This window comes from Rhinatrema bivittatum, chromosome 5 (genome assembly GCF_901001135.1).
Source record: "Rhinatrema bivittatum chromosome 5, aRhiBiv1.1, whole genome shotgun sequence".
Taxonomy (NCBI): Eukaryota; Metazoa; Chordata; class Amphibia; order Gymnophiona; family Rhinatrematidae; genus Rhinatrema; species Rhinatrema bivittatum.
Genome location: NC_042619.1, coordinates 36,681,968 through 36,803,863, shown reverse-complemented (window position 1 = coordinate 36,803,863; position 121,896 = coordinate 36,681,968). Strand labels below are relative to the sequence as shown.

The window sequence follows — 121,896 nt, the reverse complement described above, 5'->3', positions numbered from 1 at the left end:
CTAACCTGACCACATTGCTACGCAGTAAGTTCAGGTATTCAGTACAGATCATTAGGCCAATGATGCCTCATTGCAAAGGTATCTTCATCAGAATCAGTAAATACATTATGTGGGACATGAGAACAAAGCCATTATATGCAATGTCATAATAAGGCAATCATGTTAAGACATTATAAAGGGCTGTTAACAATCATGTAATGACAACAGCTTCAAAGATGCAACATTTATTAAAATACTGACGCTAACCAGACCGTTCCAGAACTTATGACTGTCAATTATCAAAGTAATCAAATAAAAAAAAACCTCACTTTTTCATGGAAGACACACGGCTGTATGGTTGGTAGTGCTCCAAGAGACCTACATTTCTGCTTTCGCAGCGGTGTGATATCCATCAGATTAAGGGGCCGGCCTTAGCAAAGTAACAGTAAGCGAGTTCTGCTGAATGGGTCCCCTCCACCCACGAACAGGACAGAGGTAATTCCACTGCCTGCAGTCATTTAGAAACATTTGACCAATAGTTTTTCAGGTTTCACAATTTCTTTTCAAAATTCAGGTAAAAATTAAAAGCCCGGTGCCTGTGTTGGCAATTAGAAAAATTCAGATTGCACTGGGTGCTTGAGACTGGATGGACAACGCTGGCGTACAGAGCAGGTAGCAGGGGAGAGATTATGCCCTGCAGCAATTACATGCTAACTATATTTGGCTTCAAGACTAATTTTTTAGTTTTGAATTGAGTTTTGAATTTTTAAAATTGTTTCGAGAGCTTAAAATGTTTAGTTGTAATCAGGTTAAGCCTTAAATTGAGATGGTCAGATTATACTATATAAAAAAAAAAAAAGCCAAGCATATACAGATGTTTATGGGCTGCTAAGCTGGTCAGTCTCAGCACAACGGAAGTTGGAGACAGGGTTCCAAAACAGTCCTGATATTTAGTTGCCTTTGGAAAGACAATTGCTTATTTGAAGTTTCCAGTCAATGCTATATATTTGCCAGCTTTGCATTCATAAATCAAAGACAAAAAGATCTACCATGTTGCCTGAGATATTTAAGTTTCAGAACAGCTGCTTCTGCATAAAGTCACAATGTTGGGAAACCATTGATCTTTCTGCAAACAATTCAGGGGACCAATCTTCAGGAATGTTATCTATATCCCTTCCGAAATAAGACAATCTGGCAGCTGAACGGGCAGGAGTCTCGTATGCTGCTTCCAGAAACCCAGCTTCAACACCTGGCGTTTTAGCACACTTGCTACTGATGGGTGGGCTCTTGATGAGAGCTGGAGGAAACTGCAAGGTCTTAGGTTTTAAGTCGTTACTTAAGTATTCATCAATTCTTTCCTCTCTGTTTTTCAATATGTCTTTGTCCACCATTTTGCGGATACCATGTTTTTTCTTTAGCCCTCCGGCTTCTGGATGTGGTCCTGCGGGATTAGAAAGTACAAATGGCCGGATGTATTTTGTTGCCGATGGAGGAATCCATTCCTCAGAATCACTTTCAAGCGGGCTCTTCGCAGAACGAGTGGGGAAACCTGCTGCCTTCCGGTTTTGTACCAATCGCAAGGAGTTGCCACTTAGCCGCTTCAATAAACCACGTTTAAGGAAAGTTCTGGAACTGTGGCATTTGGAATAAATAGGGCTGCAGAGATTTGGGGTTAACTTCACTGGAAGGGATCCTAGTTTTGAAAGCTGTCTTAGCACCGGCGTTGACTGTGAGACGGGAACAAAGTCTTGCTCCTCTGGTTCTGACTCACACTGGGAATAAGTCTGAGGAGAATGGTCCGGGGCCAATACACACACTCGAGCTTGGGCACGGCTAAAGTCTATGTCCAATTCGCCAAGCACCCTTTCAGGCGCAGCATCGATTTTGGCCAAAGCAGGTCCCTGACGTGCGAGGTGTGAACGATGCGGTGTTTCTGCAGGAATTTCCGGCTCCTCTTCTGCATTACCAAAAAGCTCGGCAGAAGCATCGTATCCACCAGCCCCGCTGCAGCTGCTGTCATTCTGCAACATGCAGTAGCGACTCTGTTTTTGCACAGTCTGTAAGTGTGGCTCACATTCACCCAGGCTTTTATCCTTCTGGTGCACCTCTAACTCAAATTCTAGTTTTTGACAGTCTATCTGAACAGCATTCTGGTTTGCCAGATGCCTAAAAGTATCTTCATTAGGATAAGAAAAGTTTTCTTCCTGTCTTTCAATCTTTCCTGAAGAGAAATAAGCAGGTTTAGATTTCCTTTGGATGTGCAGCCTTCTAGAATACTTCAAAGCCACTTCTGTGGCAGCACCGGACCTTCTGTTCCTTGACACACTGGTAACTTGTAGAGATCCTGATTTATCAGATAGATTGTAGGCTCCTAAAGGCAAAAGAGAGCAACTCAAATCCTTGGTGAATGGAGATTGGCTTGTAGGATGCCGAATGTGAGAAGAGTACTGATCCTGCTCAGCCTGTGCAGGTATAGTACTGCGTAGCTTTGTGCCTGCTGTTTCCCTTTCTTCTGTGGATGCCAGCCCCGAGGTACAGCCTGAACTAAGATCTTTGCAAGAATTCACAATTTGTGCTGGCTGTGCCGATTTCCTCGTTGCACCTTCCAGAGATGAATCAAAACAGGAATGTCTTAATTTAGGACTCAGACAGCCTGACTTCCCTCCCAATTCATCAATTGTTTCGTTAGAACAATAAGCAACATCAAAGCATCGGAGAGACACCAGGCGCTTGTTATTTTCAACTCTGGCTATAAATTCACTTAGGCTTTCAGAGAGCAGCAAATCATCCCAAATAGCCGGGTCGTCGTCCTGGTAAGTTCCAACCGATTTCTTCTTCTCAGAAGATAGCTTGGGGGAACATAAATTGTGGCTCATGCAGACCACGGTGTTCCCAGCTTTCTCTGAACAATCTGGGCTGTAAGTGATTTTTGTTTCAGAATATTTACCTTCCACTTCCAATGTGCTTTGCAATGGCCTGAAGCCATGGGCATCAGGAAGCGTGGCCAGTGCCAGCCAGGAAGTATTTTTCAACATCCGAGCAGCGTTGCTGCCAATGACTAAGTCTGTCATGACAGGCAGTGAACTGAATTCACAAGAGGTTTCCCCTTCGGTCTTCTCCCTGCTTCTACTTTCATCTCGAGAGGGCTGATGGCAACTGCTGATTTTTGCACAGGAGTCCTTCTGCTCCCAGCCCTGACTACGGCTGCTTCTGGTTTGGGCCACTTCTGCAAGAGATATCTCTGTGGTTGTTGCTTGCTCCGAGGATAAAGGAATCAATCCAAATGATATCTGCTGCCAAGGACTTGAAAAGTCATCTCTTCTACTTGAGAAAACAGATCCCTGGGTGCTGGTGGAGCTACACAAGCTGCTGAGTTCACCGACAGGCTGATCTATTGCACTCAACACACTCTCCGGGAGCTGGGAGGCACCAAAAGTGTTCCTGAAGTTAGCAGATTCAAGGAGCTGTTTGTAGTAGCTGAGAACTGTGCAACCAACACAGCCCAGGTTTGGCAGAGAGATCTGGCAGGCCACGAGGTACTTAATGTGTCCATTGCTGGTGTGTAAGCTTTGTAGTGTGCTCTTGGAAATAAAGGGCTGTCCATCGTGGTTCACAGAAGTCTGCAAAACAATCAGTACATCTTGTATTAAAAGATCCTAAAGAAGGTTCTCTAGGCAGCAAAAATAAGGATTTTTAGGGATTAACTCAACTAGTTGACTGGGTCTATCTTTCAGAAAAATAAGCACTAGACATTTACGAAAGTGCAGTACAGCCCCTTCTGTACATGCTGCCAGCCAGGGGGCAACCTGTGTTCCTCCTCAGTTTGCTCCCTCCATCCTGAACCCCTCCCTCCGATGACCCTACAGAAACACAGAACATGGCGGCAGAAAGAGACTCTACAGCTCATCCAGTCTGCCCATTCCAAGAACCTCTCCCACTCCCATCAGGTGATATGCATGAGCCATCCTCTTCTGTTCATCCGTTCCCCCACTCCCCAGTGCCAAAGCTCCACCTCTCTGTTACAGTCACTGAGCTCTACCTGCTCCCTCCAGCCTCACCCTTCACCAGTGACACTGAAACCCCCAACTCCACCTGCTGAGACCCTAGCCCTTTTCCCCATGATGCCTCTCATACCCTGCCAGAGAGACTACTAAGCCCTATTGCTCCTTCACTTCCTCCCCATGCCGCCTTTACAAATACCCCTTACCCCGAGACTCTTCCCTGGTAATAGCGTCCCCACTCAGTGATGCTTCCACCTTTCTCCCCCACTCCTCCCCTATTCTCTCTTTAATGATCTTTCTTTCCACTCATGCTTTCCCCCCCTCATTCCCCCTTTGGTGAATCTCCTCCTCACATTCCTGTACCCTCCTAGTACACATCCTCCTTATCTCCAGCAATGGGGCCGATGGAAGAAGGCGTGCTCAGCAGAAAGCAGTTTAAATTGCAGTTGTGCACACTTTTTTGGGAGTAAACCTTACTGCTGATGCAAGAGTTTTCCGTGCACAACCTATGTGAAATACAGATTAGCGCCCTCTTATGCAAATCCCATGCTAAAGGATGGAATTGGCTATTGCCCCCCAGTGCAGAGATGTGCACTAGAAACATTAGCCCCCCCCTCGGACTAGGCGTGGTGTTTCCAGGGCCAATGTCAGGCTCTGGCCAGAAGCTGGGGTTCTTGTGTCAGCACCTGTAGTAAGGACTGTGTGCGCTCAAAAGTATGTTTACTGCACATAAACCAGGTTTTCTGCTCAGTTATCCTCTTTACACACATTTTCAGGTGTCTGGGCATTAGTATACCGTTAGCTTACTGCATCGGGAGTTTAAAAAATGTTTAGCGTGTGCATTAAGAAACTGTGCACCAGATTTCAGTACACAGTTTTATTGTTCAGCTTAAGACATTGGACTTTTTCCTCACCTCCTCCCAAAGTTAATATTCCTCCTCCTATTCCCCCCACCCCCCTTCTCCACACTTGATCCTCTACCAACACCACCCTCTCACCACCATGAACATGGCTCATTTTAGAAAGCTGAAGGAACATCCATGCTGGAAGGGTGAGTGCACAACATGGGGAGGGGTAGGCAGGAGGACGAGAGGATGTCTCACCAGGGGAGAAAACATGGGCGTGGAGAGGTGTGCTGAAGACTAATATCTTTTGTGGGGTGGCAGGGGGAGGGAGAGAGGGAGCAGCATGAGAAACAGTGGGGCAGGAATTAGAAAGAAGAACCCCCCAGCCCTTCAGAATCCTAAAATATGCTATGGAAGTAATTTTCAAAGGAGTTACACGTGTAAATGTAATTACTATTGTAGCAATTTTAAAAAGCAATTTACATGCGTAAAGGAAAACTGGTTGTTATCTAATTTTCATTCCTGTATTATCACATCAGTCCAGACTCCTGGGTTTTGCCTCCCTTCCAGCAGATGGAGACAAAGTTTAGCTGACACTGGCATATAACCTGGTGTGCCACCTGCAGTCCCTCAGTGTTGACCTGTACCCCAACCAAGATACCACTGATCCTAAACATATCCCTCCTGCAACCCGTACCTCCAAACGAGCAGAAGGATGTGGAAACAGCCTGTTAATGGGAACAATCCTTTTCAATGAGAATCAGAAGAAACCTGTGCCCTTCTTCAGTCTATTACAAGAACAGAACAGAAGATTGGGCATCCAAATGGCAGATGAAATTTAATGTGGACAAGTGCAAGGGGATGCATATAGGGGAAAGTAATCCATGCTGTAGTTACACGATGTTAGGTTCCATATTAGGAGCTGCCACCCAGCAAAGAGATCTAGACATCATAGTGGATAATACATTGATATGATGTCCAACGAATGTCGGTATAGAAAACCTTAAATAAATAAAGTTGACTTAGGGAATAGCCACTGCTATTACTGGCATCAGTAGTTCTCGGGGCTTTTGCCAGCCCAAAGGGCCGAGCACAAAACTGAAAATATGAGCCAAGAACTATAAACTGGAGAAATCTATGATGATCTGGCTAGATTGCTGTATGTAAGTAAACTTCGGTCAAACCTAGAGATGCCTAAAATAATTCTCCTTTGCGCACGGTGGAAGTTACTGAACGTAGGGTCTCCATATGAAAATGAGGGACTCAAAGCTGAGTTCATCTTCTTCAGATCCAAGATGGGCAGAAGGTCCCTTCTTTTTTTGGGACCACAAAATAAATGGAATACCTTCCTGTTCCCTGCTCCCCTCTGGGGACAGGTACGATGGCTCCCAGCATTGTAAACAGCTAATGGTCTCCTGAACCACCCATGATTTGTTTGTGTAGGTGCAACACGTCCTTTAGCAGGCGAGCAAATTCTAAAGCATAAACATGTCTTATCACACTTAGAATCCACTGATCAGCTATGATCTTGGCCCACTCTTCGTAGAAGAGAGTCAATCAACCCCCTATAGCCGGCACCAAGAAGTAGACCAGCTTAGATTCATTGTGCAGACTTGGATCTCAATGCCCCCTGGCCAGAACCATCCCTATTTGGCTTTCAACCTTGAAAGGACTGGTCCCAAAATTACTGCCTACCAGATCCTTGTTTTTGGGGACCTTCCAAGCCAGATTCTGCCAAAAACATGATTTATCTGGAAACAAGGCCGCGGGGAGTAGGCATCCTTGTTGTCGTTTGGCTTATCCTCCGGCAGCTTATGGGACTTATTCTCGCCCAGCTTCTTCACCAGCTCCTCTAAGTCCTCTCCGAACAAGAGCTTCCCCTTGAAGGGTAATGCTCCTAACTGGGGCTTAGATCAAATGTCCGCCGACCAGTTCCATAACCAAAGTAACCATATGAGTAAGACCCCTGACAGAGTCTTGGAGGATGTTCAGATAAGCTCATACAATGCATTTGCTCCATAGGCCACCATGGTTTCCAGCTGCTCGGCTTCTGATGCCGACATCGCTTTTTCAGACTGTCACCACTGAACCTAGCGTAAACCAGCCTGAAACATGAAACTGCTGCTGCACACTGCAGTGTGAATACCCAGAACAGATACCTCAAACATTTTTTTAAATGGACCTCCAACTTCCTGTCCTGCATATCTTTAAGCACGGCAGATCCAGCCACAGGAATAGTCATCTTAGTGACAACAGACACTGAGGAATCCATCTTTGGCACCCGCAACAACGCCAAAGTGTCCTCTGATAACAGATATAATTTATCCATGGCCCTGCCAATCTTCAGATCGGTATCCGGAGTTTCCCTCTCCCAGAGCACCAGCTTCTTTACCAACTTATGAAACAGGAAAGCCTTTACTAGACCTCAGGCCCTCCATGACTGGGTCCACTTTTTCATGATCCGATTCTGTTTCTTAATTCCCAGTTCCTTAAGGACATACGGAATCAGGGGCCACAATTCCTCTCTGTGGAATAGAAAAGGTAAACCACCTTAGGATCATCCCCTTCCACTGCTGGGGCTTGGCCCCACCCCTCATCCGGATTCTGAAGGTCCAGGGAAGAATCCATGTTTGGAGGGTCCACTGCCAGAGACTCTTCAACTTCGACTCTGGAGGACTCGTCTGCTTGGTCTGAAGTGGTTCCTGAGTGTCCTTGAGCCTGGAAAGGTGGTGTCCTGCGGCCCTCCTGGCAAGATGAACCCCTATGCAGAAACAGCACAGAATCTGGAGAAAAACTTGCTGGGTCCTCAGGATCCTGACCAAAAAGGTCCTCCCTCTCCCAAGACAGAGGTTCCTGGGACCCTGGGCCTCTGCGGGTCTTCCATCAGCCAGGGAGAGCAGTGGAGGGAGAGTTCCTGCTCCAGCAGCCCTCTCAGCTGCTGACTGAAAGGACTCCAAAATGGCTGCTGTTCCCACAGACACCAGGAAGGGGTCACCAGCCGAAACTGCATCTCCCATGCACTGCACTGCAGCCAGATGCTGGACGATTGCCCTCACCAATGATCCCGAGCTGCCCTCTCCCCCAGAAAGGCAGCAGGATCAGAAGCCGCTCTGTGCGAGACATGCGCGTGCTTCCCCACGAGCTGCACAACATGGCCTCTGGAGCAATCGTGCAGGAGATTCAGGCATCTTTCCGGTGGCAGTGTGAGAAACACTGGCCACCCGCTGGGCCGCTTCAGACTGCCCAACCACACGAACCACGCTAATAGAACAGAAAGAAAAAGGGGGGCTTCCTTTTTCTTTTAAAAACTTTAAACAAAAGAACAGAGAATTAACAGCAAACACCTCCCTGAAGTTGGGCAGCGGGCTCCTAGCATCCTCATGAGGTGGGGAGGGAGCTAGTACCACCAGTATTTCTGCCCCTAGTGAAGAAAAGGTTGAAGACAAAAAAAAAGTTACCAACCCCCTGCTCAACCTCTTGACCAGAAAGGATGGCCCTACCAGGACCTGCCAACCTTCTGGGAGGAATTCCTGCTGGTTGAAAATGTAACATTTTCTTTACTACCTTTAACCTTTTTTTTTTTTTTTTTTAAATATAAACTAAGCCTAAGACTGCAGGTTTTGCACTGCCACCATCTGCTGGAGACAAAGAAATACCGAGGGACTGCAGGTGGCACACCAGGTTATATGCCAGCATCAGTTAAACTTCCTCAGTCTCCATCTGCTGGAAGGGAGGCAAAACCCAGGAGTCTGGACTGATCTGGGTACGCACAGCGAAAGTGCGCTTACATGTGAATATCCTATGGACAATTCAATGGTGGATTATAGAATTTTTCAAAAGCCCACTTACATAGTTAAAGTGCATTTACACATGCAAAACTCTGAAAATCAGGCCAATATGTATAAGCAGCATGTTTCATAACTTCTTATTCTTTCCCATAAAGGCCATTCCCTTAATCCTTCCCACTTGGCTTCTAATTGAGAAGCAAATGCATAGCCTCTGGTAATCAATCTGTCCATCTCATGATTGCCAACACTGCCTCATTTTGTAACCAAAATGCTAATGTTTTTCCTACTGTGTCTTCCAAAAAAAAGTTGCTTGCTCGAATATATTTCAAAGATATGAAAAATGTCAAGTCTTTCCAATCAAATTTGTCTTAGCAGCTTTCAAAATGTTGGCATGTGTGCTATTATCCCATAACCTTTTCCAAATGCATGATGCAAGAAGTATTGTGGTTGCAGTGGTAGTTTACTTGAATATGTCAAATCCCCCTCCAAGGCTATAATTGCACATGCAGACAACCTAAGGCCTAGCTGACTACTATTTAAATCCATGTTACTGCACTGTTCCCTCAAGGACCTGCTGGAGGGAGCATAGACCTGGAAAGCTAGTCACAGATGTATTGGGTTACTTTCACTAAAAAGATCTCATGCAAACACCTTGTTTGTTGACCTGTCTTTCTACTGATATAGGAAAAGTACTAAAGCAATTTCATGTGACAGAACAAAAATCTAGAAAAGCACCAGTGAAATTCATTAAGCAAATTCAATATGGCAATACCTTTATAATAAGGCATCAAACGTGGGGCTTCACCATAAAGGTTATAAGTGAAGCACACCACCCCTTGTCATCATTTGCCAGTCCTTTTAAATTTTTATAGTGAATATATAAATCCTTCTCAAAAACTTCAATTAAAAAAATGGGTCAGCTTCCAATTCTTATTTATCTTGTTAACCAGACCAGAAGTCAGTGTCAGTCAAAAAAGCAGAGTACTTAGCTTTTGAAAAATTTTTTAGCGACACCCCTCCGATGCGTGAAAGTCAGACCTCCGGAAGAAGTCTTTTGGAAACATCGATGTCAGGACTTGCTGGCGTTTGACTGCGATTTGGAACTTCCACACATCGGGGGTGTCGCTAAAAATTTTTCAAAAGCTAAGTACTCTGCTTTTTTGACTGACACTGGCTTCTGGTCTGATTAACAAGATAAATAAGAATTGGAAGCCGACCCATTTTTTTAATCGAAGTTTTTGAGAAGGATTTATATATTCACTATAAATATTAAAAAAGGACTGGCAAATGACGACAAGGGGTGGTGTGCTTCACTTATAACCTTTATGGTGAAGCTCCACGTTTGATGCCTTATTTATTATAAGGCTATTGCTTTATTGAATTTGTTTAATGATTTTCACTGATGTTTTTCTAGATTGATGTTCATATTGGTGTTACACTGTGTGTTTACCTTATATTTTTGGCATTACAGATAGAACAAAACCATTTAAAGCCATTCCCCATACTTTGCCCTACTTGACCACTAGGTGCTGCCATAACATTGACAATCTGGCAATTTGTAGTAACACACAGGCATTGTTACTGGCCAAAAAGTATAAAAAAGAGATGGTAATAGCAGGTAATGGACTTCTCCTCCAAGAACCTATCCAATCCTTTTTTTAAACACAACTACACTAACTGCACTAACCACATCCTCTGGCAACAAATTCCAGAGTTTAATTGTGCATTGAGTGAAAAAGAACTCTCTCAGATTAGTTTTAAATGTGCCCCATGCTAACTTCATGGAGTGCCCAATAGTCTATTATCCAAAAGAGTAAATAACCGATTCACATTTACCTGTTCTAGACCTCTCATGTTTTTAAACACCTCTATCATATCCCCCCCCTCAGCCATCTCTTCTCCAAGATGAACAGTCCTAACCTCTTTAGTCTTTCCTCATAGGGGAGCTGTTCCATCCCCTTTATCATTCTGGTTGCCCTTCTCTGTACCTTCTCCATCGCAACTATATCTTTTCTGAGATGCAGCGACCAGAATTGTACACAGTATTCAAGGTGCACTCTCACCATGGAGCGATACAGAGGCATTATGACATTTTCTGTTTTATTCACCATTCCCTTTCTATTAATTCCCAACATTGTTTACTTTGACTGCTGCAGCACACTGAACCAATGATTTCAATGTGTTATCCCTTTCTTGAGTGGTAGCTCGTAATATGGAACCTAACATTGTGTAATTATAGCATGGGTTATTTTTCCCTATATGCATCACCGTGCATTTATCCACATTAAATTTCATCTGCAATTTCGATGCCCAATTTTCCAGTCTCACAAAGTCTTCCTGCAATTTATCACAATCTGCTTGTGATTTAACTACTCTGAACAATTTTGTATCATCTGCAAATTTGATTACCTCACTTGTCGTATTTCTTTCCAGATCATTTATAAATATATTGAAAAGTATGGGTCCCAATACAGATCCCTGAAGCACTCCATTGCCCACTCCCTTCCACTAAGAAAAAGGAGAAATTACTTACCTGATAATTTTGTTTGTTAGTGTAGACAGATGGACTCAGGACCAATGGGTATAGTGTACTCCTGATAGCAGTTGGAGACGGATCAGATTTCAATCTGATGTCAGCCCTAGTACATATACCCCTGCAGGAAGTGCAGCTCTTCAGTATTCTCCTCGAAAAGCATTGTGGATATATGTATGACTGAATAACCTAGATAACGTGATTTAACTTTATAACTTGGGTAACTTAATAAATTTGAACCGGTTGAGTTGGTTATAGCTGGAGAGTGCCAGTGCCCTCAACCAAGAAACATCGACACCCGATAGGATGGGTGTCCAGCTGAAGGAAAGCATGGCTTACCCGTGAATCCCCCGAGAAGTCCATGAGTAACGGCAGCCGTGGGTGGGATGCTGAGTCCATCTGTCTACACTCAGGAAAACGAAATTATCAGGTAAGTAATTTCTCCATTTCCTAGCGTGTAGCAGATGGACTCAGGACCAGGTGGGAGGCTGCCCGTGACCCACTTAGTACTGCCCTTGCAAATGCTGTGTCCTCCTGAGCCTGTACATCCAGGCGGTAAAACCCAGAGAAGGTGTGGATGGAGGACCATGTCGCCGCCCTGCAGATCTCAGCGGGTGACAGCATCTTGGTTTCCGCCCAGGACACTGCCTGGGCTCTAGTAGAATGGGCCTCGACTTGTAAAGGCGGTGGCTTGCCTGCTTCTACGTAGGCCACCTTGACGACTTCTTTGATCCAGGGGGCTATGGTTGCTCGCGAGGCCGCTTCCCCTTGCTTCTTCCCGCTGTGAAGGACGAACAGATGGTCCGTCTTTCATACGGATTCTGACCTTTCCAGGTATCGGACTAGGAGCCTGCCGACATTGAGATGGCGTAGACTTCAAGCCTCTTCCGAATTCTTATGCTCATCTGGCGATGGTAGCGAAATGGTTTGATTGAGATGGAAGCAAGACACCACTTTGGGGAGGAACGACGGAACTGTGCGTAACTGGATGGTTCCCGGGGTGAGTCTGAGGAACGGCTCTCGGCAGGACAGTGCTTGTAGCTTGGATATACGACAGGCCGAACAGACTGCCAGCAGGAAGGTTGTCTTCAGTGTTAATAGTCAGAGAGACAGGCTGCGGAGAGGTCTGAAGGAGGTTCCTGCTAGGAAATCTAGGACCAGACTGAGATTCCAAAGAGGCACCGGCCACTTCAGGGGTGGTCGGATCTGCTTGACTCCTTTCAGAAAGCAGGAGACATCCAGTTGAGAGGCTATGCTGCTGCTCTCGCTCTTGCTTCTGTAGCATGACAATGCGGCCACCTGTACCTTGATGGAGTTGAAGACAATCCCTTCTGTAGACCATTTTGCAGGAATTTTATTAAAAAAAAAAATTGCAGGAATTTTGACTGAGCATGGTATGATGGCGTGGTCCTCGCATCAGGCTTCGAATACTCTCCAAATCCTTATGTATGTTAGGGATGTGGAGAACTTGTGTGCTCGGAGTAGGGTGTCAATTACTGCCCCCGAGTATCTGCTCTTCCTTAGGCGAGTCCTCTCAATGGGCAGACCGTAAGAGAGAATCGAGCTGGATCCTCGTGGAGGATCGGTCCCTGTTGGAGCAGGTCTCTGTGTGGAGGGTAGCGGCAGGGGGCTCCCTATCAGCAGTCTTCGCATGTCTGCGTACCACGGTCTTCTTGGCTAGTCCGGGGCCACTAGAAGAACTGGTCCCCTGTGGTGTTCTATCTTGTGGATGATTGCGCCCAATAGGGGCCATGGCGGGAAGGCATATAATAGTCTCCTGTGGCCAGGTCTGTACCAGGGTATCGATTTCCTGGGACTGGGGTTCCCACCTGCGGCTGAAGAAACTGGGTACTTGGGCGTTGGACCGATTTGCCAGGAGGTCCATGGTTGGTGTTCCAACGGTTTATTATCAATTGGAATGCTGTGGTCGACAGCCTCCATTCTCCTGGATCTAGACTTTCTCTGCTGAGGTAGTCCGCAGCGATGTGGACAGCCGAGATCTCTTGAAGATTCACTTCCACCCATGATATTAGGAGGTCTATTTCCAGAAACACCTGTTGGCTTCTGGTTCCTCCCTGACGGTTGATGTAGGCCACTGTTGTGGCATTGTCCGACATTACTCTGACCGCTTTGACACGGAGTCTGTGAATGAACCTTAGGCAGGCTAGTCTGACTGCCCGGGCTTCTAGGTGATTGATGTTCCATCCAGACTCTGCTTCGTTCCATTGCCCTTGAGTGGTTAGCTCCTGGCAGTGTGCTCCCATCCTCGTAGGATGGCATCCGTGGTGAGTAGGATCCAGGTTGGTGAGGATAGTCTCGTTCCCTGGCTCAGATGGGCTTCTTGTAGCCACCATCGTAGTAGGGCCCTAACTCTGTCCGGGAGCTGAAGATGTACGGTGTAGTTCTGGGACAGAGGATTCCATCGTGATAGTAGTGAGCGTTGAAGGGTTTCATGTGAGCTCATGCCCATGGCACTACTTCCAGTGTGGATGCCATGAGGCCAAGGACTTGTAGGTAATCCCATGTTGAGGGGCGAAGTTCGCTCAGCGTTCGTAACTGGATCATCAGTTTTGATCTCCTTGTCGGTGTCAAACCAGACTCCCAAGTATTCTAGAGATTGGGAGGGCTGCAGGCAGCTCTTGTTTGTGTTGACCACCCACCCGAGGCTCTCCAGTAGTTTTGACTTTGTTGGTTGCCTGGTGGCTTTTCTCTGGGGATTTCGCTCTGATCAGCCAATTGTCTAGATAAGGGTGCACGCGGATTCCTTCCTTCCTCAGTGTTGCTGCCACCACCATGGTGGTGGCAGCAACACTGAGGTGAATGTCCGGGGTGCAGTGGCTAACCCGAAAGGTAGTGCCTGTCCAGGATCGAGAAGCGTAGAAAATGCTGATGCTCTTGATGGATCAGAATGTGTAGGTAGGCTTCCGACAGATCCAGGGATGTAAGGAACTCTCCCAGTTGTATCGCTCTTATTACTGAGTGAAGGGTTTCTATGCGGAAGCGAGGAATCTTCAGGTGATGGTTGACTGCCTTGAGGTCCAGGATGGCTCTGAACATTCCTTCTTTCTTGGGGACGATAAAATAGATGGAATAACGTCCAGTATTTATTTGTTGTGGAGGCACCGGTGTTATAGCCTGTAAGGCTAGCAATCTGGTCAGTGTAGCTTCCACTGCCATCCTCTTGGAAGGGTCGTGGCAGGGCAATTCCACAAACTTGTCCGGAGGGAGGTGGTGGAAATCCAGGTAATATCCCTCTCGAATGATGGATAGAACCCACTTGTCTGAAGTTATCTCAACCCATCTTTGGTAGAGTAGGGCAAGTCTGCCCCCTATGGCTTCTTCCTTTGGACGAGTCGGCTGATTTTCATTGTGGGGTGCGGCTGGGGCCTGAGCCCGAGTTGGCTCCCCTTTTGTTGTGCTTGTTCCGAAAGGACTGGCTCCAGCCTGCGGGGCGAGCCGCTTGATATGTGCTGCCCCTGGAGGTTAGAGGGAAGGATCGCTGGTTTCTCTTATTGCTGTCCTCCGGTAGCCGTGGCAGTGGGGACTCACCCCATTTGTTGGCCAGTTTCTCTAGTTCGCTTCCGAACAGGAGTGTTCCCTTGAAAGGCATCCTTGTGAGTCTCGTTTTGGAGGATGCATTCACAGACCAGTTTCGGAGCCAGATTTGTCTTCTGGCTGCCATGGCGGATGACACTCCTCTAGCTGCTATGCGTACCAGATCAGAAGCGGCGTCCGCGAGGAATGATACAACTGGTTCCAGGGCCTCCCCAGGAGTGTTGTTCCTGGTCTGTGCTAAGTAGGCGCGTGGCACCACGGAGCAGTAGGCCACGATCTGTAAAGACATAGCGGAGACGTCAAAGGACTGTTTTGAGGATAGATTCCAGACATCTGCCTTGAGCATCCTTGAGTGCTGCTCCTCCCTCCACCGGGATAGTAGTGCACTTCAAGACCGCGCAGACCATGGCATCCACTTTCGGACATGCCAGGAGATCTTTGGCGGCTGGGTCCAGAGGGAATATGGCTGCCAGAGCCCGGCCCCCTTGGAATGTAGTTTCTGGGGCATCCCATTCCAGGTCAATTAGTTGTTGGACGGCTTGTATTAGTGAGAAATGGCAGGAGGTCTGACGGAGTCCTTCTAATAGTGGGGTTAGTCTTAGGTTCCCCCGAGGCACTTGTGCCCGGGATAGCAAGCTCTTTTAAGCTGTGTGTGACCAGGTCTGGAAGCTCATCCTTTGTGAAGAAGCGTCTCATGGTTCGGTAGGGCTCTGTCCCCGGAGAGAGTTCCCCTTCCTCCAGGGGTTCTGAATCCTCATCTGAGTTGTCCGTGTCCCCGAAGGTGGGGCTTCTGGGCAGTGGATCACTTCCCTGGGCATAGAGGGTCCCGGTATGTTGAGGTCCTCTGGTGGAGCCTGTGGCCGTATAATAGGAGGCCCTGGTTGCATGTGGACGAAGGTATGCAGACCTTTGAAGAATTCCACCCAGGAGATAGATGCTGGGTCTAGACTAAGGGGCGCTGTGTCCCTGGGGAGCCCCGTTTGAGAGGAGGTCCTGCTGTGCAATGCTAGATCCAGCGTACTGCTCGAGAGGCTGGAGCGGGCCATGAGTTGGATCCCCTAGGGCCTCTTCGCACTGTATACACAGGGCAGTGGCCTCCTCATGCTGTGCGGCTCTAACGTGGCATGCTGGGCAAAGGCCCCGAGTCTTTTCCGGTGGTGCCATGGGTTGTGCGCTCCGGTGTGCGAAGTTGTGCACGTAGGTTGGGTGCACGCTCAGGTAGATGTGCGCGCTGTTGTGCGCACAGGTCGAAGTTATGCACCCGGCACAGTAAGCGCGTGGCTATGCCTGTCGCTTGTGCGCCCGATACTTCTTAATTTGGATTTCTTTGGTAAAATTACTCTAACGCTGTGTGAGCATGCATAGAGTCCCTAACTGCTATGGAGACTGAAAATACTGAAGAGCTGCACTTCCTGCAGGGGTATATGTACTAGGGCTGACATCAGATTGAAATCTGATCTGTCTCCAACTGCTATCTATATCCATTGGTTCTGAGTCCATCTGCTACATGCTAGGAAATTGTCCATTTAATCCTGTTTCCTGTCTTTTAGCCAGTTTGTAATCCAAAGGACATCGCCACCTATCCCATGACTTTTTACTTTTCCTAGAAGCCTCTCATGAGAAACTTTGTTAAACACCTTCTGAAAATCCAAATACACTACATCTACTGGTTCACCTTTATCCACATGTTTATTAACTCCTTCAAAAAAGTGAAGCAGATTTGTGAGGCAAGGCTTTACACTCTGTAGAACCAGGATGGGACAAAAGGAACCTTTCTTCTTGGGTACAACAACATAAATGGAATAGCGCCCCATATTTTCCTGAGACACGGGAACCACAGCCCTCAGCCGGAGCAGCCTCAGATGAGTAGACCCCACTACCTGCTTCTTCTGTGGGAGGTGGCAAGGAGACACCATGAACATGTCCTAAGGAATGCTGCGAAACTCCAGCACATCTCTTTCCCATATCACTTCCAGGACCCATTGATCTGATGTGATCTTGACCTCTCTCTGATAAAAGAGATAGGGGGATGCCTATCTCCTCCTCCTCCTGAAGGTGTTTTGGCAAATCTTCACCGGGAAGTTCGGAATGGTCTGCCACTCGAGCCTGCTCCTCTCGGACTGGCCGGGATGAAAGGACTGAGGCCTACCAAAAGGCTGAGTTCTCTGAAATGTCAGGTTGAAAACATTTGGAACCCCTGAGACGACCCCCTCATAGAAAAGGGGCACTGCAATTGTTTATCGTCCGGTAACAGAGGAGCTGGAGATTCGCCCCACTTACTGGCCAGTTTTTCCAACTCACTCCCAAACATGAGTGAGCCTTTAAAGGGCATTTTGTATGATTAGCCTTGGAGGCTGTGTCAGCTGACCAATTCCGCAGCCATAGCTGACATCCGGCCATCACTACCAAAGCCACTTTTCTGGCAGAGGTTCAGACCAAATCACAGACCGTGTCTGCCAAAAAGGCGGCAGCGGGATCCATAACTGCTTTGGAATTCACCCCCAAATCATCCACCTCCTGAGAGAGAAGCAGACAAGAATGCACCACAAGAGCGTAAAAGGAAGCAATTTGCAAGGTTATTGCCACTACGTCAAAGGTCTGCTTAAGGATAGATTCAATCTGCCTTTCATGCACATGCTTCAAGGCCGTTCCTCCCTCCATGGGGACAGTCTGTCATTTAGATACAGCGCAGACAAGCGCATCCATTTTGGGAAAACACAAATGCTCTCTCACAGCTGATTCCAGAAGGTATAGGTCTTCCAATGCCCGACCCCCTTTGAAATTTGCCTCTAGGATGGCCCATTCAAGATCAATCAATTCTTGAATGGTGTCCATAAGAGGGAAAAAGCAAGGAGACCAAAATAGGATACTTCTTCGGCTCTGACAAAGAATCCACCCCAGTTACTCCCAGTATCTTCAATGTCTGGGAAATCAGGGCCGGTAGTTTTTCTCTATGAAAGAACCATAACATGGCTCGATACAGCTCCAAACCAGGAGGAATTTCACCATCTCCCAAGGAATCAGGATCTGCCTTACCATCCGCGCCATCCATGTCCCCACTGGGGATACCCATGGCGAACAGAGGTGCGCCATGGCGCTTAACTGTAGGATTGGAAGAGGGTGGGGCCACCGGCTGAGGGGCCGACCTGTCCGGAATGAGCAAAGTAGAGGACTGCACCTGAACAAAGGCTTGTAAACCTTGAAAAAACTCCACCCAAAAAAATGCAGCCATATCCAGATCAAGCCCAGATGGTAATGGAGCAGGCCCAACTGAACTGCTATCTCCTGCGGAGGAGCCAGTCAAGGGAGTACCAAGATCTGGCGCACTTCCAGACAAAACCGTAAATAGACCAACAACAGAATGAGAGGATCCAGACTTAGGAAAAGCCGAGGAAGACAACTCTCCCTGAGCATCCAAACAGCGCCAACACACGTTAGAAGACAGGTCAGACTGGGCGAAGGGTAAAGTAAAATACTTGGGGGTGTATATTAGTGTGACCTAGGAGCTGTTTAGCTTAAATTACCTGCCCCTATGGTCCAAAATCTGCAAGACCTAGAAGAATGAAACAGATATCAAATCTCTTGGTATGGTCGAATTGCAGCAGTCAAGATGTCTGTCTTGCCCAGATTGTTATATCTATTCCAAACTCTACCAGTGTCGATCTCTAAACAACTGCTTGCATGGGCAAACAAAAGGCCTCGGGTTGCAAAAATCACCCTATTTAAACTACACAAGCAAGGGGGACTCAGTGTACCTAATTTAGAACAATATTACTTGGCAGCAAAATTTAAAGCTTTAGTAGACTGGCACCAAACCCCCAAGCCTTGGGTGAAGTTTAATCAAGCGCTATTGGGAGAAACTCCCCTAGGTAGCTTACTTTGGCAACCTAAAATGACATGGACAATACACCCTCAGCACCTTCTAGCTCCTTCTTTATTAATCCAATTGGATCTTTGGCTTAAACAAGATAAACTATTAGTGGGGTCAAGGGAATCCCATGGAAGTACATAGTTATACCATAATCGATTCTTTGAACTGGGATTTACTAATCCGGCCTTTCAAATTTGGCAACTACAAGAGATTACGTGATGGGAACAAGTATGGGGGCATCATGGTGTTTGCCCATTCACGGATCGCCAACTTCGATTTGGGTTGCCAGATACAGTTATATACCCATATCTCCAAGTGCGCCATTTTGCTGCGCAATCAATAAGTACTCAGTTACAACAAGGTGTTACGACTGTCACTGCCCGACGTCTCCACTCTGCCCATGTTCCCTTTTTTGCGACTCCTCCCGCAGTTGGACGTCTGGCTGCCGCGGCATCTGCCTGCCATCCTCTCCAGCGCCCCGGTCCGGCTTGGGTGCTGCATCCCGCCATGTTGTCCAGTTACCATAGGGCGCGCGCACCGCGCGGCCCTGCTTCTTCTCACTTTGGCGCGAACCTCAGGGGTGTCCCCCCTGTGATGACATCACGCATCCCAGATACAAAAGCCTACACTTTTTGCTAGCTAATCGAGTTAGCAAGGGATCTCCTTACGGATGGGATTCACTCTCCGTTCCTAGCTACTCTGCCTCTCCAACGTTTGGACTTTATCCTAACGGGGTACCCACTCCTCGAGGGGCCTCACTCATTTCTTTCAGGTCGCTAATAGGAACCGGTACTCACTCCTCGAGGGCCCAAGTTCCCTGACTCGCTGGCTGAGCTCATCGCTTCTGCTTGGAAGAAACTGGCTGCCTACGTCAGTGAGTTACCAACTTTATTTCCTCAGAGCTGTTCCCTGGAACCAGATACTCACTCCTCGAGGGCCTGCCTCTATTCCAGCTTCTGTGTCACCTTCCGGGAGAAACCGCTGTGTGAGTAACTTTACCAGAACTGTGTATGCTCCACTGTACTCACTATCTCAGTTTTCTCCACTACAGCACAGCCATAGAGGGAATCGCTGTTCCAGTATCCTGAAGAACCATAGCCCAGCAGGGCTTCATCTCTACTCACTACTGCCACCTCTGGTGGCTTCTCAACTCTGTTGAATAAAAGATAACTGTGTTGTGTGTCCCAAAGCTGAGCCTGACATGTGGCCCCTCACGGGACTTCCCCCGTTGGGCATGGTCAGCTGCCACAGTGTCCAAGGGTCCACCCAAAACCTTACAAACAATAACAAACAAGGCACCTCTGACTTTGAAACCTTATGCAAGAACTCAGACAGAACTTCGAAATTGCTGTCAAAATTATATGTAATGTTGAGTCCGATATCACCCACGAAACCTGCTCACATAAGGGCTTGGGAAGAGGACTTCCAGCAGAACCTACCCCAAAAGGAATGGGAGGATATATTTACTTACATGGGCAAGAGTCTCATCTCAGCCTCATTCATAGAGGTCAATTTTAAAGTTCTACTAGTGGACCCCTGCTACGCGTTGCGGTGGCTGAGTCAGATTCTTTGCCCTCCCTGCCCCTTCCCCATTTAGCTCAGTCACTCATCCTCTTCCCCCTTGGTCATTCCCCCCCCTTCCCTGTCCCCACTCCAACTCTGTCCCCTCACACTCACCTCTCCCCTCATTCTTCCTCCCCTGACAGTTACCTCCCTCCTCATTCTCCCTCCCCTCACTGTCACCTCAGTGACTCCCCACCTGGTGAGGGCTGTTTTGTAACCTTTCGGAGATGGTGCACATTTTGTGTGTGTGTTTGTGTGTGCCTTCCCCCTTTGCACCCCAAAGTAATCCCCACAGAAACGTTGTGTTTATATAAGCCTCCCCCACCCTCCCTTCCCCCCCCCCCCAGGCCGGCGAAATAGACTAACCCACAAGAGTTGCAGATTCTCGGAAATGCCCCCGGCCCCCCCCCGAACATGGATGCAAGAACAACCCCACGCCCCCCCCCCCGCAGGCCTGACGATAACTTTCAAAAATGGTAGTCGGTGGAGCGGGCGTTCGTTCCGGCATGGAAGTATTGGCGCCAGGGCCTCGAGATGGAGCAATGGGAGCGATCGTCTCACTCAGATAGTAAGGGCGAAGGTGCGCCAGTTGCCAGTTCAGAAAATGGCGTCGACGGGTCCTCACCCTTACTGTCACATGGGCTACTGCCGCTATTGGCGTTCCCGAGTGTCCTAGTAAGGGAAAGAGCCGTCGGCGCCATTTTGATTGCTGGCAGCCGACAGACGTAGTGTATGCGGTGTGTCCCGGAGCAGTGTTGCCTCCCCCCCCCCGCTGGAGCAGCCCGAAGTATTCTGCAGTTTTCCGTGCGTTCGAAGGTTGAGGGCAGTAAGTAGAAAAGTCATGTGCATGAGGGGTGTGAGGAGGGTGTGTGTGTGAGTTCGTAGGGTGTGGGAATTGCAAACATGTGGCATGTGAGTGGCCTCCCAGTGTAGCATGCTGGTATTTAGTGGTTTTTTGTGTGTTTTTTGAGGGTGTGTGAAATAAGTACAATTGGCATGTGTGCGGGGGGGGGGGGGGTGTGAGGAGGGTGGATTTGTGTCTGCTCGGAGGGTGTGTGAATCGCAAACATTGGTCACGTGTGTGTGGGGTGTGAGCGTTTGTGCAAAGTGTAAGAGCTTCCGCTTACGTCCACCAGATGTCACTGTTTTGTGGAACCAAATTTTAAAACTTTTTTTTACCAGCCCCCGGTGTGATATATATGTAATGTAAGTGTAGAAGATCCTTGCCGTATGTGAGGTGAAACTTGTGTCCAAATTTGAACGCAATCGGTTAAGTGGTTGCTGAGATTAGCGATTTGGTACAAACTATTTAACATTTTTATCTACCTTATAAATGGCCTGTGACCGACGGCCCGCAAATGCGCAGTAGAGCACAGCTCTACTGCGCATGTGCGGGCAAGGATGTCGATCAGAAAAAAAAAATGGCGGTGGGGCCGCAGGAGCGGGAGGAGAAGCAGCGGCGCCGCGCGCGGTGCCGCTGCTTCTCCTCCCCAGATCTGCCGGCAGATCTCGGGGGGGGGGGGTGTCACTCCCGCGCCCCCCCCCACCGAGATCTGCCGGCAGATCTCGGGGGGGGGGGTGTCACTCCCGCGCCCCCCCCCCCACCGAGATCTGCCGGCAGATCTCGGGGGGGGGGTGTCACTCCCGCGCCCCCCCCCCACCGAGATCTGCCGGCAGATCTCGGGGGGGGGGTGTCACTCCCGCGCCCCCACCCCAACCGAGATCTGCCGGCAGATCTCGGGGGGGGGGTGTCACTCCCGCGCCCCCCCCCCCAACCGAGATCTGCCGGCAGATCTCGGGGGGGGGGGGTGTCACTCCCGCGCCCCCCCCCCACCGAGATCTGCCGGCAGATCTCGGGGGGGGGGGTGTCACTCCCGCGCCCCCCCCCACCGAGATCTGCCGGCAGGAGCGGGAGGAGTTAATGGAGCCCGGGTGAGGGTTGCGGGAAGTCGCGCTTACGGCGCCGGGAGGGAGAGGGGGACTGAGTGAGTGGGAGGGAGGGAGGGAGAGGGGGAGTGAGTGGGAGGGAGAGGGGGGACTGAGTGAGAGGAGAGGGAGGGTGGGCGAGGAGTGGGTGGGGGGGGGGGGTGGTGAGAGTGAGGGGAGAGAGAATGAGGGGGAGGTGAGAGACAGAGGGATGTAGCCCGTTTTAACGGGCTTTACGGCTTGTTTATATAGATTTAGGTGTTATTACCCGCTTAGAATGCCTAGGATACCCCCGGCTTACTCCAGTGCTTGCTTGAGAGGGTGTTCTGCCGTAGGCTCGCTCTGTCATATGTGGTGGGAATGCCCATATGTCAGGAATTTATGGGTTGATACTATCGCTTGGTTAAGAGACATTTTGGCAAAACCCTTTCATGTGTTACCACACCATGCACTACTGAATGCTCCACTCATTCAGGGAGCAGAGAACAAAAAACACTTTGGCTCGCTTTATATTCACTGTTATCAAAAGTGTGATAGCACGTTTTTGGAAATCCCCTCAGGCTCCCTTACTTTCAGACGTCTACCAAAGGGGTTGTGAAAATATATCTCTTGTCAGATTTCAGCTTATAAACAAAACCAGGCATAAATTTGTGAGAATTTGGAAGGCAAATGCCCCAACTAATGAGACATAATACACACAAGTCACACTTTGTTACAGCTTTATTATTTGCAGCATCAGATTTAACATCCCAATGTAAATAAATAAAACTGTGTAGGGAATAGGGGGGTGGGTAGGGGAGAGGAAGGAGGGACTCTGACCAGAAAAATAGCTACTGATATTGGTATTCACATTTTTCGTGTATCGTAGCACAAACTTCAGTTGGGCTCATACAATAGTATAGTTACATTTAGAAGGAAATGGAAATGCAACTTTTGATGTAGTATGATGTATTAAAGTCAATTGTATAAGCTCACATCTGCCATTGATGTACAAAGCTGATACAATTGCAACACAATAAAAATACTTAAATTACAAAAAAAAAAAAAAAAGACAGGTCAGGCTGATAAGCCCTAATATGACAGGCAACACAAAGAGAAAGGCGCTTAGGCTTCTTGTTTACCAGCACTATGATCGGCGCTAACCGTACGTTCAAATGGCTTATGCTTAGAAAAAGTTGCGTGCATCCATTATAGGTGCCCCAGCAATAAGTGCAGGAAGGCGCACGCATTACTAGTGCGCCCCCCGCTGGAGCGCATCACCATGCTCAAAAGTTATATGCGCAAATGTTGCCCTAGCGCGGTGACAACGCGTGTGCAGAGTTGATGCACTGCACACGTTGATGTCCTGTAGAGGGCAGTAAAGCACGGACAAGAGCACGCTAAAACGCTACTGCGGCCTACCACACAGCGTGTCGAGAAAAGGCTACTGCAGGGTGAAGCCCACCTGGGCTGCTCAACCCGCCAAGACTGCCGAGTTCTGCTAACCAACAGGAGCGGGAAAGACATCGGGATGGCGCGCCGAGAACGGAGACCGAAGGAAGACCTAAAAATCCCTGTCTCTGTAGGAAAGTTCTTTTTAAAAACAAAAACAAAAACACAAGCTTACTGGAGTTCTGCATTTACTGGCTAAGTAAAGAGAGTCTCCAGCTGCAGGGGGAGAGGGCATGTGCCATCACCGCTGCACTCTGCCTTCTGCACCTGCTGCCTTTCAGCTGTACAAGCAGTTAAGTCCATGCCGGGAAACCCAGCTACCAGACCAAGGCAAACCTCTGAGGGACCACGGAAATCATCTCAGGAATTATCAAATGGGGGAGGGACCTTTAGGTATCACCACAGGAGAGCGGGGCTTTTGTTTCTCAATATAAAAATTCTCCTTTCAAAATTCACAGCAATCCCTGTAGACAGATGCACGTCCACCATCTGCTGGAGACTGAGAATACTGGCAGACTGGCAGGGGAGCAAAACCCACTGGTCGAGTCCATCTGTCTACATGCTAGGAAATTTGAATTATGGCACTCTGGTAAGAGATATATACAATGATCTGGATAAATCGGAACGGTTGGCCGAATCATGGCTGGGTCAGATATCCACTGTGAAAATGAATGTCTTGCCATGATTCTGTTACTTCTTTCAGACCCTCCCAATTATTGTCCCTGATCATCTTTTAAATTTGTGGCAGAAAAAGATGTTCAGTTTCATTTGGAAACTTAGACCATCAAGAGTGGCAACGAGGGTGCTTTACCAAACCAAGCTTAGGGGAGGTTTAGGGGTGCCCAATTTGGAATGGTACTTTCAGCTTCCCAACTGAGAGCAATTATTGATTGGCACAGAACTAGAGGACTTTAACCCTGGGTTCAAATATAGCGAAGCTGGGCAGGGAAATACTCTCTAGAAATGAGTTTGGAACGGTGGAGATTTGCTGTTGAAAGATGCATTTCCCTGCTCATTACAACATTAGGTGTACGGAAAGCCATATTGTTAGAGAAGCGTGATTTCTACTATCGCTAGTCTTTTATTCAAGTTTCTTCCAGGCAATATCCTGGCTGCCTGTTCTCGTTGGGAGGCATTGGGGATAACTAGACTAGAGCGGGTTTGGAGGGGGGGGGGGGGGGGGGGTAATCAGGGCTCTATCTTCCTCTCAGAATTGCAGGAAGGAGACTCTCTGGGGAGTAAAGATATACACTCATTTAGCTGTTGCACTTTGTAAATCAAAGGTGGGTTATGACTGATCTTAAAGGGCAAGACCCCGTTTGAGGATTTTTGCAATCAAGTGGATACACTCAGACCAATTTCTAAAATTTATGAAGTGCTGAATGCAGATTTAAAAGACCTGCCCACACTCCGGCATGGGAATAGGATTTGGGTGCACCATTAGAAGAAGCGGGGTGGGATCTAGCTGTAAAGACGAGCTCCATCTCGTCCACCATAACGGGAAATGGTTCTAAAATACTTTTTAGATGGTATCTGACCCCGGATCAGTTACATAGGATGTTTCCAGCAGGAGTGCTGGAAGGGATGTGGAGAGATGGGACATAGATATAGAGATATAGAAGTTGTGGGATGAGATGGTTTCATTTTTCTCATGGCTCATGGGGATATTTGTGGTACGAGATCCTAAATTGTTTTTACTGGGGATTCCAGATCAGATACTCTCTGAATCTAAGTATAGATGGGGACGGGTTTCTGTACTAATCCGTGGTACTTCGGGAACGAAACTTAGCAAGTAAGAACCAAACTTTTCCTTTCCTGTTTGTACCCCGGATCGGTCCAGACAAGTGGGATGTACCCAAGCCCTCTGTTCTGGGCGGGAACTTGAAAGACCCGCACGCAACACACTCTCTCCATACATTGCCTCTTCTGGGGCCCGCACATTTAAACGGAAATGTTTGGTAAAAGCGTGAAGGAAGTCGCCGCACGACAAACCACCTGCGGAGAGAGCAGTTGACACCCCGCCCACGAGGTTGCCTGTGTCCTAGTGTAATGTGCTCTCAATCTCTCCGGCACTGACCGGCCCTTGCAGATGTAAGCCGAAGCTATCTCCTCCTTCAACCATCGCGCAATAGTACCTTTGGAAGCATTAGTACCCTTCCTTGAATCATTGATCAGGGCAAGCAGATAAGATCCCCGAAAGGCATTAGTGGCTTTGAGATATCGCAGAAGACTTCAACACACATCCAATAAGTGAAGCTCCCTTGCCAGCGGTGTATGGGCTGTCAAATTCGGAAAAGCCAGTAGCTCTACAATCCAGTTAAGGTGAAGAGGGGGATACCACCTTAAGCAAAAAAAGGAAGGAACCGCATGTAAAGAAAACCCCATCCTCCGAAAAATGCAGGAAAGGGTCCCTGAATGCTACCTCAAAGGAAGCCCAAGGCTGCTACCTGGACCCAAAGGGAATTATAGGCCAGCCCCTTTGCCAAACTGCTCTGCAAAAAAAGCCAGGATCTGCGAAATGTCCATCTTGAAAGGCTGCACCCTGTTCTGCAAACACCAAGATTCGAAAACCCTCCACACCCGGACATAAGCCAATGAAGAGGAAGGTCTCCGTGCCTGAAGCAAAGTCGCAATCACAGGCTCTGAATAACTTTTCAAATAAACAGAGTTGTTACCTCTCAAAAGCCAAGCCACTAGACAGAAGTGATCCTCCCGGTCTGAAAATACGGGTCCCTGCCGTAGCAATCCTGAAAGGTGAGCCAAGCGAACAGGACCATCCACTGCCAGAGACAGCAGGTCCACAAATCACAGCCGGCATGGCCACTCGGGTGCCACCAGAATTACCCTGCCCAGAAGCAGCTCAACGCGCCGCAGCACTTGACCTATGAAAGGTCATGGTAGGAACTCGTACAGTCACCAATGTGTTGGCCATGATTAAACTAGAGCATCCATGCCCTCTGATCCGACCTCTCTTCTGCGACTGAAAAACAGATCTGTTTTTGCGTTTGCTGGAGTTGCCATAAGGTTTACCACTGGTTTGCCACACCTTGTCTGCAGCAAGGCGAAGGGCTTCTGCAGACAACTTCCAGTCCCCTGGGTCCAGACTGTTTGCTGAGGAAGTCTGCCTGTGCATTGCCCACTCTGGGCACCTGAAAATCAGCTATTCTCACCAGATGTTTCTCTGCCTACATAGGAATCCAGTATCAGAGGAGTTTCGTCTACCCCTGCCTCCTCAGGAAGAATCCAGGTCCAGTACCCTGAGCAGCTGTCCTGTGCCAACCTGAAGAAAGCAGGGGATACGGAGGCCCCGGAATGGGTAGTAGTGCCCACCGACGCCCATCTCAGGGGCAGTCTGCACAAGGACTCCGGTCATCAATGGAGCTGGCCTGGTCAATCAGTTGCCTGGAGACAAGGACTGCACACAGAGCCCTGGAGGCCTCTCCACCCCTGGAGAAGGGTTGCCTGGTGAGAATCTTTTTGAACAAAGCGACAGTGTCTTACATCAATTGGACGAGAGGTACAGAGTCAGGTGGTGACTCCAGAGGCCCAACAGGAGGTCCCTTTGAAAAGGGAATATGGAGGTAGGACTGACAGGACCAATGACGACAAAATCTCTTTTTGTGAACAGCTGCTAACAGAGCACAACATTTCCATCTGAAAAACACAGAACCCGAAAGATTACACTCACCTTTTGTAAATCCAGACTGGGCCGAATGGAGCCCCCCCCCCCCCCCTCCTTGGGAACCACAAAATAAGGGGAGTACCTCCCCTGACCGTGTTTGGCCAGAGGGACCAGATCTATGGCAGCCTTTGCAGTCACCTTTACTTCGAGACACACAATGGGACTCTAGAAAGGTCTCCCTGACAGGGTGCAAAAATTCCAATGCATAACCGTCTCTTACCACCTGGAGAACCTCTTGATCTGTGGTAAAAGAAGGGACAACCTGCCCTCTCTACCAGTTCCACGGAGGAAGGGACGCCTCTGGCATCATTAGGACGACTGCTGTCTGCCAAGGCTCTGCCTCGGTCCCGACGCAGAGGAACTCTTGCTGGAATGAAACCACCTTGCATCCCGAAAGTGAGACCAGGGAGGGAAATCTTTTTTGCCACTCCTCTTCTCTTCCGGCAGCTGATTTCCTTTGGATGCTCCCAAAGTCCTCAACTGATCCAAATCCTCCCCAAAAGGAGCTGACCCTTAAAGGGGGGATTACGGAACTGGGCTGGGACCACATGTCCGCCGACCAATAACACAGCCTACTGGCTGCCCCCCCATGGAGACCGTATTCCTGGCTGCAGTACAAATCAAGTCAGAGCGTATCCGCCACATAAACCACCCCCAGCTTCCAGCCACGCAGATTGTATGACGCTAATCGCCCCAGACGAAGCCTGCTCCTGAGCCCAGCACAAACAGGCCCTCTGCATCATCCCGTCACAAACTGCCACCCTCAGGCTGAAGGCAGAGACTTCAAACATCTGCAGTCCTGAACATCCTTCAAAGCGGCAGCTCCCGCCACTGGCATCGTTGTCTTCTTAGTCATGGCGGGCATGGCCGCATCCCCCTTTGGGGCCCGTAGAAGACCCAGAATCTCTTCATTCAATGCATACAGCCTCGCCACGATTGCCCCTCAAGCCCACTTCTGGGAAGTCCCACTCCCGGTTAACTAATTTACGGAGCTTCTTAGGCAGCGGGAAGGCACCAGGGGGCCCATACAGGCCACCCAGAACCGGGATCAATCCCTTGTTGTCCGATTTGTCCAGGACTACCTTCCTACCTCCCCCCCTAGCTGATCCAGAACCTGGGGAATGAGGGGCCGCAACTCCTTCTGGAACAGACCGACTTCTCAGGATCGGCATTTGGGTCCGTATCAGCGGCCACATCCGGGTCCGCCTCAGAAGATCTGCAGAATCCTACTGCATAACACTGGGGTCCTCCCAAGTCCTGGGAACCTTCTAGAACCCCACGCGGCCAAGCTCCAGCCACCTCAGAAGATCCCCTGAGCCACCAGAATTATCCCACTTTCTGCTTCTTGGCTGAGCAACCAGTAACCTTTGTGCTGGGACGCTCCCAGAAAAGCCTTATGCAGCAGGAGTACAAACTGAGAAAATCCTCCGGCTCCCCAGCACCAGGATCAGACCAACTACCATCAGAATCCCCCCTCACCATTCTGATCCTCCGCCAGAACCTGAACCACAGGGGAGAGCGGAAGAGGGGGAATCACCAGCCTCCCTAGGGCTCGTGGGCCGCTGCCTGCGAACCTGTCAATCCGGCAGCCACAATTGATCCCCCTGGGAACACAGCCGCAGCACCTGACAATCCCAAGGCCCTCCGGTCATCCGATGCGCTAGAGAAGGAGCCCTGCCCCCCCCCCCCCCCCAAAGCACAGCCAGTGCAAAGGGAGCGGCAATTGAGTCAGGCCGACCCAAGGCCGCAAGCCCTGAATGCAGTCATGCGTGGTTTTGGCGCCATTCCCACACGGCTGTCAAGCAAACCTTGTCAAAGGAGAAGAGCTGAAAAATCATGAAGGGCCATAGTCGCAGCCCCCAAAGCCTTAGAGACCCTCCTTTCAGCTGCTGCACCCAAACAGGTCCCCTCCCTTCCCTGCCACACCACCAGTGCTAAGGGAGTGCGCATTGAGCTGCACCGACCAAAGCTGCAGGCTCTGCCTTCATTCCCCACCAGGCACAGATCGCTGCGGGAACACAAAAATATCAGCCAGCACGCGCCACAGAGGCGGCAGAGTGCAACGCGGTCAGAGAACCTCAGCCCCACACGCAGTTGGCAACAAGAGCCACGCGGCAGCACTGCTCTGAACAGCGCATGGGAAAGCTCCTCTCGCGTCCGGGATCCCCCAGAACACAGGAAAAAGGGGGTCCACTATTTGCTTCCCGCAAGCGAGGCAGACAGCCCCTGCTGATGCAAGTGTCCCGCCACGGTCTACCTCAACTGAAGCGGTGTGCGGGAAAACCTCCTTCAGACACTCTGGATCGATGGAACAACCCCCAAGGCACTCACTCTCCATACCTGCGGGTGCCAACCGCTCCCGCAGTCAAAGGCACCCTGACCATAGAGTCCCGACAGCAGTTCCTGCTTCGCAAGATCAAAACTTTTCTCTTTTTTTATTTATTTTATTTATTTATTTTAGTGATTCTTATATACCGCGGCACGTAAAGATATACATCACCTCGGTTTACAGTAAACAATAAATTAGCAACAGGCTTTACATACAACAGGCTTTACAGGATGTAAACAAATGACAGCAACAGGCTTTACATAAATAATGGATCTGAGGAGTACATAATATAACTCCTTTAACTATAAAGAACAAATGCATATTCTAATTCAATAACGAAGCAGGAGAGATAATATGCAATTAACCTGTTAAAGGCCTATTCCATTAGTTAATGTCCACGACCAAACTTTTACCCAAAGAGGAAAACATTAAAGGGTACTTCCCTTCAGGGACTGGCAGGTCGCAGGTGGAGTTTTCAGAGGTCACGAGGGAGCCAGTCCCCTGGCTATCAGGACCTTCAGACAGTAATGGGCTAAACCAGCCAGAGGTTCCCAACCCCCCTGTCGCTGGCTCCACCTCGGGGATGGTCCATGAAGGAGGGTAACAACTCAGGGAGCCTCCAAATCCAAAATCTCTAGCCTCAAAACTTTTTTTTTTTTAGTCAGACTGCAGGTTTGCATGTCTGTCTACCATCTGCTGGAGACAGAGAAATGCTAAGGGACTGCAGATGGCACTCTCGGCTATGAGGCAGTGGCTCAAAGTTTTGTTCTCTGCCTCCATCTGCTGGTAGGGATGCAAAATCCCACTTCTCTGGGGCACGAACAGGAGCTTTGTTTTGCAATGTATCGCCGGTTCTTATTGCGCTGAGGTCTTGCAAGTTACTGCATGCGGCTCCCTCTGTATTGCGGTGTTTGATTACTTGTTATTCATGCTGATTTTGCTTAATAAAAAATGTAAATGGGGAAAAAAAAAAAAAAGTTTGATTGCTAGCCCACATTAAAATAGGGGGAAATGAAAAAGTCTGCCTTTTTCTGTAGAAGGCCTTGCGCAGGCTATAGCTGGGGATTCGTTTTCAGATCACATACCCTGGAAATGAATGTTAAATATATATAAATGGCTAAGGAGCTATGCTAAGATACTGTCCGGGCTAGTAGTTTGTTTTTTTTTTTTAAAGCAGCAACATAAGATAAACGAGGGGGGTAGTAGGTCTCCGCGTGCAACCACAGAGTCTGTCTCAAAGCCTGTGGAGGGGGAAGCCATTTTTCCTCATAAAATTACAATGAATCAATAGAAATCTGGAGACGTATATGGGAACATCATCCTTTGAGGAAAGGAAGGGGGGACTCCATGAAAGCTTCCACTGGCTTCCAGTGCTCAAAAACAAAGCAAAAACAAAACAAAAAAAAACCTTGGAATTCGGCAGACGAGCTCTTGCCTGGCCTCAGTGTTTTTTCTGGCAAGTGCAGTCCCTCGTTCCTGCCCGGCTCCATCAACGCATCTGAGAAAAGCTACATCAGGTGCAAGTTATAGGAAATTAAACTGGGAAGCGTGATAGAAGGAATGCTGTCTAACCTCTCGAGGAACTGAAGCACAACCCCCCCACGTCTTAAAGCTTATACAAGTGCTGTCCAAGAACCTCCAGCAACCAAAGCCAAATGTGGAAGGCAGGCAAGGGCTAAATACATTTTTAAGTTTAAGAGAAAACCGGTACCTTCACTCCAAATATAAACGTTTGCCCAACGAAGCAATGTTCTGCAGCTTGAAACAGTAAATTCTGAATTGTGCTGCTCTCCAGCTCAGACACCTGGATCAAATCCTGGATGTACCTTGTTTTGGGGGGGAAGCAGACAAATTACAGTATTTAGATGAAGACGACTTATGCTGGACCGCATTAAACTTGCTGGAGCTGGCCCAGCAGGGCTTTCACTCCCCGGGTTGGCCCAGGACGAGGATGCTGCACAAGCTGCACTCACAGGCCCTGGGGCGGAGGGAAGAGTCCAGTCACTGGGCGATGGAGACACCTGGAGGCTGCATTTTGGACCCATGATTTTGCAAGCTTCCAGGAGCCCTGGTGAACAGTCCCCACCCAGAGACCGTTGCTGCAAGGACTGGGCTAGCTGAACTGAAAGAGGATACAATTACAAATGAAGGCACCACACCTCTGATCTGGTGCCATCTGAGCTAGAACCTCAAAGGAGCAGGAGAAAACCATTGGGTCAATGAGAAATCAGAAACAGAATAGGACTTATGCTTTCTTTGCATGTAATCCCCACATGAAAACTAGCAATTAAACAGTCACTGAATCTACTGGGGCTACTTGTTCTTGCAAAACTATTTAGGGACACCATCAACAGCTGGATGGTTTTGGATGTGTGACAATGTAACACTTAATGTTTTATATGCATTACTTTCCACATTCTGCATTCGTAATTGCTGCATGTCATCTGCCATAAGAACATAAGAAATTGCCATTCTGGGTTAGACAGAGGGGGTCCATGAAGTCCAGCATCCTGTTTCCAGCAGTGGCCAATCCAGGATACAAGTACCTGGCAAGTACCCAAATATTAAACAGATCCCATGATACTAATGCCAGTAATAAGCTGTGGCTATTCATCAAGTCAACTTGATTAATAGCTTATGGACTTCTCCTCCAGGAACTTGTCCAAACCTTTTTTAAACCCAGATAAGCCAACTGCCTTAAAACCACATCCTCTGCCAATGAATTCCAGAGCTCAATTGTGCATTGAGCAAAAAAAGAATGTTCTGATTTGTTTTAAATGTGCTACATGCTAACTTCATGAAGAGCACCCCTAGTCCTATATGAAAGAGTAAATAACCAATTCACATTTACCTGTTCTGGCCCTCATGACTTTATAGACCTCCATCCTATGTCCCCCTCAGTTGTCTCCTTTCCAAGCTGAACAGCCTTAACCACTTTAGCCTTTCCTCATAGGGGAGCTGTTCCATCCCCTTTATCATTTTAGTCACCCTCCTCTATACCTTTTCTAGTGCATCTATATCTTTTTTGAGATGTGGCGACCAGAAATGCTCACAGTACTCAAGGTGCGGTCTCACCATGGAGTGATACAGAGGTACTATGACATTCTGTTTTTTTCACCATTCCCTACTTAATAATGCCTAACATTCTGTTGGCTTTTTGACCACCATAGCACACTGAGCAGACTAACTTAATATCAACTATGATGCCAAGATCTTTTTCCTGAGTGGTAACTCCTAACATGGAACTTAACATTGTGCAACTACGGCATGGGTTATTTTTCCCCTATATGTATCACCTTGTACTTATTCACATTAAATTTCATCTGCCATTTGGATGCCCGATCTTCTAGTCTTGCAAGGTCCCCTTGAAATTTATCATAATCTGCTTATTTAACAACTGAATAATTGTGACATCTGCAAATTTGATCACTTCATTCTTCTTTCCAGTTTATTTATAAATATATTAAAAAGCATCAGTTCAAGAACAGAACCCAGAGGCACTCTTACCTTTCTCCACTGAGAAAACTGACCATTTAATCCTATTCTGTTTCTGATCCTTTAGCCAATTTGCGATCCACAAAAAGGACATTGCCTCTTATCCCATGGCTTTTTAAATTTTCTTAAAAGCCTCTCATGAGGGAGTTTGTCAAATGCCTTCTGAAGATCCAAATATGCCACATCTACTGTTCACTTTTATCCATGTCTATTAACCCCTTCCAAATACAGCAGCAGATTGAGGCAAGACTTCCTTTGGGTAAATCCATGCTGGCTGTGTCCCATTAAACCAAGTCCATCTAAAATGTTTTATGATTTTATTTTTTTTTTGTAGAAGTTTCCACAATTTTTCCCCATCACTGAAATCAGGTTAACCAGACTGTAGTTTTGTGGATCACCCCGGGAGCCCTTTTTAAAGATCAGGGTTACACTGGCCACCCTCCCATCTTCAGACCTGCATTCCTCCAAATAAAATCACTTGGGTGTGGAATGAATGGCACTGCTGGGTAGTAAAGTCCTACCCAGCACCCAAACTTTGTAATTTTTTAAAATCCTAATAGAAACATGTTCTCATGAACACCTGATCCAAAAAGAGAGTTACAGTTATGCAAAAGAGGTTAACACCTCCATGCCCTCCCTTCACCCCCCCACCCCCCAAGGACATTTCAACAAAGCAAGCATCCTACAGCACACGCTCCGCAAGCCTGGATCTCTTACCTCTGCAGAGAGCTTGCGGGGAGTCCAAAAAAGGCATCTAAGCAGCTTCCGAACACAGTGACGACAAAGAGCTCCCCTCTGTCAGCAGCCCGGACAGACAGCTTGTACCTGTAATTTACCTGCTCAGCCGCACTGCTGCAGCCACATTTCAGACAGGCAAAGCTGGCAGGTAAGGAGGAGAAGGGAGAAGGAAAGAGTTACTCTGATTTCCTGCTGCGAGATCTCGCCCCAGCTTCTTCTTCGGCACTCCCAGTTACAATTAGCCTACCTGCATCTGGTCTGCTGCTTCCTTTTTGGGCCTTATGCCTGCATCTTTTTTTTAAATGCTTCTATATTTCGTTTTGGAAAAGAAGCTGCCTCTTTCACGGCAATGCCTCCTGCTTAAAAAAAAAAAAACCAAACCAACTTCCGCTCGTCTATCTGTCCTTTCACATTCTGTTCGTGCAGTACGCGAGTCCGATGAGGAGCAGCACCTGGATTTATTGTGATTCCCTCCAGCGGGAGTTTGGTGAAGCAGTGGCTGTCTGAAAACCTTAAACCACGCCACCTCCTCAGGAAGGGATAAAAGTGAAGGGGGAGGGGAGTGAGATCATGATGCTTTGGGGCCAGATTCAGATTTGGGGGCAAAACATCTGCCAGTCCACAGCTTTTTCAATTAGCACATCTTTTGCTCAAGGATTTTCCACAACTTCAAGAAGGAAGAGGGAAAAAAGCCACTGAAAAGGGTGAAAAGAAAATACTGCTTGAAGAAGAAAATGTAGGGCCTGTACCCTTTTGAATGCGCTGCCATCAGGAACTAAAATCCCTATTAAAAGCGGCATGGTGAACAGGCCGAAATTTAAACCCTTACCAAAAAAAATCTAGAGAACCTTCACTTTGCTGCAATCCTGAGTTAGGAATTGGGGGAAAAAAACCCCCAAACCTCTTTAGTGGGAACAGTGAGAGGCAAAAGGGATTCAATATATGAACCAGTTGCTCGAAAACTGGTGACTGAGGACCTCTGCTAGTCTGCAGCAGGAATCTGACCTTTGTGCAGAAACTTTCTGGAATATATTCAGCCGAGACGAAACCTCCGAGCTGGGAAAGGTGGGGAAGGCTGCTCAGATTATGGTTTCGGATAAACTCCAGAGAGAATGGGGATTTCGGTGCCAAAGTTCCTTCTCAGGGGTTATGGTTTATTCCTGCAAGAGTGGCTGAGAAGCAGGTTTTGTCAAATTAAGGCGTGACAGAGAGAGATCCGGGGATTCAGTTGGAGGACGGACAGTGACAAGAAACCTTGCATTTATGGAGAGAGATTCCAGACTGTTCTCTTAAGAGTCATTCATAGGGTTTATCCTACCCCCATCCAAGATTTACAAAATCAACTTTTATCTAATAAAATGATGGTGGAAGCCGCAAGGTGGCGACCTGCATACGTATGGCTTTGACAGAGAATTTTCTGTCTTCAGTTTCCGAATGCCAAATACCTCAGACCTGGATTGACCTTTGTTGGAGTCCCTAATTAAGGGGAAATATTTAAGAAAGTGGCACTACATAGCCATTTTGTTAGCACACAGGATAATGAAGACAGTGGAAAACAGCCAAAGCAGATCTTTTTGGGGCCTAGTGACGATTTAATTTCATCCACAGGATCCTATGAACACGTATTGACAAAACTATCTAATACAGAGGGAAAATTTGGAGTAATATGCTCTAATTTCTTTAAATTCACAAGCATACAAGCAGTTCATCATCACCATTTGTTTCCCACCATTCCAACTATTGTCTATTTGTTTCTAAGGCACGTGGACAGGTAATACAGAAACCGTGGAGCAAACAGACATCAATTGATATTCACTGAAACTCAGGTTTATAAGACACGTTAGAAGTCATTTAGAGCAGTGGTCTCCAACCCTGTCCTGGGGGCCCACCAGCCAGTTGGGTTTTCAGGATATCCACAATGAATATGCATGAGAGAAAATTTGCATGCACTGCCTCCATAACATGCAAATTTTCTCTCATGCATATTCATTGTGGATATCCTGAAAACCCGACTGGCTGGTAGGCCCCCAGGACAGGGTTGGGGACCACTGATTTAGAGAATATTATGATTACATGAAAAACAGTTGAGTCCAAAAGTGATGTTTTATTCTGAATGATCATCCAGGGAAGGAAGGGGTTACAGGATTATCTTATATCTGCTGTATGTTGGTTTGATACCTAAGGTTTAACCGAGAAATGTTCGTTTCCTTTGATATATATTTAGAGATTAAGAGTGACTATTTTTCATGTAATATAGAAAGTCAAATGTGTGCTAACCTGAACTAATTTGTTTCCTCAATAAGAAAAACTTCAATACAAGAAAAGCATGGTGAGACATCCAAAAACTGCTAAATTAAGAACTTGTCCATTTGAGAAGTTTTAACTTGGTCAGATCTGGCTATTATTGTCAAAAGAAAAGCTGGCATGGTCAAACTACTAAGGAAAGGGATTCTACTGCTAACAGGTATTAATAAATATTAAACTTGTCAGGATTTTCTTTTCCTGTGTAGAAAAAGAAAGCATTCAGGCTGGGCTGATGGTGCCTCTCACTTATCTGCTGAACAAGGTACAGTACAAGCAGCACCATACACTTCCCCCTCTGTGCCTTGCCAATTGTTCAACCCACCTTTGGAACCCAGGTCCATAAGAGCATAAGAACAGCCATGCTGGGTCAGACCAAGGCCCATCAAGCCCGGCATCCTGTCTCTGACAGTGGCCAATTTAGGTTGCAAGTTCCCATAAAGGAGATCAATTCCTGTTACTCATTCCCAGGGATAACAATAGCTTTCCTTAGTCTACCTGGCTAATAATGTTTTATGGACTTTTCCTCCAGGAACTTGTCCAAACCTCTTTTAAACCCCCGCAAATCTAGTGCCCTCTGACAACAGATTGTACAGTACTTTCTAGTATTTTGATTTGAATCTGCAGGTTGTTAGTTTCACGGAGTGTCCTCTTGTCTTGGCATTATTTGAAAGGGTAAATAGCCATCCTTTATTTACCCCATTGGTCTGCAATTGGTTATGGTGCCAGTACTAACCTCTTGGCTACTGGCTCAGTGAATACGCAGCTGTTCTCTTAAATCCTTGAAGGTGCACCCTCACCCAGCAAAGCGGAGCAGGAAAGAAGGGCACAGTATCTCCTGCTCAGATTGACTTTTGGTTGCTATCAGGTTACAACGCGCCTGTACTGGAGGTAAAACTGTGGCACTGCAATCCCTTCTGCCCTCCTAACCTTTCAGCTGCTTTACATGCCTGCTAGTAAAGAATTTCAGAACTCTTACCTCCTGGAAGTCTGTATCAGTCGGGAGAAACAATTTGGACAAGAGGGATAGAGAAAGCAGGAGTCCTGGATAGCAAGAACAGAGGCAACAAGAAATTGCCTCCTGCCATTCATGTGTTCATGGGAGTTCTCTGAGAAGATAAATACTTAAGTTCAGGGATTTATTCCTATCTCTACAATGAATAAGCAGCAATACACATAATCATCCAGAGATCCCCCCCCCCCCCCCAAACAACTCACTTTGGAATTTCTTTGGATATTAAATAGTTGTGCAGGTTAGAAATAAAACAAAAATAGGATAGCGTGATGCTTTGGGAGGCAAATCAACAATTTAAGAAGAAAATCATGGGCCGGCACATTGCAGTGCAGGAGACTTAGACTGTCTTATCTTGCAGGCACCTGACACTCAGGTGCTAGGAAAGAGAGAAGACAACGGCTGTTACAAGGATGACACCTGCTGGCAGAAGAGCAGCACTGAGGGATTCAGTGTAGGAGGCTTCCCCCATCCAGCAGTCAGCCATGAGAAGATAGACTGGTGAGGAAGATACAAAAGGGTAGGAAAACCAGAAATATAAGTACATTTCAACTTGACATCTATTTGTGTTTCTTTTTTAGGGGGATGAATAATGGGAGCATGTAAGACCAAGCAATTCAACAGTGAAAGTGGGTTTTATTGGCTTGTAAAGTGTTTACTTGAACATTATTGCAATGGCTAAGATGAAAGACTCATTCTGAGTGGGACTTACCAAGTTCATTAGCAAGGCTTTACACCGGTTCTGGCATTTAAGTGCTTGATATCTTCCGTTACTTGTGGTCTTCCTTCTTCTGTTTCAAATACCACTATAGGGGAGGGGAGTTAAGAGGGTTCATTCATTAAATGGATAAACTTTAACTCTGAAGATATCCCAGAAAGTTTCAGTGAGAGTCAGACTTGCTCAACACTTAGGAAGTCACAAAGTCAAGCAGGGCCATAGTGAGCAATCCCCAACCCATAATTCACTTCAGCTTCTGCATTCCTGAATTATTTTTCCAATTAAATTTTGCTTTGGCAAAATTTTTCATAAATATTTAATAAATTGCCTTTAGGACTGAAAAGTGAAAAAAAAAGGGGGGGGGAAGAAGAGGAGAGGAAATGGTTGTGATAAGAGAACTATTTATGGCATAAACCAAGTCCTAAAGGAGGGCTGGCCAACTCTGGTCCTCAAAAGCCACAGACAAACATCCATAATGAATATGCACGACACATTTACATAGAATGTTGGCAGTGCATGCTGACCTACCTCATGCATATTCATTGTGGATATCCCGAAAAACAGTTCTTGAGGAGTGGAGCTGGTCACCCCTGTTCTATAGCATAACTTTAATGAGCTTTCCTTAGTCTACAAGAGAGCCCTTTCGGGATGCACTGGCTTCTCAAACTGGTGACAGGTTGGCCCTCTAGAAACCATGTCCAATGAGGTGTCTACCAGCAATACATCTTTAAGAAAATGCAACTGGCAAAAAAAAGAAAAAAAAAAACAAAAAACTCACGCACACAAAACCCAAGATCAGCTTTTTATTTTGGTTTGAACTGCTTTCCTGCACTGCTATTTATGTTTAAAGATTTTGAAAGCACTTCCCATTTGCCCTTTCCTACTGGCTCCTACATTTGCTCATAACTTGAGGCCACAGTCAGAATTAGAAAAGGTACAGAGAAGGGAGTCCAAAATGATATAGATATGGAATGATCCCCCTATGAGGAAAGGCTAAGAGGTTAGGACTCTTCATCTTTGCGAAGAGACGACTGAAAGGAGATGTAATAGACGTTTATAAAATAATGAGTAGAATAGAACAAAGAAACAATTGATTATTTACGCTTGCAAAAGGTATGAAGACCAGGGAACACAAAATAACATTACTAGGTGATATAAGAGATGTTTCTACCTAACACATAATTAAGCTTTGGAATTCGTTGGCAGAGAATGTGGTAAAAGGTATTTGGGTAATTGGATTGAAAAAAGGTTTGGACAAGCTCCTGGATAAATAGTGCCTAAACAATTAAGGTGTAGTTACAGAAATCCTCTTCTTATTCCTAATATAAGCAGCTTGGAATCTATCTACCCCTTGGGAGCCTCTCAGGTATTTGTGATCTAAATTGGCCACTGATGGAAACAGGATATTGGGCTTTATGGACCTTTGGTCTGACCCAGTATGACAAGTCCTATATTCTTAAATCATAGATGCTAACTCTGTGAGTGCTTCTCCCCCAATCGAGCAAACCCCTTCACTGTGTTCAAGACGGGGTAATTTGAGTTAACGTTAACTCCTCCAATTATTTTGAAAAGGTGGCACCTATGATCCAAGTGACCACAGGATGGTCTTTGGCTGGGAGTCTCAGAACCTACATAATCTGAACATTCCGTTACCCCAGAGAGGACGCCTCGAGTCTAGAAGCACTGGCAAAGCAGTAAGATTAAACTTCCTACTTAAAAAAGATGTCACATATTACCCAACACAGAAGCGAGTTTTAATACACAGGACGAGGCATATTTCAACCGAAGGGGTGTAACTGAAGGAAGCGCGGTGCCCGGCTTCTTTTGCTATGCCCGTGAGACCCTATCCCGGAGACTCCACCACCACCACAACCAATCTCCTCCATCGTCGCGGCCAAGTTACTTCCTTCTCCGAGTCACCTTAAAACCAGCGCCGAGAGCCCCACGCGCCAATCGCCTCCAATTACAGCGCGCGCTCCCTCCTCCCAGGAAGTGACGTGAAAAGAGTGGCGTCGGGAATTGGGGTTTTCTAGGTCCTCCGGCTTCTCGGTGATGGGCTCTATAGAAGCTACGGCAGTAAAGGCGAGCGCGAGGAAAGCGGAGTCGTGCCTTGATCTCTCTCTCTCTCTTTTTTTTTTTTATCGCGTCGCGTAACCTCCACGAACCTTAGGCCGCAGGAGTTAACCTGTTTACGTCACTGCGTACAAAAGTGAAGCCGGCGGGGAGGGAATAAGATGGCTGCTGAGGTTTAGAGAAACTTCCGTCTTGGTTTGGTTTTAAGACGTCTCGTCTTGGTGCACAGCGGCACTTGTAGGCGTACAAATTCAAAAACCAAGACTGGATGGTTTGAGCGAAAATCTCCTTCAGAGAACTGAATCAAAATCACATCCCCGCTCCGTGGGGTCCATTCCTTTGCTGTCATGCCTTAATGAGATGGTAGATGAGAGTCCTGCTTTATTTTTTTTTTTTTTTACAGAAAGTGTCGGAAGTGCTGCTTAAGCAAGATACACAGTTGTCCATCATTCTGACCAAAGATGGGGATAATTGACTTTCATATATGATGTATGGGCAAAATAAAAACTGGATGCAGGTAGAAATGGAGATGATATGAAGCATCATCATTCTCCTAGTTTCACCTTCATCTTCCTTTCTGCTATTTTCTTTCTCTCTAGCTCCTCCCAGGTTCTTTGTCTCTCTTTCTTCCTTCAAGTACCTATTCTTCTCTCTCCGTTCTCCCAAAGTTCCTCACCATCTTCATCTCCCCTTTCCCTGAAATTAATCTCTCCCCCTCCTTTCGCTTATGTTCTGTTCCATCTCTCTCCAGGTTCCTAACCATCTTCCCCCCATTCCCAGGTTCCTCTCCCTCTGAGTAACATGTTACTGCAGGAGTGGCCAACTCCAGCTCTCAAGAGCCACCAACAAGCCAGGTTTTCAGGACATCCACAATGAATATGCATGAGATAGATTTGCATGTGCTGCCTTCATTGTAAGTAAATGAATTCCCTGCATATTCATTGTGGATATCCTGAAAGTCAGGCCTGTTGGTGGCTCTTGAGGACTGTAGTTGGCCACCCCTGTGCTACTGCATTGTAACTGTTACTATTTGGAGGGGGGAGATGGGAAGAACTATGAGTTTGTTGGGGCACAGTGCCATGGGCAAATTAGTGGCAGGTTAGCTTGGTGTGGATAAGGTGAGTGTTTTTGTCTCCTGAGCTGCACTTCCTTTGTAATCAAGCATAGGAGGGGAAGGAGAAACAGCTACAAAAGGTTGGCAGTGTGACTAACTGTCCCCTTGCCGCTGCTACAGTGACTGCCACTGATCTGACTGCCAGAGATGAGATGGAGGAAGGGCAACCTTTTAAATATAAGTTTTGGTATGACTTACACAAGGAGGTGGCTCGTATTCTGGGGATACATCTGTGGCCACCTTAATCACTGTTTTTTGAGTCAGTTGATTAGCTTCTGATTCTGTGGTATGGACTGCAAAATCTAACCCTTGCTATGGGAGAGTAGGAAATGAAAGCGGTGGTGACCACATCTGTCCACTCCTCACCCACACTGAAGGTGGCTTGGTGCTAAGACCATGGCAGCATGGCATTCTGGGCCTCAGCCTGCTGTCACACTTTGAACGGCAGGGGACACCATATAGCTGCATGGTTTGAAGCACAACACTTCAGCCTGAGCAAAGGAAACTGACATAGCCCAAGGTGCCACACCACCACTGTCCTCCTATCTCAAGCTGGGATGAGAAGGGATGTATGAAGAAAGTCTGTGAGAAAGTTGAGGCCTCCCTCAACTTTCCCCAGAACTGGGCAACATCTGTGAGGGAACTGGATGAAGAAAATGAAGAGATTGGCATGGGTTGAGGGTATGTGTGAGGAGATAATGGTGGGATGAATGAGGGGTCTAAAGAGCTACATGTGAGTGAGGGAGTGTGTTAGAGAAGAGATCATCATGATTAGGCGATATATAGAATCTCTCTCCCTGATGTAGGATCTGCCCTCTTTCTTCTCTCCTTTCCCCCTTCCCTCATGATTATTCTTCCCTCTCCTCTCTGATTTCTCCTTTTTCCACTCCTATGCCTTGATGTACCCTTCTACCTCCATCCCCAAGATCGCCTGTCTCCTATCTCTCCTCCCTTTCTCCATCTGAAGGTGGTGAAGTAACGTGACAAGGCAGTAGCTAAAGCCAGAAAGTTGCTGGGCTGCACAGAGAGAGGAATAAATAGTATAAAAAGGAAAGTGATAATGCCCTCGTACATAGCCTTAGTGAGGTTTCACCTAGAATACACGGTATTCTGTACACCGTGTATACACTGTATTCTATACACCGTGTATTCTAGAATACATGGTCCAGAGGAAGGTGACCAAACTGGTGTGGGCCCTGTTTTAGAAGACCTATGAGGAGAGGCTAAAGGATCTAAATATGTATAGCCTGGAGGAGATGAGGTGCAGGGGAGATATTAATACCTATAGGTATCTGAAGGCCTGTAACGATGGACAAACTTCAAACATTTTCCATTGGAAAGGAAACAGTAGAACTAGGGGCGTGATATGAAACTCCAGGGGGAAGACTCAGAACCAATATTATGAAATATTTCTTCCTGGAGAGTGTGGTGGATGCCTGGAATAATCTGCCAGAAGAAGTGGTGAAGACAAGAACAGTTAATGAATTCAAAAGGGAATGGGACAAACACTGCAGATCACTAAAGGCATAAAGAAAGGGATGATGTAATACATGCATGGGGTAACCTTCACAGAGTGGCAGTTAGTACCCATAACAGAACACCTGCACAGAGCGGCAGTTACTACCATGAACAGATTGCTAGGCAGACTGGATGGACCATCTGGTCTTTATCTGCTGTCGTTACTATCTCCATATCCCTCACATCCCCTTCTAATCCTTTTCCCACATCAACTACTAAGATTCCCTTTCCCCAGACAGATACAAAATGTCAGAAAACTGTATTTTAATAAAGCAATACAAATTAACATTTCATATGCAAATGTATGCATATGTACCATGCAATGCAAGTTTGCTTACTACGCGTAAATGGTGTTTCCATTGATAGCAGATGATTTAGGCTTGCTGTATGGGAGCGTGTCACGGCCCTCGTAGGCGGAGCTTCCCTCAGCAGGTCACAGAGGTTTTGAACTCTGTGCAGCTGTGCGATGTGTTCCCGTGCGAATCAGCCATCTCCTCCTCAGTCTCTTTGTATCCAAGATGGAATGAATGAATGCCCTTCCGGAGGATGTGGTGAAGACCAGAACTGTGAAGGACTTCAAAGGGGCGTGGGATAAACACTGTGGATCCATAAAGTCAAGAGGCTGCCAATGAAGAGTGAGTGACTCGCCAGAATGAAGGTTACTGCCTGGAGTCAATACCCTTATTAAATAAACATACACAGGCTTACGGTGACTCCAACATCGCTCTAAGCTTCAACAGCAAGAGGAAATGTGGAAAAAAGGATTCACACTCACAAAGAGGGGAGTAGCTGGCTTGTTACGGCGGTTTCTACCCCAAATCAAATAAGCCTGATACTTCACTTTCAATGCATATACAGCAAAGTTCTCTGATTCAACGGCAGGGGAGAAGAAAAACTGATACTTCACACATCCAGCAGAGCTCTCTGCTTCAACGGCAGGGGAGAAGAAAAGAGGGTTCGCACTCACAAAGCAGGGAGTAGCTGGCTTGTTACGGCGGTTACTACCCCAAACCAAATGTGCCTGATACTTCACTTTCGATGCACATCCAGCATGGCTCTCTGCTTCAACGGCATGGGAGAAGACTTATACGTCACGCATATCCAGCATAGCTCCCTGCTTCAACGGCAGGGGAGAAGAAAAACAACCAATAAGGGCTAATAACATAGTCTGGGTAAAACAAATAAGCATGGGTGCAGCTTGCTTATTGCGGCGGCTACTACCCCTAACGAATCAAGCTAGATATTTCACTTGGATGCAGCTCCATCACTGCTCTCTACATTAAAGGTGGGGGTGGAAGGGAAATAGAACCAAGAGCTAAGAGAAACAGATAAGTATGAGAGAAAATATGTGTGAAGCTTGCTGGGCAGACTAGATGGGCCATTTGGTCTTCTTCTGCCGTCATTTCTATGTTTCTATGATAATCTCGTTTTCCTTAGTGTAGACAGATGGACTCAGAACAAATGGGTATAGTATGCTCTTGCTAGCAGTTGGAGACGGATCTGACGTCAGCACGGGTGTATATATACTCCCACAGGAAGCGTAGCATCTTAGTAATCTTCCTTGCAAAAGCTGCTATGGATGTGTGTACTGACGCTCAGTGAAAAGTGAAACAGGATTCCCCATACCGATTGATAGTAGCTGGAGACCACCAGCATTCACAACCGGAAGGCGTTGACACCTGGTAGAGTGTATGCTGTTATGGAAACAGATGACATGGCTTACCTTGAATCGGTGAAACCCATGTACACAGGCAGCTGGGCGGGATGCTGAGTCCATCTGTCTACACTAAGGAAAACGAGATTATCAGGTAAGTAATCTCAACATTTCCTGTCGTGTAGCCAGATGGACTCAGAACAAATGGGATGTACAAAAGCTTTACTCCCAGCCTGGGCGGGAGGCTGCCTGAGGACCATGTAGGACCGCCCTCGCAAATGCTGTGTCCTCCCTGGCGTGAACATCCAGACGGTAGAACCTGGAGAAGGTATGGAGGGAGGACCACGTCGCCGCTTTACAGATTTCTGCAGGCGACAGCATCCTGGATTCCGCCCAAGATGCCGCTTGTGCTCTGGTAGAATGAGCCTTGACTTGTAGAGGCGGAGACTTCCTGGCCTCCATGTAAGCTGCTCTGATAACTTCTTTAATCCAGCGGGCGATGGTGGGCCGAGAGGCCGCTTCCCCTTGTCGTTTCCCGCTGTGCAGGACGAACAGATGATCCGTCTTTCGTACTTCTTCTGTCATTTCCAGATATCTGGGCAGCAGTCTGCCGATGTCGAGATGGCGTAGCAAACGCCCTTCTTCAGATTTCTTCAAACCCGCCATGGTAGGCAAGGATATAGTTTGGTTAAGGTGAAATTGTGAGACCACTTTAGGTAAAAAGGAGGGAACCGTGCGAAGATGGATAGCCTCTGGAGTGATTCTGAGAAAGGGATCACGGCAGGACAGTGCTTATAGCTCTGAGACGCGGCGTGCTGAACAGACCGCCAATAAGAACACCATCTTCAAGGTTAAAGAACGGAGAGACAGGCCCCGAAGGGGTCTGAAGGTGGATCCCGCGAGGAAATCCAAAACAAGGTTGAGGTTCCATAACGGCACCGGCCACTTCAGTGGCGGACGAATGTGCTTAACTCCTTTCAGGAAGCGAGACACATCTGGATGCGTGGCAATGGTCTTGCCATCCCTCCTGGGACCATAGCAAGACAGTGCAGCCACCTGAACTTTGATGGAGCTGAGGGAGAGACCCTTCTGAAGCCCATCTTGCAGGAAATCCAGAACAATAGGGATTGTGGTCGCATGTGGATTGATGCCATGAGTGTCGCACCAGGCTTCAAATATTCTCCAGATCCTTACGTAGGTGAGGGAAGTGGAAAACTTGCGTGCTCGGAGGAGTGTATCTATCACGGGCTCCGAGTAACCTCTTTTCTTCAGCCTAGCCCTCTCAATGGCCAAACTGTAAGAGAGAATTGAGCCGGGTCCTCATGGAGGATGGGACCTTGACGTAGAATGTCCCGGAGAGAAGGCAGGGGAAGGGGCTCCCCTGCCAGTAGTCTTCTCATGTCCGCGTACCAGGGTCTTCTTGGCCAGTCTGGTGCCACTAGAAGAACTAGGCCCCGGTGTCTCTGAATCTTGTGGATGATGGCGCCCAGCAGAGGCCACGGAAGAAAGGCGCATAGCAGAGTCCCTGGAGGCCATGGCTGAACCAGGGCATCGATTCCGTGTGAGAACGGGTCGCGTTTGCGGCTGAAGTATCTGGGTACTTGAGCATTGGACTTGTCCGCTAGTAAGTCCATGTCCGGAATCCCCCAGCGATCCACAATCATCTGGAAGGCTGTGGGTGACAGCTGCCACTCTCCCGGATCTAGGCTTTCTCTGCTGAGGAAGTCCGCCGCGGTGTTGTCCTTCCCGGCAATGTGGACGGCTGAGATGTCCTGAAGATTCGCCTCTGCCCAAGCCATCAGCAGGGCTATCTCCAGAGATACCTGTTGGCTTCTGTTTCCGCCCTGATGGTTGACGTATGCCACCGTGGTGGCGTTGTCGGACATCACTCTGACTGCTCTGTTCTTCAGTCTGTGAGCAAATTGTAGGCATGCCAATCGGACTGCCCGGGCCTCTAGACGGTTGATGTTCCACGCTGACTCTTCTCTGTTCCACCGCCCTTGTGCGGTGAGTTCTTCGCAGTGTGCTCCCCAGCTGCTCAGGCTGGCATCTGTGGTGAGCAGAGTATGCTTCAGAAATCATGTCACAGTCTGATTCATGTGTGTTCCGTGATTTTTGGAAATAGACTGCGAAAAAAAAAAAGACCCCACGAAATACCTAAATTTATCACTTAAGACATTCATACTGCATTGGTTGAAGGTAATCTCTGAAATGGCTAACTGGGCTGAAATGGGATTTTTTTTTTCCCTTTACTTTTCATTGTAGGGAAAACATTTAAATGTTGTTGTCCCCTCAGTAACAGTGACACAAAGTCCCTCCATTACCAGGCACTTTGTGATGTAACACAAAACCCTGCAAAAAGTCACTCAGAACCTATATAGCAAACCTGCTATATCACAACCCCATTAACTCCCAGAACTCAAAACAGCTACAACCCTGCATGAAGGAGCAACACTGTAAATCTTCCAGCTAGGCGTAAAACACCAATACACCTTCTAGTGGAAAACCAGATCAAGCTGGACTACTGCAGATCCTTACACAGAGTTCGCATGCTAACAGAATATTCACCTCCACCACACTTACAGGACACAGATCTTCACCAAATACAGAATAAGGATCACAAATCAGAAATAAGCAGATAGAAACTGAATTCTTCTTTACTCTGCTACCCTCTCCAGTTCCACGCTTCCCCCTTTCTGTTCCCTTCAGATAGGGGGAGGGGGTACCAAGAGAGGAGAAAGGTCTGGATTGGGGAGGGTTCTTTGCACTGTGCACTGCTACTTGCGGCTTACATCCACCCCCATCCAGTCCCTTGCCTGCTGCTTGGGAGGGGAGGGACTGAAGCAGAAGGCTGATCTCTGCTGCCTGAGATTTCGGGCACTGGCCAGTACAGTCACTGGGGCAGATGCTTGTGTGCTTATGCAGATAGTGAAAGCAGCCTTGCCGAGGACGCACCCTTGGGCTTGTCACCTGGGGCAGCTGCCTCCCTCACCCACCTAGTCCTGGCCCTGCCAGTGAGGATGAAGTCAGTGCTACTTATTTCTATAGTGCTACTTGACATGTGCAGCGTTGTACAAATACACATAAGAGAGTCCCTGCTCAGTAGAATTGACAGTCTAAGCTAGGGGTAAGCAAACTGGGGGCCTGGAGAATCCTGAAGGGGAGCACATTGGCTGCCCAGTCAGGGAAGAGAAACATGGCTACGCGGTTGAGTCTTGGTGCCATGAAGGCACTGCAAAGCTCAGAGGGGAAGGAGCTGCCAGAACTTAATATCACTGTAAGCGCGCCACAGCTTAGCAATGCATCTCTTTTGGTGGGCAGGGGAGAGGAATTGCTTTTGCTGTGGTGAGCCCAGGTGGGGAGGAAGCTGCTTACTCTGCAGCAGAACTGGACACGTGAGCAGCCACTGCAGTGCTCAAAAATCCAGGAACCTCCGGCCTCAGCCCAGGAGGAGTTCCTACTGCTGCTGCTGGGTCCCCACCCAGGGAGAGGGATCACAACTGTTGGCCACCTGGGGAAAAGAAGTGGTGAGGTTGGAGAAGGGAATGGACTAAGAGGCCAGAGAGCATGAGGAAATGGAGGGAAGAGAGGAAAGAGGTTGAGAAGGGAGACTGAAGACAAAAAATATAAAAAAAAATTTAAATACACAAATACAAACATGAGAAAATAAAAAAAAAATAAGCAAACTAAGAATACAAAAATAGAAAAATTAGAGAAAACAGTAAAACAAAAAAAAAGTTGGGCAGGCTAGGATGAAGTTTTTCTCAGTTCCAAAAACTTTTGGATGGCACAATTTTTCAGCCCTTACAGCTGTGGTATATGGCCTATATGTGTGGGTATGGAGAGGAGTGTCTCTCTCTGGGTTTGCGTGGTGTGCTTTGGTCTGTGTGTGCAATGGGGTCTTTCTGCCTGTGTCTCTCTCAGTGCCTGGATGTGGTGTGTCTGCCTGAGTGTGTTGTGTCTCTTCCTCTCTCTGTCTGTCTGTTTTCTGTCTGGGAGTGGTGTTTCTGTGTTTTTCTGTCTAGGTGTGGTATATGTCTCTGTGCCTGTCTGAATGTTTAGTTTGTGTCTCTCTGTGGGATGACTCTTTCTGTGTGTAGGGCATCTTTGTCTCTCTGTGTCTATCTGGATATGGGTAACTGTGAGTCTGTGTAGAGGGTCTCTGCATCTATGTATGTCTGGGTATCTATTTTACTCTCCATTGGTCCGCTTGGGTGTCTTGTCTGTCTGGGTATGAGGTATCTTTTTTGTCTCTGTGGGGCCAATGCAATATCCTGCGCGTAAAAATGCGCATCCAAACTGGGTGCCCGGTTTTTTTAATGCACGACAGCCATGCCTCCTGGTTGCCCAATGCAGTATGGTAACGAGATGCCACGCTGAAAAGAACACACTAGGGATCAATTGTGCGTCCCTAGCATGTCCTTGGCATTGGGTGCCCAGGAGACGCGGCTGTGCACTGGTTAGGAAAATGGACACTGGTAAACTGCACATCTGTTTTCCTAACTTGGCTGCCAAGACTTTTTTTTTTCATGTTGTTGCTTTCTGTGGTTTCTGCTTTCTGTGTGTTTCTGCTCCACAGAAAGCAGGATGTTTTTGATTTTTTACTGAACCCTTGATTCACGGCAAGACTTGAACACCAGCTCCTGGGCTGGCTTTAAATTTGCTGTGTTAAAAAGTGTGCATTGGGCGCACAGCAATTTTTTGCATTTGGGGTAATAGCTAATAGCCTCATCTACATGGCATTTACATGTGATGAGCAATATTATCTATGCGTGGACACCCTAATTCCCTTATTGCATTGAGTGTTAGCCTAGCGCATCCAAAATGCATGTCCAACCACTGGTTAAGCTGTGTGCTAGCCCGAGCGCACGATATTGCATTGGCCCGTGTCTACATGGATATAGTGTTTGCCTATCTGTGCCCCTGTGTTTATGTGGGAGCTTACTTCTTTCAGCAACTTTAAGAGAAACAAATGGGAGCTTTGAACCACTGGTTGGCAGTGTGGCTGCCTGGTGAATACCCTTCATGTACAGTAACCCATCTGGAGGGTTCCAACCAAATTTGTGAATGGAAGGGGGGGGGGGGGGGGGGGGGGGGGGGGGGCTGTGGTTCAAAAAAATGTGCTCACCCCTGATCTAATCAAGAAAAACATAAAAGGCAAAAGAGACTCTGTGACTTTCATTTAAGAAAATGATTAAAATCATTAAGGCTGTGAACAGGATAATCAGTGGTTACAATTTAAAAGCAGCCTCAAAAAGGTGGATATTAGATTGGATTTGAGTAAATCCAGACACGGAACATGAGTGAACTCGGGCAGATTAATCCAAGCATATGGTGCAAGGTGGAAAGCTCAATAACAAGAACTACTCACAAGTAATTTCAAATGTGCAGGAGACAAATGGAGAATACCAGATTGATATAGTTTTATGTACTATACTCCTGGCTAAAAGACTAAATGGTGATTATTTGCACTGTTATTATAACTGCAAACAAGAGTCTGTATTTGGGATTAAATAAGCATCTTAATTACAAGTGGTCTGTGTAAGAATAGTACCTGAGAGATTTAGGAAGAATTTTGGTAATGTTTGTAAACTGCTTTGGATGTGCCCATTGGATTAAATAGGGTGGGATATACGGGAAATAGAAATAAAGTGAGATGCAGAAATAGGGAGGAAAGTGAGTTTGGGGGGATAGGCAGAGACACAACTACATAACATAGACAGTGACAGATAAGGACAGATTAGTTCATCCAGCACCTCTTCACCAAAGCCCTAATCCAAACAAGGGCCGTCTGCTTTCAATACAACTTCAGCTTCTGCCACACTTCCCAGGGCTAACAGAAGCATGTGACAGTCTCGTGTTTCCGAGTTCTCCGTGACCAAGATGCTAGCTCACGAGGCCTTAGCAAGGACCAATAGAAAACGTGGGCTGAGAGCGCGGTTTAACCCCTTAGCTCATAACGATTGACACATCTTTCATCCCAGGATTGGACGATTATTTCTGTCAGGTACCGTGATAGAATTCGTATTGACCAATAAGATAAAAGTGTGAAATCGTCAACCAATCAGGCGCTCCTGCTGTCTCACTAACGAATCGGGGTTTTTATGTCAGCACAGTGGCAACCCTTGATTTCATGAGCAAGACAGTTAATGAAATAATCATGACGTTGCTTACGCAAAAAGTTTAAGAGCGTGACTCCGGTGAAGCTTGCGCCAGCGGTTGTTTCGTAGAAGCTCCACTGCAGTCCGTACCCGGCGTAGGGGCGGGAGGAGGAGGTTCTCGCTCAAATCCGAAAATTCAGCAAACGATTGTTCCGCAATCCTTGTTTAGGACGACGCATTTCATAGGTCAGCCACTGCCCTGGTGCTTCTCCTCCCGGAAGCGATCCACCTTGCTCAGCAAATAAAACTGTCATGCCCAATAAAGTTATCTGCATCTGAACCCGCGCTGCGCCTTTCCCGGTTCTCAGTCGGGGGAATTTCATTGTCCCGCCCGCTGGAGGCGGTGCTCCTTTTTCGGCTCTCCCTGTATGGGCGGTGCCACGTCTTTCCCCGCCCCCTCGAGATAGTTGCTCTTTCCTAAGCTCTCCATGCCTGGGCGGGGCGCCGCGACTTGCCACACCTCCTCGAGGCGGTGCTTCCCTAGGTTCCGCCCCCCGCCTCGGTTCTCAGAGTGGCTTTAGAGCCGGGGATTGCGCAAACGTTGGCAGAGATGGCGAAGCTGTGCCGGTGGTGTTGGCTGCTTTTGGCTTCAGTTTGTTTCATCCTCTCGGGATCTGCCTTTAATTCCATCCATGTTTCCCGGCGGAGCTACTCGTCTGTCGACGCTCCCGCCTATAGAACTTACTACTTCACCCAGCAGGTAAGAGCCTCGCTGGTCCCGGCAGGTCCGATCCAAAGCAGAAGTGTTCCATCCCCGTGCGCTTTGGCAGCTGAAGAAGAGACCCACGAGGACTCGCATCCTCGGGTCCCCTGTTAGTTTTGGTTTATTATTTTGCTGGTTGAATGAGGGGTTTTACAATCTACACAGGTTCCCATGATCAGCTCCTAATATTTTGCGGTCTTATTTATCATTCCCCCTGCTCCAACCGCTATCCTTTAAGGGTTGTCAAGCATCCCGGTGTCTAATCTGGAGAGAATAAAGGCCAATAAATCTAACCTATTCTGGAGGAAGGCTTTTTTTTTTCCTTGCCCGTTCCTGGTTATGTTGCAGTGCATTGTGGTACCTTGCAGCCTTGCTTGTTTAATCTGAAATAACTATTTACATTCTTGAGGAGGGGAGTCCAGAGTTGCCATTTGGCTCCAGATTTTTAGGCTAGGGTGATCCAGTCCTGGTTTTGGCCCATTGCTGGCAGGGATTTGTAGTTCTGTTTTCGGTATTCAGGTCTGCAGGTTCAAAACCAGCCTTGGAAGCAGTCCAGGAAAGCAAATCTATAAATCCTTGCCTGCAGTGGAGGTAACAACCAGGTCTGGATCACCCTGTCCTGAAAATCTGAAGCCAGTTGCTTACCTTAGGGATACCCAAAGCCTAGAACTGGCTCGCTTAACTTCTCTGTAGAACAGTGAAGGTGCTCTGCTCTTCTCGATGCTGGATTAAAAAATGACAGGAGTAGGGTGGCACTTTTTAGACTAACCAGTTTATTGAAGCATGAGCTTTTGAGGACAGAGTTCACTTCAGAGTCAGATGCATGACCAAGTAGACCCCAGACTAACATGGCTATCCCCGCTGTGAATGCTAGATTGCTGCTCTGTTACTTCATTTAAATATGTTCACATAAAGGGGGCTGATGCAATAAATCTGTGTGGAAAACGGGTGCTCAGTGTTGAGTGCCCACTTTCCTAATGTGTGCCCTGCCACCTCTCCTGGGCACGCGATTGAGTATTTAAATGAGGGGTCATGCTAAAAAGGAGGTGCTAGGGATAAATGGGCGCCCTTAGTGCATCCTTGGCAGTAAGTGCCCTGGAGAGGTGGCTGTCAGCGAGTTAAGAAAACGGATGCTCAATTTTATGAGCAGTATTTTCTGCTTTTCTGTACACATTTTGGGCTGATCTGAAATTAATACCTGCTCTGGGTGGGCATTAATTTCTGAGGGTAAAAATGTGTGTGTTGGGTGCCTATTTTTTTTTCATTTGGGGGAGAATAGCTAATAGCCTCATCAACATGTTGCACGTCCAACCACGAGTTAAACAGTGCAGGCGGTGGAGCGCACTGTATTGTATTTGCCCCAAAATCAGTAGACAGGTTGCGTAATATGTCCTTGTGATTTGAAAGTTGTTTAGTGGTAGATGAAGAATTCGTCCAGTCCTTTTGTCTGAGGAGAGCTGCCATGAAGAGCTGGGATCAGGGAGCATAAGGCTGTTAACCTTACAGTCTGAGCTGCAGGCTCACATTTTGTATAGTTGGCATAGAATATTTTCTGTTATAGGAAAACAAGGATAGTGTCTATTTTCTGATATTTATAAAAAGAATATCTTATGCCAGGTTTTTTTGATTAGCATGTGATGCTACATATTAACTTTGTATAGCGATTAGTCAAAATTGTGTAGCAATGTTAAGAGTTTAGTTAATACGTCTAACTTTTTTTTATTGTACAATAGTTTTTGGTTTTAAATTCTGTCTTTTGTTCTTGTTGCACTTCTTTTCCTGTTATCTCTCTTCCTTGTCTTCCTGTTTCCTCCCTGTCCTCCTCCCACACTACCTCTGCTCTCCCCCTGTCTCCTGTACGTCTTTCCCTGGATGGTGTGCCATGGAGAACAGCTGGCATGGGGGGGGGGGGGTAGGCTACCTCCTATCTCCCAATCCTTTTGCCCTGCCTCCCTCTCTTGCCATTCCAGCCCCTACCTGCACTTTGGTCATGTTTCTGCCATCACTTCTTCGATTCTTTCCCTGTCTTCCCTCTTCTCATTTGCTTTATCCCTCAAACCTAGGGTACACCTTTATTATGCGATATGGCAACACAAAGCTCTTATCTCTATATTTACATTAAGAGGTGGTTTTGAAACTGTATAGGGGGAGGGGGGATGGAGGAGGGGGGAAACATTGAAAAAATACATGTATAAATACAGGATACAGACTAAATGAAAGCCAAGATACCATGTTACTATTTTTATTTTATTTGATCAATATACATCCATATTGTTGTACGGTATTTTGAAATTACTGTTTATTCAACTGTTATACATGTGCAAAATGATTACATTAATAGAATGTGCTACGTTTCTATTCTGTGTGTAACATGACATGTTGTGTTGTCAAACTTTAAATTAAAAAAAAAAAAAAAATCGTCCATTGTACCTGAAGCCTGGAGGGTGGCCAGTATAACCCCCGATAAGGGCTCCAGGGGAGATCCGGGAAACTATAGACTGGTGAGCCTGACTTCAGTGCTGGGTAAAATCATGGAAACTTGTTATAAAAAAAAACATGGTTTAATGTGACAGCCAGCATGGATTTACCCAAGAGATGTCTTTTCTCGCAAATCTCTTACATTTTTATGAAGGGGTGAATAAACTTGGACAAAGGTGAACCAGTAGATGTGGTGTATTTTGGATTTTCAAAAGGCGTTCGACAAAGTCCCTCATGAGAGGCTTTTCAGAAAACTAAAAAGGTCATGGGATAGGAGGCAATATCCGTTTGTGGATTGCAAACTGATTAAAAGACAGGAAACAGAGTAGGATTAAATGGTCACTTTTCAGAGTGGAGTGGTTCAGGGATCTGAACTAGGACCGGTGCTTTTTAATATATTTACAAATGATCTGGAAAGGGGCATGATGAGTGAGGTGCTTATGTTTGCGGATGACACTAATTATGCAGAGTAGTTAAATCTCAAATGGATTACCGTATGTTAAATTGCAGAGGGACCTTGTGAGACTAGATGATTGGGCATACAAATGGCAGATTAAATTTAATGTGGACAAGTGCAAAGTGATGCATATAGGGGGAAAAAACCCTTCCTGTGGTTAAATGATGTTATTTATTAAGGCATTTTATATACCTTCATTCCAAAAGAAGATCACAACAGTTTACAAAAGTATCAATCATATATTATAGATCAACATAACACACCCAGGTGTCATAGTGGATAATACATCTGCTGCGGCAGTCAGAAAAGCAAACAGAATGTTGTGAATTATTAGAAAGGGAATGGTGAATAAAACGGAAAATGTCATAATGCCTCTGTATCGCTCCATGGTGAGACCACACCTTGAATACTGTGTACAATTCTGGTCGCCGCATCTCAAAAAAGATATAATTGTGATGGAGAAGGTACAGAGAAGGGCTACCAAAATGATAAGGGGAATGGAACAGCTCCCCTATGAGGAAAGGCTAAAGAGGTTAGGACTTTTCAGCTTGGAGAAGAGATGGCTGAGGGGGGATATGATAGAGGTGTTTAAAATCATGAGAGGTCTAGAACGGGTAGATGTGAATCGGTTATTTACTCTTTCAGATAATAGAAGGACTAGGGGGCACTCCATGAAGTTAGCATGGGGCACATTTAAAACTAATCAGAGAAAATTCTTTTTCACTCAATACATAATTAATCTCTGGAATTCATTGCCAGAGGATGTGCTTTGGCAGTTAGTGTAGCTGGGTTTAAAAACTTTGGATAAGTCCCTAAACTGCTATTAGGATTAGTAGCTTGGGATCTATTCATTTAATGTTTGGGTACTTGTGACTTGGATTGGTCTCTGTTGGAAACAGGATGCTGGGCTTGATGGACCCTTGGTCTGACCCAGTGTGGCAACTTCTTATGTGTCGGACCACGGTCAATTGAGCCCAGCATTTAGTCTCCGACAGTGGCTAGGCCGGTTTGCAAGTATCCCCAGTAGTCACTGTTTTTTGTATCTCACTCCCAGGGATTGGCGCCAGCCTTCCCAAATCTACCCTGGCTAATAACTGGTTATGGACTTTTCCTTCAGGAACTTATCCAATCCTTTTTTTGGATCCACTATTTTAGTTGCCTTGACCACATCCACTGGCAATAGATTCCATAGCTTTATAGTAAGCTGAGTTAAAAAAAAAAAAAAAACAAACTTCCTACAGATTTGTTTTAAATATGCTGGTTGTTAGTTTCATGGAGTGCCCCCTAGTCCTAGTGTTATTTGAAAGGGTAAATAACCGTTCCCTATTTACCCACTTCACCCCACTCATGGTTTCATAAATTACAATTCTATTTCCTCTGGCATCTCTTCTCCAAGCTAACGAGCCCTAATTTGTTTAGCCTTTCTCCATAAGGAAGGTTTCCATCCCCCATCATTTCCTTTTCTATGTCTGCTATGCCATTTTTGAGATGGGGTGACCAGGACTAATATTCAAGGTGCAGTTGCACAATGGATCTATGCAAAGGCATTATGATATTCTCAGTTCTGTTCTCTATTCCTTTCCAAGTAATTCCTTACATTCTATCTGCTTTTTTGACCATTTGGAAATCTGACCATTTTGGTCCTGCCCTCTGTTTCCTGTCTCTCTTATCCGGTTACCAATCCACAGCAGAGCTGCACCTCAGCCCGTGACCTCCCCGTTTAATTCCTTGCTTATAGATTCTGAGATCTATAAAATACACGCGCAGGCGTCCCTGGGGAGGAATGCCTTCCTCACTCTGCCAGCTTTAATCTGAAGCCGACCTGAGGTAACAGCCTGAGCCTGGGGCGGGCAGAAGGGGAATAGTGGGATTTAAGAAAAAAAGATTTCCATGTGTAAAGGGTTGGGGGGGGAGGGGGAATTCTCCCCCCACATTGTCATTAAAAAAAAAAAATCCCCCAATTCCTGGTACCATGGTTTTGAGACTGGCTGGCTGGTTTCAGCAGCAGGGTTCCTTAACGTCTGTCCTAAGACTGAAAAGATCACAGGTCACTCAAACAGCTGACTCCTCCGATGTGGGATACATGGAGACGTTTTCCAATTGTATGTCTCGTTGCATGTGGACAGCGAGTAATGGGAACCTTTATCGTTGCCGCTGATCCCGTTCCCAAGATCCCCTTAATCTTAGTAAAGTTGAAGTGCATGAGACTTTTTTTTTTTTTTTTTTTTTTAATTGGGTTCGATCTGTCCCCGTGCCTGTCCAAACAGGTATTCAACACCTCCCGTCGCTAATTGCACGTCTGCTTCCGTAATCCAACAAAAAGAGCAGATTGTACTGGTTAATGTGTATAGAGCAAATAGTCAACAAACTCTTGTGAGTATATGGTACACATTTTATTGATTTTATTTATTTATTTTTTATATACTGACATTCGATCTGAGATATCACATCAGTTTACATTCAGGTACTGTAGGTATTTACTTATCCCCAGAGGGCTTACAATCTAAGCTTGTAGCTGAGGCAATGGAGGGTAAAGTGACTTGCCCAAGGTCACAAGGAGCGACAGCGGGACTCGAACCCTGGGCTCCTGGTTCGTAGCCCACTGCTCTAACACACTACATATACTACAGCATATGATCACATATTCCTTGTCCACCTTAGAGTTTAAAAACTTGCAATAGTAGTCGCTTGTGTACCAAAATACACCCTCTGAGGCATAATACGTTTGACCTACCCTTTTGGGCTTTTCCTGGTCTGAAAACCTATCTGTGCTTTGTTAGTCTTATGGAACTGTAGCATTCTTTTCCTTTTCACAGGGTTTGAGACCCCCCCTAATGTTTTAAAGACAATATATTAACCTGCCCCCCATCCAGTAAATGAGAGAGCGTACGTGATACAATATTATGCTTATCCAGAATGATCTCAGTTCACCATCTCTGTCCCCGTAACTCATACCTGTCACTTGATTCCAATACCAAAATATCATATCTGCCAATTCTGCATTCATGTCTCAAATCCCCACTTGCCGTCAAAACGTCAACCAAAAGAAGCCCAATCCTTCTCCCCACCCCTCACTCTGTGAGTTACATACCAGTGGGGCACAAATTGGAATCTGGATGACCCACCTTGCTGCGTACCCACAGCCTCCTCAACCAGCCACCTATACATCTGCACGAGCTTTCCCTCCCCAGTCCCCTGCCATGTTTCCAGGTGACCATGCATCACCTTTCCTCCACCACTCACTGCCTGACACCCTGAGCCTGCCTTCCCCGCCCAATTCGTACTATTTTGTTGGGAGTCTGCATCTTTATCTTGTAAGGTGGCTGAGGGTCACTTGGGGGAGAGTGGCCTATAACTTACCATTGACCTGGGTGTGCCAGTTTCTGCTGGGCCAAGCCTGCACTGATTTTAGTAGCGTAATTGAAGAGGAACAGGAAGTCCCAACAATAGCCCTCGTTCAAGAAGTACTTGCAATAGCTCGTCAGTGAAATTAAGTCATTTTTAGGCTGTTTTTATCAAAGGGTCATCGTGCAGACACTGACTTTCAGGGCTTAAGCAGGAAACCTCTCGTCATCTCCTACTGCTTCTGGCCTTTTGACCCAGGGGAAAGAGCAAACGTAACTGCATTTTTTTTTTTTCTTCAATATCTGACACCTTTTCAGCCGTCTTGCAGTCATTAACTTTTTGGCAGATTTGTTGGCTTTCTGAATGACAGTAATGGTTTGGGCTTTTAAACGGTGGGTAATTTCTCGCTTCCTAACAGCCCCTTCTGAATTTTTATCTTGCACTCGCTTCTGCTCTTTCTTGCAGTGGATTCACTGAACGCGTGAGAGCACTAGAGCACTGGTTGCCAAACCTCTCCTGGAGGACCCCCAGCCAGTCAGCTTTTCAGGATATCTGCAATGAATATGGAGGCAGTGCATGCAGATTTATCTCCTGCATATTCATTGTGTATATCCTGAAAACCTGACTGGCTGGGGGTCCTCCAGGTCAGGTTTGGGAACATCTGCACTACACTACAAATGCATGCCTGGGCGCTTTTTTTGTGTTTTTTGTTCACCCTGAGATTACTGTAGCTTGAGAGAAATGGAGGGGAGGTGGCTGCATGGACTGCTCTCTCCCCCTCCCCCAACACGCTCCCACTCGCCTTCATTTATTGTGCAAGTTCCAAGTCTGCAGATACAATACCTTTCACACCCTCTTCTCCATTTCTCCATCCCCACTCCCTTGGGCATTCGTGTCCATCCTGCCCCCCCCCCCCCCCCCCCCAATCACTTGCTGTTCACCTGCCTGGTGCTCCGGGGTGGCTCCCACTTCTGACTCTGTTGGCAGCAAAGAGGGAGTTCTGGATGCACCCACAGCTGCAGCTTATCTCTGTTCCAACCTTTCACACAACAGGAGCGGGGGAGGGGCTGGAACAAACAGTCGGGCCAAGCGCACCTTTAGTCTCGATTTGGCCGCGCGTTTTTGACGCGCTATCGTTATCCCTTATACAGTAGGGGGTAATAGCGCGTCAAAAACGCCCGGCCAACCTCTCCCTCCCCCCGAAACTAATAGCGCCCGCAACATGCAAATGCACGTTGATGGGCCTGTTAGTTATTCCCGCGCCATACAGAAAGTAAAATGTACAGCCAAGCCGCACATTTTACTTTTAAGAAATTAACGCCTGCCCAAAGGCAGAAGTTAATTTCGGTCGGCACAGGGAAAGTAAGCAGAAAAAAATGCTTTTCTGCATCCATCTTAATATCATAGCAATATTAAGTCAGAGGCCCCAAAATTTAAAAAAAAAAAAAAATGTTAATCTGCCCACGAGTTGGAAGATGGATGCTCAATTTTGCCGGCGTCCATTTTCCGAACCCGTGGCTGTCAGCGGGTTCGAGAACAGACGCCGGTAAAATTGAGCGTCGGCTGTCAAACCCACTGACAGCTGCCGCTTCTGTCAAAAAGGAGGCACTAGGGATGCGCTAGTGTCCCCTGCGTCTCCTTTTACCGCAGGCCCTCATTTAAATACTCGATCACGCGCCCAGGAGAGTGGCCGGGGTGCGCGTCGGGAGAGCGGGTGCTCACCTCGGAGTGGCGGCTGTCCCGCGGTTTTTATTGTATCGGCCCGAGTGAGCTGCTCTGCTGTGCTCTGTCCACACAGGAAAAGAGGAGGCATGGTAGCATCCTGCATCCCATCTCAGGGTTGAACTATACGTGACTATTTGTGTGCCAGGAAAGAAGTTTGTGCATTTTTTAGTTTAAGTCTGTGTGCTTTGATCCTGGGAGAGTGTCTGAGCTGGTTCCAGGACGATTAATCAGCGGCATTTGATACCCTCCCACTCCAGGTATATACGATATATATTTTTTGTTGCAGAATTAGGAGGACTTTTTTTTTTTTCCCACACCAAGTCAATTGGGGACTTACATCAATGTGTAATTAATTGCCTGACTAATTTTAGTCCTATTGCTGATCACTCATAAGCGAACACAAAACACACCTACATTTTGACTATGCATTTCCACTGCCTTAAATAGCTTTAAATGATATTAAACAACTCAACAACATTAAGATGCAGAGAAGTCCAGCAGCAAGATGGGGGCTTAACCAGGTTTTGGCAGCGGATGCTGCACCTATGATTATCTACCAGTTGGCGGGAGGTCGTACTTGCGTGCCTGGTGCAAAAAAGCTCCTGGTTCTTGGAGAACGAGTCTGATCTCCGGAGACCAGAGTGGCAGACTGAGGCACTTGGAGAACCTCAGAGATGGAGTAGAGCAGTCCCAACTCCATTCCGGCAGTCGGCTTCTCCAGTTCAGCAGGGAAGCGCAGACTATGCAGACGTCTGCCATGCGGATTTTGACTGACGTAAAGATGCATGACCACGCTTCCCCGGTACTGTGCTCGCACAGCATGGATCGATGCTGTATTAAGGATAGATGAACCCTCATTCTCTGAGATCTGCGCGGGTTCCCTCCTCGAGATTGGCAGACCTCGATGCTGTGCACAACTGGGCTTTCTTTGTGGGTGGTCCACTGTTTTGTAACTTTTTTTTTTTCTGAGCAATTATGATCCATATCATCTATCAAACCTTTTTGAAAAAGACAATGAAAACCATTTTTATGTAAACGAGCATTTGACATGGTTGACCCTGATTAAGATGGCTTTTTGAATCTGCAGTTTTCCTTTGGGTTTATTGATTGTCTTTTTTTTTTTTGTTTTTGTTTTTTACTGTGTATTAGAGATGTGAATCGGAACCAGAATCGGTTTGGATTTCAGTTCCGATTCACATCTCTACTGTGTATGCATGGCTTTTATTGTACTCTACCTTGAACATTATCTGAATGTGTGCAGGTAATAAAATTCTTTTAAATAAAGCAGTGTCTCCTGGAAGGAAAGCATCCTGTTGGTATGGCAGGAAGTGATCCTTTTAGCTAGGACCTGTTTTCCAGGTGATGCTTGCTCTCCCCACCGAGGATGTTTCTCCAGGGCCATGTGCCCAGGAGGGAAGGCTTAGGACTACCATTGTAGATTACTTGGTAAGTTGCCTGCCCGGTGCAAAGGTAGCGGACCTCACATATTACCTAGATAGGATTGCCAAGAGTGCTGGCTGCTTACACGTGGATACCAATAATATAAGGAGGTTCTGGAGGCTACATTTAGGCTTCCAGGTAGGAAACTGATATCCAGAACCCAAACACCAAGACGATCCCATGCTACTGATGCCAGTAATAGCAGAGAGAGTTGCTCAGAAGCACATGATTTGGAAGGAGGCATCTTCCCTGTTTTTTTTTTTTTTTGCATATATTTTTGGAAGTTCAAATGTTCTGAGAGAGAGGCTGTGGAAAAGACTGAACTAGACCAGATGGATTTAAATAAAGAACACACAGAGACAAAACTCTCCGAACAGTCTGTATCATGTGCTGACAGGTTGTGAATATAAATATACTCTCTAAAATGTCTTTGTGCGAATGCCGGAAGTCCGAGGAATAAGAATGGAGAGTTAGAATGTATGGCACTGAACTGAACAGAGAGAGAGGCATCTCTGAGACCTGATGGAAGCTACAAACTATTTCAACATGACAGGGCAGATCAAGTTAGTGGAGAAGGGGCACTGTATGTTAAGGAAACTGCACTGTAACGGTCCATACCTCCTCAGCGGCGCCCTCTGGCTGCAGTTTCCTCCAGCGTAGTCCCTTGCCCTGTGCTGCATCCAGTGGCCCTGACCAGGTATAGAACTGCTGCTTCTGGGGCAACATCACCGCCTTGAGAGAGAAGGAAGCTCTGTGCACCTAGCTGATGCCTCAGCAAAGGGTCCTTTGGGGATTCCTTTGCCATGGTAGTGTCATCACTTTTGGTCCTGTTCCTGCTCATCTACCTGCCTGCTCCTGCTTTCCCTGCCCTTTCTTCACCTTTTGGACTGGTTACTTGTTGCTGACCTCAGCTTGCCTTCTTGCCTCTGCATGAATTGTGCCAGCCCTGACCTTGACCTGCTCGTTGTCTCTGCCTAGCATGTGTCCGGCCAGACCGTAGCCTGCAACCCTGCAACACGTCAAGCTGCCGTCTGTTGGACGCATGAACCAGGCTGCACCAATCTGACAGCAGCCCAAGGGCTCACCTTCCTGAAGTGAGACATGCACTGGGAAATCTTTATGGATAAAAATTCCAACGTGTGATGGGGAAGAGTGCAGTGGTGAACACAAGAAATGCCATGCTGGGGTGGCAGTGTAAGAGGCTGCACGAAAAGCTGCTCCTGAGAAGCTTTGTTTCTACACTAATATGCTGGCGAAAAAGAAAGGGTAAACTGCGGGTGGACCCGCCTTACCCATTGACCAGAGGAGGATAGCGGCTTTTGCAGATGCCAGAAAAAACGGGGGAAGCAATCCCCGCTGCGATTGCCGAAGAGGGCGCTTTGCTTTTGCCTGGGGAAACCACACTTAGTCCCCCGGATTGCAGGCCTCTGCCGGCCCCAACGACTCGGGTCATGCCCCCCAGGAAACGGCGCGGAATGGTGATGTCATCGCCCCGACGGGAGGGGGACGCCAATGAGGCGAATCCACGCCGGCATTGCTGCTCTACTCGAGCTCGTTGGATTCAACGGAGATAAGGGCAATGGGAGAAGTTGTACCATCAATATCACCATTGGACCCAGCCGAGGAGGAGCACAAAATTCTAGAGGCTCAGAAGTCGGAGACCACAGGGTTGTCGTGTGTTCGAGCTAGGGGTGAGTTGTTCAAATTACCCCCCCAAACCGACAGTAGTTCCCCTGGATAAGTTGTGGGACTTGGTGGCTAGCTTGGGACAGCTCGTCACAGAATGTGACTCAAAATATTTAAAAGTAGAAACAGAAGTACAAACCTTAAAACCAAGCTATGAGAGGTAAAATAAAAGATCTTGGAAATAAGATGTCTGGACTTGAGCAAGCAACGAGTCAAGTACAGGCTGTGAACATAAATCTGATCAAAGACATTGGAATGCATTCCAGACATTTGGAATCGCTTGAAAATCATTCAAGACATTTACATTTAAGATTTCTTAATTTTCCCAGGACTCTGGGTGAAGGTATCCAACGTACGATAAAGTTTCTGATTGAATGTTTAAAATTTGAGGAGTCATGCCTGCCAATAATTAACAAAGCTTACTTCTTAATGAAATCAATGAAGAAACAGGGAGTGGGACAGATAGGAATTATGGCAAATCTAACGCAGTTTATTGAAAGCTCTGACATAGAGGTTATGGATAGAGGTACGTTGGTCTCTTTTGTTACTGAAAGAGATGTCAGCAATGTCATGAAATGTTTCTTTTGAAATCAAAATGTGGAATTCTGTGGTAAGAATTTTTCCAGACCTGTCTAGACCCACCCAGGTTAGAAGGAAAGAGTTTATTGATTTAAGACCCCAAGTAATTGCTCTAGGATACACCTTTGTATTAAGGTATCCGTGTAGATGCATTGTCAGACGTAAGGATGAGAATTTCGTTTTTTACTTTAGTTGAACAATTAAAGTCTTTCTTAAATGCTAGAAATGTTGTGAGTCCTTCTGGACCAGGCCCCACAGAGCAATCATGAAAATATTCTGACCTCGAACATTAAGCCAGTTTCTTATAGATACAATACTTTAATGTACTCTCCCAAAGTTCCGGGCTTGTCTCTTTCCCTTTAAATTCCTTGCTGTAAAAGCATGTTTCATGGCTGTTTCCTGTTGATATTTCAATTTATATTATTGCCTTCTTCTATGCTTTTTATTTTCCTAAAAGTATGAATTGTAATACTTTGTAAAAACTGAAGTGCAAATAAAAAAAAAAAAGAAATGCCACGCTGGGGCAGACCTGGGTCCATCAAGCCCAGCATCCTGCCTCTGACACTGGCCTGAATGGGTCACGAGTACAAGCCTGGCCAGGATGAGAGAACCCTGCAAAATGTAAACTGAGATTAGCCAGACTACTAGAATTGGCACCACAGTAATAAATGTAGATTTCAGTTTCCTCAATAGTGATTGTAACCCTTACTGGGGAGCTTTAAATCCAGAGGGCACACACACATATTTGTTTTCCTCGGGGCTGGTCCGGCCAGCAATTCACTCCCATGCTTGACTCCCTATCCCATAGTGGAATTTTTTTTTAGGGGGGGAAGCTCTCGTTTATGGCCCAGACTATCGCTCTCTAATTGATATGAGAAGGACCCTCTGGCAGGTGCAGAGTGAGGCTGGGAAGCCTCACCAGAGAGTAAAGCCAAAACCTCCTCATTGTTCAGAGTCTCTCTAAAACTGATCACACTGAGTTCTAAAATGGCTGAGGCGTCCAACCACAGCCCTCCAGGTTGGGAGGGGCTGATAAGGGGTGGAAGGCTCCTGATATTAGTGGCCATCCCGTAGGAGTGCCACAGATTGTGTAAATGGCACATCAGGGGTAAGGTTCCTAGTTGCTGTAAATGACTGCTTCATGCAGCAATGGAGTTTGGACCTTCCAAAGGAGAGGGGAAAACGCCGTTAGATCTAGTCCTTGGTGGAGCTTAGGACCTGGTTCAAGGGGTAAAGATGGTAGATCCGCTTGGCAACAGTGATCATAATGCAGTTTAAATGTGACATAATCTCTGGGAGGTGGAAACTAAGTAAAACTGCTGCAGTAGCATTTCACTTTAAAAAGGGAGACTTTGATAAAATGAGGAATGGTTGGGTTAGGGTTTAAATGTTTTTTGCTTTAACATTGAGTTAGTACATGTAGTGATCAGCGTTTTGTATAGCTCCAGATAATAGATCAGTTGTCAGGGATGTGAGTGACAGCCCTCCAGGGAATGAATATGGTTTTATTTGTTGGCATAAGTAGTCAGGCTGTGAGCAATATGTTGTCTTTATGTATGTTAGGGTTTTTTGGGGAGGATTTTTATGAATGTGTTATTGTACGCCACCTTGAGCAATGCATTATCAGCGGGTTACAAATCCTTTTTAAGTACATAAAATAAAAATCTTAGAAGCTCAGGCAAATTGTGTTCCATGCGTCGAAGGAAGACCAAACAAGTACCGGCATGTTTTTTTAATGGTGAGGTGAAAAGGCAGTAAAAACCAAAAGGACATCTTTCAAAAAATGGAAAGCAGATCCAAATGAGGAAAACGGGGACGTATGTAAAAACGAGCAAGTTAGATGTAAAGCAATAATAAGGCAGACCAAGAAAAGGTTTGAGGAGAAGCTTGCCACAGACGTAAAAACTGATAACACGCCTTGTTTTTGTTTTTTTTCAAATACATTTGAAGCAGAAAGCCAGTGAGGGAGTCCGTTGGACCTCTGGATGACCAAGGGGTGCTGAGGGAGGACCAGGACATAGCAGAAAAACTAAATTAATTCTGCTTCAGCCTTGTGGTGTGTGGTTTGTTTGTTTTTTACTGAGGAGGATGTTGGGGACTTGCCCACACTGGAAATGTTCTTGGATGCTGCTGATTCAGAGCACCTAAAGCAAATTTTGGAGAAAGTATTTATTTAAGTCTGTAGGTTTGGGGTGTAGAAGGAGATTATTTGGGGGTTATGATTTGTTGAGGTTTTGGAGGTAGGGGGTTGGTTGGGTGGGATTTTTATGTGTTTTGGAGGGTTGCGGGGTGGGGGGGGGTTGGTTGGATTATGTAATTATGGGGTCAGTTGGAGTATTTTGGGGGAATGTTTAGGGAGAAGAGTTTTTTTTTTTTTTGGGTTTGGTGATATTTTTTTTTTCCCTGATTGAAGGTGGTGTTGAATTAGTATTTTAGAGATATTTGTAAAGCACCTAGTAATTATTTGGCCTAGACAATATATCATGTAGAAAAATTAATCACTGTGAAATTGAAGGGTAAGGACATAGGAATTGCTATACTGGGTCAGAATGAGGATCCAACAATAGCCAATCCAGGTTAAAAGTAAGATTGCAAACAGTAAATTAGATCCCATGCTTCAATCGCACAGTGATTATTGCCTATTCTCTAAGTCTACTTGGTTAATAACAGTTTATGGACTTCTCCAGGAAATTTTCCAAATTTTTTTTTTTAAACCCCACTGTACTAACTGCCTTTACCACATCCTCTGAAAATGAATTCCAGAGCTTAATTGTATGTTGAAAGAGAATTTTCTCCAAACATTTTTTTGTTTTGAATGTGCTACTTACTAACTTCATGGAGAGTTCCTTAGTCTTTGTATCTTTTTTTTTTTTTTTTTTAAAGAATAACTGATTTACATTTACCCATTCTATTCCACTCATGATTTTATAGACCTCTATCATATCCCCCTTCAGCCATCTTTTCTCCAAGCCGAACAGCCCTAACCTCTTGAGCCTTTCCATCCTCATTTTAGTCATCCTTCTCTGTACCTTTTCCAGTGCAACTATATCTTCATTTTGAGATGTGGCGATCAGAACTGCAAACCTACACACCTGAATGTAATCTGCTTTTAAGCGCAGAAAAGCAGAATATAAAAAATAAATGTATAGAATGTAGTGTGCAAGGTGCAGCCTCGCCATGGAGCAATACAGAGGAGAGGAGGAGAGGAGGAGCAGAGGTGATATGATACAGACTTTCAGATACTTGAAAGGTTTTAATGATCCAAAAACAACGACAAACCTCTTCCGTAGGAAAATAATCAGCAGAACCAGGGGTCACGATTTGAGGCTCCAGGGAGGAAGATTCAGAACCAATGTCAGGAAGTATTTCTTCACGGAGAGGGTGGTGGATGCCTGGAATGCCCTTCCGGAGGAAGTGGTGAAGACCAGAACTGTGAAAGACTTCAAAGGGGCGTGGGATAAACACTGTGGATCCATAAAGTCAAGAGGCCACCAATGAAGAGTGGGTGACTCGCCAGAATGATGGCTATTGACACAATACCCTTATTAAATAAACATACACATGCTTACTGTGACTCCTACATCGCTCTAAGCTTCAACAGCAAGAGGTAATGGAAAAAAGGATTTGCACTCATAAAGAGGGGAGTAGCTGGCTTGTTACGGCGGTTACTACCCCAAACCAAATATGCCTGATACTTCACTTTCAATGCATATACAGCATAGCTCTCTGCTTCAATGACAGGGGAGAAGAATAACTGATACTTCACACATCCAGCAGAGCTCTCTGCTACAACGGCAAAGGAGAAGAAAAAGGGTTCGCACTCAAAACGCGGGGAGTAGCTGGCTTGTTACGGCAGTTACTACCCCAAACCAAATGTGCCTGATACTTCACTTTCCATGCATATCCAGCATGGTTCTCTCCTGCATCGGCATGGGAGAAAGACTGATACATCACGCATTTCCAGCATAGCTCTCTGCTTCAACGGCAGGGGAAAAAAAAAAACAACAAAAAAACAAAAACAAAAAACTGATGCTTCACGCATATCCTGCATAGCTTCAACGACAGGGGTGAAGAAAAAAAAGGATTCGCAATCACAAAGCGAGGAGTAGCTGGCTTGTTACGGCGGTTACTACCCCAACCAAATGTGCCTGATACTTCACTTTCAATGCATATCCAGCATGGCTCTCTGCTTCTACAGCAGGGGAGAAGAAAAAAAAAAAAAACCAACAAGAGCTGTACAACATAGTCTAGGTAAAACAAATAAGCATGGGTGTAGCTTGCTTATCGCGGCGGTTACTGCCCCTACTACCCCTAACTAATCAAGCTAGATATTTCACTTGCATGCAGCTCCATCACTGCTCTCTACATTAATGGTGGGGGTGGAAGGGGAATAGAACAAGGAGCTAAGAGTAACAGATAAGAATGAGAGAAAAAATGTGTGAGGCTTGCTGGGCAGACTGGATGGGCCATTCGGTCTTCTTCTGCCGTCATTTCTATGTTTCTATGTTTCTATTATGACATTCTTGGTTTTATTCTCCATTCCTTTCCTAATAATTTCCAAATTGACAACTAAATAGCAACAAATCACCACCATTAAGTAGCAACTTAAAGTTCTGCTTATGAGTTTTTCTTGTAGATGCTTTTTCTTCTTCCCAACTATAGGCCTAATGAAAGGCGTCATCAGGGAACAGTATGAGAAGCTCATGTAAGCCCTGTGAATACACGCTGACCGGGCAGCCCAGAAAACCCTTTCATTTGTTGAATAGATTTATGTCTATAATCCATCATCACTGTTCAAGAAATAACATGTCTGACATGCTTCAAATCAGATGGGTTTGCTTTTTTCCCAGTGATTCAGTCTTCCAAATGTAGTGTATCTTTTTTTTTTTTTAACCATAAAGTTCAAGCGGTGTGTTAGCCCTGTGGCATTCCTCAAGGCTATCCGTTGCTCATTGCATGTACTTCGGTTGGTCAGAGATTGTAGCGCGTGTTGGCTCCTTATTGGGGTTGGGCAATATATCTTTAGTGTTGCTGTGTAATCTTTTGTGCATATACCTGGACATTTGATAGGTGCCAGTGTGTTGTTTTTTTGGTTTTATTATTATTATTATTATTATTATTTTTTTTTTGTACGTGTGTGGGTGTATAAGTAGAGTGGTTTGGGTTTAGTGATATGGCACATGCACAGTTTGTGCACCCTTTTTTAGTCAGTACTTTTCTAACGCCTTTTTGCCAGAAAGAATTGCTTCTGAATGTAAACAGGTAGGAGTCTTTCTGTTCTTGCTTTTGGAAAATGTTTCCCTTTCTTCCTTGCAGACCTCTTCTAAGCTCAGAAATATTCTTGGGTCTCCTTGCATGCACTGCATGTTAGAGATCCTCCCGCAGTTTTCCAATAGTATTCAAGTCTGGGGGGCTGTGAATGCACCTCCTAAACCTTGCTCTTTCTTTCCTGATTGATTTTGAGGAATGTTTTTCAGATTATTGTGTTGATGAAATAAGCAAGCTCTCGGCTTCAAGTTCTCCACGGATTGTGGGGCTTCTAAGATTGGATTCAACTAAATAAAATCTATTCTTTCCGCTACTGCTGCCTGCCACACATTACAACCCCAAAGCATAATAGATCTAATTCCATGGTTAATGGTCGGCACGGTGCTAGTTTCTTGAAACGCTTTGCACTTTTTTGTTTCTCCAAATGTGTATCTTACATAAGAAATTGCCATGCTGGGTCAGACCAAGGGTCCATCAAGCCCAGCATCCTGTTTCCAACAGGATCCAAACCAGGCCACAAGAACCTGGCAATTACCCAAACACTAAGAAGATCCCATGCTACCGATGCAATTAATAGCAGTGGCTATTCCCTAAGTAAACTTGATTAATAGCCGTTAATGGACTTCTCCTCCAAGAACTTATCCAAACCTTTTTTGAACCCAGCTACACTAACTGCACTAACCACGTCCTCTGGCAACAAATTCCAGAGCTTAATTGTGCGTTGTGGCTGAGCAGTTCAATTGTTTTAGTTTCATCTGTCCAAAGCACTTTGTTCCAAAAAGATTCAGGCTTATCGAGATTTTGCTTTGCACGGCTTTTGTGATTAAGGTCCTAGGAAAGGTTTCCTTCTGATTACACGCCCATGCATTACTATACTGTGGACCACTACCCTAGTGGTAGCTAAACGTTTTTTTCACCAAATCACTTGCAGTGTTGCATTCTGTTTTGCAGATCTGCTCAGCTTTCAGGCAGTTCTATCTGAGATTCCTCTTGGTCTTCATATTTTATCCCGACCTCATTGGTTCCATGTAACTTCCTTCTTATCAATGTCTTTGACAGTTCAAATTGCTAGCTGAAGTGTGTTTAAAAAGCTTTTTAAAGTTTGTTTTTTTTTTGTTTTGTTTTTGTTACAGTCGTTCCCTGATTTAGAAGTGTGAATTAACTTTTTCTAATGCTCTGACAGCTGCTTAGAGGAGTCCATGGTTGTTGAAAGTAGATAGAACAGTCAGTCGGTGTATTTGTTTAAATTGTGGAATTGTCTTCACTTGGTTAATTGGAGTCCTAATGAGTTAATCAACATCTTTAGGCCTTATTAACAACTCAAAGTAGCAATGAATCATCTGGAAGAGTTTCAAACTTTTTTGCACATGCCACATTCACTATTTTACTGATTTTAACAGATTGAAAATAATAAATAAATAATTATTTTGTATTAAACATTGCAGAAAGACGTTGTTTCTTAATTTTGTACCATGTAGAGCCCGTGTTGGCTTCCATACACTTAAAGATTCATTGACACATTCAGTTTAACCAGGGGTGCCTAAAACTTTGCACATAACTCTATTAAGCTGTATTCCAGTTGCCAATCATAGAGCTTGACTGTCTGTAGATATCACTTCTTATCAAAGACAGTGATTTGTTTATTGTTTTGGTTTTTTTTTTTTTTTTTTTTGTCATGTAGCTGAGCATACAGGATCTTTTTTTAGTTCATATCCAGCAACCCTTCTCTCACATGTCCAACACAATAACCCAGATGGCCACTACATCTGGCATCCTAGGTCCTTGTGACCTTTTCCTATGCTGTCACCTCTAACCTTGTAATGCTGATCTGGTCAACATGAGGTGCACACAGCCTGCCAGATAGACCCAACTATTTTAGCTTCTGTGTTGCCTCTTGGACTTCTAATTCTATGCGTTACTGTACTTGCAGTCTGCCAGACAAATTCAACTGTGGGGTTTTTTTTTCTTTTTTAAAGGATTGTCTGTGCTTCTCCTATGCCTTCTGCTACTGTTTTAACCTCCTCCATCCTACTCCAGGAGGGTGTTCTATGTATCAACTACCCTGTCGCTGAAAAAAAGAAGTCCTCAGCCACTTGGGCTGTATAGATCTCTTTAGTTATGCCTACGGTAACGTCTACAGGGGTAACTTTTTAAAAATTCCCTTACAAGTGTGTTTAAATATGGGAGGAAATGCTTACGTCCGTATTGATCTTGATCATTTAAAGATATTTCTTTAAGGGATATCTGTTCAGGGCAAAGGAGCTTCACTGGGTGGGTGAAGAGGTGTTTTTTGTTTGTTTTTTTGGCTTTCAGTCCCCTTCTTATGGTGAAACCTGGATTTCATGTTTATGGATTGCATTTTGAATTTTTTTCATGAGATGTGATAAATGTCCTTTGTTTTATTTTTTTGTAACAAAAACTAAAATGTATAATAAATCTAAAATTAAAGAACAAAACAGAAAAATATGTCCTGATACGAGGCTCTGAGAAGGTGAACTCAGGAGCAGTATCAGGACCCCTTGTTCTGGAACTTTCTTTCCAATGAGAGGTTTGCTTCTTGTCCATTACTAATACTTTTTTTTTTTTTTTTTTTTTTTTTAAACATGTCTTGATTACTGAAATATAGATGACTGCTCTTCCTTATGCCTTAGCACAATTCAGTATAAAATTCCATATATCCCATTATATCCAACATCAATCAAAGGAAACGAGCTAACTTAAAATGATAGTAGAAATTGGTTATATGACTGCAGGTAGGGTATAGAGATTTGGTCAAGATATCCTTCACCTCCGGTTTCTTTCCCTCCCATCCCTCTGTAGTGCATATATGTTTTAGATATCTGTCTCATCTTGGATTCAGACCCCACACTGAGAGTTCTTCTTTGGACAGTCTCCATCTGTCATTAACTTTCTGGAAGTACGGCCTCCAAAACTAGATACCATGCTCCTCCAGCTGTGCAATGGCTCGCTCGCGCACGTCTCATTTTTTGCATTCATCGGTTATATCTTTCCCTGTACACCCTAGCATCCCTCCTGCTCTGGCCACCGCCTTGTCACGCTGTTATCACTGCCACTCCTGTCTGCAGAGGTCTGATGCAGCGTTTCCCAACCAGTGTGCCTTAGGATCTGATCAGATGTGCCCCGGAAAAATCACCACTGCCTGACCAGCATCTCGCAGCAACAAGAGCTCCTTTCTGAGAACAGGTGTAATCCTGCCTGCATCTTCCTAGCTACAGCAGGAGCCAGGGAGGGTGATAGTTTAATGGGCATGGCTGGCTGGGCCCTGCTTCATGTAGCGCACTCATCACCGCCACCTCCTCCCCCCTGAATTTCCTTCTTTTGAGTTCTTCCAGCCTCTCTTATCCCCAGGCTGAGTGAGATAAGGAGAGCATGCAGGGAGCACTGGATGTGATTCACTCTGGGGGCAGCAGCAGAAGTAGTGGAAGAGCTGTCAGCCAAGGTAACTGAGCTGGCTGCCTGCATCGTGGAGGCTTCTCCCTTCTCCTGCACCTGCTTACAGAAGGACCTGGCCCGTTGTGACGAGGTCACGTGTGTCTCCTTCCCCCTCTCTTCCTTTGCTTTAAAATCTGGAAGAGACTGGTGGGTGTTTCTCTGGTTCTTCTTTTGGCCATACGCGTCCTCTCTGTCCATGCTGCCTGCCCCGTGGAGATTGGGAGTGCCTCACGTTTTTTGTTAATGCGGGTGTGCCTTGGATTTGAAAAGGTTGAAGAAACGCTGCACTGTTGAACAGGTCCTTCAGTGGACCCCGCCGCCGGGACTTCTCTGAGCTCTTAACTGAAGTATAAAATGGAAAAAGAGAGAGGCGCTATGGTATGCATGTATTTATTTAAACTACTTCTGCTAAGAGCAATCTGGCTGTACTGAGCGAATTACAGTAAAACATTCAGAAACCTAATACAATCCAACAAAAAAATGGGTGAGCTAAAAGAGATGAAACTGAGAGAACTGAATAAAGTATGTGAGAGAGAGAGAGAGGAGCAGCGTGAAGAAATGGAGGCGGACCCGCAAGGCCTGCACGTCCCTGAGTGCAGATATCCCCGAGCACGGTGGAGAAGGGATTGAGGTTCAGGAATGGATCCCGTCCGGCCAGTTCTCTTCCCGGGGTTCTGACCTGTGGGGGCAAACCAGGTGTCCAGCTATTAGGATCCTGCACATAATGCCACAGCGATTCTCCTGAGACTTGGCACCTTTTGAGTGATTTTCTTTTTTTTCCTCGTCTCCCCCCCCCCCCCCCCCCACCTTTTAATTTTCAGTAAGTTTTTTACGAATCATTACTAGTTGAAAGATTTTATTTTTTTTTAATCCGTGATTTTTGCATTAACTGTGTGTTTGCCTTCTCCCCTTTTGCATGATTGAATTTTACACAGTTTCTTATTTTGATGTGCTGAATGGGAGGGAAACAAGTCCTAAAGCAGGGAAAGAGATAAGGGAGATAATGTAGAGCAAAAGGCACATGTTAAAACAATATTAGATGTCCTTCCAGGAGGACAAAGGGAGCCAACCTACAAAATCTCCTAACTCCTTGGGGAGGAAGAGCTGGCCTTTCGGTATACATCGGAGTAATTGGGGATATCCTTCCTGAGTTAGGTTTGATTATTTACAGTGCAGTGTCTTTTGTTCTTTCTTGGTTACTAAATTTGGTCAAAACTCGCATCTTTAATTCTCAGTTCCACCAAGCAGGCATGAATGAGCCATAACTGTGTGGGTGACATCATCTGACGGCGCCGATACAGCCTCAACTCTCAGAGCTTGATGAAAGCTTTTCTGAGCACGTGCAGGAATTGCCAGCATACATGCTGCCTTGTGAGCACAGAAGTGGCTCGAGTCTCTCTTTACAGTTTTTAATTTTTATCTTGATAGTTGGCCTAGTTTTCCTGTCTCATTGCATTTTTTTTCTTTTGTCACTACCTCTGTAGCCCCGCAACAGAACTTTTCAGTTCTAAAAACAAAAGGAAAAATCCAAGGCGAAGAAGACCTGCAGTTAGCGGTTGTAAGGCCTGTGTTTTGAGGGTGCAGGATGCCCATTACAGGTCCGCATTCTGCTGCTGCCTGGGCCTGGCTCCTGATGCTTCCAGCTGTTATGGTTGTGGTTGGATGTCCCTGAGGACCTGCTCCGTGAAAGGTGCCATTGGATAAGAGCCAGAAGCTTTGGCATGAGCTAGGACATCGGAGCCGCTCCTCTTCCCGGTGCAAGTTGGTGGTGGATTCTCGATGCTGCAAGAACTGTGTGCGAGAAAGGGGATGGGTACTAACTGGGGAAGGGAATTAGAGAGAGAATCTCCCCCACCCAAAAAAAACGTAAACTAGTCACACACGCAATAGGTCAGAAAATGGTTTTATCTATAAAATAAGACAAACATTATGTTATATTCTGCCGCTTTCCTGCTGAATTAATCCTTGCCACTGTATCAACCCGGAACTGCCATACAAAACTGGGGGTTGTGACTATAGCTGAGGAAAGATTACAGCTTTTAAATCTGGACCAAATGGAGGGCTTTCCTGTCCCCTAATGAGGGAAAAACTACTACTAAATATTTCTGTAGCGCTACTGGGTGATCAGTGCTGTGCGGATAAATAAAATAGTTTTTCTCCAGCCAAACGTTATCCTCCAGTTGTAGAGTTTTGCGTCAACTCTTTAATGATTGAATAGAGGAGGCCTTAATTGGCTGTGTCCAGCTTTGCTTTACCTCTGATTAAGGTAGCACTTGCTGTTTTCCTTCTTTCCTTGACTTTCCTGAGTCCTGCTGATTTTGCCAGTTACATGGATGAGCAGCTGGCCTACCTTATGGTGTATCCAGTTTTTGAGATTTTTTTGTTTGTGTTTGGTTTTTTTTTTTGCTTTGTTATTTTCAGGGACTTTTGTGGCACAGCTGGAAACACATTTGACAGAGCTTTGACACAGATTGTCCATCTAAAGTGCTCAAAATGTAATTAGAAAAGCTATTTAATCAGAGTTCACTTGCTGTATCAGTCATACTGTTGTTGATCTTGTGTTTGCAGTCAACAGTTTTAATAAAGGGGTAAAGCATTGTTTTTCAAGTAACTTTTTTTTTTTTTTTCTATAAGTAGGGTGGCCAATTCTGAGAGAACCTTAGCGTTCCACCCCCCCTCCCCATATGTGCTTGTTCTCCTAGTCCCACCCTCTTTAGTAATCGCCTCCCCTCAGATCACTACCAGCTTCCTTGGTGGCTCTCTCCTCCTCCTCCTCTCCCTGCCAGTAGTTGGCGCAGTTCAGAGAAGCTGTTGCAGCCCCTCCTCCCCCCCCCCCCTCCAGCACATGGGGGGGGGGGAGGAAGAGGCGGGAGAGCTGGCAGCTCCTCCCCCCATCTCCCTTTAGGTTGCTGCAGTCCTGCCAAGTGTGTGTTTTTTGTTACTTTTATTTTTTTTAACATGGCCAGCGAGCAGTGACAGAAACAACTCTTACCTGGCTTTCATATTGCCAGTTTTTGAATTTGTAATGGCAGCTAGCCAGGCCAGATAAAAACCCCCCCAGGCCAGCTGAGTAGTGGCCAGTTGGCAACGCTATCCATTAGCTGTCGCCGATCCATTATTTCTCTCTTTTTTGAAATGGGTGGCTCGGGAGGGTTAGAGATATTTGGGTAGATGCCAACATGGGCTTCGTTTCTGGGCCAAGTGCTTGTTTCCCCAGACTGTTTGGGGTAACGTCTGCTGTTCAGTGCTTGCATGGTGTTCTGGACTGCTTCGAGGAGGAAATTGTGTGTGTTGTATGTGGGGGTTTTTTTTTTTGTTAACGCCACTAAACAGCAGCGACTTTAGTAGCCTATGAGAGCTGCGTTGTCAAGCAGGTCACTGCTGAATTTGCCCAAGTCTCGGGGGGGCTTTTTTTTTTTTTTTAAATAATTCCCCCTGTACAACTCTCCATACAAAAAAAGGGATTCTGATTCTGGTGTCATCTCAGTAACAGCAACACAAACTCCCTCTCTAGTACTAGGCACTTTGTAAAATAATACATAACCTGGGGGAAAACCCCCACTCGGCACATGGTAGCAAACCTTCCATCCGATAGCAGCACTAACTCCGAGAACTCAAATAGCAACAGCCCTACCTATGAACAGGCAGCAGTGCAGCACCAATGCATGCCCTACTGGGAACACGTGACAAATTGGACTGATACAGATCCCTACATGCTAGTAAAATATCTCACCTCTGTCACACACACAGAAACGACCTTCACCAAATACAGAATAAAAGACCATAAATTACAAATGTGGAGAACACATGTATAGCTTAATCTACAAACTAAATTTATAAAAAATGTTTATACATTAACAATCATATGAACCTTTTGGAAACGCTGTTAAACATCGAAACGTTGAAAACCGGTATATAAAACTTGACAGATAAATAAATGTGGAGAACACAAACTGGAATGGAAACCTCAAGAAGTCATTCTTCATGCAGTGCAAAACCGAGAACTACAGCATTGCTTTGAGAAATGTGTGAAAAACAATTGCCCGACTGAGGAATGGTGAAGTGGTTCCTTATTTTCGGTGTTTCACAATTAGTATGCCTTCCCATGTGGAAAAGTCACTGCTGCCTGATGCTCAGATCCAGACTAGCACCCGGGCTTTGCTCTCAGCACCTCGCAGCAACAGGAGGCACCAGCAGTGGCTCTTTTCTGAGCAGGTGTAGTCAACGCATGCCTCGTCTTCCTAGCTACAGTGTGAGCCCTGGAGTGTGCAAATTATTGGGCAGCATGTAGGGCACGGATCGCTGGGTCGCACTCCTTGCACACAGGACCTCCTCGTCTTCCCCATCCTTCCAGCCTTTTGTCTTATCCAGAGACCGAGTGAGACGGGGAAGACATGCACTGAGCACTGGATGGGAGTCATTCTGAGTGTTGGGCGCAGCAGCAGTGGAGGAGCCATCAGTCAGGGTAACTTACTAAGAGGTTCATTTATTGAATCGCGTTAGGGCCGTAACGCATGCGATAAATACCGCATCGCAGATTGCGTGTGCAAATTTTTCATTTGTATTCAAGTGGGAGGGGTTTGGGCGGAGTAAATGGAAATGAGGGTCAGTTAGCCTGGCATGTGATAGAGCAACGCACAGCAGCACACAGGTTTTAGCACCGGAAGTAACTACACCTTTTCCCTGTGTGTTGTGCCTGCATTAGCTATGCGTTACCGGGGAAAAACATTTTTAATTGCAATTCAGGGAGGAAGAGAGAGAGAATGCCTCTGTGGAGGCTCAATTATAGCTGAACTTTTTTTTATATCACTGTAAGAGGGGGCTTTATGAACTCAGGGTGAGTTGGGTTTTGGGAGGCAGTTTTACATGCACAGTCATATGTACAAACAGCCCAGTTACCATCAGTGAGGATTTAATGTGATTTGGAGGGATGAAAAGGTGAAAGAAGAGTAGATTTGTACCATGTTCTCTCTACCTGGCTTGACTGCAGCTAGTGCATCAAGCTAGGTAGAGAGAACATGGTACAAATCTACTCTTCTTTCACCTTTTCATCCCTCCAAATCACATTAAATCCTCACTGATGGTAACTGGGCTGTTTGTACATATGACTGTGCATGTAAAACTGCCTCCCAAAACCCTCTACAAAGTCTTTCTCTATCTCGTGGATGCGATAAATTTAATGAACGTTGTGGTAAAATACCTATGCGGTACCAGGAAAATTAGCCTGACCATTCCCACTTTATTTTTCTTACTGTGGGCGCTATTTTTTGCTATATTTATAGCAGAATGATGAGTCTAGGTGTAAGCCAGCTGCCTACACCACACCAACTTCTCTGGTCTCCAGGGCTTCCTCACCCTTTTATCAGGCCGATTAAATATAAAGAGCGGGAGAGCCGGTGCTCCGTGTTGGGCGCCCGCTCTCCCGACGCGCGCCCAGGCACCTCTCCAGGCGCGCGATTCTCTATTTAAATTTAGGGCCCGCACTAATAAGGAGGCGGCAGCTGTCGGTGGTCCGACAACGGACAATTAATTTTACCGGCGTTGGTTTTCGAACCTACTGACAGTCGTAAAACGGATCCCGGCAAAATTGAGCATCCGTTTTTGGACCAGCAGGCAGATTTTTTTTTTTTTTTTTTTTTTTTTAATTGTTGGGACCTCCACCTTAATATCTGCTTTTCTGTACACTTTCCCGATAAGGTCTATGATTTAACGCCTGCCTCTGGGCAGGCGCCAATTTCTGAGAGTAAAATGTTCGGCTTGGCCGCACATTTTACTTTCAGTATCCCGCGTGACTAACTAATAGGCTCATCAACATGCATTTGCATGTGATAAGCGCTATTAGTTTTCGCGAGTTTAGCCGTGTGTTTTCAAGGCGCTATTACCCCTTTCAGTCGAAGGGGTAATAGACGCACGTCAAAAACGTGCGGCCAAACGGTTGCGCTGAGCCAAGCGCACTGTACTGAATCGGCCTGTATGTCATGAATTTTGGACAGAGGATTCTGAATGAGTCAAAGCAAGCACTAACTTATCACTGCTGTGTGCGTCATCACGACCCCCTCATGTAAAGAGGTCTAATCCTGACAATGGGTCTGACTGGTCCCCTTTCCTGACAAATCTCAAATTGTCAGGAGGTGCTGGGCATTTCCTTGGTTTGCCCTGTTTTTTGGGCTGCTCAGCCCATGGGGTTCCGGCCTAGCATTTCCATCACATCCATTTTTTTTTTTTTCAGCTCATAACATGGAATATTTTTCTCCTATATTATAATTTTGTATTTATTTTTTTTATTTTTTTACTAGGCAAAGATTTTCAAATTAAGAGAAGAATGGGAGACGGGAGGAAATCCTGTGCTCTTCCTGTATCTTTCCACAGGGAGGAACTATTTAAGGCAGGATGAACATTTAGAACAAAAAAAGTCATGGGCATCGTAACACTTATTTTTGGAGGGGTGGGTTCTCTAGTGGGTTTCTTTTTCTTTTTTTATTTCTGAAACTTATGTGCTGTGACTTTTTCAAGGCTGCAGGAACTGAAGCAAGGCCCTAAGCAAGAATTACTCAGGATTTAAAGGAGAAATAATGCCAAATACAACTTCTCCTCACTGAGCGTTCCCAAGCTTAAACATGCCGGCCATCGCTACTTGAAAATAATTGAAAATACTGTTGTTTTAAGCTGCTGAGTCTTATTTTATTTAGATATTTTTATATACAGACAGTCGTCGTGAACATCTCATCGGTTAACAGAGAACAGAATGCAGCAGCAGGCTTTACAATGAACTAGTAACTTGTGCTTAAATACCTTTATGTATGCTTTGCCACCAGTTTTTTGCCAGTTGCAGCCTGTCCCGGGTACCACGTCGTATTTATAACACTTAAGTGTAGGTCCGGGAGTAGCTGGATAGAGAGATGGTCCTGCTCCAATGTGGAGCCTTGGTGCTGTCTTCTTTCGGCAGTGCCCCAGCAATAGTTAGCAGAGGGCTGTGGAGTCAGTTCTACTCCCAGTGCTAAGGCTGCTTGGGGTTGCTGACCATCCTGTAGTTTGGCTCATGGCTGTGTTCTTATACCGCACTCGGTGTAGGGGGATGAATATTAATCTAGAAATCTGATGCTGATCCACATGTCCTGCACAGCTTTATAGTCCCTTCCTCTCCATTTAGAGGTCTTCTGTTCATGCCTCCTGTCTTCTGACATGGTCCTGGTCTCCACCACCTCCATAGGGAGGCTGCTCCAGGCATCCTTTACCCTTTCTGTAAAGAGAGAATTCCTCAAATTACTCCTCTGCTTCCCCCTTTCACCCTCATCTCATGACCCCTTGTTCCGGAGCCTACTTTGTGTTAATGCAGAGAGGTGGATCTCTTTCTAGTCCTCAGAGTTATTTAGATGTTGCTCTCATATCTCCCATTTCCCCTCTTTTTTTTTTCCTCTAGGGTATACATGTATAGATCTTTGTCGACATGCTTTATTAAGAAGACTATTGACCGTTTTAGTAGCGGCCCTCTGGTCTGAGACTGGTCTATATTCTCTTTTGAAGGTGTGGTCTCTAGAATTGTACACAGTGCTCCCAATGAGGTCTCATCAAAGACTTAAACAGAGGCAATATCGCTTCTTTCCTAGCATGTGGAGAGATGGACTCAGGACCGGTGGGTTATACTCCCCCGCCAGTGGGTGGAGCAAGCTGCTGTCACAGTATATATATATACCCCTGCAGTAACCCCAGCCTGCCAGTATTCTCTGTCTCCAGCAGATGGTGGACGTGCATCGCCCTATGTATTGGTTTGTTTTTTTTCAAAGGAGAGATTTGAAATTATGATTTAAGGAAAAGAGAGCCCCACTCTCCTGCGGTGATACCTGAGGTGATTTCCGTGGTTCCCCAGAGGGGTGCCTTGGTCTGGTAGCCGGGTTTTCTGGCGTGGGCTTAGCTGCTCATTCAGCTGAAAGACAGCGAGTGCAGGAGGTCGAGTGCGGTGGTGACGGCAGATGCCCTCTCCCCCCGCAACTGGAGACTATCTCTGTACTCAGCTGGTAAGCGCTGAGCTCAGGTAAGGTTTAAAAAAACAAAAAACTATCTCCGCTTAAAAGGTAAAACTTAAGTGGGTTTTAGGACTTCCTCCAGTCTCCATGCTTGGTGCGCTGTACCGATGTTTGTTTCCCCTCCCGTTTGGGGTTGGGGAACTGGGCAGCCTGGCGGGTTGAGCGGCCCCGGTGGACTAGGCCCCGTAGTTAGGATTTTTCTTGCACGCTGTGTGGTAGGCCACGGCAGCATTTTTTGCATGCTCCTGTGCGTGACTTTAACTGAGCGGTCTGGAATGTAAATATGCATTTTAAAATATATTTAAAGGTGAATTTTAAAAGTGATTCATGTGCATGTATTTTATTTATTTATTTAAGGGTTTTTATATACCGCAGTACGTAAAAAATACATCACCGCGGTTTACATTTAACAATAACTTAGCAACAAGCTTTACATTTACATTATTAATAGGTATTAAATAAAATAAATTCCATATAACAGTTTTGATGGAAAACAGGCTGTACAGACTGTGGACCATCCAATAATGTATAACATACAATTAAAATATTGATGTAACTATTAAACGTTTACAAACCAACACAAAAACTAAATAGTATCTAATACAATACCGGTTCTGAGAATGGATACAATTTCTATATTGCACCGAAGACGTTTCTGTTATTTCAAGCTAATTAATATCATGATGGGGATGGGTGGAAGGGGATGGATGGGTGGGCAGAAAAGGTGATGAAGGAGATTGAGGAGGGAAAGAGGGTAGGGTGGGAAATGGAGCATGGGGAGAGAGGGTAGTAACTTGAATGGCATTTCAGTTAAATGGAAATCATTGTGTGAATGCTAGTTCAAATAACCACGTTTTGAGTCCCTGTTTGAATTTCTTATGGCACGGTTCCAGACGTAGGTCAGTGGGCATCTTGTTCCATAAGTTGATTCCCGCAATGGAAATCGCACGGTCTCTTGTGGTCACGTGTTTGTTTTTTGTTGGGGGGGCTGCCAATTTAGCTTGATGGATATGTCTTATGGGTCTCTTGGAGGTATGGAACACAAACTGCTCCGAGAACCATTGCATCTCTTGGTTATAGATCGACTTATGTATGAGGGAGAGAACTTTAAAGGTAATTCTAGAAGCTACTGGGAGCCAATGCAAGAACATGAGAGCAGGTGTTATGTGATCATGGAGATGGGTATTGGTGATTAATCGAGCCGCTGCATTCTGTAACATCTGTAAAGGTTGAATTGAGTTTTTAGGGAGAATTGCGTTACAGTAGTCAATTTTTGGTAGTATGGTAGCTTGCAATACCGTCCGGAAATCTTGTGGATGTAGTAGAGGTTTAATTCTTTTTAGTGTGTGAAGTTTGAAAAAACCATTTTTTATTGTAGCTGAGATGAATTTCTTTAAAGTGAAATGGTTGTCAATAATGACGCCAAGACTGCGGACTTGCTGTAGTAGGGGCAGAACTGAAGTAGAATGGTGAGATGTGTTGGAGGGGATGTTATTGTGTGGCGTGATGATGATGAGTTCAGTTTTGGTGGTGTTTATAGCTAAGAAGTTTTCTGTGAGAAGCTTTTTTATTTCAGCCATGGCTGATTCCCAGGTTTTCAGAGCATTAGAGAGGGAATCATTAATAGGGATAAGAATCTGTACGTCGTCGGCATATATGAAGTGATGGAGTTTTAGTTTTGCTAGGAGTCAACAGAGAGGTGCTAAGTAAATGTTAAACAGTGTTGATAATAGCGAAGAGCCTTGTGGTACACCTTGTAGCAGATTTCTTGGTTTCGATATTTAGGATCCCACCTTGACACTGTATGTCCTGTCTTTCAGAAAAGATTGGATCCAGTTTAGTGCAGAGCCAGTGATGCCGATTTCAGCAGCTGGCCTATTTTTATAAACCTGCCACGTGCGAGTGCATGCACTTTATCGATGCGCAACTATCGCACTTAGAGTAAAAAGAAAGGGGCGGAATGGGGGCGGGGCATGGGCATTCCAGGGCGGGGCCAAGAGACGTGCGCATCTGTAGCGAATGCGGCGCACGCCCGATTCAGTTCAGCGCAAATTTACTTCTGCTATTAATGAGGTGTAAGTCTGAATAAAACTATTTATAGCCGCCTACGAACCTGCTCTAGGGGTCTTGGGAAAACTGGGAGGAATAGAGGCTAAGGAACCAGGTGGATCTTGATGACCTAGAGAGAGACTGGGCAGTCTGGTAGAAGAACGGTTAAACTGGTTATTTCCTGGACGCGCACAGGTTATAAAATGTCCTCGCTTGTGCGTGTAGGTGCCGGCAATTCCCTGCTGTTTGTGTATATGCTTAAAATTAGGAGCACGCATACACAAGCTAATCCTATTTATAATCTGTGCGCAGGATATAAGATTCCTGCGTATGTGGCTGCGCGCCCATATAAACACATTTATGGGCACTCGCATGCGCGTTTTACCCTCCCTATGTACCTTCTTTTTTTTTTTATATTAAATTGCTGTTTTGATTAGATATTGACTCGCCATACTCCTTTTGACGTGTAGGATACTGAATGTATTTGCACTTGGCGCAGAGCATTTATCCGAAGTTAGCAGTAAATGGAAACCTTTTAGATCCCGACAGCCAGGGCCGGATTTAAAATCGCGGCGCCTGCAGGCAGAGGACTTGGGATAGGGGAATTTACCCTTGGACATCTGAGAACAGGGGGGGAGGGGGAGTCCCAGTTTTCGGACGCCTTCCGAATTTGGTGCCCAAGGCACGTGCCACTGTTGCCTAATTCCTAAATCCGGCCCTGCCGGCAGCGGGTAACGAGCACCGACTGGGCCAGTCTCCCCTGCGCACGCCTCCGGCTGGAGCCCCTCTTTCCTGCCGCTAAGCGCCCTCTGTGCGTCTCTCATGATTTTTGTACGTCCCGTTACCTGTGTGTGTGTGTGTGTGTCTGGTTTTTTTTTTTTTTTTTTTTTGCTTTCCCTGCTCCCATTGGCTTCACCGTGCCTCCACCGCCTTTTTCTGCGGATGCTTTCATCCTGTCCGGCCATTGGAGGTTTTTTGGGGGTTTTTTTTGGCAGGGGAGCGGAGATGCTGGCGCTAATCCGCTCTCCTCTTATCTTTCCCCGCAGATTGATCACTTTGGATTCGATCAGGATCTTACGTTCCAGCAGCGCTACCTGGTGTCGGACTCTCACTGGGCTGGAGATGGTGGCCCGATGCTCTTCTACACCGGCAACGAGGGGGATATCGCCTGGTTCTGCAACAACACGGTAGGCCTGACCCTTCCGCCCCTCGGTGATCTGGCGTGGCCGTTCCGAGACGCCACTAAGGAGAGGCTGGACTTTTTGAAGCAGGTCCTGGAGAATCCTGCCAGTGGGGGAAACGAGGCTGTGAAGAGCTAAATCCCAGACAAAAGAGAATGAATTATCGTGTGCATAAAAACGGGGGGATGCATTCTCCCCTGGGAATATTTTGCAGAATGCTTTGGCTGAAAAGCTTTGGCTCGCTTGTCACCCACAGGCCGATACAGTACATTAGCCGGCATTAGGACGCGCTACCATTACCCCTTATTCAGTAAGGGGTAAAGCGCGTCCAAAACGCACGTCCAACCCCACCCGAACCAACATGCAAATGCATGTTGATGGCCCTATTAAGTATTCCCGCGCGATTCAGAAAGCAAAATGTGCAGCCAAGCCGCACATTTTAATTTCTCCGAGCACCAGGAAAGTGCACAGAAAAGCAGTAAAAACTGCTTTTCTGTGGACCCTCCGATTTAATATCATGGCGATATTAAGTCGGAGGTCCCGAAAGTTTAAAAAAATAAAAAAACTTAAAATGGGCCCGTGGCTAGCGGATCGAAAACCGGACGCTCAGTTTTGCCGGCGTCTGGTTTCCGAACCCGTGGCTGTCAGTGGGCTCGAGAACAGACGCCGGCAAAATTGAGCGTCGGCTGTCAAACCCGCTGACAGCTGCCGCTCCTGTCCAAAAAGAGGCGCTAGGGACGCGCTGGTTTCCCTAGCGCCTCTTTTTACCGCCAGGCCTAATTTAAATAAATTAAAATACTGTATCGCGCGCACAGGAGAGTGGCCTATGCGCGCGCCTGGATTTTACTGTATCGGCCCGCCAGTTAGTTATACCTGTAGCCGGTTCTTTCAAATCCTAAATCAAATAGCGCTGCTAGGCGGGGTGGAGGGGGGGGGGGGTTCATGATTATAAATATTACATAATGCTTGACAGGTTTTAATAAGGTAGAAGAAAGCAGCATCTCATTCCTCTTTATAGAATAGGAAGCTGCAGGATACAGGAATGGGATCTTTAAGTTGGAAGGAGAGCGACTCGGCAGGGGAATAAATAAGGAAATGCCACATTTCAGAGGGGGGGGGGGTTTAGTGGATGCCTGGGCTCTCGCCTTGACAGAACTGAAGAATGCTTGGGGCAGGAGGGGAGGATGGCCAGAGGTCGAGAAGGGGCCGGGGCCAGGAGGTCTCTATTTGCTGATAATTGCCAGGTGAATAGCGAGCTCTTTTCTTATTTTGTTTGTTTGTTTCTTTGGATTGCCTCCTTCAGGGGTTTATGTGGGAAGTGGCTGAGGAGCTGAAAGCCATCCTGGTGTTTGCTGAACACAGGTACTATGGCGAATCTTTGCCCTTCGGAGATCAGTCGTACAGTGTAAGTCATTTCACAGGGACTTTAAAAAACCCAAACCAGGGCTGACTGTAAGGTGAGCTTGCTTGCTTTCTGTTATGTGTACGGTTTTCCAAGCGCTCCGCAGGATTGCAGACGCGCCCCTTCAGTTGTGAAAGTCCATCAATCTCTGTTATGCTCGAAGACCCAATATGCAATGGTGGCTAATTTATTTATACTTCTGTGGTCTGGGGAAGCTTTATTTTATTTAAGATTAAGCAGTTCAATGAAAGATTTCAATCTGAGCCATTTATAAAATTCATTAAACAGTCTTAAATACGAAGTAAGAGAGGGGGCAGCAGCGGACGGAAGGAAATGTACTTGGCTCGTTTCTGGGGAGGGGGGCGAGCCTTCCACCGCCCCTGAGCCCTCCTGCCTGGCCTGTCGGCACCTGCTCCAGCCCCCCGCTCGCTACACTTTTGTGAGGGGGAAGGAGGCTGAAGCAGAGGTGCCAACGAGGGCTTTTAGCAGTGGAGAAAGGCAAGGGTCCGGATGGAGATCAGGGAAAGGTCAGCAGTGTGGCAGGATATAGGGGAGGGAAGATTGTGGTTTTAATCTACTGTTTTTCCATAAAATCAAAAGGGCGCACAATACCAGTGATCCAGCAACATGCCAAAGTAGGCAGACTGGATGCCTCTGGAGGTTTTTCCTCTGCTGTCAGTTAAGGAAATTTAAAAAAAGAAAAAAACTCTTGTTGCCTACGCAGTCGCGCACATGTTAGAAAATCAGGGGTTGGCACGTGCAAGGGGGTGCACACTAGTGCACCTTTCGCGCGTCGAGCCCTCGGGGAAACCAGCTGGCTTTCCCCGTTCCCTCTGAGGCCGCGGCCTCGGAAGGAACTTTCCTTCCCCCCCCCCCGTACCTTTGTTGTGGAAGTACGCCTGCCAGAGGCAGGTGTAACTTGCACGCACTGGCCGAGTGGCAAAGGGCCGCTGTGCTGGAGTCCTCGGCCACGCTCCCGGACCGTCTGCCCCACCCCCTGCCCGCCCATTCAGAAAATCCCTGGGACATACGCGCGTTCCCGGGCTTTACGCATGCTGCCGGGCCTTTTGAAAATAGGGCCGGCGTGCGTACCCCCCCCCCCCTTTGCGCGTAAATCCTCCTGGATTTACAAGCGTAGGGGCTTTGAAACTCTGCCCCATTATTTTTTTGCATTGGGAGTGAATAGCTAATTGGCTCATTCACATGCATTTTCATGTGATGAGCGCGTTGTAGAGGCGCTAATCCCCCTTATTGCATACGGGGATTAGTTAGTGCCTCTACAACCCGCGTCCAACTGCGGGTCACACAGTGCGCTCGGCTGAGCAGCCAAATGATGGATTTCCTATATTTTCCCTTCGTTATGCTGTCTGAATGCTGACATTGCTCTGTGAGCGAGTGGTATGGTGTTTTAAGTTTGGCTCCCTTCTCTGTGTGTTTTTTTTTTGTCTGTTTTAGGATTCCAAGCATTTAAACTACCTGACGTCTGAGCAGGCCCTGGCGGACTTTGCGGTTCTGATCCGTCACCTGAAAGGGAGCATTCCAGGAGCCCAGGACAGCCCTGTCATTGCTATTGGGGGATCCTACGGCGGGATGCTTGCAGCCTGGTTTAGAATGAAATATCCCGATATAGTGGTCGGGTAAGGAGACCTTCAGAGGATAAGGGCAAGGAATTAATGGTGGGGTGGTGGCGGCATTTTTTTTTTTTTTTCTCATTTCATTCAGTATCACAGATCTTTGCCATTAACCAAGAGGTCCCGTTATCTGGGCTGCTGAATCATTTTACCCAAAGTGTTCCCGGAGTGTTTATTTCTTTCTTTTTTTCAACTTCATAAAGCAGGAGCACTCGTAAACTGGGGGAAACCATGAAAAACATTCTGGGTGGAGTCGGTGTCTCCTCTTGTTTATATTGACACCTTGTGCCACTGCAGTCTCTCGCCAGGCAGACAGAGTGGTGAAGTAGAGGGATTTTGGTGCTGGCAGTTAAAACAAAGCAAGTTGGGAAAACGCATACTGGGCGTGATCATGCAAGGCGCACCTAATATGTGCATACAGACAGATATACAAATTCAAACATATGTTTTTTTTCATTTTTTTTTTTTTTTTTTTTAATTTGCCCAGCAGTTTTATCCAGCTCAGTTGGAACTGGCTCCTTCCCAGGGGTATGGCGCCATTCTCCCCTCCCCCCACACCAATCCAGCCATGGCTATGACCGTCCTCAGCCGGGGTCCACAGTCTGCAGTGCCCCCTAGAACCTGGTGTGTGCCTACCCTGTGTCTGACCACTAGGTGTCGCTGTCGAATCTCCCTCCTCCTCCTCAGCAGAGGTTGGGCTTGGGCATCAGTCCTGGCTCTTCTGCATGGCAGCAGGCCAAGCCGGTGGGCTCGTTCTATTCATCTTTCAGACTTTCATTTCCTTTAGATTTAATTTCTGAGAGGTGCATTTTCCCCACTCTTTTTTTTTTGTTTGTTTCTTGCGGACCCTCCTCGCAGCCCCATATAAGTAGTTTTTTGTTTTGTTTGCTGTTTTTTTTTCTTCAAACCTAGGGATGTGTGTACGAGCGTGGGGGAAAACTCAGCCAAGGTGTGGACACGGAGAGCTTTTAAAAAAGAAAATGAGGTGGCATAAAAAAATCCAAGTTCACGCTTTTTAAAACGTTATTCCAAAGATTTTACGAGGTATAACAGGGAAACTGAGCTGATGATATTCCAAGTAGTCTGGCTGGTACTGCTCCGTTTTAAGAAAAAAAACCTTTCCCTGTTTTGGGGTTTGGGACCTTACCGAATATATATATATTTTTTTTTTTTTACATTTCTGGTCCGTTACTTCACAGAGTAACTCTGTAATGGAACGAAACAAAAAACGATTACCGGTACACTTCTTTGCTATAATGTGTAATTCATGTTTTCAGTAATTCTGCTTCACTTCATGTTCAAGAATTCATTATTGGCATTTTGAAGGAGTTAGACACTACCATAATTCTAAGTTATTACCGTGGTAGTAAAGGAAATGGAGCTTGAGCCATAATTTCATTATCTATTGCAACCATCCATGAAAAATAGAAGGACTTAGGATGGTCTCAATGTCTACTGCATTGTATTGCAGCAATTTGGGTCGTGTGTGTGTGAGATAAATGGCGCTTCAGGCCACTTATTCTCCTGGAAACTGAATAGCTAAATAGGGGAATTAACGCCCTCGTTATGAGAAGGCAAAATTAAAGACCTTTTCCCGAGAACTTCTGCAGGCTATGGCTCTAAATGTAACCCATAGTGTTTTAAAACTCTATTTCCCATTTCTTTGCCAGTGGACTAGGTGATGAGCAAGTTCTGGTGGATGATGTCTTGTAATTTCTTCTGAATCAATTGTCCTGTACTAGCAAAGATAAGATAATTAGATAATTGATTGTAGTGACGTTCTGTTGCCACCCTTTTATTGATCTTACCATGATCTTATTATGGTTAGGCACTGCTGGCTTATGTCTTATTTGTTATAAACTATACGGGGTTTATATTGTGCCATCTTTTTAAATGTTTGTTTCCCACCTTGAGTGCCTCTAGCAATATGGCTTGTCGCAAATATTTTAAATACGTTTTATTTAAAAGGTTTTATATACCACATTCTACAAGGAAACTTGATTTCAGGAGAAGTCCATTAACAGCTATTAATCAAATTTACTTAGGGAATAGCCACTGCTATTAATTGCATCAGTAGCATGGGATCTTCTTGGTGTTTGGGTAATTGCCAGGTTCTTGTGGCCTGGTTTGGCCTCTGTTGGAAACAGGATGCTGGGCTTGATGGACCCTTGGTCTGACCCAGCATGGCAATTTCTTATGTTCTTATGTTCACGTGCATAAAATGAAACAAACATGAAGCATAAAACAAAAAATAAAATTCAGTTCATAAGACAATAACAATATCACACAATCAGAAAAGAAAAACAATTACAACATCACACCTCATATAAATGTAACAGATGACCATAAACCAAATACAATAATGTATTGTCACAGGCTAGTGTGAAAAGATAAGTTTTTTTTTAAGTTTGTCTTGAACTCCTTAGTATTTATTAGGTGTTAACCAGAGTGAATCAGGTAGGGTGTTCCAGAGGATAGGACCAGCGACAGAGGTTTTGCCTTCTGGTGAGATCAAGCCTTGCTAACTTTATTGAGGGAACATCAAGGAGATTTTTGTTCATCGAACAAAGACGTCTGTGAGGATGATAAATGCGAAGACTGGAACATAACCAGATTGAAGATTTATTGTATAGTAAGTTATGAATTATAATAAAGACTTTGTACTGAATATGAAAAGAAACAGGAAGCCAGTATAATGAACGAAGGATAGGTGTGTTATGCTCTAGGATGCGTGCTGCTGCATTTTGGATTAGTTGCTGTAGATGTGTATATTAGCTGGAAGCCCCACATATAGCGCGTTAAAGTAGTCTAGTCTTGTGAGAATTAGAGCCTGCAAAACTAGATGGAAACCATTTGGGATATAAGAGAGTCTTTAATCGTTTCAGTAGATGAATCTTGTAAAATGAGGATTTGACGACTGAGGATATGTTATGAGTCATGGATAGTTCTGCATCCAAAACGACGCCAAGATTGCGGGCCTTCGAAGTTATGGGGCTGGAATGGCTGTGGATGGTTAGATTACTCGGAGGGTGATGTGAGGAATTTGGTACAGTGGATAGACTAGAGATGGGAGCAAACACATCGGAAGCTCCCTCAGAAGAGGCAGAAATTCTCCTCAGATTGGGAACATAGCATTTTTTATTTATTTGCGATGATTTATAACCTCCCCACTGAGCTATCACTGCGATTTATCTCAAATAAATGTATGCAGGTGAACTGGTTCCAAGAAAATAAACTCCTTCCCCTGATAGCTAACCAAACATTTAAAAGGGAACTTTAAAAACAACAAAAAAAAAGCTGTACCAAGGGGGGAGAGCACGTGTTCTTTCAGTTGCAAAAAAGGATATCCTAGAGACCTCTGGGAAAATACAAACCTTTTGGCCACTGAACCATGAGGGTTTTTTTTGGGGGGGGAAGGGGGTTTATTGAAAATCTTGCTGAAGTATCTTGGTCAGTTTCTAAGGAAAAAGGACCCTACAGGAGCGGCCCAGGCTGACACAGTTGTCATCATGAAGAAATTGAGAGAATGGCAGACTAGAGATGGGAGCAAACACATCGGAAGCTCCCTCAGAAGAGGCAGAAATTCTCCTCAGATTGGGAACATAGCATTTTTTATTTATTTGCGATGATTTATAACCCGCCATATTTCCAAATCCTGTCCATGGCGGATACCAATTACATAAAGAAAAGGCCCTAGCTTCAGTTTCAGAATGTTTAACAAGTTCTGGATCTAGGAAAGTTCAACGTTCTTAAGTTCCTAGATCTAAACCGGTTCTCCAGCATCTCTGATTTGATAATGGATATTTAGATTATTTTCAACCATAGTTGACACTGCATTTTGCAAAGATGTAACAGAAACTTGACAAGTTGTCAAAGACCCCTGACGCGGGCAATTGTGATTCAAGCATATCCATTCTCGAATCCAAAGTTAACAATTTAGCTAATGTCCCCGCAGAAAAGGAGCACAGATACAAATTTCACTAAAGAATTATCAGTTCTTTAGTGTTATCCTTCGAGGTAATGTCCCCACTTCCAATTATACAGAAGGAGTAGCAGCCACCGGAACAGGAACTGGTGTCGTAGAACTAACTCTCTGTCATGTGAAGTAACATCCAAACCTCTTTCAGTGCTGTCTTGTGGATCCACAACTTCTAAAACGGGAATACTCACATTTTCAGGAGAAATTAAGGGCTCTGTTGAACCGGAAGGTTCTAGAGGTACTCCAATATCCCCCTACAGAAAAAAGGCCTCTGACCCTTGTAACAAAGAGGTCATCTGCAGGGGGGGACGACTCCGATGACTTGATTCGAGGTTTCTTCACTCCCTGTATTCTGGTTTGTCTGCAGTGATGGGTGAGAACAGGTAATATGGTTGTCCATGGGACCTCTAGCTAGTGCTGAGATCATGAGGTTTGTAGAAAAACATTTTTTCTTCCTATTACAATAACAGGATAAAACAAAGATTTTCAACAAGGGGGGTGTCCATTTGGCACGCGGCTTAGGTGCGTCAGAGGCAACTATGTACCACTGTACCCGGAGCTTCATTCCTCCGGGGCCTTGCGGGCACTGCCTCTGGGATCGGGCTGTCTCTCGGTTGCCCGCAGCGTTTCCTTCTCCTCAGGGGAGGGGCCTCCAGGCACAGCGGGACAGGATGGTAAACTCCCCCAGGGAAGCTTTTTAATATAGCTACCACTTTTTGTAGGTACCTGTGTAGAACATACACTAAAAAGGTCTTCGTGCTACGGGTTTGCTTTCTTGAGAGCGTGGGAAGTAGATTGAGTGTTTTGTTTTGTTCCCATGCACAAATGATGTTTCTTTGTGTCCCAGAGCTCTTGCAGCATCTGCTCCGATCTGGCAGTTTGAGCAGATCGTTCCCTGCAACACGTTCTATGGCATTGTGACGAATGATTTCCGGAAGAGCGGCCCTGGTTGTGCCGAGAGCATCCTGACCTCCTGGGAAGCCATTAACAGACTTTCATCCACAGGTATGAAACCAGAGAGGGCATGCCGTGCTTTTTGTATGGAGTGAGACTGAATTTTATTTTTTTTTGGGGGGGGGGGAGGTGATTCTGTTGATTATGATCTGGATTAGGACACTGTCTGGATATTTTGTGCATTCGGATATTGCGGGAGGTATAAATGATGCTAGAGGAGACCTGTATTTTTCCATGAAAAGGAATCTCCTAGAATAAGGGGAGGGGGGACCAATTGCTTAATAGAACTGAAAGAGAATAGGCTGAGGAGTAGCACAAGGAAATATTTCTTCCCAGAAAATGTATTTGATGGAGAGAAGAGCCTCCCAATTGAGGATATGCAGGCATAAACCATTAGAGATGTGATTCGGCTGAACCTTTTGGTTCGGCCTTCGTTATCGGCCCACCGCAGGAAATTTTGTTTTCCTGTGGTTCGGGCCGATTTTATTTTGGCTGCCCCCCGAAACGAAACCTGAAACCCACCCCAACCCTTCAAATGTAATTGATTGCAAACCCCCCCCAAAACTTGCCAAAATTCCTTTGTGGTCCAGCGGGGGTCCCGGGAGCAATCTCCTGCTCCGGGCTGTCAGCAGCCAGTAATCAAAATGGCGCCTATGGCCCTTTGGCCTTACCGTGTGACAGGGGCTATCTGTGCCATTGGTCGGCCCCTGTCACACGGTAGGAGAAATGGACGGGCCCATGCCATAAAAAATGGCAGTTGTTTTTTTTTTTAATGTGCCCTTTCTCCCCTCCCCCCCCGCCCCCAAAATTTTTTTCGTGGGTTTTCTTATTGTTTCGTCCATTCCCCCCCCCCCCCCGAAATGCGATGAAATAGGAAATATCGTCTCTATTTCCTATTTCGTCACAAATGAATGCACATCCCTATAAACCATAGCAGAATTTTAAGAGAGCCTGGGATAAGCAGGGAGGATTGGTGAGGAAATGAATAGAGCTGCAGTATTGCAGTGGTGAAAGGGATCATATGGGGGGGGGGGCAGGAAGCCAAGCACACTAGACCATAATGACTACAAGGCCCATTGTCTCTTCGCCAACTGGTTTAAATGCTGCTTTATAATTTGGGGGAGGTATTCTCTGCTCTGGGAAGTACCAATCGGTGAGCCCAATCCATGTTTGCACTGTATTTGTTTTGGTTTACTTTGTGTGCAGCTTTAAACATTAACAAAAGATTTGAATATAGTTGGCTTCTAAGAAATTAGTCGGCATTATCGATCGGAATTTGCCATTGTAAAAGTTTCTAGCCTGGTCGTCTCCCAGTCTGCAGGGAAGTAATGGAAAAGGGCATTTAGCACATTCTTATAAAACTGGAAGACTCGCTTTGTTTTGTTTTTTTGGTTTGGTTGACCGGTTGGTAGTCCATCTAATGCTGACGTTTCAGGAAGGGGCTCACAAACCAAACGAGTATGCGATAAGGGCCAAGACGTCGCTGCTGAAACCCTGCGGAACGTCTCCTGCCAGGCCCCTGAAGAGGGACACCGGAGCGGCCTGGAAGAGCTCTGTAATAGATACACAGGTCCTCTGGTCTCTCATCCTTGGACGGGGTCCGTTCAGTCACCCTAAATCCTTGAACCCAGTAAAGGCGATTTTAAAGGTTGCATCGGAAATGTGACCAAGGTTAATACGTCTTTCATGTTGCAGTTAAATCTATGTCCATTAATTTTGAGGCTGGTATTGACTGCCTGATCCCCTGCAGGGCTTTGTTGGGGGCATAGGAAGTCCCCAATGAATGCAGCATAAAGAAATGCCACGTTAAACCCTCCAGGAAGTGGTGTAATGATGTGGAAATGCTGCTTTGAGGTCTTAAAAATACCAGTAAAAGTGCTCAATGCCATGTTCTAGAAATCATTACCTATCCAAGTAGGTTACAGTGTTTACCCTCGCCAGCTGAATATCTTTATGTAAGCTCAGCAAAGAAAGGTCAAAACCACTTGATTTCCTTTCAGGGTAAGAGCACAGCTGTTTTTTGTCGTTGCGTTACGGCGGCGATGGAGCTGATGACTCCCAAGCACGGCAAACCTCTTAGAAAAGACCACACTAAACACCATTGATGTAGAACAAAGGAAGCCGAGCTCCTACTGAGAGCGCATTCTTAATCCGGCCAGGAAACAAACTCTTCCAGGCCCTTGACAGTGGGAGAATGAGAATCGTAACCCACTTTTGCTAGAGAGCAGTTCTTTTAAACTAAATCTTTGAACGAGGCGCAAAATGAATGTAAACAGTGAGTCACTTAAGGTGTTAGTTCATTGCCGGTGGCTTTGGCCTCCAGGAGATGAAGAAGTGGTTGGATGTTGGCCAGCGTGAGGAGAAGCCGGCATCGGGCCTGGATCTCCTCTGTGGCAACACACGCCACTGCCTCTGGGCCACTAATGCAGCTTCTAAATAAGATTAGAAATACGACCCAGGTTTTCACCCCAGAAATGCTAAAAGACATAAGAATAATCTTCTTCTTTTTAGCAGTTTTTTGTCAGGGTGTCTCTAGAAAGTTTACAAATTTGATAGTCTCGTCTAATCGCTCTGAGGTCCATATTCAAAAGATTAACTTTTGGGAGTCAGCTGGGCAAATCTTGGAGGTTTAAATTAACCTCCCCCCCCTCCCCCACCCCCACTTAGCATGTCTGTATATTTTATCTGAACAAATCATTGCCTGAACAAAATCTCCCCTCCTGAAAAGGCGGAGCTGGGGGCGTTCCCAGGGTGTGGTAAAACAGTAGGCGATCAGCGTTGATACTTTAACCGGATAAACAGGTGAGTCTGAGGGGAGAGGCTGTCCTTCTTCACCCGCTCACAGGCAGGGGCTGGAGGGGAAGAAATGTCAGCACAGCACTCGGGAGGCCTCTAGAGGGGAATTGCAAGCTACACCAGAGACTCGGACAGAGCTGCAGGAACCAAGAACTGGTTTGGTCATGGGAAAGGTCCACCCTCACCAAAATCAGGACTATGTATTTTCCAGCTTTTTTTTTTTTTTTCGCCTCTCCGGTTTAGTTTTATTCCCCACCTCTGCTTTCTCCTTATTTTCTTGGTCTTCCTTCAGGATCTTTTTTTTTTTTTTTTTTCCACCGAATATTTTTCCCTCATTCTGGCCTCTTTCTGCCTCCATCTCTCACCGTTTCTTTCTTTTCTTTTCTCTGTTTCATGTCTTTGGCTGTCTTTGTCTACCACCTGTCCCTTTTTTTATTTTTATTCCCCCCACCTCCAGCAGCTCACAGTTGGCCTCCGTGGCGTTTCGACTCCCATAGTGCCGGATGTGCCTTGTTCCTGTAGTGCCGCAAGACCCATAGCGAGTCTGCTGCCACTGCCCCCTTTCAGCTCGCCGCAGGATGCCGGGCGTGAGCGACCTGGCCCTGCAGCGGGGACGGAGGAGCAGAAGGGAGGGGGACCGGTGGCTGTTCGCTCTCGGTTTATTGTCTGTCAGGCTCTGAATCAGCCGGGCTTTGGGTGGCCGATTGCTTGCACGCTCGCTCTGGGCACTTAAGGTGGACAAACCCCAGAATTTTAAGATTCCTGCCTGTTTAACTGTCCCCGACCATGTGGTTAGCCAGATAAGACAGGGGCGGAGCAGAGTTAGGCAGGTAATGCCTGTATCTGGTGTTATTTGGATACTTGTAACCGGATAACTCTTTTTTTACTCTTAACTGGCTATATTAAAAATTTTAGCCAGTTTAATGGCGAAATCTTCTGGATCAGCAGGCCTGATTGCTCTCCCCATCCCAAATAACTAAAAATGTTAGGCCTATCTCTTAAGAATTACCTTAAGTTGCAGTCCATTACGGTTTGAGCCCCCCTGTCTGATTTTCACAAATATGTGGGTTCTTGCCCCAAACCTCTCACCCTTAACGGACCTCTTCCTCCCCCCCCCCCATGGTGGCTGGGAGCACCGCAGCATCCAGCGTTGCTTTGACACTACCTGGAAAACTTTAACCGATTGCATTCAGCAGGCCATTTTATCCTGCCGAATATCCGTGACAAGCTATTTAGCTAACTATAGTCGGATAACTTGTCCACTCGTCGGCTTAGTGAATTAGGGCCTTATAAATTCTAATTTTATCTTTTTTTTTTTTTTTGGTGTAGGTTGGTGGTTTTGATAATTGCGACGGATGATGGAATTGAAGCAGGAAGGAGAGAGTCTCTTGGTCTTCGCCTGCGTGTTAGAGTGGGGGAGGGGAGATATTGAGAATACTGAGCATCTTCCTTAACATCCCATGTCGGTCTGGGATAAAATCGGTGAACGATGCGTCATCCGCCGACTCTTCGTTGTGCTGTGGCGTCGGAGATGCAGAACCGCTGCTGTGCTGCAGACCGCGTGAGGTCGGCTGGTGCCAGCTGGGGAGGGCCCAGAGGACTGTTTGCTGCATCAGGGCAGGGGAGGTGGTACGGGGCTCGGAGATGGGGATAACTTTTGTGGGTTAGGAAAACTGTAGTAACACTTGGATGCAGCATCCAGCATTAATACCTAACGAGCTGATTTTTCAGTATACGGTGCGCTTATTTTGCATGTGCTTCGGTGCTCTTGATTTAGATAGGGGGGGTACAGACAGCGTATATTACTTAGCACATGGGTGTGAGATAATTACATAACACCCGTCAGCATGTGCAATAATGGCATTTGGTGCTGACGCCCAGTAGCGTACAGAGGCTGTAGTGGCAGGGCCGGATTTAAGATTTTGGTTCCCGTAGGCAGGGTGGCCACTGCAGCAGCCCCTTTTTTTTGAAGCTCTGCCCGCTCACGTCCCCAAAGCAAGCAGAAGCAGGATCCTCTATGGCCAGGGCATTTGGCACGTACAAAATCTGGTGCCTTAGGCTGCTGCCTAAGCCTAAATCTGGGCCTGAGTATTGGGATTTGACGGTGACAGCTTAGCTGTAGTGCACGTTGGTTCTGGATTCTCCGGTCCCATAGATCCTCTTCATATTTTTTTCCAGCTTCAATTTTGCTTCGCCACAAAACATGAACTGAACACTTTTTTTTTAATTTTTTTTTTTTTTTTGCTTAAATGTGTTTTGACAGGATTAAAAAAATGTGGGTCTTGTTTTTTTTTTTTTTTTTTCTTTTTTAGATAAAGGGTTATTCTGGCTTTCTACAGCATTTCACTTGTGCTCCCCTTTGAAAACGAAGGAAGATGCTCGTGTATTGAAAGCATGGCTGAGTGAAACCTGGGTGAACCTGGCCATGGTTGACTACCCCTACGCAGCTGACTTCTTACAGCCTCTCCCTGCCTGGCCCATTCAGGTACTGCCGATGTGCTTAGTGTGTGCTTTGGACCTGGATTTTACCGACACTTAAATAGGAAAACTGTTCAGCTTCAACACTTGGTATCATTTCATGTGGGCCTTCCCCCTACCCCTCCCCCCCATTCCTGAAGAAAAATGCGTTTGATTACATGCCATATATACATGCCATTTTTGTATGTATGTAGTGTTGTTTTTTTTTCTCTTTTTCCCCTTGTTTGCCCTCAGGGGATTTCTGCTGGAGGGACACCCTCCAGCGCTGCTCGTGAAATGACTGGGACCGCTGCCATAGTGTCGGCCGTCTTCCCTTCCTCCTCTGGCATGAGCTCGCCACCTCTGTGTTGTACCCAGTTTCTCCTGATCCCCACACCACAATGCACTGAGACACAGGGACGGCTCTCTGCTTTTAAACTTGCTGCAATGTTAACAGGCTCCTCCTCCTCCTTTTTTTAGATTTAAATGTTCTCTAACTGGTACAACTTATTTTTTTTGTGCTGATGGAACAGTTTTAAAACTGAGCTGCAGGTCTTAATCTTAGCTGTGAGAGAAGACTTATTTTCCCAAGACTTGGGCTGCCATCTGGTGTTGACGCCTGATTTGCCGCACAGCATGTGGCATCATGTTGTGCTCGGCCTGCTCAGCAGTGTGGGAAGATTGTGGGAACATGACACTCGTGACCCTTTTGAGAGGCACGGGAATTTCTTTTTTTTGGTAAAATTGAGAGAACACTTGCTTTTTCACTCCAGTCCGTTTCTGGACACTTACCCCCATATCTGGCAATCCCAGGTTTATCTTGCCACTACAGCGAGTCTTAAAGGAGAATAGGTTATGTGCCGCATGGTGTCTGAATGGTCATTGCATGCTCTTGTTGGTGGAGATAATTTCAAAAGCTCCAACTTGGTGGGATTGCTAAACATGGCAAAATTTTGAATTTTCTTGGTCAAGTGGGGAGAAGCTTCCTTGTTACCAGAGCACCCCCTGCTGACATATTGATTTATTGCATAGATTATTAGTCCGCCTATCCAATTAGAAGTTCTTTTCTATTGGTGTTGGTGTTAAATGTGGCCACAGTAACACTGTCCTGGGGGAGTCAAAACTTTTCAGATCTCTGAAGTGAAGCAGACCACCAAGGAAGGCCAAAACCTTCATAGTACCAGCACGGTTCTCTGACACAGAAAAGAGAGAGAGGGTATCGCAACCACCGCAGGCTCAGGTAATGTTTATAGCCAGTAGTGCCCCATCAGATTGATTATTTACCTCAACTCCGAGAAAAACCTTTTTCATAGAGCATTTTGAAAGTGCAAAGAAAATATGTGTATGTAATAGCGAAAGTCCAAAAATCATGACGCATAACTCACAAAGCTTAAAGCATGCTAAAATTTTCCCAAAGTCGTTGAGCCTGCTAACCCCGATAATACAAAGTAATATACAGCAGATGACAAATTTTTGCAAAAAATCCCAACCCCCGCCAATGTTTTGGCATGTGCCGTCATCAGGGGAATTGCATCTAAAAAATACTTAGTTCATGCTGGTATCAAAACTCAAGGTCTTCAGAGAAGCATAATCCATGTCTGCAATTCAAGATTTCTGACAGTCGGGCACTCAAAAACATCATTGGCTGCATTCAAAAAGTCACCTTCCACATTCACATTCGTTCAGCCAATTATAGATGACCTAATTCAGCCATTGAGATCTTAAAAAAAAAAAAAAGGGAGAGAGTGAGTGGATGGAACAATTGTCCGAATCCTGCACATGATCACGTGTATTATAAAAACCCAGAAAAATCTGAGTCTGAGTTTAGACTTTACAGACCCTGCACCTCATTTGCTAACTTTTGACTCAGAATGGGAGAAAAGCCTTAGTCTGTAAAAGATATGGATCCATTGCTTTTTTTTTTTTTTAATTTCCCATCCCCCCACCAGTAGGGGATGCACCCAGTCAATAGGAGAGCAGAACTCGGAGAATGCCAGGGAAGCCTGAATACGCTGAGGTTTGAACATTGGCGTCTCATTAATCTTACACCGAGTGCATCTAAAGCCTTTCCCGCATAGAATTTATCATACAAGGCCCGATGTAATGAGGCGCGCTCAGCAGAGCGCACAGTTTTATTTGTAACTTTGCAAACTGTGCTCCCAGTGCAGCAAGGAGTTTTGTGCATAAAAGTGTGTCTCAATTTTTTTTTTTTAAAGAAATTAAATTAGAACTAGATAAGACGCAATGTCATATTAAGGAAATAAAATAAACTAAGAAAAGATATTCCACTTTTGACTGAGCATTTACAAATGAAGGATTCTCCATTCTTTTCAGCAGGCTTCCACCCATCCATCTAGACTAGAGCCTACTCAGCCATTTCCAGAATATTGGCTAGCATCTAAGAGGGTATTTTTTCCCTAAGATTTTTACAACGGGGATTGAGGCAACTGAAATATCTGATCACGCTGCCGTTGGGGTCCAGCTTCAATGGGAGTTAATACTCAAGAGGACTTGCAGATTCCCTATTTATTTGGCACACGACCTCACTTTTCAGGAAGTCCTTAAACGGAAATGGGATGAATATTTAATGCCTAACCATGAGCTCGTAACCTGATTTTATTCTGGGAAACTGTGAAAGTGGTTCTGATAGGCACGATCATTGCTTTTACCATCAAGAGGCGAAAAAGGCTGATGCAACTCTCATGGGATTGGAGAAACAATTAGAGAAAGCTAAGCGCTCCTTAGCCAGAAAGAAATCTGCAGGAAATTAAGGAAAACTTTTAGCTACACAGGCAGCAATTCATTCTTTGCTACAGCAAAGGGCCAAAATTTGTTTTTTCTTAAATATTTTAAATATAGAATTCTCCAGTCCGGAGAGAGATTGGGCAAACTACTTGCAAATTATCAGGGTAATTTTATTAAACTGCGATGTGCTTGTGTTACCGGCCGCATCGCGGCGGTGCTGTTTAAATCAGGGGAAGGGCAGGGGTGTGAAAGGGGTTATGGCCCAGCAGCCCTGCGGGCGATTAATGTTTTATACATTTTCGCCGGCAGCACCGCAGGAAATAACACCACCTTTTCCCGTGGCGCTATGGGGGGGGGGGGGGCGATCAGTGTGCGGCCGCACTGCCGCAATGCGGCAGACTGCACACTCTCCCCCTGTCCCTTTTTTCTTTCCCGCGGGCCATCATTCCGCTATATTTATATATTTATAGTGGAATGATGAATCTCGGGGTTAGTTTGAAACAGTAGAGGGCCTAATTACATAACCGCTTTGAGAAGTGGGATGGGTGTCTTGGTGAATGGCGATCAGGATATCCTTAAAGTGCTTGAAACCTTTTATTCAAATGTATATTCTTCTTCTTCATAAGGGAGTAATTTAGATCAAATGCACCTCTTTTTGGATAAAGTCCAGCTTCCTAGATTTTCTTTGGAGCAATTCAATAAGATAGATGCATCAATGTCTAGGGAATAAATTGTAGTAGGTATTCAAAAGGGCAGGACTATGCAAGGCCCCAGGTCCCCATGGCTTTAGTGGGGAAGTCTTTCGGGCAATAATTGCTAAAATAGTGGATCTTCTTTTCAACTATATGACTAATCCAGGTAGGATGTTTCCCTGTGGCTGCTAACCTAGCTTTAATAACTGTAATGCCTAAGCCCAGGAGGGATCCCACACTCCCTGCATCTTATCGTCCCATTCCTCTATTGAATTTTGACAGTAAACCTACTACTGTTGCCGAAGCTAATTTCAGAGATGCAAGTCTGGTTTGTGCCACACTCTGTCACTGATCTTTGGCTTGTTCTGACAGCCATGGAACAGTCTACAAAGTTAAAGCATTCCATCGGTGATGATTAGCTTTAATGCAGAGAAAGCGTTTGATCGTGTGACATGGGCTTGCTTGTTTACGGTGGTGGATAGGATGGGGTTAACAGTGAATTTATTTTTTTATTTTTTTTTTAAAGACTATCGACGTAGATGCCAAAGCAATAATACAGGTGAATGATGAGAGAGCTGGTGAAATTTTCTATGGGAAGGGTTCTAAGCCCCAGGATGCCCTTAAAGTGGTTAAAGGATTGGGACCCAAGGGGGTTTGCCTCTCCTGGACCTTAAATTTTATATAATGAGGCTTGTCTAGCTAGGATATGGCGAGACTGGATATTCTCTATTGTGACTTACGTTAATTTGGCCACGGAGTCCTTGCTCGCTGCCCCCATCTCTCTAGGCTATACTCTGTGTGCTAGTAGGAGTAGACTCCCTAAAGCTGAGAGGCAATCCTGGAGATGGCTTACTAAGTTGTAGGGTTGTAGTTCAGAGGTGTCCTCGTTTCCCTGCAGAGGATCAAGTGATCTTTTGTTTTTCAGTGGTCTAGAGATCCCCCAGCTTAAACATGTGGTAGGGTGCTATATTGTTCTTTCCTTAAAGCACCTAACTAATTTATATCTTACACACAACAGATTATTTTTCCTATTTGCAATGGGGCATTATATCTTTTTGTTAAATAAATTTTCTTAATTCGGCCTCTATGCTGAAAATGGAAGAGTTTTTTTTTTTTTTATGATAGAGGTAGAGAGAGCTTCCGTATCTAAATTACGTTAAGGTCCGTGAAAAACTGGATTTGATGAATCCATGTACTACCTTAGTGAAGGCTTGAAGCAGGGATCAATCCTCCTTCCTCAGCGAATAGTCTTTTGAAGTGTTTTAAAAAGATGAGAGTTCTCACAAATAATGCTTATTTGAGAGAGATGTACTTCATTGGATTCAGAATTTTGGGTGAAATGGGGTGTGCCAGGTTCCCGTCTCATGTGTTTAGGTCATGTCCCTCAATTCAAGATTTTTGGCTTTATCCGTCGAAGATTTGGGCAAAACCTAGTTTGTTCTTTTGGTGTAATGATACTTCATTTTTAATAGTTAAGGACATAGGGGAATGTGTGTGTTAGAAAAGCCTTTTTATTGGGTAAGAAATCCATTTTAGTTGCATAGAAAGATACCAAAATGCCGTCTTTTTGGCAATGGTGTAGCCAGCTTCATTTTTTTTTATGCCAATGGATTGCAGAGCAACTCTCCATATATCCCAATGCAAAAGGCACTTTCTGGCTGTTTGGGATAGTTATATCCAGAATTTAAACCAGTGAGGATTCGAAGCTTAATTTTTAAATTTGTATTTACAATATGGGATAACTAGGAACATCTTGCTCTTTATGGGGTCAGAGGGAGTGGGATAGGTTAATTTGGGTTTGCTCTGAGAGCTGCTGCAATTCTTGTCTTTCATTCACCTTGGTCAAAATAGCTGTGGGGAAACAACCCAGCACGTTCCCCACAGCTGTACCGATGTTTTCAGATTTCAATGTCTATACTCTTACTGTGCGAGGTTTTCCATGTACACTATCAATATGGTGATGAACTACGGTAGCTAGTAAACATCTTAACTTGATGTTTACATCTTTTTATTAAAGTGGTATTTATTCTTTTGTCAAACAGCGTAAAGTCCTTATATGCAAGGCTTAAACTATGTAACCTTCAGAGAACCCTGCTTATGGGATAACTGCTCTTGTTCTGGCTGTCCGCCTTGTAAGTATCCGGTCTTGGTTTTCCTCAATAGACTGATAGAAGTGTAAGGGCCCATGAACCAGTTAAGTCCAATGAAAAGCTATGGGACTCGCAAGGTCTGTGATTCAGCTTTCCAAAATGTTGCTCCCTTCATCTGTGAAGAAAAGGCAGGGCCTCGCTGGTTTTAAACACAACCGTCAGCGAGGCATGAGGTGTCATTGTAGCTCAGTAGAGGGGTTGGGGGGAGTAGTCGGGACTGCAGTGTAAAATTGTACAGTTCCAAGGGGCCTGTCTCTGCTAACAGATGAGAGAGAGCCAGCGTCCCCAAGTCCTAAATAAACAGAAAATCCGTATAAAATCGCCTCCATGTTTCTCATTGATCTGAGTTCTTCCAGCTGTCCCGTACGCAGTCTACAGTTGGTGATGGTTGACCTGTCCCCAGACAGCTGCTGGTGTATTGGATTATGGGTCCCATCTTTGATTAATTTCCAGCATCGCCTCACCCAGAAAAAGAAATTCCCCCAGCGAGCTGCCTGTAGGCATTTTTTTTTCTTCCATTTTTATCTGCCAGCAGAAAGCAAGATCAGCACATACCTCGGGCAATCAAAATCTACAAAAAAAAAAAAGTAATGCCGCCCATAAAATAAGACTAGGAAATCTTTACATAGAAATGACGGCAGAAGAAGACCAAATGGCCCATCCAGTCTGCCCAGCAAGCTTCACACATTTTTTTCTCTCATACTTATCTGTTTCTCTTAGCTCTTGGTTCTATTTCCCTTCCACCCCCACTATTAATGTAGAGAGCAGTGTTGGAGCTGCATCTTCATGGAAACCATAAAATAGGAGCTGAGTCTGATGATGATCATGCCGAAGATGCAATACTTGAAGGGGGGGGGGGGGCCATATTCAGTCCCTCTCCTGTTCCACTCCCTGGCTTCCTGCCCCAATTATTGGACAAGTTTATGTAACTTTGCATAAAGTCTCACACAGCTGCCTATGTAAAAAGTCAATGATTTTGTTGAAAGCCAATCGCTTTGTTTATAAACCATATTTAAACTATTTATAAATAAAGTACAAAAATCACAATTTTTATCAAGACATACAAGTTACAAACTTAACTGTAAAATGTAATTTTTTTTTAAATTAAAATAGCACAGTCATCCTTTTTCTGTTGTCTTCGTCTTTGTCTATACGAGTATACGAGCTTATGTAATGCTAGAAATGCTCTCAGTATCAGCCGTTTGTCATGCCATTAACTTACACGTGAACGTATATTGGACAATAGTAACAGACAAAAAGGGGTTAAAATAGCACAAGTTGAAACTTGTCAGCAGGAGTGTCCGTCATCCAGGCTTCTTTGAATTGAAATGAACGCCCTCTCTGCCGGCTGTGGGACACCAGAACACATTCAAGTCTTTTGTAGATGGTGTGGGATTGGCCACACAATTGAGTGCAAGAATTTTGGTATAAAGATGAAATTATTTTAGAGAGGCATCACTTCACCCAGGAATTATATCCAAATTGTGTTGGGTTTGAGATCTCTTGAGGGATCACACATTCTGACTGCTTTCTACTCCAGTTAACCTCTCCTCTCTTGGAGAAGGTAGTGTGGGAACGGCAAGAACAGATGGAAAGTGGCTGGATTAGGGAGTAGAGTGGTTCAGATTCCTCCTTCTCCTCCGTTCCCCCTCCTGTTATGAGGCGCAGGGAGAGAACGGAGTCTGAAGGCAAGCAGGCACCCGGTAGCTTTCTTCAAAAGATTGGGTTAAGAGGGAAGCTTAAAATAAATTATTCTGTGGCAGGCTGTCAGTTGTGCTGTTTCTCCAACAGCTAGCCACACAGTTGTTGGAGACTAGGGATCCTACATGTATTTAATTTAAAAAAATCTTATATTCCGCAAATCCTAATTCGTTCAATGTGGATTACACTTAATACACGCATTATAAAATACATAACTTATAAAACAATATACAACAATGAAACAAAACATAAGTACAAACGCCATCATTCAGAACAAATCAGTGTACTTCAAGGTTAGATTTTGACAGGACAAATCTAACCTTGAAGTACACGGATTTGTTCCGAATCTTATGTCCCTCCCAACGCAGCCTCGGCGAAATACGGGTCCGTGTCGGGGGGGGGGACCCGATTTTTAATTTGAATTATTATAACAGTGGAGTTGCCGCTTGAATATGAATGATGAAGTGATGAAATAAAAGCACATTGGAAGTTATATGGACTATGAAATATTTTCTGCACTTGTCGTGTTCTATATAATTTTTGGCTAAATCCTAGCCAGATAACGAGGCATTCCAGAAGTGGGCCCAAGTTACCCAGCGATGTGAGCCAGATGCATGTCTAAAAGTTGTGTGCGGCCAAAGAATTAGCTGCTTAGGTGGAAGGCTTCTGGGCCCAGCACCCCCTCACCTCCCTCCGAAAGTGCATTAAAATTGTGTTTGGGGGGCCCTCACCTCCTCCTCGGTGCCATTAAAAGGACCCCATGTATCTCTTCTCGCCATCTTTCCCTCCCCCCACCTGGAACCTTGAGAAGCGGAGCCTTCAGCCAGGACGGCGGTTCCTTCCTAGAGCGATCCCGGCCACTGTCGCCATTGCTAGGAGAGCAATGCTGGAAACGTAAACTACCAGGCCTTGCTCCGACAGCAGTGCTGAGAGTGGCTGCGATCCTGGCTGAAAGCTTCATTTCTCGAGGTACTGGGCTGAGGGGAGGGCGAGAAGAGGCACTTAAGGCCAGGGGAGGGGGAGGGGGGGCAATTTGAGGATCCCAACACATTTTTTTTAATGCATTTGGACTGGGGGTGGCAGGACCATTTGTGCAATATTGGAAGGGAGGGGGTGTGGAAACTGGGCCGCAGGCCAGCACTGCACTTTTTGGCAAAGCAGTGCTACTGAATTGGTTATCTTCTTTCTTTTGAACATAGCCAGTTAAGTCTTAAGTGAGTACTCAATAATGATTAGTGTTAATACTTTAGACTTTAATCCTAATTGCAAGAGTGCATATATATTTTATTTATATATTTTTGTTGTTGCAGGTAGTTTGCAAGTATTTGCAGGATCCTGGGCTTCCAGATATGGAATTATTGAAACAGATTTTCCAGGCAGCGAACGTTTACTACAATTTCTCTGGGGATACGCAGTGCTTGAATATATCTCAGACTGCAACGGAGAATCTTGGAGACTTGGGCTGGTCCTACCAGGTAAAGCCTTTGAAGATATCCGTGCCCTGCAGTGTTAAATAAGCCTGTTTAAAGAGTAAATGGCGCAACAATATGACGTGCATTTTTAAGGTGATCAGATGCCTCGGAATAATAGGCTAACTGTATTAGTGAGGATAGAGAGAAGGTCAGGTTTGGGGAAGACGTCTGGATGGAAGCACAGTGCAGGAGACCATTTTAGCCTCTATGAGAGAGAATAAACCATAGGAGGAGTCAGCAGGGTTTGTGGACTATTGGGCCGATACAGTAAAGTATGCTCCAGCGGAGCGCACTGTTAGCCTGGGTTTGGACGCGCATAAGGGGTAATAGCGCATCAAAAATGCGCGGTCACCCCCCCCCCCCCCCGAAACTAATAGCGCCCACAACATGCAAATGCATGATGATGGGCCTATTACTTAGTCCCGCGCAATACAGAAAGTAAAATGTGCAGCGAAGCCACACATTTTAATTTCTGCCGGCACCGGGAAAGTGTACAGAAAAGCAGAAAAAACTGCTTTTCTGTACACCCTCTGACTTAATATCATAGCGATATTAAGTCGGAGGCCCCAAAATTTAAGAAAAAATTAAAAATCGGCCTGCGGGTTGGAAGACGGACGCTTAATTTAGCCAGCGTCCGTTTTCCGAACCCGTGGCTGTCAGCGGGTTCGAGAACCGACGCCGGTAAAATTGAGCGTCGGCTGTCAAACCCGCTGAAAGGAGGCGCTAGGGACGCGCTAGTGTCCCTAGCGCCTCCTTTTACCGTGGGCCCTCATTTGCATGCTGGCCGATACCGAATCGCGTGCCCAGGACACTGGCCTGAGCGGGCGCTGGCCGGCTCTCCCGCGCTTCTTTCTGTATCAGCCCGTCTCTGAGGGGAAGTACAGCATGCAGTTGGCAGGCTGTGTGATTCAGATAAGCAGGGTGCTGAACCCCCAGCCTGGAAGGGAGGCAGATGGCAGTTTGTGTAACAGAAACTGAACGCATTGCCATGGTTGGGGCGATAGAAACCGGGCTGGGCTCATTGCCAGTTTGGGGCAGTGGCCCGAATGCTATAAAATAGGTGCTCTGGCCCCCCCAGTTTCTGCTTCTCTGACCACTGTACTCTCCGGCGATTTGTCCTCCCCCCGACTCTGACCCATGATTAACACCGCTGACTTGCTGAGGACCAAGTTCAGGGAAGTGTCCTTGTACGTACATTGTAAATGTTATCGCTTTGCTGACTTACTCTCGTTACTGTTAGTTGTGTTGCAGCCGTACTGTATTGTATAAGAAAAAGATAAGTGGTTGCTTAGCAGGAGCAGAAAATACTGGATCTTGGTAAAGTCTTACAGGAGTATCTCTGCTCCATTTCATGACGGCAACTTTCCTGCCTTGAATCTTTATTTTGAAGCATTTCAAAATCTGTAGCATTTGTAATCTCCATTTTTTTTTTTCTCTGTAAGAACGGATGGGACTACAGGATAATTTGACTTGGGAAGTTTAATCAAAGTAGGCTGGCAGAGGTTTGCATTCTGCTGCTTGGTGCAAGATAAGGGTTTGCAGGACATCTCCTGCTCCTCGGGAGTAAGGTGGCCATCTCCTGTGCATGGAGAGAGTCCTTTGGTTTTGTCAGTGAGAAATGTTCTAAGACTAGGTGACTTGATAGGTTCTGCCGATCACTGATCCAAATCCAGTTCGGGTCAATAGTGACCCAACGTCATTGCCATCTGTAGACTGGTCAGTGGCCCAGGTAACCTGGAGTTGGTGGTCTGAGTCCAGGTCTCAGTGGGCGTGTTCACGTCACTAAAATTTGAGCCTTAAAGTTTTGACATTAATTAGTTCCCTGGTTGGTAGACTTAGCAAAGGACCCAAAGGTTGCATGGGGACTGACTTGCCCTCTCACTCTTACAGGTGGTCCTTCCTGAGCAGGGTTGAGGACGTGCAAGGCACTGAGGGGGGGGGAAACTTGTGCCATTGCTGGCTGTGCAGTGTCTGATCTGTGGATTAATGGAGGAGGACTTTATCTTCCAATGTTGTCCGTCTGGCCCCTCCTCTTTTTTTTTTTTTTTTTTTTGCATTAACAATTCTAACAATTAACAAGTTGAAAAGTGCCTGCTTAGAAGCCTGACACGAAAGCTTGTTTCCCTTCCTCAGAGCACGTGAAAGCTGGCACAGGGAATCTACAGTCAAAGTGGTCAGGAAATTGTAATTTTGCACTGTTTTGAACCAAAATTTCAGTTCCCCCCACAACTTAATACCCATCTCCTATGCCAGATTTCAGTGTAATCCATTCAGCTGTTTCCAACTTTCAGTATGCGTGCAGACAGATGGATGCACCATCGACGATAGGTGCTATCCCCTGCAGTGAAACCCCCCTAAAAATGAAATTAAAAATATATATGTATAACTTCTGAAGGTGAGGGTTTTTATTTATTAATTTTTTTTTTTTTAAATCCTGTACTGAAAAATCAAATCTTTTCAAAGGCACTTAGATCTGTACATCTTTTTCACCAAACATGCGCCAAAAATCTCTCTAGTACCATTGCAGGCGGACTCCGCTGCTCTGAATTGGCAGGGCTGGTTATCTGTCCCAGTGAGGCAAAAGGCTGAGAAGCTTCACTCTGATAGTGAAGTATCACAGGTGATCCGAGCCTACACTGAAGGAATCTTTTTGTCCTGTGGTTTGGGTCATGAAACGTCTAAATGCGTGAGAGGCAGGAGAGAGATATCCTCACAGTCTGTAAACATGATAGATAGCGCTGCCTCGGACACATCTGGTGGGTCAGGCCCAGAAATGACTCCTGGACTACCTTGCAAGTGGATCACATGATGATGCACCATTAGGACAATCAGAAGCGAAACCGAGGCAGATAGATTTGTAATTTTGCTTTCTGAATTCAAAGCAGGTTGTTAATTGTAGTGTTAGTGTAATGTTAAATTCTGTATATTCTTAGTGTAAAACTGTGACATACAAGTGATGCATTCAGTGATTTGTTACTAGTCTTTCTTTGGATCCCTTGATGTCGGTGATTTGGAATCTGCAATGTCCTTCAAAACTCTCCCTCCTGTTGTGTGCTAACCAAAATAAACACACTTTATACCAGCAGTTTAAGAGAGGTCTTTAAAGTATGGAGTATTTGAAATGTTCCATGAGAGGCAATTCAGAAGCAGTCTCAGAGATTGAATCTATTGTGTAAATAATGTACACACCAATGAACTAGATTATATTCAACACAATTTTCTGTTAATATGATGGTATTATAATTTTATCTCACATACATTAATGAGTTGGGATTCTTGTAAGTCATGTGATTTCTTGTAAATCGAGCCCAGAAGGCAGGAACAAAACTTAAAACTAAACTTGACATACATTTTTGACTTCTGGCCTACATTCTAATATTTCAGCATATTTTGCCATGACAGTAATCTTAAATAATTCTATAAGTCTAAACAGTGTAAATTCACAGTGCAGTTATGACAGCATCCTAGGAAAACATTTTCAAAGCACCTTAACTGCCCCCCCCCCCCCCCCCCACACACACACATTCAGTCTAATGCAGGGGTAGGCAACTCTGGCCCTCGAGTGCTGCAAGCTGGTTGTAGCTTTCAAGCTATCCACAGTGCATATTCATAAAATAGATTTGTATGCACTGTCTCCATTCATTGTGGATATACTAAAAACCCAACTGTCTTGCGCTTGAGGATCGGAGTTGCCCATTCCTGTTCTAATGCACCGAGAGAAACTTTATTGCTTGCTGTTCCTGTTTGAACAGCTTTTTGCTACTTGTTGACTGCCCTTGATTTGTGCAGTTCTTTTGTTTTTATCATCGTCAAGGCTTCGATTATAAATTGTGCAACCTGCTAAGTTTTTAGAATTGCACTTTTTTTTTTGTTAAATTTCCCATCTATTTTGAATGGGGACTGCAGACAAATGATCATAAACCTGATTTCATGTGCATTTTGAAACTGCTTCATGTAGTATTGGATGACTTCTCCACTGAAGGAAAAGGGAGAACTAGAAGATGTCAGATTTAACACCCTTCAGCTCCCCTATGAGGAAAGACTAAAGAGGTTAGGACTTTTCAGCTTGGAGAAGAGACGGCTGAGGGGGGATATGATAGAGGTGTCTAAAATCATGAGAGGTCTAGAACGGGTAGATGTGAATCTGTTATTTTCTCTTTCGGATAATAGAAAGACTAGGGGGCACTCCGTGAAGTTAGTATGTGGCACATTTAAAACTAATCGGAGAAAGTTCTTTTTTACTCAATGCGCAATTAAACTCTGGAATTTGTTGCCAGAGGATGTGGTTAGTGCAGTTAGTATAGCTGTGTTTAAAAAAGGATTGGATAAGTTCTTGGAGGAGAAGTCCATTACCTGCTATTAATCAAGTTTACTTAGGGAATAGCCACTGCTATTAATTGCATCAGTGGCATGGGATCTTCTTGATGTTTGGGTAAATGCCAGGCTCTTATGGCCTGGTTTGGCCACTGTTGGAAATAGGATGCTGGGCTTGATGGACCCTTGGTCTGACCCAGTATGGCATGTTCTTATGTATGTTCTTGTAGCCACTGACACTTTTTTGTGGTATCTTCTGGTGTGTGTTTCCTTTTCAGGCCTGCACTGAAATGGTGATGCCCATGTGTACGGATGGCGTGAACGACATGTTTGAACCTCAGCGCTGGGACTTTGAGGCATACTCTGAAGATTGCTTTAAGCAGTGGGGTGTGAGGCCACGGCCGTCGTGGATTACCTCCATATATGGTGGGAAGAACATTAGCTCCCATAGCAACATCCTCTTCAGGTGAGCAACTGGTTAAAAAGGAGGGAATGCCGGAGGGGAGCCTCCGGCTGCAGAGCGGTGGCAGCCCTGCTGATTTCCTGGGTAAGGCTGGTCTCTTCTCTGAGCCTTCTTCCAATGCTGCTTGTCATAGGGGGTTGAAGGTGCTGAATATTTTTTGCTTGACACTAGTTGTTTGTTTTTTTTTGTCTCCCAGCTAATTCCAGAAGCCGAGCTGAGATCTGGTGCCTTGAGTGTGTGTTGGTTTTTTTTTTTTTCTCCTATTTCATATCCCCAGCTCCACCATGCTGAATCTGCTCATTGCAGTGATGGTCCATGGCCGTGGGACCATGCCCTAGGGCTCCTTTCCAGAGTCCTGAATTCATGGGCTCTGAATCTGGCCAGCAGGGGTCGCCCTTAAGCAATGACCATGACTTCCTCTCTGTAAAGGGGCTGTGCATGCTACCTCTGCAGTAGCCCCAGCTGACCAGACTTGGGGATCGAGCCGGGGAGTTGCCGATTTGGCACAGAACTTGCCACCGGGCCGACCCAGAAGGTGCTGGAGTGATGCGTGGCTAAGGGTTTCCTTCTGGAGTTTCTCAGTCTGTCTTTATGGAGGTAGACTAAATCCTCACAACAACTGCATTAAAATAATTTACACGGACGCTAAAGATACTTTCACTACCACAGTGGATTTACCAAAAGATAATCAAAGCATGCCAGATCTCTACCCTAATTTTGAAAAGCAATTTTTGCTGATTTGTTTTTTCTTCTGCCTAGCAGTCCAATTTTCTTAATATTTTATTTATTTAAAAGGGTTTATATACCGCTTTAACAACGAGAGTCAGTCAAAACAGTTTACAATTGTCAATATACATTAAATATTTGCCTGCATATCACTATTTGTTTTTTTATTGTTAATGAGCTTTTTAAATTATCTTAAACCTGCCTACCCATAGTCAAGGAAACAGCAATTCCTGCAGCCTGGCGCAGAGAGCTCAGATTACTAAGTTATGATTGCTGCTTTTAGTAGGATTTGATTCTTGTCTAATCTTGAGTTGAAAATCTGTGGCTAATCAGTACATTTAACTTATAGTCCTTGAATGCTGACTTGCAGGAAAGAGGAAATCCATTGTTAGTGGGGACACAATCCTGATTTCTTGCAGCTTTATCCAGTTCGATAGGTGGGATTTAATGGAGGCCAGGGACCACCATCAACCCCTCTTTTGAGACTTGGGGTATAAGTTCTTAAGAAGTGCCATGCTGGATCGGACCAGCGTCCTATCTCGGACAATGGCTGGCTCGTCCGGGTCACAAGCTGATCGGTTTCTTGTATCTCACTCCCAGGGATAAGCACTGGCTTTCCCAGTTAATAACAATCTATAGACTTTTCCTTCTGGAATTTATCTAATCCTCTTTCAACCCCACTATGCGAGTCGCTTTGACCACATCCTCTGGCAGAAGATTCCATGGCTTGATTTGTGCACAGAGTGGAAAAAATATTTCCTTCGTTTTTTTGTTTTTTTTTTTAATCTGCCAGTTGCTAGTTTCATGGAGTGTCCCCTGGACCTAGCATTGTTTGAAAGGGTAAATAACCGTTCTCTATTTATCCGTATCAATCGTGTACCCTTTGTCTTCTCTTTTCCAAACTAAAGAGCCCTAACCTGTTTAGCCTTTCTCCATACGGGAGCATTTCCATCCCCTTTATCGGTTGTTTTTTTTTGTCTCCCTTCTCTGTACCTTTTTTCTATGTCTGGAATTTTTTTTTTCCAGATGGGGATTATATTTAAACACTTACGTTTTGTATATCTCTTAACTAGATCATAAGCTTCATGGGTCAAGGACCATCTCATGCGTGAATCTAGTGCCGTGTATGTTTTGTAGCACTACGTCAATAAACCAATAATAGTAACAAATATAGTTAAACAGAAGTCCAGGTCATCTGGGTTCAGGAGACGGACGTTAATAAATGTGTGTGTGTGTGTGTTAGTTGAATTAGAGGATTAGTCGGATCTGAGCCCTTTTTCCTATGACGTTCTTGCCGTTCCTGGCCCGGCAGGATAGTGGTTTTGAGCAGAGCGTATGCAGTGATGGAAGGGGGAGAGAAGATTTGACCGCTTCTTTTCTGTGACTTGTTCCAGGTATTCTCACTGGTGAAAATGTAAGGTCGAATCAAACTGTTATAAGTAGTAGGGTCTGCTAATTTAACATATCATGTTTTCTTTCCTTTTTTTTTTTTTTTAACCTTTAGTCTCATTTCTTGTGTAGTTGCCCTTTTTTTGCACCTCTTAATGGTTTGCCACTCTTCAGCTGTATGTTTTCTCTTCTTAATTTACTTGTTTTCACGTGACACTACTGGGCCTGGCTTTATTTAAGCTCACGATGCTCGGAATGCTGATCTCAAAATTAAAACTGGATTTCTAAAAAGAAATTCTTTATTTTTGATAATTCATTTGGCATAAAAAAAAAAAAGTTGATTCTCGGTACTGCTGGGATTTTTGTCATAAGTGGTCCTATACAACCTGCTGTTTACTGTTTGGGAATCAGGCAAATGAACATTTTAATTTAAAAAGACAAAAAAATCAAATTCTCTTTCATATTTCCCAAGTCCATTTTGACCAACCACCTTCCTCCTCCTACATCCTCACTTCCCAAATCTGGCTTGTCACATGCCAGGATGGCTAGGGCTAGGAATGAGGCTTAGACAGCATTCACAGTCCCTAGGAGGAGAGAGAGAATATAGAAATGACGGCAGAAAAGGACCAGTGGTCCATCCAGTCTGCCCAGCAAGCTCATGGAAGTTTCTGCCGTGCCGTACAGGTCACCCCCATACTTATCAGTTTCCCAGACCATCAAAGTCAGGGCCCTTGTTGCTTGCTGTTGAGTCCAAGTCCCCGTTACCTTTTGCTGTAGAAGCAGAGAGTTGCATCAAGAGTTTCAGGCTTATTGGTTAAGGGTAATAACAGCTGCATCAGCAAGTTACCCCTATGCTTGCTTGTTTTCCCCAGACTGCCACATTCAGTATCCTTGTTGCTTGCTGTCTGAATCTAATCCCCCTTTTCCTCCAACCATTGAAGCAGAGAGCAGTGATTGCATTGCATCAACAATATGAAGACTCATTGGTTAAGGGTAGTAACCGCCAGACTAGCAGGCTACCCCCATGCACTCATTTCTTCATTTCTATCCTCTAGCCCCAGGGGTCAGGAGCCTTTTTGGCTGAGAGCCATGAACGCCACATATTTTAAAATGTAATTCCATGAGAGCCATACAATGTTTAAAACTAAATACAAGTAAATGTGTGCATTTTATGTAAGATCACACTTTTAAAGTACAATAAGTCTCTGAAAATATTGCACCAGGCCTTAAGACACCAATACATCTCCTATTAGGAAAACGGACCAAGTCAGGCTGCTATAGAGTCCTACACAGAAACAACACGCCAGCAGAAAACCTCACCTGAATCACATGTGCTGACCCTCACCTAACATAGAATAAAGAGACCAAAACGCATAACAAGAAGCATGCAGAAAAAACTGAATTGGAAACTGCAACAAGCCAGAGTCTCTGTATGCAGTGTAACAAAGGAAAAAAGAAACATCACCCATCCTTATAAAACAAATCAAGAAATATAAAATCATCAGCAGTAAAACTGTACTAACAAAAAGAACATATTTCGAAACAGCTGATGAGTGGAATATCCAATAATTAAAAACTCATATAAAAAATTTCCAGATACCAACAAAATATTTCAAAATAGCAGACACAACGACCCAGTAATGAAAAATAATGATACAAAAAATTTTTTGCTCTGCATACCTGGGAACGTTTGAAATCCAGGTGTCCTGAGATTGTTCTGAATTAGCAGGAGGAGGGGTGGTTTGCTTGGAAATTTCTCCTCTCAGTCACATACCAGCGCTCTCTCTCACACTGGCTCTCAATGACACACCTATACACACATGCTCTCAGTCACACACATATACACCTTTTTTCTCTCTCACTTATATAGGCTCTTAATTACACATTTACACACATGCTGTCTATCTTTTCACGCTTACACACAAAGGCTTTCAATCACACACATACATGCTGTCTTTTTCTCTCACACACAGACTCTCATTCACATGCTTACAAACATGTCCTCTCTTTCTCTCATTTACACACAGGCTCTCAATCACACACAGACACACATGCTCTCTCTTACTTATACACACAGGCTCTTAATCATACATACACATGATCTCTCTCACACACAAAGGATCTCAATCATACACACATACTCTTTCACACAAACAGGTTTTCAATCACAAACTTACACATACAGGTTCCCAATGGTAAACTTACATTCATGCTCTCTCTCTCACAGGCAGGCTCTCAATCATTCACATACATGCAATCTCTCACTCACACACACAGGATCTCAAACACACATGCTTGCTCTCTCGCTCATTCACTCTCTCTGTCCCCTACCCCGGGAACTCGCGGCAGCAGCAGCCTCCTCCCAACGCTAACCTCCTTCATTTTTAGCCCTCACGGAGGAGGAGTCCCATCGGCCGCGGTTGAAGCTCTTCTTTATTTTCCTCCGAGCTGCGCTGCACAGTCTTCTTTTCGTCGGACCGACGCTGACCACACTAGCGTGGTCTCTTCTTCCCACGCACGCACCCGATGCTCACCACTTCCTCTTTCAAGCCGCAGGGGGCGGGAAGAAGAGAGCGTGCCGGTGCCGCCGACTCCAGCTATTCTGCCACTTCCTCTTCCGGGCTGGGGGGGGGGCGGGAAGAAAGCACGCCGGTGCTGCCGACTTCAGCTATTCTGCAGCGTTCCGCCCGGGCTGACAGCATTTTAAGCCCGGGCAGAGGAGGACCGGGGAGCAGCTGGGTCAGCGGGGGACTGGAAAGTGTGGCGACACACTGATTTAGATTTGTCTGCGAGCCAGATGCAGCCATCAAAAGAGCCATATCTGGCTCGCGAGCCATGGATTCCCGACCCCTGCTCTAGCCTTTAGGGATCGACAGTGTTTATCCTATGCCCCTTTGAAATCTTTCACAGTTTTTGTCTTCACCACTTCCTCCGGAAGGGCATTCCAGGCATCCACCACCCTTTCCGTAAGAGTGACACCTGGTGGCCAGTTTTTGAACCCATGCTACAGGGTTCCAGGAGGAGCCCCCAACGCTTGGCTCTCTACCTCCGGACCATTGCTGCAATGACCAAACCTAAGAACAGTGGGGAGGGTAGGGAAAATCCAAGAAGGTTCCTCGTGCTAAAATTCCAGCCCTGATTCCATTAAGTCGAAAAGAAAAAAAGGAGGAATGACTGAGCCAAGAAAACCTCAGAACTTATTTTCCAGGAATCTGTCGCTGGTGATTTGTTTTGGCAAAATTTTAACGTTTGATTGCAGTGCACAAGCAGTGACCAAAAATTGATCCAATCCAAGAGTGACCTTGTACAGAGTTCTCATATGTATATAATACACAAAACTACACAATCCATGTGGGGAATTTTCTTTAAGAAATAAGACTCTCCATTGTAAATAAGTAGGGGATGCCATATTTTGGTATTGGTCAAAATCTGACACCAGTCAAAATCCATATCCCCTTAGAAAGAAAATGCAGGTTCAAAACCGATGTAAACATAAACATCAAACTCAGATGGCCAAGCACCCAACCTGAGCATGTGTAATAACTTACAGCCTGGGATAGATGTATTTGTATGTACACTGGTTTTACAGTTTTATGAATGAACTTAGGCTTTGAATGGTGTCCCCTTCTTGTGTCTTTCATTATCCATAAGCTCAAATAATGGAGGAAGTATATCTTGTAAAAATCATTCAGAAAAATTTATTGTCATTCTTCTTTCTCAGAGTTTTTTAAAAGAATGGTTTTGAAAATGGAAAGCAATTCTCTTGTGTTAAATAAATGACTTTCCGGAGGACTTGGCGGTAGAAATCGATTAACTGCTCATCCTGCTGATCCCTGTTCATCAGTCTCGCAGCTTCTTGTACAGATAAGATTGCCTCTGGAGCACGACTGACGGGCTTCATTTGTTTTTTTTCATTCTAGCAATGGTGATCTGGATCCGTGGTCCTCGGGTGGGGTGAGCTGTAACATCTCGGACACCTTGGTTGCAGTGAAGATTCCTGAAGGGGCTCATCATTTGGATCTGCGCTACAGCAATGCTCGGGATCCGCCTTCCGTACAGCGAGCCAGACGCTTGGAAGTCCAATACATGAAGGACTGGATAGGAAAGTCCAGAGCTGGTCATTAAAAGTGCTGCTATGGATAGGGTCAGGTGACTGTGTCTAGTGTTTTTTTTTCCCGCTGTTGGGCTCCAGGCATATCCTGAATATAGTCCTGAGTCCATACAAACCAAAGTGCTTCGGGGAGAGGTAGGAGGAGCAAGTTGTGGTGTTTTTTGTTTAACAGTTGCAAGAGGTCTTAAAATGGATAGAAAGATCTCATTACAGTGAGCGATTGGGATCTCGTTTTCTATTTCACATGCCTGCCTCTGGGGATGCATAACTCATTGCAAATGTTGGTACAATTTGGTAGAACTTTTTTTTTTTTTTTTTAAATGTCCAATTTTGACCATTTCTCAGGTTCTGTTTGTGGCACAGCTGTCCACATCGTCACAGCTGCAATATTTACTATTTTTCTGTTCTATTAGATCTGGTGGAAAACTTTTGTTCTTTTATTAAACGGCCACCTGCATCCTTCCCAGCACTCTCCCCATGGTAGGGAGGGAAGATAGATATGTTGATCACAGACTCAGACTTTTTTTTTACAAGTCCTTTTTTTTTCCCCTAATCTTTTTGAAGTCTGCTCCTGTATCTTCTGTACTGCTTGCATCATCTCTCCTGGTCCTGCAAGATCATTTTTACTCCTCCTAAAATAAAACTCCAGCGCTGGCATTGGCTTCCACCCAAGCTTCACTCTGCCAGCTCCTGATCCATTTTAAATAGTGGTCAGTAGATGATTTATGTTCCCTAGAAGGAAGCTAAACTGGAACAGTTCAATTGCTGCCTAATAGTATTGCAAGGATAATTTTATTTTATTTGGTGGTTTTGGATGTTTTAAATAAAAAATAAAAGCTTTTTGCAGGTTAAATACATTTTTTTCCTTTCCCACCGGATTTGGTGAGATTGTAGTAGTCTGCACAAATGTAGTCATTTTGACCTGAGATTAAATAAGTTGAGAATGCACAGGTTTATATTTCTCTTGGTTTCGAGCTTGTTAACCAAATTCCTATTGTTTGTTGAATTCTGCGCTGACGGAGCTGGTGAGGCTGGACCCCCAGGTCTTCCTCCGATTTGCTACTTCTCTCCCTGGCTGCCTGTTGGTAAAGCGATGCCCCTTTTTCTGTTTTTCATCGTCGTCCTTTCGGCACCCTCTGCTTTCTTCAGATCTAGGACATCTGCAGGATAAAGTTGTCCAAGGAATCGGGTGGTGGTTTTTATTTTTTTTTATGCTTTTAGTTTGTTCTTTTTCACAAATATTGGAAAAATAAACTTGTACTTTTGAGAGCTGTCCATGGGATCTTCCTGAAAATGTGTTGGCTGATTTTTTTTTATTTTTTTTTCCTGCAGCAGGATCTACAAAACTTGGCTTTTGCTATTTTTTTTTTTTTTTTTTGTGTATTGATGCGCTTTGTGTATTGTGGGATTTTAAGCTCTTCGCTTGATGTACTGCGCACCACTTGGCAGGCAGTGACGGTGCTGAACAGCTTTGGGGCAGAGTTCTGTTCTGCTAAGCTCCTAGGCCGGCATGAGAGGAGATTTCTGTGTGGTTTTGTAGATGACGCCAAAGGAAGCCGACAAGCCAAATTCATGTCTGCATAACCCTTGTGGCAGTTTGAGCAGAGCAGTCAGCTCTGAGGACCTCGAAACCTTTTTGGATAACTCCAGCCTGAATGTCTGGCTGCTTTGTTACATTGCATATTGCATTGGGAATGCTGTAGAAGTGCTAATTTTCACTGTAAAATTATTGCTCTTTTTGTCACTGACTTCTTTTTTTCAATTTCAATGTTTCTGCATCATTTATAGTAAAAGCTGAAGCAAACTAAAACTGCTGTGGGTTGTGAATGTTAATTTAATGGCCCACTTTGTGCCATTGTGCATATCTTTGTACTTGTTTTATAGTAGCTCTTTTTTTTTTTTTTTTAATTTACCCTTGAGTTGTCTTACACTTCCCATTAACCCTCTGTTCTGTGCTAGTCTGACCTTCTCTACCTCCCCATCACCCTCTCCCTCGCGCACGTGATCTAAGGTTGCCAATGCAATACAGCCGAGCGCACTGTATAATCCGCAGTCAGACGCAGGTGAAATAGGCACTAATCCACCCCTAATGCAATAGGGGGATTAGCGCCTATTTAACGCATGTCCGTGGAGTGACTGAGAGAGCGCTCGTCATGTGCAAATGCACGTGAATGAGGCTATTACTCGTTCACTCCGCATGCAAAAAAAATAAATGTGCATCTCAGATGCCTGGAGCAGGTGTTAATAGCTGAGCGTATTGGAAATAAAGTACAGAAAAGCAGAAAAAACTGCTTTTCTGTACTTTTTTAAAAGTTAAAAAAGAAAAAAAAAAACCTCAGCCGGCCGCATTGAAGACCGACGCCAATATGCTCTGCGTCGGTGTTCGTAACCGGCAGACCGCCAGTAACCGCGGGGTCACGTTAGCAAGGAGGCGCTAAGGTTGCACAAGCGACCCCCGAATTTGTTTATTGCATCTGCCCCTAAGTATCTGCAGCCTATGAAAAGGTGCTTTTAGACTCGTCGGGTCTCAACACCTCCTCCCAGCTCTCCATTTTCCCCGGTTAGGAAGCACAAGGGGAGCTTGTAATGTGTTTGAAGAAGCACAGTAAAAAAAAAAAAAGTATTTGTATCTAAATAAGAGGGCAAACTAAAACAGGTTCTCTACCTTCTTGTGCTATAGTTTACAGGAAGAAAGAATTAAAGCTCATTTGGCTCTGATTTACTAAGGCTTATTTTCTCATTCTACGGCTCTGGGGAGGGGGAAAAAAGCGTGAAGTCCATCTCCAGCAACCTGCAATGCGGATAAGTTTGTTTATTTTTTTAACAATTTTAATATACCGACATACACCGTGGGCCGGATTTTAAAAGGGTTACGCGCATAAGGTACGCACATAACCATTTTAAAAAAACCCCCCCCCCGCGCGCGCCGAGCCTATTTTGCATAGGCTCGGCGGCGCGCGCAAGCCCCGGGACGCGCACAAGTTCCGGGGCTTGCAAAAAGGGGCGGTCGGGGCGTAGCCAGGGGGCGCAGATTTGGATCAGGGGCATGTCCAGGGGGCGTGTGGGCAGGCCGGGGGCGTGGCCGAGTGCCCCAACACAGCGGCCTGTGTCTGGGCCTGCTGCGCCGGCGCGCGTAAGTTACTGCTGCCCAGAGGCAGTAGTAACTTTTCAGATAAAGGTAGGGGGGGGGTCTAGATAGGGCTGGGGGGGTGGGCTAGGTAGGGGAAGGTGCGGGGGGGTGGAAGGAAAGTTCCCTCCGAGGCCGCTCCGATTTCAGAGCGGCCTCGGAGGGCCTCGGAGGGAACGGGCAGCGCGCCTCGGAGGGCCTCGGAGGGAACGGGCAGCGCGCGCAGGGCTCGGCACGCGCAGGTTGCACAAATGTGCACCCCCTTACGCGCGCCGACCCCCGGATTTTATAAGATACGTGCGGCTACTCGCGTATCTTATAAAATCCAGTGTACTTTTGTTCGCGTGCGCGCGCTGAGTTTTAAAATGTACCCCTGTGAGTATCACATCGGTTTACATTGGAACAATAACTTAGCTTGAAAATGCTTTACAGAGAACCTTTAATATATACAAATAACATGAACTGGATGTAAATGCAGAATACATAACTAAACTTAAAATGGGAAACATGAGCTTAATTTACAGCATTTTACAATGATTAACAGAGAGCTCTGGGTAACCTTAGACGGCGATTCAGCGGAACTCATACAAAATGAGCGTTCCATTAAATGTCTGTATAAAGTTACTCAGATGACTTTTAGATTGTGTGGACCAACTTTATCTGCACCAGTTCAGCCAGATAGTGCTGAATATGAAGTCATCCAGCCAAATCTTGTGAGCCCGCCCTTGCCAGGACTTGACTGCTGATAAAGGGTGGCCCCCGGCCCAGGAGCAGCTGGGCAGGCTGGATCAGGAACTGGACGGGAAGGGAGGGAGTCTTCATCTGTACCTGCCCCCCTCAGGTTGAGCCCCTGGGTTTTTTTTTTGGCTGACAGGACGCGAGAAGGGCAACTGCAGGAACACAAAGCAAAGTACCCATGAGAGTCAAACAAACAAACTAGAAACAAGGGGACAAAGAGAACCAGGTCACAAACAGTAACAAGGATTACAAGGAGAGAGAAGAGATCAAATGCAAGGCTGGAATTCAGAGGGCCAGTACTAGGAGCAAAGGGACTCTGAGCAGAGGCAGGGAGCTTACTGTGAGGCAGGCTTAAATAGGAGCCGCGGGCTCAAGTCATTGCTGACAAGGCTGGCAAAAGAGCCTCTAAACCATAGGAGCTTGGAGGACTGAGGCAGCATGGAATATAGCCCACTGAGGGCCCCTGCTGGCAGGAGGGCCGCACTGCAGCCGGGAGCTTCACAGCCTCCAGCCCTGCGCCTTTATTTGTCTGGGTAATTTTGGCCTCCCACGAACTTTGTGCAGGCAAAGTTACCCGAACAAAGGGTGGGATTATATTTTTAAAGGACTGACTTTTTTACCTGCATACATCTTTTCACTATGGACCTCTTAGTGCTTTCAGTTAGGGCCTTCTTTGCTGCTTTGAATTCTCCCTTTTGATGAGATTTGAGGTAACTCCTTGTGATATTCCAGTGACCTCATGGGGAGGCACAGATTTGCTGAAGCTAAATAGGAATCTTAACTTTTAAGTGGGAAATGCTTTGCCTGCTAGTTCCCCTACACTGCTTCATACTCCTGTTCCCACTATTCTCGATGGTTTGTACTCAGGAAGTAATGCAAGCATTTAAAGCTTCTAAAATGGTCAGTATGCTTTTATTTTCAGTGAAATGTACTTTTGTGACACTTTCAAAAAAAGCTTGTATTTAACTATCAGGGTGGTACTAAGTCCAGTGGGGCTCACTGTTTGGAAAATTGCATGCATGAGCTGTCAAGGCCATACCATTTTTTTGGGGATTGTTTTTCTGTTGATGCATTAAAAGATATCTTAATTGTCTGTGCTATTATCCCACTTTTTAAAAAATGTTTTTTTTAACATTGAGAAAGCTATAGACTGACAAAACATAGTAGAAGCAAGAAACTGCAAAGGAATAGTAGAAGCAATAACTGGAAAATATAAAAATAAAAAACTTGTAAAGTAAAATTGATCTAGATATCTCAATATTTTGTATAGATTATTTGCACTTTTGGGAGTGTGGTGTGTGGTTTTGTTTGTTTTTTTGTACCTGGCTTGACACTGTTACCATTTGAATTACTACTGCTTGCAGCTGGAACAAATTTTTGGTATAGATGAGCCCTTCACTATTTATTTTTAGTAAAACATTTTTGGGAAAAATTGTTAGAAATTCATACTTTATAGCATTTTTAGTTGATGCATGAATTTGATAAGAAATATCTTTTTTTCAAAAATCTCCGCTCATAGTGAGGTAAAGCTTATACAACACCCAAAACACCATATAACCCCACTCTCCCTCAGTGTTCAATATAATAATTTGTAATGTGGGATGATGTAGGTTTCAGACATAATCTGTTGCTTGCCTCCACGGCCTTGCTCACAGATATTTCTTTAATGTAATCATGAACCTACCCTTCCCAACCACCTATTTTTTTTTATTCTCAAATTTTTCTTTATATTAATTAATTTATTATTTATGGTGCTATTATCATGCTTTGTGAAACCTTTAAAATCTTGCTTCTTATTTTACTGTTTGAGAGTTTGAGTTAAATGATGTGGTATCAAACTGTTCACACGCCAATTCTATTTCATATACTCATCAAGTGTTCCTGATTCACTTAGCTTTAGTTTCGCCCCGCCTTCACTCCTCGCTGTCGGGTCTTCACTCTTAGCGAGGAGAAACTAAAGCTAAGTGAATCAGGAACACTTGACGAGTATATGAAATAGAATTGGCGTGTGAACAGTTTGAGAGTTTGAGTTAAACGATGTGGTGTCAAACAGTATAATAGCGTATCCCTAGCACCTCCTCTTTGACAGCCGATGTTCAATTTTACCGGCGTTAGTTCTCGAACCCGCTGACAGCCATGGGTTCGGAAAACGGACGCCGGCTAAATTGAGCGTCCGTCTCCCAGCCTGCGGGCCGCGGGTAGATTTTTAATTTTTTTTTTTTTTTAAATTTTGAGGCCTTCAACTTAATATTGCTATGATATTAAGTTGGTACACTTTCCCGGTGCTGGCCGAAATTAACGCCAGCCAAAGGCTGGCTGAAAATAAAATGTGCGGCTTGGCTGCACATTTTACTTTCTGTATGGCACGGGAATA

The 121,896-nt window shown here is 45.5% G+C and overlaps 2 protein-coding genes across 4 annotated transcripts; one reads left to right on the top strand and one right to left on the bottom strand.

Moving 5' to 3' along the window:
* Positions 1-211: 211 nt before the first annotated feature.
* DDIAS (DNA damage induced apoptosis suppressor) lies at positions 212-50,621 on the bottom strand. Of its 3 annotated transcripts, none has more exons than XM_029602212.1 (6): positions 50,301-50,621; positions 37,762-37,855; positions 37,017-37,146; positions 33,716-33,877; positions 31,215-31,329; positions 212-3,599 (listed from the first exon to the last, which is right to left on the bottom strand). In XM_029602212.1, the coding sequence occupies exons 3-6, from the start codon at positions 37,127-37,129 to the stop codon at positions 1,053-1,055; spliced, it is 2,937 nt and encodes a 978-aa protein (XP_029458072.1). In that variant the 5' UTR covers positions 37,130-37,146; positions 37,762-37,855; positions 50,301-50,621; the 3' UTR covers positions 212-1,052. The 3 variants fall into 3 exon arrangements, with proteins under 3 accessions (XP_029458072.1, XP_029458073.1, XP_029458071.1); XM_029602213.1 differs by lacking the exon at positions 50,301-50,621 and adding an exon at positions 39,688-39,803; XM_029602211.1 differs by lacking the exon at positions 50,301-50,621 and adding an exon at positions 39,504-39,678.
* Positions 50,622-50,802: 181 nt separating this feature from the next.
* On the top strand, positions 50,803-118,744 carry PRCP (prolylcarboxypeptidase). The gene is made up of 9 exons (XM_029602214.1): positions 50,803-50,987; positions 82,541-82,681; positions 83,979-84,080; positions 85,533-85,714; positions 90,535-90,692; positions 95,750-95,922; positions 104,493-104,657; positions 109,247-109,434; positions 115,467-118,744. Exons 1-9 carry the CDS (start codon positions 50,838-50,840, stop codon positions 115,669-115,671), a joined length of 1,464 nt encoding a protein of 487 aa, XP_029458074.1. The 5' UTR covers positions 50,803-50,837; the 3' UTR covers positions 115,672-118,744.
* The last annotated feature ends 3,152 nt before the right edge of the window (positions 118,745-121,896 follow it).

Bases quoted from the DNA above. Each gene is read 5' to 3' on its own strand.
- DDIAS (XM_029602212.1), bottom strand. From the start codon at position 37,129: ATGAATGGCAGGAGGCAATTTCTTGTTGCCTCTGTTCTTGCTATCCAG. The intron at 33,878-37,016 runs GTAAGAGTTCTG...CTTACCTGCCAG, and splicing joins CTGATACAGACTTCCAGGAG to CTTTGCCTGTCTGAAATGTG. The intron at 31,330-33,715 runs GTAAGAGATCCA...CCCCAAAACAAG, and splicing joins CCCGCAAGCTCTCTGCAGAG to GTACATCCAGGATTTGATCC.
- PRCP (XM_029602214.1), top strand. From the start codon at position 50,838: ATGGCGAAGCTGTGCCGGTGGTGTTGGCTGCTTTTGGCTTCAGTTTGT. The intron at 82,682-83,978 runs GTAGGCCTGACC...TGCCTCCTTCAG, and splicing joins CCTGGTTCTGCAACAACACG to GGGTTTATGTGGGAAGTGGC. The intron at 85,715-90,534 runs GTAAGGAGACCT...TTTGTGTCCCAG, and splicing joins TATCCCGATATAGTGGTCGG to AGCTCTTGCAGCATCTGCTC.